Source organism: Petromyzon marinus, chromosome 19 (genome assembly GCF_048934315.1).
Source record: "Petromyzon marinus isolate PM22_M1 ecotype Great Lakes invasive population chromosome 19, UKy_Petmar_22M1.pri1.0, whole genome shotgun sequence".
NCBI classification, from domain to species: domain Eukaryota; kingdom Metazoa; phylum Chordata; class Hyperoartia; order Petromyzontiformes; family Petromyzontidae; genus Petromyzon; species Petromyzon marinus.
The window spans coordinates 5,118,786-5,249,475 of record NC_133685.1 but is presented as its reverse complement, the minus strand read 5'-3'; the positions used below and the strand labels follow the sequence as shown (position 1 = coordinate 5,249,475).

The 130,690-nt window shown below is 44.3% G+C and overlaps 1 protein-coding gene across 3 annotated transcripts; it reads left to right on the top strand.

The window, feature by feature from the left end:
• Positions 1-14,914: 14,914 nt before the first annotated feature.
• On the top strand, positions 14,915-120,684 carry LOC116943912 (zinc finger protein 385D-like). 3 transcript variants are annotated; one of them, XM_032957259.2, is made up of 10 exons: positions 14,915-15,465; positions 37,210-37,284; positions 64,749-65,391; positions 90,000-90,121; positions 105,429-105,539; positions 108,950-109,136; positions 111,580-111,951; positions 113,352-113,533; positions 115,260-115,361; positions 116,221-120,684. In XM_032957259.2, exons 2-10 carry the CDS (start codon positions 37,258-37,260, stop codon positions 116,353-116,355), a joined length of 1,881 nt encoding a protein of 626 aa, XP_032813150.2. In that variant the 5' UTR covers positions 14,915-15,465; positions 37,210-37,257; the 3' UTR covers positions 116,356-120,684. The 3 variants fall into 3 exon arrangements, with proteins under 3 accessions (XP_032813150.2, XP_032813148.2, XP_032813149.2); XM_032957257.2 differs by having other exon boundaries at positions 116,163-120,684; XM_032957258.2 differs by lacking the exon at positions 37,210-37,284 and having other exon boundaries at positions 116,163-120,684.
• Positions 120,685-130,690: the final 10,006 nt, after the last annotated feature.

Genomic DNA, 130,690 nt, shown 5'->3' with positions numbered 1-130,690 from the left:
AGGTACGCAATGGTAAAGTTGAATTTAGCCACAAAATGCACCTTTAGACATCTGCGCTACCAACCCCCTGCCTTTTGTTCAAATCTAAGCTCAACGAAACTAATTTTGCTCTCGTGAGTTATTTCATATGGTGGGTGGTTAATCAGCAACGTGAATATGTTCGTGGCGTGAGCCAATGGAGTAGTCGAGTGAATATCTGAAATTCTGCCGGTGAATTATTAAAGCTGTCAGCAGTGTTAATGTGGTCTACAAACCGATGACAGACCCCTCTAATATAGAAATTCATGTCAGATGCATTCACTGTCATGATCTTATGTTTTCATGATTCTCCACGTTGCACATTTCCACTTTCTGTACGCCTTCAGGCGCAACTGCATATGAGATGCTCCATACATCCAGCTTGTCAAAATAACAATAACTGGCTTTTATTTATGCTCGTTTGCTAAGTTACCAATTATCATTCATTCATATTCAAGCCCCGTTCAACCGTTCATTGACGTCAGCGCTAACCGCTTTGCCGACGACACATTAAATAGCCGAGGAATAGGGATACATTTGGAACACGTTGCGCATTGAGACTTTAATTAAGTCACACCTCCCCCCTACTTTTTTATCTGCGTTTTAAATTTTAACACAGAACCCCACCACACATTAACGCTGAAAAGAATAAGGCGTGTGTGTACGTGGGAGGAAGTTATTCCGTGTGGTGCCAACCGTGCATAAATCCGGGCACAATTTGTCCTCCACGCAATTCACCCACTCTTGGCTGGCACGCGTCCGTGACATTTCACGTGTTCGCGTGCCATTCGACGTACGCGTGATGTGGATTCGTGTCCCGCTACTTAAAACGGCCTATTTAAATGAGGGTGACTTCAGCTGTATTTAACAATCAGTTGGGTTTAAAATAAAAACAATATATACACATTGTGTGAAAGTGATAATGGTTGAAAACATTTGCGTCGTAGGTCTTCAAGTTGACTATCGGGCAATTTCAATCTTCTTTCTTGATGCTCATTACTTTTATCATACGTTCTTCGTAAATTACGAGTGTGCGTGATAGATTTAGAATAGGGGGTGGGTGGGTGCAATGGCAGAGCCAGGATTTTCAGGTAGGGGGGGGGGGGGCAACCCCTCCAGCAATGACAAATGATAGAAGAGTTGTTAGTAAGTAAGGAGTTGTTAGTAAGTAAGGACTTGTCCCTTGCTTTGTATTCGACGCGTGTGCGGCGATGACGCAGCCATCGATCGAGGGTCGAATTCGAACCGCGTTGTGTGATCGGCATCGCGCTCGCTGAAGGTGAATGCCTTCAGGGAAGTCGTGGACTCTGTATACGCAACTGCGCACAATTTTGAGTCACTTATAACTGCTATGCCGTTACTTATTGCCAATAATGGACTCAGACTGCTGTCCTATCATCTCATAGAGTCCCTGGCACGTAATCATATGCTACACATTGGCAGTGGGGGTCGCAAAATGCCGATTTATTACTAATAAACCCCAATGATCCGATCGAAATTGGGGGTTTCGATCGGATCATTGGGGGGTGGGTGATTGGGGGGGTGTTTGTTGAAGTTTAGTTTGCTCAGCAGTAGGAATGAATGGTCGACCATCAACCGCATCAGCACCGGACCATGCAGATGATGCGGCCATCGAAGATTCAGCGGCCCTTGGAGTGGTGCGACCGAGAATCCCAAACCATCGACGACATCGTAAGCACTCCGCTGCTGTCTTCACTCCTTTAAAGTGAGGAATGGGACGAGGTCCACTCTGCTTCTGAAAAGACAATTGAGTGGATAACAAATCTAAAATTGCATCTTTAACCACTCGCTGCTATGAATCCATCCGAAAGAAGACGCAGCACAAAGTTCCAGGCGAAGAACAACAACGTCGTGCATGGCGGGGGGGGGGGGCGTGAGCGCAGTTCGCTCACTGCACCCTCTGAGTTTGATTCTGGGCCACGGCTGTCATCAGTGGTAAGTGATTACCCAACCGGCCCTGGCCTTTACTTCACCCCCCCCTCCACCTTTCACCAACCCACACTCGCCGGCGAGGTTGAAGTTTGGGCAAAGAATCCCCGCGACCGACACTGCTTGGGAAGGCCTTAATTCAGCCAATGATTGACAACGAGGGCGTAATTTGAAAATGAATTGAGTGAATAATGATTATGATTTCATTTAGTCAATGGAGAGCGACTATTAGAGATCCATGGACCATATAACTTCACACTGCCCCCGAATATAGATTTTGAAAAAGGGAGGCGTATCTGCAATTCACCAGCTTGCAAAGCAATTGAATGGCTAAATCACTTAAGAGGCGAATTGATTGCACGAATGTGCATGCCACAAATATGGCAATCGTTTGAGTATTGAACAGCATTCATTGAATGGACCAAAAATAGCCGACAGGTGATAAGGGTTAATGTGCAGACTTGCTCGCTTGCGTAAAGCAGAGCCCCAGCCCACAAGGTTCAATCCGTTCAGCACGGGCCCTGCTACAGTGATTGAACACTTGCGCCATGCGGTTACGGAGAAGCTCAGCGTTGCAGCCTGCGTGTGTGAGATGCGGTGTGTGTGAGAGGCGGTGTGTGTGTGTGAGGTGTGTGCGGCACGGGCTAGAGAAGAGATGGAGTGATGTGGTACAGGAGGACGTGGAGCTGAGTGGACTTGCCGATGACTGGTACCAGCGGTGTCAAGATCGGCCTCTGTGGAGAAGGAGGCTCGTGAAGGACGCTGCTGCTGGGCAGTGCCAGGCTAGGTGCACCGTGAGGCTACTGGGCAGTTGGAGGCAGTCGCCCTCCAACAACAACGGAGGGCAACGGAGCGACGCTCACAACAACGAGCGGAGCGCCGGGTGGCTAAAGCACAGCAAGTTGGCACACTAGGGGGCACAGGTGGTGCATCAGCCAGTCATCTCAGTCAGTCGACCCGTGGCACCTGGGTCTGCCCCGTGACCTCCTGCCGGCGGGCGTTCGACACTTCACGTGGCCTCAACGTGCACCTAGCCTGGCACGAGCATCGTTGTGACGTCGCCGCCACTTAGTGGCGAATGGCGGTTCTTGTTGTTGTTGTGTGTCGAACCCCGCGATCCGAGTTCGATTCCCGCTTACGGCCATCACCAGCGACGATAATTATCTGAACCCGCCGTGGGCCTCCCCCTAGGTGGACTCGGCCTCAAATGAGCACCTGGTTGCGGTGTGCAAACATCGCCACTGGGGGAGACAAAGGCGGTCGGGCGTGCCGCTGACCATTGACAACCCCCCGCTACTCGCTAACAGCACTTGTCCCAACAGTCTGTGAAGGCTACACGGAGGGGCTTTGTCTTTGTGTGTGTGGAGGGGCGCGGGTCAGCACAAGACTCTGCTGACAACGGCACTCCCCCACACGCATCGCCTCGCCTGCCCCCCACACGCATCGCCTCGCCTGCCCCCCACACGCATCACCTCTACCGCCATAGCCAGCCCTCGACTACAGATCTCGACTACAGCTACCTTCATAGCCAGCCCTCGACTACAGATCTCGACTACAGCTACCTTCATAGCCAGCCCTTGACTACAGCCCTCGACTACCGCTACCTTCATAGCCAAACCTCAACTACAGCTACCATCATAGCCAGCCCTTGACTACAGCTACCTTCATAGCCAGCCCTCAACTACAGCTACCTTCATAGCCAGCCCTTGACTACAGCTACCTTCATAGCCATCCCTCGACTACAGCTACCATCATAGCCAGCCCTTGACTACAGCTACCTTCATAGCCAGCCCTCAACTACAGCTACCTTCATAGCCAGCCCTTGACTACAGCTACCTTCATAGCCAGCCCTTGACTACAGCTACCTTCATAGCCAGCCCTCAACTACAGCTACCTTCATAGCCAGCCCTTGACTACAGCTACCTTCATAGCCAGCACCTCGACTACAGCTACCTTCATAGACAGCCCTCGACTACAGCTACCTTCATAGACAGCCCTGGACTACAGCTACCTTCATAGCCAGCCCTCGACAACAGCTACCTCCATAGCTACCTTCACCGCTACCTTCACAATAGCATCACGCAACGTCCGCCTTGTTGTCCACGCGTTGTCAACAGTCTCCGTTCAAATAGAGATGAAGTGCTTACGCGCGACACACGCGCCTGATGATTGGCAGCGAGAGTGTGCCGAATCGAATTGCGTAACACATCGCGCGTGTATGGGCGTCCACGTGTTCCCTCCTCGTGCGAAGGCCGTGTGTCGGCCTTCACAGGTGCTCGCGAACAGCACTTGCACCCAACAGCCTGTTGAGGCTACACGGGGGTGGGGGGGGGGATCGTTGTCTTTGTGTGTGTGTCACAAGTGACACAGGGGAGAGGACGTTGATTCAAATTAAGATAGTGATCGTTGTCTGTGTGTGCGTGTGTGTCACAGGCGACTTACAAGAGCACCGTATCAAATTGAGATAAGGGATCTGTGCCTCTCACGTGACGTTGGGGAAGCACCGATTGTAATTAAGATCAAATGTTTTGGTGTCTGTGCGTGTACGTGTTACCCGCGCACTGTTACCATGAATGACGAATGCCTGAACCGGTCCTAATGATGTAGATGCTCACCCCGAGCCCTCATTACTTTGATAGTGCATTGTCTTTGAGCTGTACGCCTTGTGTCGTCATCTGGTCGAGCACCAATTGGGTCGAGGCTCAAAAGAAAGCCGTCCCTTGGTGTGGACCAATCAGTTTCAAGGACAATGCTTATATTATCATAGTATGTTTTTTGTTTGCATTTTGACTGCAGGTATTGTGGTTAATGCAGACATGAATCCTCGTACAAAAAGGTTTCAGTTTTGTTGCCAGAAAAAAGGGGAAAAACCCTATTATTACATTTTGGTACTGGCAAAGGAGGTCTAATGATTTACCTGAGCCTGTTTGCAGGCAATTACACATCCCTGTGGCAGGAGGCGAGTCTCTACATTGGACGACCGCTGATCACCCCTCAATGGGAATAATGCGCTTTTATAAATTAGTATTCGTTCAAGCACTGATTAAGCCAATTGCGTGCCTTTAAATGGCTCCACTCGGAATGTCTCCCATATTCCCTCAACACGGCAGACATAATGTGCTCGCTGATGCGCACAGGCACCCTTCGTTATGCTGATGTACGCCGCGCTCGGAAGACAATAAGCGGGGGGTGGGGGGGGGGGCTTTACGATTAAAATCCCCTGCCCCCCTGGGCCACCCACCCCCCACCCCCCAACCCCTTCAGACCGATGCGAAATCGGGGACACGTGCCCGGGGAGAGAAATCATCTCGGAGAATCCTCTCTCGCACGATGCCAACGAGGATGCTGTCGAGCTAAACGAACAAAAAAGGAGGGAAGCGAACATGAATGCCCCGAGATAGCTGGGGTGGTGGAGGGTGGTGGGGGTGGGGGGTGCCTCTCGACTATGTTTCAGAACAAAGAATGCCCGCAGACTGTAGTGTTTTCGAGAAAACGGAATGCCCATTGGCTCGCATGGGAAATTCGGAATGCCCGTCGGCTTTATTGGGGAAAACAAAATGCCTCTAGACGATAATGGGGGAAACGAAATACCGATATACTATAATGGATAAAAGGAAAAACCCAAACGTTGCTTGTGTGACCATTAGATCGGTCCTCTCAGCATGCCTTGCATGTCACACATCACCGGGGAGCATGTGTAATTCATCACAACAACCTTGGTGTAATTCATCACAACAACCTTGGTTTTGTATCACCAAAACTACATTTCGTAACCATATCATCGTAGGCAGCAGCAGGGCAATGGGACAGCTTCTTCATGGTTTCATCGAGATTAGGAATCATCAGTGCGGTATATACATCGCACACATCTCACCCGCAACACACTCTTCACTGTCCGCTTAAAAATGTTGTGCCGGTGGACTTGGCAAACGCCGCGGGTTTCCTAAAAGCGGATTTACGTGAGCAGTTGATTAAATTATTGGAGAACAATAGTCTAAGTTTCGTGCATAAGCTAGTGCTGTTGGGCGATGACCAGGCCGGTTCTCCGGGGAGGCAGCGTCGAGTTTTTGTTGACTGGCAAACCCCGGGAGAGGGATGCTCACTGCCAAGCGGACCTCAAGCTTACGCGCGACCTCCCTGCTTGGCGATGTGGCGGGCGACGCTAAAGACACGGTTTAGGTGCGGCCAACTCGCAGCCACCACGAGTGGCCCACGAAATTTGATTCCCCTGCCGTGGTTTTAATCGGTGGCCGGCGAGACCTTAACCGGTGCCGTGCCGCGACATTGAACATCCCGGCGTGTGGCCAGCGTGGTGAAGTATGGTCAAACAGAAGCCCCCCCCCCCCTCCCCCTCCCCCCCATGACCGACACAGCACGAGGATGCCTCGATCTTTTAGTGGATTGACAAAGTGCTTTGGACGTCATCGTCATTACAGCTGGTAAACCTGAAAAAGATGTATGAAGGCAGGCTGCGAGGAATTCGGTTACGTGTTTACCCTCCGTTGGAGCGTGAGGACACATCGGATTTGAAAATGATATTTATGCACAGGTTACACATGCCCACTCTGTACGCTGACCTCATTGATGTTTGGAGAACGGGTCACAGGGTTTGCCTTTGAAAGCCACCGCCCTTATTATAGTGAACCTGCCGAGCTCAGCGCAATGTCATTTTCAGGGTGAACTCTCCCACGCGTGTAACCCCCCCCCCCACCCCCGTGCACCCAGCGTGTGTGCTCTCCTCTCGGCAGAGCCAACCCCGTGAAATCCGGCCACTGAAGGCAAATCGATCGCTGTCAACGTTCACGTGGGTTCAATTCGCCTCGATTTTCAAATGGATATAGCCGAATCAAGGGTGTACATGCATCTCATTGTCCGTGGTTAAACCCAGAGCTCCGAACGTTTTCTCGCTCACGTGCTCAGTTAAATAATAATAATAATTTACGGCACTTTGTCAATCCACTGCTGGAATGAGGGCCTCGCCACGTCGTGTTGGTCGTATGGCTTGTCTGGCCATAATTTTAAAAAAAGTGCACAAAACTGTCCCACAAGGGAAACGTATCTCATAGGCGACGTTTAGGAAAATGGTCGTTCATAAGTAGCATACACAAAACAAGTCATCATTCTGGTAGGTGTGGGTCGGTTCCGATACCAGTTGCCAACTCATGTTAATTGTGGCCAGGAATAGAACTCAGGTCGCCGGGTTTATAGCCTCGTGCAGCTAATAATTACGCCACCGCTCATTTGCCCCCAGTCTTCGTATGAGTAATTGTTTGCGTTGAAAACCGCAGCCTATGATGCAGAAATCCGATTTTCGTGCCAGAAATTCTAAAATCGTGCGCGCACGCTGAGCGTCCTATGTGCGCATAGGACGTGATAAATTATAATTGTTGATAATTCGTCACGGCCGTTTGGCGATCCACTACTAGATGGCCTCCTCAGCCATCAGGGTTGTTTGACCATATCTCACCACCACGACTGATGCGAGCCGCGATAGGGAAGGAGATGATTCAGGTGGCCGGTTAAAGCGCAGTGTGCGATCGACCCTGCCACCGCTCCCACTCCCCCCCCCCCCCCCCATAGTATCGCAGGGTTAAGACGCACGACTCGTCGAAGAAGCGTGGGAGAGACGCACGCTTGAAATTACGTTTACAGACAGAGACAGTTTGAAGAGACAATTGGGACGGCAAAGAAAAAATAAGCGTGGGAGGCTTCGGCAGGACACGTCGCTGGAAGGGATGATGACGATGATGGCTGATGGCCGATGGGAGGTACAAAAACAAAGTAAATGACAGCAGCGGCAGCCATGAATTGGGACGTGCCCGAGAGCTCTCTTCCGCCGAGGAGATGGAGCTCTGGGGTGAGCTCATGCGCAGGTGCGTGCGACGGAAACATCTTCGGGCGCATTTAAACGCGAGAGGCGGTGGCGGCCGAGGAAGGCCATCGCGCAGCAGATTGACCACGGCTCGTGAAAACGATGGGCGATGAGCATCGGTAACAATAATGACCGTGCATCGCGTGGTCGTTATTGGGCATGGCGACGCAGCCTTTGCGCGCAGTGTTTTGAGGTGAAGAGCCGCAGCCTAAATGCGATAAAAAGCCCTCGTTACGGTCAAAACGTAGGGGCAGGCGTGAACATTGGAATTAAGCGGCTGTCTGTCAATCACATGCGCATCAATGCAGGGATAGCGTGTAAGCATCTGCATCTATTACGAGCCATTTCCCCGTGGCTTGGTCGCACAGACGCACATTTATTTATTTATTTCCGCTGGATGGCCAGGGGAGCATTTTTTTTTCCATTTCGACAGCAATTCGTCACGGATAAGAAATCCGCAGGGAGAATTGTGTGAGAGTAGCCAGATGTTGGTGATTTGCATTGTGTATATTTTTTTTATTACCATTATTGTTATTATTCTTACGTACAACGGTTTTTTTGCCCTGCGTGTTGTGGCATTGTGCCACTGTTTGTCCCGATTTCTTTCTCGGCGATTTGAGAGCGTAATGCGCGTGCTGATCTGAAGAAGGCTTCAGACTGATTGCCTCGGTTACATTTCTGCAGTGGCCGTGGACTGCCGTTTGTTTACACTCGTATGCTAATTTCCACTCGCTCGAGTGGGTGTGTGTGCATGTGAAAATAAAATCTTGACGTCCGTCATATGTGACCGACACATCCACCCCCTCTCCTCTCCGTTTATGGATGTGGCATTTAATTTAAAAGCACAACCCTAAGATCGGGATCCACCCCGGTACCTATTTGAGCATCTGCTGCTCATGGAACATTTTAATGCGCTCATTTTAGGACAGGGCAATTGTAATAATACGGAAGTAACGCATGTTTCGGAATGAATTCCTTCACTATTATTTGTCCCCACTTTGTCGATCAAGTACTGGATGGGAGGTCTCCCTCAACGAAATGTCCAGTGTGGGCTTTGTTTTACGATGCCTCGCCACGCTTGACAGTGCGCGTTGGTGAACTGTGAGCCAGCACCGGTTCAGACATCACTCGCCACTGATGTCAGCCGTGACTGGGAATCGAACTTAGCTCGCCGGGCTCGTAGAGTAATGCGCTGTAGCGATGTTCCACCTTTCCACACACGTGTGTGTGTGTGTTCTATACACCTTGAGCAGTGGTGGTGTCGCGGTTAGCGCGCTGCCCAACGAATCTGGCGACCCAAGTTCGCCAGGTTCGACCCAAGTTCGCCAGGTCCCAGCAGTCTGTTAATACTACACGGGCGATCTTTGTCGCTCTTGCCTTATACACTACCAATAATACATTACATATATAATTAACGAAAAATGACCACAAGCCAATATGCAGCCGAACGGCTATTTGAAAATAAACAAAGGTCTCCGAATGGTAGAAAGAGGCCTCCACGGTGATTGGTCGAGAGGCAGACTTTTAAAGGGATTGGATGAATAAGGTTTGAACGGGATCAATCGGAAAACAGAGAGAGAGTATCCGTTAGTGGGGAAGGACAGAGATTGGCTAAAGGAAAACAAAAACAAGGACATGAAGGTTCGAGAAAGGGGGCTCGAAGAATATAAAAGTGGAGATAGTACGGGGAGTGGAGGCTTGCGGGAAGAAGTTACAAGCTGGAATACAAGACACGAAGCCTAGGGTCCTTTATTGTGGCTGTGTCCCAATAAAGTGGCTCTCATTACATCGTCGTCAGAGTCGTTACACATAAAAGTAAATAAAATTTTACGATGGCAGTCAGATCTCATAAACTGACCACGACCAAGCCTGGATATAGTGCTGTGATGGGTCACCATCATCGCGCACAAAGCACAGGCACTGTAGTGGTCATGGGCAGCAGAGGGCAGCTTAGCAACAATACTTTCATGTTCAGAACCCCCTGCCACCTTCAACCAACTCGCACTGACAAGCCTGGTGAAGTTTGGTGAAATATCCCTCACCGACTCACCGACTTGCTGCTTATTAATCAATCTAGAGCGCGTAGGCTGGCAGTGAATTGATGAAATGAGATGTATATACACACACATATATATCAATGTATAGCCAACCGTGCTAATAATGTGCAAACACGCTTTTTTTACAACTAAACAATCAATATCTATACAGCTCAAAGCAAATATAAAACAGAACTCTGTCCTCTGTCTCCACGTATAAATACAGCACGGGGTGTTTTAGTTGATCAAGTGATAGGATTTCCAGACCAAACGTTACCGTGCAGTATATGTTTAAGCAAACAAACTCCGGACTTATGACAAATAAGAATAGGTTTTATCCTTTCTGGCACTAAAACAGGTGTTAAGATGTTCAAACACCAGATAGAGAGATACCTTTTGCAAGGAATCAATTCTGCATTTACCACACGTTCCTGTGGTGATAATGCAAACAAACGTGCTCTGATAATATTTGCATTGTCTTTAAAACTGATTGGGCTACACCAGTGACAGCCTTCTTTAGGGCCTAGTCCCACCAGTGTCGGACCAGAGAAAGCCAAAATCCGAAATAGTACAAGAACTATGCACGTATCGGAGCATTTATAACTCGGGGGTTGACTGGTTTCGACCCTCTGGATCCCATCAGCAGGGTTGTAAAAAAAAATGCTGACGGGTGTACAGACGTTACTGGAAAGAGCATCCCGTAACAAAAAAAAAACACCACGGGAAACACATTTAACGCGATAAGCGGCACCGCGCACAAACTCGTTCTGCGCGCTCGTGAAGCCGCGAAGGGTAACGGCAAATTTCGGCAGCGCCACGTGTAATTAATCTGTCTCTCTCCGTGTATACAGACAAACCATATTTATATATTATTTGCATCCATCACCATTATGCCTTTCCAGACCAACATTATCAATCGGCAAAAACCTCTGGAGCGATTTCGACCATGCTGGGTCTCAGCTCGTGCAAATCAATCGTTCGTCCTGCAAAATAAGGTGTGCCCGTGCCGTGTTAGATGAATTATTTCGATTATTTGGTCGCTTTACATTTCCACACGATAAGCCGCTTCGTTGAGCTATCATTTGTGGCCAGGTCTCTTCTGAAAAAGAAGCCAATAGCTCAGAGCATTACCTGGTTAAAAAAAAAATATTTAGTTGTATTTTTGTGTGTGATATTCTTACATTCCCTATCCTTTGCACTCCTTTCGTGTTTTTGTACTGTGTGTTGTTGTAACCTTTCTGACCCCGTGCCCCTACTGGACATCTGTGGAAAAAAGAGCTTTATAGCTCATCGGATTCCTCCGGTATAAATACATATTCTGATCCTGTAGGCGGAGGGCAGCAGTTTATTTTGAGCGGTCGCACTGCGGCGTCATCACGAGGAGGAGGAACCCCGCAGACACACAGCGCGAGTCCCGCCAGGTGACCCGCACCGAGAGAGCGATTGTGACGCAACAATTTCCCAACTTGACGACGCAACAAGAGAAATTATCCCAGAGAGAGAGATGGAGGGGGGAGCGGATGGGCTGGACGGGTGGTGGTGGTGGTGGTGAAGGGGGAAACAGCGCTTATCACCACGTCTTATCGTGTTACTAGTTTGTTTATTTCGCGATAAATCCCAAGGGGCCCCAGCCCCTACCCCCGTGTACTGTGCAATAATGGGCGATGTGCAGACATATATGTTTACACGATGCAGTTACATATGCTCCTCGTGGGCCAACACAGTGTAGGCTAATGTGTCTCTCTGTTCAGCCCATCGTTGTCGCCCCCATCTACGAAACTGCCGCGAGGCAATACTTGGCTGCTATGAGAGAGAGGGTGTAAGTCACATACATTGCATACATTCGGAATATTTAATCGCCCGATGTAAAGTAATTCCGCTGCCGGATGAAGGCCTCCCCGCGCCGTGAGAGGACCACGTGCGTTGTCTTGACCACGCTTGTGGTCAAGACGATACCGGCGCCGATATCACTTGCCACTGAATTCACGCAAAATAAAAAAATAAAAACCCCTACGAAGCTTATACACATGCAAGGTGATGGTGAAGTATGGTTAAAAAGAAACAACCGCATGACCGACGTAAAGCGGTGAGTCCTTCATCCAGCAGTGGGTTGAAAATGGCTGAATTATATGTGTTTTTATATATATATAAGATTACACACGCGCATGCTTGCTCTCTGGGGGGTGGGGTATTGGATTTGTGTGGGTTCCTAAATATTTCACGTGTTTACTCGCCCGCGTGGCCATATAAAGGCTCTGGCGAGCTGTAATCAGGCATGCCACGTGGGCTGTCCACGCGTGTACCACCCCCCCCCCCCCGTACCACTCCATGCACCCGTGCGTTAAGCACAATTCTTCTTACACTTACCAAATTTGTGCTCGAATATATAATATTAACATTCCGTATATATATAAATCCACTGGTGAATTGAAGGCCGCCCACTCTGTTTCGGCCACGGGAGCTGTGTGATCATATTTATACATAATATATAAAAAATGTAACCGTACTGGTCACGACCCGGCTATCGCTCGCCACCGATGGTAGCCTTGGACAGGGGACCGTAACTCGGGGTCGGCGGGTTCCCTTCGATCACAGGCGTTAAAGTCGTGGTCGGGTCAAGAAAATAACGCCAATCCTTCCATATTTACAACTTCAGCGGCCGTATATCGATGTCTCATTAGGTGAATCATTTATGAAAGTTGTGTATCGGTGGGTTTTGATTTTTTTCTGCCTTTCATTCATCACGTATCTTCCACGGCTGCCAAAAAAAGACGCGAGTGTTACACCGTCCAATGCACGTTTATTTCTTTACAAATACATAAACAGGGAAGGTCTACAATAATAGCTGGATATAAGCACGCTCCTTAGGAGCAAGCACACGTGTGCTTATATCCGAAGTGGTGTGCTCGTATAAAAATGTGTTCTTTGCATCCCTCCCCCAACCAGTGTCATGCAATGTGTTGCTTATATCAGAACTGAGGTTAAACAATATGTGGTTATATGCATAGTGAAGGCATCGGTACGCAGTGTTGTACATATGTGTTTGTTTGACCATAATTAACCACGCGTTGGCGATGCTGGGGACGGGGCAAAAGGGTCAGGGTTCCTGGCCGGGAATCGAACTCGGGTTAAGGGGCCGTCCATAAATGACGTCACGCACCTGGGGGGGGGGGGGGGGGTCAGACATTTGTGACTCTGTGTGACGGGGGGGGGGGGTGAGAAATGTGACGTCACATCAAAATACGCAACTTTAAATAAATATAGACAACACGTTATACTTAATTAAAGAGACGTTTTGATTAATGATTTCTCCTATAACATCAAAGTGCAGCGGCACATTAAATACGCACTACAATGACAATAGTTTAAAGCGATTTGAAACATGTTTTATTTTTTTTTAAGGAGGGGCGGGGGGCAGAACTTTGTGACGTCATATTTGAGGGGGGGGGTCTGACTTTTTGTGACGCCGTGTCACGAGGGGGGGGGGGGTCAAAAATCGTCCAAAATCGCGTGACGTAATTTATGGACGGCCCCCTAAGCTGGGTGCATGCTCTCATTCACAGCCCAGCGTCTCGCTGAGCTCGGAACGGTGCGTTTTGGACACGCCACGCGTGTGTGTGCGTGCGTTATTCACCAGAGAGCCCAACAGCCGTACACACTAAGAGAGGACCCGATTCTAAATGACTTGGGATCGTTGTTCGCGTTGCCTTTCGAGTTCTCTCGCGTGATTAACCGCCAACGCTGCGTTCGAGCTAAAACTCCCTTAGCGTAGTTAAACCGTGTTCCCCCCTAAACCGCGTCTGATTTTAATCACGCCACGATTCAATGGGTCACGCCGACTTGCATAGGGCAGGTTTGCAGGTATTGCCGATGCATACGTTTCTCTTGTACGCTGTTATTACTTCCCGCAAACCCCACCACCCTTCCTTAAACGAGGGTCCCCTAGTTTATAGGAAGCGTTGCTCTTCTTACCTGTGACATTTGTTCACGCAGTAGCATTTGTTTAACAAGCCTGGGTCTGCTGATGTGAGACCCATTAGGCCGACACCTAGCCCCACAAATTTGCTTGCTTGAACAAATGTTCCTTCTTGAGAATATTTCTGTGGAAAGCCAATCGAGTAAATAGGTTCACGGACAATCTTTTTGTATATATGTATTTATATGTGGAGACACACCGGTGTTATGCTTCTATGCACGTGCACGGTCAGAACTGGCTATTAGAATGACCTAGGGATGCTAAAAATATATTCTTCTACTCCATCGAATGATGTTCGCTTCAAATACGAATGAAATAATCAAACGTTTGGAATCACGCCACGGCCTCGCCAAAGCTTGGCGTGGCTCTAACAGAGAATTCAGCGACGGGGGCTGGAGGCTTAAAAGAGGGGGGGCTGGAGGGTTAAAACAGGGGGGGCTGGAGGGTTAAAAAGGGGGGCTCTATGTGGGACCCCCACCCCGCCTCCCTCGGCTGCTTAATATTCAGCGCGGCGTGCGCGCCACGTGTGTTTTGCGGTAAAGAAGAGGCACACGAAAAAAGTGTGCCCGGAAACAATCACGTCCGTTGTGCAACTTTTACACTCCCATCATCACCCTCAATATTATTGCCAACCGTCAAATCACGACCGTGGTGTTTTCGGTGTCGTCGGCTGTTCGGCGAAGGCGCTGTGATTTAATACGCTGAGAGCACGCGACCGCCGCCGCTATAAATCGATGCGCAGAAGACAAACAAGGACAACAACAACAACAACAACAAAGTTCCACTCGTCGTGATGATGCTGATAATGATGATTGCGACGATCGCCGCTCGAGCGAGAGCGTTGCGCGCGGAGCGTCATCTTGTCGGAGCGCGTCCGACTCGGTGACGTCGCCGATCAAGACGCGAGGTCCTGGCGCGCCTCTCGCTCCTCCCGCACGACGCCGCTTTCAGGAAAGAGGGAACCGACAGCGTGGGGCTGACGAGAGAGAGAGAGGAGGGGGAGGTTGGGGGTAGAGACAGAGCGAGCGAGAAGGCGGGCGGGCGGGCGGGCGGGCGGGCGGGGCGGGTGTGAAGAGAGCGAGGTGGATGTTCGATCGTTCCTTTGCTCGCATCGCAATTGGGAGGCTTCGTAGCTTGCGGGAGGTGCGACCCGGTTCTTGGGGTCTCTCCATCAAAACGCCACCACCCCCCCCTCCCCCGCACCAGCCGCTTGGAACAAGCGCTCATATCCACAAAAGCGGAGGAGCGGTGGGAAGCCAGGCAGGCAAGGGGAGGCGGCGGCATCAGTAATCGAACACAACGCGAGATCAGTAACCGCGACATGCATCGCGCGTCTTCTCGTGAAATGTGCCGTACGCGTGCGCGCGCGCGGTGCACGCAGCTCCTCCGCACGAGATTCGCTGTGTTGTGAGGTGTCGTCTGCCTGCTTGCTGCTGCTGCTGCTGCCGCTGCTGGTATAGAGGAGGGCGGCGGGGGTTGTTCTGCCGTTCGATATCCGGCTGTGAGCTCCAGCGTTAGACCGTGAGCGCGGGGCTCAGGTGAAACAGATCCCAGCAAGGCGAGTTCGCAACGCCTGTGGCCTCAAGCCACCCGATCGACTCGAGTCGGCACAGGTGAGAGGCGGAGGGACCGTGAGCGGCTTCGCGCACGGCACGATGTGCGATTAGCCGTATTGTGCGCTTGCTTGATTGTGTGTGTCTGTGTGTGTATATATATATTATTTCAATACGAATAATTACCCACGACAGTGGCCAATTTTAAGTGTTTATCTCAAGTGTTCATCTCCCTGCATTGGCGTTGCTACGCTTTTTTTTTAGTGTACGCGACTCAAAGTGTGCTTGGAAAGTACACGGTCGGTGAGCAATGCCTATACCGGTGAAAGGGCTTTGTCTTGCCAGAAAGACGCCACTGAGTCGCACCACTCGGTGTGTCTCCGTTCCAGGATTGTCCTGCATTTCAGATAATTGTCAAATTTATAAAAATAAAAATAAACTATTTTTTGTAAAAAAAATATAAGGATAGCTTTTGCTTCGTCTGGTCGTAATCTAATGATGTGTAATATATAACTATATATTAAACCATGCTTCATGTATTGCTAATGCTCAAGTTTACCCTCCCCTACAACAATGTGTTGACAAATGTGTCTTGTTTAGATTGAAAGCGAATTTCTTTTTAGATTGAAAACTCATTTCTTTAGAAAAAAATTCGCGCTTAAAAAAGTTGTCCTCACCTCCTCCACACCTCCGATTAGCACGGTTGGCTACGTACGGTGCGAAAGAAGTTCAACGTACACACGTGCATTGTTCTGGGTGAAGGAGGTGATTGAGCAGAACACGTAATGTGCATGAGCGGCACTTGGCGGTGTTGGCTCTTACATAACAACGTCCTCCGAGTAAAACTAAACAGAGCAGCCAGGAGCAGGGGGCTCATTCCACTTTTTCTGCACGTGCTCTTTTACTTTCCACATGAAAATACTTGCGCTGGTAGGTGGGGGTGGGGGCATCAGGCGTATGGGAAAATATTGATGGGGTCAGCGAGGTGTCACCGCTACCGTTCCAAGTGTGAGTACAGGCGCAGAGAATATCGGCCAGCACGTGGAATTCATTTTGAATGTGCCCTCGTGTGTATTTACTGAAACTAAACAATGTATATTTTTATTTGACCAAGGAAAGGCACCACATAACTATGTAGCTATTTTTCAGAAGCGACTTGGCTATCACGAATGATAGCTCAACGAAGTGGCTTATCAATGGAAAATGTACAGCAGCCAAATACTTGAAACGCGTGATGTTGATTCTAAATGTGGAGGGGGGAAAGAACGGAGGATCCGGAGAAAAATCCACGCAACCACGGGGAGAAAGACACACACACTCAAAATATGCGGGCATCAGGGTCGTGATCGAAACCACGACCTCCTGTATACCAGGCGAGGTAGTTAACATCTCACCACCGCGGTACCCCAAAGACAATTGTAGATAGCCTTTTACACCAGAGGGGCAAATACTGTAGACCCTTACACTCTGATGTTATTACCAAGTGGTTCCTAATGTACCATGCGGTTACAGCTACACTGCTGTCATCATAGATGATGAAATCAGAGTTGCAAGTGAATACGTCAAAGGCTCTCAAAACGCTACAAGTTAGAGATCATACGCTCAATTCAACAGCAAGCTACAGAGATGAATAAGCAGACCCCAATGTATGATGGGGACATTGGCCAACCACTACACAGGGATAAAACGAAGTGCAACATCGTACTCGGTGACTTTTATGCAAAGGTAGGTTAGCATGTGCAGAGACAAGAAAGGCGATTGGTAAATGTGGGCACGTGTGTGAGGAATGAGAGAGGTGAACCATCTGCTGGAGTTCACAGCTCGCAAGCAGAAGAAGAAGAAGAAGAAAACAAACCGTGAAAATAACGGATAGCTTTGGTAACAACAAAAATAAAGGCTGCCTACGAAATGTAGGTGTCGAAGTTCACGTGGTGAATCTAAGAACATGCTTGAACTCTTTGCTGATGCGCTGTTGGCTACGGTACGGTGCGAACAAAAACTCGTTCAGCAAACGTGCGTACAGGCATCGCCATCCGTCCAAATTTCAGAGTGGCGGAACAGTGTCAAAGTTGCATTTCAACATAGCCGAAAGAGGGGGCAAAAATAAATTTTAAAAACTCATTGCTGGGAGGAACCCCCCCCCCCCCCCAAGTTAGCCTCAGTAAATCTAGGCCAGCATTGTAGCTGACATCGGGCTGTCTCTATTGAAGAGGTCAACGAGAAGTCACCGCTTTGAGCTCGCGTGCGGTCACTAATGCAAGTGTGAAGCATCAGCACAGAGAGTAAATCGGCGGGCACACGAGCTTACTTCGAAGTCTTCCGTGGATTTACTATTTGCGCCAGGAGGGACAGACTGGCACATTTGCTAGGGTGTGCCGGAGTCTATGGGGTTTAATTAGATGAAGAATTTTGATTAAATCCATTGTCTTACTCATATCAGACGCAAGTCCAGCCGAGAACAATGGCCATTAATGAAAATTGCAAAATACAATTCTGTGAATGCATATCTAATTTGTGGAGAGCGCCTGCATTGTGTACACGAATCACGAGTTTGCTGCGTCTGCGAGTTGCTTCCCTTTCTGTGGCACGCGGCTGATAAATATAATCTAATCAAGGGCACGAAGCCAACTATATATTTTTTGTAAGGCACTCACCAATTATTGTTATTGCAATTCCAATTTGAGTGAGGTAGGGCATGACACTGGGACTTGGACGAATAGTCAAGGGCAACTCTAAGCTCCGGGAAGTGTTTGTTTTGTGTGTGTGTTCACATCGTACCACGCGCGCGCACACACAGAGGGAGAAGCGGTTAGTGGAGCGGTTACCTCACTAAGCTGCGAAGTCGGAGACCCAAGTTCGATTCCCGCTCACGACCAACACGTGACGGATAAGTGAGCTTTTCCTTAGTCGACTCGCTGCAGAATGAGTAGTTGACGCAGCGGATGATATTGGTCGCGAAAGCCTCCGTGTTAAACTGACGCAGCGTGTAAACGTCCGCACAGGCGAGACAAAGACGGCCGGGACGTGGTGCCGGCCACCCATCCCCTCGTGTACCGTGCCGACCTTCATAGGTGCTCGCTAACAGCCCTTGCCCAAACAGGTTATTAAAGGCTATACGGGGGATGCGTGTCCTTTGCTTTGGAAAACCCTACACAGGTGTCTCGTATTTAATATTTAATCTAAAGTTAAGCACGCAATCTATTGTATCGTCTATCATGAGCAGCTGTTAGGCAGTTAACGCGCCTTCGGTTGAGAATATGGCGAGAGGTGACTGAACATTCTTGGCGTTCATAACTCACGCGTGCACATCATGACGCTGTGAATCTGGATACATTCAAAACATTGCGTTCTTTGGCACGGGAGGTTACCCCCCCCCCTCCCCACTCCGTGCTTACGCAATGACACAGACAGTCAAGCACGTGTCAAGTTGACGTGTCCTGCAGCTGACGGCCACGCCACGTGATTTTAATTCGAACAGACGCATCTTGGATCGCCAGAGGATCGTCTCTTGTCCTACCACAAATTCAACACAAGAAGCGATCTCAGAAAGCGGTGGGAGTGGGGGTGGGGGTGGGGTTGGTGGGCAAGTTGCGCTTCAACGTAGCCAAGAGAGAGAGAGAGACGGAGAGGAGGAGAGGGCTCGTCTGTATTTCCATAGCACGTGGCAAAAAAAAACAATAACTGCATCTGCATTACCTACGTGCTAATTACCTGTCCTGCACAACATTTCTTCCCCCCCCCCCACACTCCAACCCCTCATCTGGGGTGTCTGCAATCACTTGCCAGGTGTGCCCACTCGCCATTGCATTGCCTCCTACGGACGTCTCGTTGCCTTCACGATTCACGATGTTGACTCGGCAAGAGAAGAAGAGCGAGTCGAATCGGGCGGTGGCAAAATGTTGCGCGTGTCGTTCTGCGGACGTGCTCGGTGTGTCGCGCGCGCGCGCGCGTCTCCGACTGGAGCACGCAGGCAAAGGGAACTTTCACGAACGGCACTGGTTTGTTGGGAACAGCTGCGGCAAAGGATTGTGGAGGATGATGATAATGGGCCGTCGTCGGCTGAAAACCTTGAAACCGCTGCTTCTGCCTAAACGATCGTTACGCAAATTCAATGCAAACGCAATTACACGAGCCTTATTAGAAACACACACACACACACACGCGCGCGCGCAAAAACAACATAACACAGAGAGGATATTATAGGCATCTTGCCGCATGTTGTTTTATATGTGTGCTCATAATTATATATATAAAATCCTTGTATTAAACCAGCGCGGGTTACAATATATAAACTGGTATTGGCAGCCTGAAAAAAAATATCAACAATATATTCAACGTTTTTTTTGGGGGCCGGGGTGGATGAGTAGTTGTAACGGATGATCGATAGACGGACGGGTGATAGAATGACAGCACAGGGGAAGGAAGAGTCCGGTGATGGGCAATCAGGAAAGAGACGGGGAAATTGAATTATAGCGCATTTAGGTGCAAGATGGATTATAGCTGCATGTAACCGGAGGCTTCGGGGAGGCTTTCATTCATCAGTGGATATAGAATAACTATTTGTGTTGATGATCGCCATTATCATTTACCGACTGAGAAAAAAAGACTTTGGATTAGCATCTGCTCGCTCTCTCTCTCCTATTCTGTCAAAGAAACAAAGGAAAATATTCTTATCGCAGCAGTGACTCTCGGCTCGATAAAACTCCAGTAGGTACAAACAACCGGCACACATCGTGGGGCAAATAACATTTACCAATACTCAGAAGAGCAGAGAGCTGCATGTAAATGCATTTACTTGAGTGATGTATTATTATTATTATAATGTTATTATGCAGCTGACAAAAAAAAAAACCTGGTACTTTTAACATCCCAGGAAGACTTACAGATGTCCCAGGGCAGCAGATACTTCAATAAAAAAAGAGGAAATACTGGGAAAACCAGGATAGGTGGCAACCTTTAAGTGACGCCACTTTGCGTATCGCTCATTGTTGCACACGCGTCATGAGCCACCGTGTGACTGACGCAGCAGATGCACGAGACAGATTTGCGTTCGCCGGATTTTTTTTCTCCATTTTATTCCATCATCATCAATTTTGTTTGACAAACTATATTTTACTTAATTGCTCCTGGGGAAAAATGCAGGCGAGTCGATTGCACAGTTGACCCATATTATCCATCGGGGCTGAAGGAGGAGTGGGGTGTCAAGTGCGCCGCCGCTCGAGGTAGTCTGCTAGCCTCGTGCTTTAATATTTGAAGCGTCCAATTAAACATTGAGGTCATTTCCTCAGCAGCCGTGACATATGCTATTTCAGTAATTGGCTTCCATGCCCCCATTCATTAGTCGAGGAGTCAGTCATTTACAGGGCTTTGCTCCATCCCTGGATCACGACTGCATGTATTTCGTTTGCGATCGTCTGATGTTAAGTAGCTCGTTGCCGTCCAGCGCATGCGCCAACTTCATTGCAGAATCAGAGTCTCAGAATTATTATTTAGACCGCAGGATTCCGATGAGCCGTGAAGCTCTTGTTCACATATGCCCAGTATGTTCACAGATGTCCAGCAACTTTTCTCCTCCCCTCCCATTACATAGCTTACGATACCGTACATACTTAAACATAAGCTCTATGTTCAGTATGACAGTGTACGGAAGGCATTGCATGCCGTGGGTTGGTTATCTAGCACGTGAGTCTTAACCATATTTGAACGATAAAGTATAATCTGGAAACAAGGACACTCTACATAAGCACGGCTCTGATATAAGCAACACATCCTAATATCACACTGGTGCAGGGGTTGAAGACAAAGGGTAATTTCTGATACGATCACAGCTGGCATTGCTCCCCAGAGGTGTGCTCACATCCAACGTTTACTCTATATACAATTTTTTCGTCACTCGATAAAAAAAATTGCCTTATATACCGTGCCTACGGTACGTATCGATGACTGGTGCCACGTCTCTCTGCGAGCGTGAGATGCAGCTGTCGGGTGGAAATTGCACAGAGACGTCGGCGGCGATGGTTAATCCTCAAGCTGCGCTCAGCGGTGCCGGCGCTGTGGGGTTTTTTTTTTTGCACGGCTATGCCCCCTTCTCTCCTCAATACTTGGGCAAAAAATATACGCACGCGCGCGCACACCCGCGCGCGCACAGGCACACACGCGCATGCACGCGCACACACACGCACACGCACGCACCTACGCACAGGCTAGCAAGCGCGCACACACACGCACGCGCACACACACACACGCACGCGCACACACACGCACGCACACCAACTGACGCCGATGCCAGCAGCAGAAGCAATTCAAGTCACGAAGCGTCACCAATTGTTTGTTGGCCGGTATCGAGTGCGTGCGTGCGTGCGTGCTTAAGATTGCCCAGCGCTTTCAATCAAACAACTCGACTCCAGGAGAGCTTCGTCCACAACCCACCAGTGGCAGGCGAAACGAGTCGCGGGGGCGTTCGCGTCGATTGTATTTTTTATCGGTCCGCGTCTAGCCAGCGTCGGTGTGGCACTGGATTGCAGGCGCCGATGAGATTGTATGACCGCGTGCGTGTCTCTGTGCTTCAATGGGCAGCGGTGAGCGCGCTGCGCTATGAAACACGGGCGATCCGGGTTTCGATTCCCGCTCACGGCCATCAACGCCGGTGACGATTCATGTGAACCGGTCCTGGGCCTCCCCTAGGTCGACTCGGCCTCAATTGAGCGCCTGGTGCGGTGTGCAAACGTCGCCACTGGGAAGACAAAGGCGGCCGTGTGTGGTGCTGGTGACCCACCCCGTCGTGTGCCGTTCCGGTCTTCATAGGTGCTCGCTAACGGCACTTGCCCCAACAGTATGTTATAGGCTATACGGGGGATCTTTGTCTCTGTCTGTGTTTCATTGCTCCTACGACACGCGTTCGTTGTATGCGCGCCTCCCCTTCCAACGGCTCATTGGGAATGTTCCCGTTTGTGAACGTGTCGATAGGATTTCATCATTTGAGTGTATTTGTTTATTTAGGGGTGTACAAACACCACGAGCAAACACTGCAGCAATGGGATCAACACGTTTTGAACGTTTTAACGCTTTGCGGTTTTTAACCTAAAATGGTGCATGTCTGCCTTGCCACGTACATTCCACGTGCTGCTATGAAAAATGGCCGTTGCCCGAAACGTCAGCCACATTGTGCGCTGACGAAGCGTGCTATTCATTGTGCATCGCTGCGTGAAAACTCTTTGGGTGCGATGCCGTTACATTTTTGGCAAAGACATCCTTTCTAATTATACATTTGCTCCACTTCACCTCAATCAACCTCCCCCAAGTTTTGTTAAAATGCTAATCTGCCGTACTTCAACTGCGGACAGGTGTACAGAAGGTAATGCGTCGGATTGTGAATCGATCTGTAAATATAGCTGTTGAGTTTATATATGTATAATAATATATATAAATCACTAATACACATGTTAATCTGTCGACGGTATGAGAGTGCGATGTGTCGGATCATATAGATTGAGCTGGGGGGGGGGTGGGAGATGTATCATACGCCTGTTAATCTACGGGGGTCAGTGTGTACAATTCTGCGCTGTATATCGGATCACACATTGGGTTGGACACACGAATGTTGTACATCGTTCCACTTTCCGCAACCCCACCAAGCCTTGACGAGCTCCCCTCTTTCGTGACAGGTGGGAAACTTGCGAGTGACGACGGGCAACAATCTCGATCATATGAAAAAAATGGTAATAGGTTTTACCCCTTTTCTGGCAATAAGGACAGGTGTTGAGATGTTCAAACGCCAAATAGAAACGTTTTTGCAAGGAATCGAGTCTGCATTAATCACACACGCGTTCTTGTGGTGAACGTGCAAACAAACTATAATCATATATGCATTGGGTTTTAAACTGATTGGCCTGTAACATATGAACACCTGCTTCATATCCAGAAAGGGGTAAAACCTACTCTTATTTTTTCATACTTTGATACTGGGAAGAAAAGGTCCAATGATAATCTGATTGATGCAGTAAAAAAAAAATGCTCGCACGTTAAGTGGAATGCCTCTTTTCCCCAAACCTATTGCCATGACCCCCTTGAATAGAGTAGATTGTTTAAAAAAAATCATTATTTGATCAACGAATGAATACGAGCAAATAAATGTCCCTTGCTACAGCATGGTGGTGGCCCAGATAACCTCTGCTGATGCATGAGATTCAGCCTGCCGCTGGTTTATGCGTTTTTTGTTCTGATCACGTGCCCTTGCTTCACCGCACAGGCCCAGCGAACATTCGTGTCGGTTAATACAACACCCGGCTTTCCAAGACAGATGGTCTCCCATCCAGATACTCACCAGGCACCCCTACTGAATAGCCTCTGAGTTCGAATGAGATGGCATTCATTCATTCAGGAGCACCGCGGTCGGTTGTAGGACAAAGACACAGTCACACACGCGCACAGTCGGGGCTGTTAAGGGCACTGTCCAAAAGTGGGGCAAGTGTTGGTTTCAGCAGGGCTGTTTACCGACCGGTAAATCCTAATGTCTCTCGCCATGAGGGTGGCTTGTGAATTGTTTTCACGCCGCTAGGACACCCACCCACCCTCCCCGCCTTAGTTACGACACTGTTACAGAACCATGATGAAGTGCGGCCACTTCCATCAATATCCTGCCATGTGGTTCACGTTGAAATCCATTTTTGTGGGTACGAGAGGATTTTATTGCCGGTCTTATAGCGTCGGCTTTCAGCAAATCACATTGGAAGAATTTGGTAATGTTGAAATGTATGTATGTGTTTTAAAGGCACACAAGGTGTGCTGCCGAAAATATATACCGATTGGCCGTTGTTTCTCTGGACAATTCTGCACGATAGACATTCCTTCATGTTAATTAGTTTAAATAATTACAATAATTTTACTATCATAAATCCACGAATGAATGAAGGCTTTCCTATGATGGCGCTTTGGTCGTGGGGACTGTTTGTCCATACTTCACCGTGCTGCTCGGTGAGGGTTGGCGAGCCCCAGGGTGAGTTTGCATAACAATTTGCCTCTGTTGTGGCGGCGCACGTCTGTATTCCAGCCCTGTGGAGGCCGCGAGGGTTGTTGGATCGCCGGACAAATTACAATGTATGCGAGACCCCCTTCCCACGGACATCGAAGTACAATATTCTGGCTTGCCAGCAGAATGCAGAAGAGCATGGTGTTGACTACCGTCCATCTGGCCCTTCTGTGTGGGATAGGGTGTTGCCTTCTCGCATGCGTGGGTATTCTCCGGGTGCTCCGGTTTCCTCCCACATGTATGAATACCATTTGGCTAAACAGATTTTAACACGTAGAGAACTGCAGAGCAATTGTTGGCACCGGCTCACCGTCTGCCAGACGTCCAGCTGTGTCTGTATTTCCTCAACAAAGGTGAGATGCAATTTTGCATGAACGATTCGATATGACATTAATCATTATATATATTTTGTCGTCAGACGTGGGCAGGAATTTAAGTCAATGTCATTGGGTTTACATCGTGGGGTACTCACCGGAGTAAAAAAATATGACTATTTTATTTTGATAATTATACGGCATAATGAGATGCAGGCTTTTGCCTGCACAGCAATCTCAGCTTGCACGCAAGCAGTTGTTGCCAAAGAAAAGAGGTGCTCGCCAGCCAATTATTTTAGTGTCTCGGTGATTGCTGGCTGTGAACGTGGCCATTATTACAATGGCACGGGGGGGCATTCAACCAGCAGAGTGCGAGGCAGGTATTACAAGCGCCAAGGTCAACGGTTGACAAGCGATACGGGCTCCTATTTCCCGGTACGTATATATAGCCTGTTGACAATTTCTTGGGGCAGGCTAACGCACCCAGCCATTAGTCCCGCGTTTGCCATCTTAAGAACTTCATCCTGGTGCTTGGACTGGTGATGCTTTACAAATAATGGATCAGAGTGTGCTTTCCTTTGCAATGGGATTGTTTGTTTTTTATTGTGCTATTGCAACCGTTCCAATGAGAGAACAGCCATTGGAAGTAGATGTTATAAAGCCATCTCTGATATGCCTTCAAGTGACCTCTGGTCAGCTCTGTAGAGGCAAGCACTCTACCCACGCACTTTGCAAATGAGAGTAAGGTTCATTCGCATGAAAGTCAAGCCGATTTTTAATGCTCGGAGCTGTAATTTGGCCAAAGTAAGTGGAGAACCAAATTTCATGAATGCGTTTTGTTTGTGCAGTTATTGCTGACCAGGTTGAGACCATCAACTCACTGCAGTTGATAACCTGGTAAACTCACGGGCTCCCTGGCTGGATTCAAACTCAGGATTCTCAGTGGTGCCAGAGGATGGGATGTTTATGTTATCTTTTCATCTGCGTGTGTTGACAATTCTGTACGGGCGTTGGCCGGTGGGATTAAGGAAATGAAATTTACAAAAAAATCTATCATAATTTAATAATCTGAAATGGCCAGAAGTGTGAATGAAGGGAAGGCTGTTTATGAATAATACGAATAATTGCTCATTGGTTTTTTCGGTAAAGTCACGTATGTAGAAATGCCATAAAATTATACTAAAATAATATTAAAATAAATCAATCACGACGTTTCGACCGCAACACAAGCGATCTTCATCAGGTGTCAAGAACAAATCATGGAGGTAAATACAACAAGAAGATGAGAGACGAGAATTCAACAAACCTAAGAAAAAATTTAAGTGAAGCACAACCAGTCAGGCCAACAAACAACACAGTTAGACACTTTCCTGGCGGACCACGAATTTCAGAAGAGTGCTAAATTTTCGTGTTCAACCTCTGGATTGCACATACCAGCATAGACAGAGTGAACAAATACGAGGTACAAAGTCAGCAGAAATACATATACAGGCCCACCAAGAGGCAAGGAGGGAAGAAAGACGGACAGAGAAGCAAGGAGAAAGAGAAAGGGGGGGGGGGCCGGAGGAAATAAAGTTGGGGGGAGGGGGCAGAGAGAGAGGGTGCGGCAGCTGAAATCAGCACATCCTGCAGGGGGGGGGGGGGTAGGAGCAGGCATGGGGTGCACATTTAGGACAGAATTGCAAAGGTAACTTCCCCGTAGAAGTGTGTTAATAAAGAATTAAAGCTTTCGTGACTGCATAAAATTACTCTTGGTTTTTTCGGTAAAGTCACGTATGTAGAAATACCATAACATTATATTAAAATAATATTAAAATAAATCAATCACGACGTTTCGACCGCAACACAAGCGATCTTCATCAGGTGTCAAGAACAAATCATGGAGGTAAATACAACAAGAAGATGAGAGACGAGAATTCAACAAACCTAAAAAAAAACAAATCTAAGAAAAAACAATCTCATGAAATTCATGGTCCGCCAGGCAAGTGTCTAACTGTGTTGTTGGCCTGACTGGTTGTGCTTCACGTAATTTTTTCTTAGGTTTGTTGAATTCTCGTCTCTCATCTTCTTGTTGTATTTACCTCCATGATTTGTTCTTGACACCTGATGAAGATCGCTTGTGTTGCGGTCGAAACGTCGTGATTGATTTATTTTAATACTATTTTAATATAATTTCATGGTATTTCTACATACGCGACTTTACCGAAAAAACCAATGAGTAATTTTATGCAGTCACGAAAGCTTTAATTCTTTATAAATACGAATAATGTATGACCCTTTGTCAATCCATTGCTGCGTTAATTCAGGGGGTTTGTTCGGCAATGCTGTACATTACCACGCCGGTCAGTGTGGCTTGGTGAATTGGGGACCCAGGATCCCTTCAGATATCAGATGTCTCACGATCTTTGTCACGTGGATTTTTTTGCCCTCCACATTTCGACTCGTGCGTTTAGATGATTTGGCCATGCTACTATAAAACCGCACATGTGGTGATGACAACGATGGTGATTAATCTCCTTCAATGGGCTATTATCTTCATTGTGTGGCCAGATTGCCTCTGAAATAATAGCTAATAGCCCAGTGGGCTTTACTTGGTAAAATAAGATCGTTTAGTGTATATCCCATGCTTCCTTGGGACTCTCTGCAGGTCTTGGGACTCTTGCATCGATCGCACATCATCCCTATGTATTTTTGCCCTGACGTGTTCTGCGTCTCTTTGACATGCCGTGGCATTTAAGCGATTAATGCGTGCAAATCGTGAAACACTCGCACGCATAAGAGACGTCGACAATTCAAGTGTTTTTTTTTTAAGCCGGAAAAAGCCAATAAGCCACAAAGCTCTGCTTCACAGGTGTCGGGCACAATCTGGGGGTCGGTATTGGCAGAAAATTACGGAAAAAGCTGCTACATTGATAGATAAGCTGAACAATCGTATGTCAACTCTGACAAAACAACAAAACGATATTGAAAGAAAATAAAAAAAACAATAACAGTGATAGCTAAAAAAATCTACAAAGAGATAAATAACACTCGGCCACTGATTTTAGCCGTCGGCCGGGAATCGAACTCAGGTCACCGAGTTCAAAGAACAATGGAGCTTAACCGCTCTCGACCACTCTCTCTCTCCTTGTTCAGGAATAATGGAACATGAAAGGAGCGAAAGAGGATTGGCTTATTATCCTGTTGGGATTGACGGAGCAGAGGAAGTGGCTGCTAGAATAGGGCAAAGATGAAATTAGAGGGTGGGGGGGGGGATATAATGGGAAGGTCGGCAAGGTCACGACGGATTTGAAGACGGTGAAAGCACACCTTTTTTCTTCTTTCATTCATTGCGCGAGTGAATAGTTTGCACAAGGTTGCTCTTTTTCCCCCCCTACAGCAAGCAGCTCTTCCTTCCAAGCACCTTTCCCACTTGCGAGGCCACACATAACGGCCTCAGCGCGTGACAATCCATGCGTGTGACCGACTGGTTAAATGAAAAAAGCAGCTAATTTTGCACATGCTGCTAATTGGAGGTGGGGGTGGGGGGGGGGGGGATTGTTGTCCACCATCTGCCCGCCGTGGGTTCGTGCCGTCTGTCCGCCGGATGACCAAGAAGTGCCCCGCGTCTGCCTTTTGCGGCGCTTGAGTGGAGGAGCACAAAAGGATGGGGCCTGGTGGGAGGAAGTTGTCAAAGTAAGGCGAGAGTGCCCCACGGGCGCGATGTTTTGAGCGACGTCAAATACGCGAGCGTGGCGCAGTGCCTGGAAGTCATCGAGGCATGGCTCGTCTGCTTAATGGGATGTGCTGCTGCAGAGGGGGAGGGCATTGATTGAGAGTAACGCTGCCAAATGTACAATGGAATCCTTGCTACATTCTGTCAAGTATTGTGAGACTTTTTACAGATTTTTTTTTAAAAAAATCTATGTATTGTTTTCTTATTACTAAACCTAACGTCACCGTTTATATTCGTATTGTTAGAATTATCTGGCGTTTTTATCGATGGTGTTGGAACCTTTCGTGATGCACTGGAAAAAAAGAAAGACGTGTTTTTTTGGGGCTTAGGAAATTTTAGAAAATGTGCTTATGCCTTCAATTGGAATGTGATTTCGATGTCAGCTTAAAAAGAAATCAATTTCAAAATTGCATTCATATTGATAATGTTCTGAAAAGTTATTGCTTGATTGTAGAGATTAAACATATTACATTTGCATTGATTGGATGAGCTTCAAAGATAATTCGGTTACGAGTATAAGAAATATAAACTGCAGTATTGTCACTTGCATTTAACGTCTTAACATTTTTTTTTACATTAAAATTGCAGCAAATGCCTCCCTAAATGACTTTCAATCAACCATAATCATGCAGAGAAATTGGTACAGAGGAGATAGAGAGTGTGGGGTTTTTTACATCTAACATACAGAAATGTCAACCATTTTTTTTATTTTAAACTCTCATTTAGTAATTTCCCTTGAAATGGTAACACTAAAATTATTTTTTTAAAGTAAATTTTCTAGCAAAAGTAAATAAATATATTGATACATTCATGTTTAACACGTCGGCTTTCACGACCAATATCATCCATGATAGAGGTTTGTGGGTTAGATCGCGTAAATATATAAATGTGTCGTTAAACCCGCCACCACCCGACACAGCCAACTAGTAAGGGTTGTCACGTAAACAGAACGTGGCCAATTCGTCACTAGTACAGCACACCGGTGTGTTGGAGAGCCAAGCCACAACATTTACAATCTGAGTACGACGTTTCACCAGTAATTACAACTAGCTTCATCAGGCGACAGCTAGATTTGTGGAGAAGTCCACCTGTTTCGTTCCTTATATGGAGGAGGCGTAGATGTGGTGACCACGCTTCTACGCTCTTCTGCGCTCTTACACATTCATGTGTTTGTAATTCCTAGCGTGCATCTCTTTGTATTGTATTTCTTTAGGGCAGAATAACATTTTGCATGTTAATTTCAGTTTTGCAATGGCTGTGATTACTATTGTAGCATGAATGACCATATACAAAACTTGTTTCAGGATATCACATTACGTCTTTTCTTCACATGCTTATATTTTACCATTCTTTTGCTTTCCTGTACTCTAAATTACGTTTGTACATATAAAATGTCTCGAAAAATAGGGGTGCAAACATTCCCCCCCACCCCTTTTTTCGATGGGATTGTCACCATTTGATTTGTGCATAACCTGTTGTTACACTGTGGTGAGCATGGTGGTAGCTGCAGGGGTCGTGTCAACCAATTACATACAGTGTATACGTACTGAAAATAATTGCATCTTACGCGATTCGATGCATGCATCGCAAGTGCAGTAATCAGTTGTAATCAATGGATCGATGCGCTGTTGCATGCCTGTAATTTACTATTTAATTGTCTAATACGTGATGAAGTGGTAGTGCAGTGGTTAGCGCACTGCGCTATGAACCAAGCAATCTCAAATAACCCCCACGATTAACACAGAGCGGAGAGGCCCTCCTCCAGAAGTTGATTGATTAAATTATATGAATAATAATGATTTTAAAAGCATTTTTATTATCCTGTACTTTCACTTGTGTTTGTACATTTAAAATGTCCTACATCACACACACACACCACAATGGCCATTTAAAAAGTTGACTGCTTTGGGCAGCAGGAAAAATAGAATATCCATATATCTCATTGTTCATTACTTCAGGCTCCCCATGAAGCGCCATATATATCACAGCTTAGGGAAATGATGTATGTTGCTTAATCACGTGTTTTTGGAAAACATTACTGTGAGCTTATGGGAGAAGAGAGCTGACAGTTTTGGCGACAAGTCTTCAATATTCAGGGAGTTCTAATTAATTATGGACTTGCGAAACACAAATTGGGATTGTTGCTATAAATTGAAATTGATTTCAGGGAGGAAAAATAGGCCATGCAATGCATTTCGGCTCTTCAACAATTTTCTTAGTGCACCATTTCTCAGTAAAAAAAAAACCAGTTTGAGCATTCCGTGGCAAATATGAATTTATGGTTTGCAGTGTGGGAGAGTTATCATTACGAAGGGCATTGTGACCTTTCTGTTGCAATAAACCAACCTCCTGCAGGTTGTGAATTTGTCTCGAATCGGTCAACCCGCTGAAGAAGCCACACTGCATTGTATTTAAAAAAAAATATTAGTCCCCCCATATTTCCAATTTGATATTGTTTGTGCCACTGGCGTCGTCCTGGGATGAATTAATTTGCAACTCACGTGGAGCAGTGCACACAGCACTCCGTGTTAGCGAACGGTTCGTTGGAAGGATATGCGATAGAACTGCTTCTGAAATCTCTTCACCGTGATTATTGGCCCTCCACACCCGTCGAGAGCAACGCTCGTCGTGAGACAGGAAACACGCTTGCGTTTCATTCTCAGAGCAGGAAATTTGCTCGAATTCGGTACAAAAACTAAAGTGTAACGTGATTGCTTTAGAGTGCGTCGGTGAATAGGCCGAGACAATCCACTTGCGACGCTGGAGAGCCCGGTTTTAATTTTGAGCGGCTGGCCAGAGTCAAGCCCACGATCTCAGCGGTGCCAGCTCAGCAGTCTCATCTCCGAGCCACCTGGCCAACTTCTACCTACCTCCATCATCATCATCACGGTCTATGGGTAGATATCCCCGTAGGTGTCCACTGTACATTTCATAATTTGTTTCCACTGTCCTCTGTATTGTGCCAATATGCTCAAGCAGTGCAACATCTTTCTGGCATCAATCTCGGATGTCGTCATCAAACCATTTTATGTTTGGCTTTCCTCTCTTTCCAGTTCCTTCCATTTTTCCCCAACAACGCACTTGAAATGTTTCTGTTTATATGTATCCTACATATGTGTCCAAATGATGCCAGTTTCCTTCTTGTCACTGCCTACATCATTAGGTCTTCTTTTACGTGCAACTTTTTCTTACATTTACGATGGTCACTTTTTGGGTCCAGTTTAGATGCAGTTTCCTTCTGTAGAAATACATTTCGAATGCCAATATCTACCTTGCATTTATATATATGGATACTCAGTGAGAATCAGACATTTTCTGGATGTTAAGTAGCATACGCCGCTTATGGCACTATGAATATATATTTATAGACAAAAATAATTCCAGGAATATATTATGGATTCTCGATGAGACCATATTCTCCATATCCAAATTGTGCACTGCTCAAAGCAAAAACATAATTTGTCAGACACTTTCAAGTTGTTTCTGCTCATTTATATGTAGACACACGCACATTTATTTATGTATTTATTGGGGGGGCACCGCATTGGAAGAATGCTTGTTCCTGAGACCACAGAGATGACCTGGCTGTAAACGGCTCGCATAACGCGATGCAGGTCCATCGTCAGACAGTGCGTCATTGTCCTCTGGAGAGGATGTTATAAAGGTTGATTGGCAGGACCGGTTCTTTTTTTTCTTCTTCCAAGAGCTCAAAAATATCTCATTATGCTCATAACGGGGTTGACTGTCGATGCACCGTTTTCTTGGCAGAATTTACGGGAGTGGGGGGGGGCATTTGTATACTTTTGCACATATCCTGGTAAGTTTTCTCCCGCTCTGAATAAAGTATATTTAATTTTCTTTTAGTCCCGCTCAAAGAAGTCCTCGACAACCGCATATGGACTACGAATGGAAAATTATCCTTATACGTATTTGACTTTGCTATGTATAAGGCACCTTTATAATTTCAATGCTATTTTCCAGCTCATTTTGAGCCTTATTCCGAATTAAGATAATAATACACACGTGTGCAATTAGTGAAATTTTTACTCATTGCTGTAATGAAGCGCCGTACAGTAGCGTCTAATGCGACGGTTTTAAAATATGCATTGGTATTGATGCCAGGGTAGGTCTTTATCTGAAATTGCATGCATTCATATTAAAAAATACATTAAACATAAAAAAACACGAATGCTTATGATGAGATAGATTTATGGCAGGAATAATAAAGTCCTGGAATTGATTCAACTCTTTCAGCACTCTGAATTTATTTTCTATTTAATCTTCACTCACCCATTGCAAGATACATATTTGAGGTGTTTGTAGCAACAACAAAAAAAACACAAACAGTTGTGCCTTTGGCTCAGTGCTTGACCTTGAGATGGAGAAAACAGGACGGCAGTTGCGAGTCTTTTAATCCATATCAGTCAACATCATATCACCAGAAGACCATATTATCATCGTCTCACTCAAACCCAACAACCCTGCTCACATTGAACCCAGGGACTTGGCTGCGGTGCCTGAAGCAATAAAGTAGCAGGAATCTCCCTACGTCTGTTTCACCCATGAACCCTGCACCTGCACCCCTCATATTAAGTGCCTTTGAGCTGTCTGATATATTGCTGGTTATAGTGGTGAGATGACCATACATTGAGGGTTATTTTAGCAATGGCCACAATCGCCAATTGCAGGCGTTGAACATCACAACTGACAGCTTTTTTTTATCATCTTGACGCTTGGGCTGCCAACAATTAGTCGACCATGCTCACGGGGCTAAAACCGTGGATTTAGTTGGCTGGGGGTTAATTGTTTTTGTTGTAAAATGTATTTTTGCAGATTGGTATTCGGAATCTGAATTAGAATATTTTATTGAGGCAGGCGGAATCCGAAGGCTATGAAGTTCTTTGTTGCAGATGTCCACTAGCAGGTAACGGTGATCACCCAGCCCAATTAACCACCCACACCGAGTGTAGTATTTGTGTATGATGGTAAAACTGTCATTCTCTATACGATGTCCACAAATCTGACCTTTTCACATATCTGCGTCGACTGTATCTCCGTCTTCAGCGAGCCACCAAGTTTCCGCTCCGCACTCAAGACTCGCTTATTTTCCCGAGCTCACCCCACGACCTTCTTAATCTCCCCTCATAACCACCACCGTTGCTTTTCCCTCTTCATTTTCTCAATCGCCATCCATTCAACCCATGCATCATCATTTACTGCCATCAATTTTGCTTTCACCGACTTCACGCGTCACAGATTTGCCCATTGCTTCCTCTCATCTATTTCAGTCACCTCATCTCCACCACTAAATTCATACGTGCCGTTGTTAATTATGTGTAAAGCGCCTCGTATAAGGTGCTATATAAATTATGTTAAGATAAGATATGCGATGTTGTACGGTATAATAATAATAATAAAATGTTTAGCTCTTTCGTCAATCCACTGCTGAGTGAAGGCTTCCCTTGGGCTTGCCAGTCCATGGGGCTTGTTTGACGATACTCTACCAAGCTTGTCAGTACAGCTTGTAGAGATTGATGGTGCGCTGTGAACCCAAAAACTTTGAAGTCCTTTTTTGTATTTTACCATATCAGGCCCACTGCGCTATATGCAGCTCTTTTTTTCTCAGAAGCGACTTGGCAATCACAAATTATAATTCCGACGAAGCGGCTTCTTAACGTTCGGACATTTATAGCGGCCAAAAACTGTTAAACGCGTGATTTTGATTCTAAATGTGGAGGGGGAAACTGGGAGGACCTGGGGGAAATCCACGCCACCGCGAGGAGAGAGACACACAAACTCCAAATATACAGCAGCAGGCGTCAGGGTCGGGATTGAACCCACGGCCTCCTGTATACCAGGTGAGGTAGTTAACATCTCGCCACCGCGGATCCAAGGGAGGACAATAGGGGGTGATTGCCCTCCTCGAGACCACAAACATTGGTATTTAATTGATTCCTGGCTACAGCGAACACACATATCGAGTATTAGCTGAAACGGTTCAGGTCACCCCCCCACTTCCCTCAGCCCCAGAACCTCTTAGCACACGACAGTATACACCTCCATCATTACAACAACGATTGCAATTCTGAACTCCATTATATAGATTTAAAAATAAGTTATTCCGATTGTAGTTTTTTTTTTTTTCACATGGCTCTAAATTAAAGCATCGTTCAAGCCACCGTCATATCATGATGGCTTTATATTGTCATAATATCCTCAGGAACATAATCATCATTCATTGCAGGTTGGCTGATATAAATCTCAGTCTCAAAATTTAACGCTGGGTTTAAACATTTTTAAGACCCTCTACTTTGAAAAAGGTAACTCAGACCCGACCTCAGATCAAACTTTGACGACGCAGTTTTCTGTCCAGTTGGCTGTCTGAGCCGATATTTTAGGATTATCTTTCTGAGCCAGAAGAAAGTTTTCAAAAAATCATATGGCAATGCAGTAAATTTCGATTTAAAGCTTTCGTGACTGCAAGGATTCATCTTCTTTGGTTTTTTCGGTAAAGTCACGTAGAATGAGAATAAAATAATAAATTGATAAAATAATAATTGTATTGTCATTCTACGTGACTTTATCGAAAGAACCAAAGAAAATGCAGTAAATGTTGGAGGAAACAAAAATCCACCCCAATGACGCATCCAACATTAAAGTTTCAAATATATATGGACAGACTTCTGTAATCTTTGGATATATATTTTTTTTCTTGAAAGTTGTACTCTCACCAACACCATTATCCTTGAAATATTAACACTTCTTCTCCTCTCTGTCTGCAGATACAGTTCCACATCCATTTATTGCCAAAAACCGATGAATAAAATAGTTTTAAGTCGCAGCCTTCCATACGTAATGAAACATTTTTTTTTGCCAGATCTTGTTAAGGCCATTAAAGATAGTCGATGCCTTTCCTCTAAGAACTGACCTTACACTGGCCCTTTAATGCTGATTTAATCTGGTCCATTACAACAGGAATGCGTTCACATTCTCGGACTCCCTCTCCAATTAAAACGTATCTCATGATCACATAATCCCTTGTGCGCAATGTAAACCGTGTTGATCCCGAACGACCTTTGTTTTATCTTTATTAATTTCAATGACTTTGCCATCGTACAACAAACAAAAAACCGTATGTCGCATATTGGGGCCTACATTATACGTGCGTATATGTCATCATCATTGTCATGAGCCGTGATCAATACACTCTTGGAAGAAGACAATCCACTATGCCGTTAACATATTTCACGGTCCTGAGATGTAGCAATTCATCCTAACCCTGCAGACAAGTTGATTTCATTGCTCAATCTTCACAGTTGATGTCCCCTCAGGTGAGGTCCCTCCTTTGGCCTCCGATCCGACATCGGTCTCCACCAATGGGCGTTAACCCTTTTTGGTGCCAGGTCTCTGCCCAAGCCCGCTTACATTTTCCGTTAACGCCTGTGCGTGTTCTCTAATCCGCGTGCTTCCGTCAGTCATTCTCTCTCTCTCTCTGTGCGTGTAATTCTAAGCATGTGTTCTTTCCATACTTCTTTGAGCAACTAGCACCTTTCAATTCCGTCCTCGTTCATTAATGATGGCCCATGTTCCGTGATTTTGGCGTGTCTCACGACCTGTACCAATGCCACTGGGTGGGGGTGTGGAGAAGCCAAAACAATGTGGAACTCCTGCAGTTCCATCTGTCTGGGGGTAGAATATTTAACCCCCCCCCCCGCACGGCGTGGGGTTTCTCTGGGCGCTCCGGATTTTTTTTCACATGTAAACACTCGTTCATCGGCTGACAACATCTGCGAATGTGGAGGACTGCAGAACTTGGGCAATTGTTTGTGTCGGCTCACTGCCTCGCTGCCTTCCTGCTTCTCTCCGGTCTCTTGTTGTGCCACCCGAGTCATTCTTTCTTTGAGAGTTAGCAAAAAGCTTACCAGTTTGAAAGCTCATTTCTGCTTTTTGGTGTTTGGTTTATTGTCCTTCCCAACCCCTGCATCTCCGATTATCACCGTTGGCTACGTATGCTTGCGAAATAAGTTTAACATGCAACGTGGATACCTACACGGTACAATTTGAAATGATTATATATCTCATAGCGGGTCGTATGCACTTATTAAACATATTTTGTTCTTCAAGCATAATTTTGGTCTCCGTTTGCCTTCAATAACTCGCCTGGGTACACATTCTGCTGTCTTTTCCAGTTACGTCCCGCCGACAAACATCTCCAGTTGTTTGGCGAGAACTCAATCTCTACGTGACTTTTGTTTTTGCTCATCTTCACCTTGAACATCACTTCAAGGTGAATAACTTGCCACGGTTCAGTGTCACCCCCAAGCATCCCAACGCCGTCCCTCTTGAGTAGGCCCTCGAGACTTACCGACGCTTTAACGGGCAGATCATCGGCACAATTGGACATGATCGTGAACGCATTCATCATGTAAACAAGATGTAGTGCTGTAGCGGTCTTCAAGGATGCTGTTTCCCCTTCTTTTCCATATGGCCGATGCCGATGTAGAGCAACGGACGTCGAGGTGCTTTGCGCCAGATGATTGCGTCAGGAGTAGCGGAGTGGCGCAGCATCTCGCCGTGATGATGCCTCCTCCTTCGTATTTGTGAACGGGGCACTGCGTCGCGATGTGTGTCCGCGGTTCTGCTGCATTCGCCTCAAATTACGAAAAGCTTTAATCATTTTATACTTGGGCTCTGGCGACCGATGTTTTTATTATTATTATTACGTAGTCTGTGATTTTTGGGGCTAGATCGAGCTGCGTACCTGCCACCACCAAACACAGCCAATCAATCGATGAATGAAGTTGGCACGGGGCCAAGCTTTGGTGAGTAAAACAAAAAATAACACATATTCATCTCCGACTTGCTGATGCTGACAAGAGTATGGGAAAATGCCTCGAATTGAGAATTAAACGGATATTGAGTTGCAGCACTGAATGAAAGTGCGTGATATTTTTGAAATGCTCGACAATATTAAGCATGCGTGCACACCACCCAAACAATTTATCATTCCCTGAGCACAACCAATCCATAACGTGTGCCTTTTTTACCAATCACACCTTGCCATTCTTTATAACTAGATATTTAAATAAATACAAATCCTGCCCCCCCTAACCGTTCCCTCCCTCCCCAGATCCTTCCCCCACCCATAGATTATTTTCGTGAGCGCCTATGAAGGTGGCCAAGATGCATGATGGGATGTCGCGGCCCGGGCTACACCTAGCCGCCTTTGTCTCCACGGTGTCGATGTCTCCATGCTCTAAGGGAGGCCCACCACCGGTTCAGATTTACGCCACTGATAGCTGTCGCTAAGAATCAAACGTTTTTAGTTGGGTTCATAGCCAATTGAGAAACCCACTTAGACCACCACGCCGTCCGAGTACATGCCGTGCAATAACAACAACAACAACCACCGTCGTTCGTCATGAAGTGGTAGTGACATCGCCACGGTGCTTGTGTATGCACGTTGAACTTCTTTCGCACCGTATGTAGCCAGCCGTGCCAAATTGGAGGTGCGGTGGAAGGACAACAGGCGAGGTGCAGCTTGAGGCCATGCGCATTGCCGAACGCTCGCTAGCAGGAGGTCTCAGGAGAGACCCAGGTGTAATGGGTTGACTGACCGAGATGACTGGCAGATGCACCTCCTGTCCACACACGTATATATGTGCACACGTGCACATATACACGGGCAAACATTACATGCATAGCGTATTCCGTGGTACAGACTGTATGTCCCGCACTGAGTGGGAGCAGTTATCGTTCTCGTGAAATCATTATTTTTTAAAGCCCCTATACATTTTTATCTTGAGCTTATATGTCGCTCGAATGTGACCAAAGTTTGTCCTTCGTCAACGTGTTATTTGAAGCGGCGAGCGTTGTCAAGGATACGTCATCCCTTGCCACCGACTGCGTTTTTTTTTTTCAAAAATGTCCTTTCCTCCTCTCCGGTGAGGAAAACCCGTCAGTTTTCATCGTGCACGCTGTCGCTGTGACCAACTTCCACGGCCCTCCGTCACATTAGGAATTCAGCGAGAAAGAGCGAATTCACAGTCGGTAGAGACACTGACGGTGATGGATCGAGTTCACCGCTTCGGAGCGAGTTGATGAAAGTTGCTTTTCGTCGCCAAATGGAAGTCTTTCCGATGCTCTGCTTGAAATGCCCGTTGTGAATGATGGGGATTTTATTGTTGTTGTGCTTCGAGAACGCAATAACTGTTGCAATTGGTGTGACAAATTAAGAATAGGTTTTACCCTTTCTGGCACTAAAACAGGTGTTAAGATGTTCAAACACCAAATAGATTGATGCCGTTTGCAAGGAATAAAAATTATACATTAACCACACGTATTTGTGGTGAAAATGCAAACAAATATGCTCTGATCATTTTTGCATTGTCTTTGAAACTGATTGGCCTGGTCTCAGCAGTGCCAAACCAGAGAACCACACGAGGCGAACAGCACGAACCGCAAGTCCGTGTGATTAATGCAGACTTCATTCCTTGCAAAAGGTAACCTTTTGGTGTTTGAACATCTTAACACATCCTGTGTTATTGCCAGAAAGGGCAAACCCTATTCTTAATTGTTCATACTTTGATACTGGTAAAAAAGGGTCCCATTTTGCAGTTGCTGCTGACCAAATACATTTTCCCATATTAAGCCCCAATACTCGAAAGGCCAACACGCACCGATGCAAGACGACCATTTGCTCGTTTTAAATTGACCCGTTACTATACACATTCAATATTGATTGTTTCAACTTTTAATCAAGGTTATACCGTATGCAGGTCACATGTACACGCGCGTGTGACGCGTTGTGCATCAATATTAATTCCACTTCCGCAGGACATCGCTTGGAGCAAGGATTTGTGTTCCAACATGCGACTCTTTAGACATTGGCCACGATCGCCTCTGAGGCACCGCACACAATTTTCGAAAGTGAAAACTCGTTTCTTTAGAACCGCTTTTTGTGTTTAGTTAGTTGTCCCCCCCCCCCTGCCTCCGCACCTCCGATTAGCACGGTTGGCTACGTACGGTGCGAAAGAAGTTTCAACGTACACACGTGCATTGTTCTGGGTGGAGGAGGTGATCGAGCATAAAACGTAATGTGCATGAGCGGCACTTGGCGGTGTTGGCTCTTACATAACAACGTCCTCCGAGTAAAACTAAACAGAGCAGCCAGGAGCAGGGGGCTCATTCCACTTTGTCCCTCTGCACGTTATTTACTCACTGTAACGTCTTCTTGGTTCTTTCGGTAAAGTCACGTAGAATGAGAATAAGACAATAAAACAAAATAAGACAATAAAATTCTCACGACGTTTCGGCCACAACACAAGTAGCCTTCTTCCCATTCTACGTGACTTTACCGAAAGAACCAAGAAGATGAATCCTCGCAGTCACGAAAGCTTTAAATCGAAATTCACTGTAATGTGTTTAGCGATTAGCACGGTTGGCTACTTACGGTGCAAAAGATGATCAACAGAGTTACGTACATACTAGGAGGCCTGTGCTGTTTTGTTTAGTTTTTGGACATTATGCACATTGGCATGAACGAATGGCCAAAATCACTTAAGATGTCTAGACAGTGCGGCAGCAAACACTATTTTTGCGATGTTGCAATGGCCCGCAGGAGCTCGCCGTTATTCCACAATAGAGAGTTTCGCTGCATTGTTTCCAGCACATCGCCCACGGAAATATCAGTATTCGTTAGCCGTTGCTCGAGCAACTGCTGTGTGAAGTGGTCATCGTTAATTCGCCAAGTAGAGGGCACCAGAAATAACAATTCATAATATAAACCCTTTCTTGGGCCACCCTCCCTCGCCTGTGCAAACTCAGTGATCACATTTAATCCCAGAAGACATAAAAAAATAATTAAACCCATAAAAAAGCGCTAACTTTATTTCACTCGCTTCCATCTCTGGTGTACTGTGCAGTTGAAATACATGTCAGTATTGCACGCATGTTCATTCAATTCATCCATCTCCCCTTCAGCGATACCCCGATGTGATGTCTGTCCATTGGTAGCCATCCCATCATTAGTCTTCCATTGCCTGTCATGCCTCCCAGCAATGCGTCCTGTCCATAGCTCCACTTGCATTAACAAGAAGCAACTGGAATGTACACACACGCATACAGAAAAAAAGTGTCCCGAATTGGCACACCCCTCGGAACATTGGTCAAATTAATTGGATGTGCATGCATATAACTGCGTCTGCAATATTATGAAGGTAAAGACGCGACCCTACAATTGCTTACTCATGCTGCTGCTCCACTTGAGGGAGCTCTACAGAGAGCTCCTCTTGGGGGTATTCTCTGCCCTGCTCTTCCACGCTGGAGACACATCTTAGGAGAGGTGGAGGCACCCACACCATACACTATCTACCACGCACTATCTACCACGCACTATCTACCACACACAATCTGCCAATCGCTTTACTGTGCCGTACCCGTTGACACTCCTGGGCATCTGTGAAAAAGCGCTTTACAGCTCATCAGATTCCTCCTGCAGTATAACACATAGTCGAACACACCTGCTGCGTGGACAGAGGCAGGGAGGACTGAAAGACAGTTTTCCATCGTTTAGAACTGCCACGCCGGGACAGATGGAATCGAACTGGCGGCCTCTGGATCGTGGGTCTGGCGCGCCGCTAACCATGCCAGCGTCCCCGTGTTTTTATTACGGCAGCATTAAACTTGAGTCTCGCTTATCGCGGCAATGACTGATGGCGCTGCGCTGTACGTGACCCTCGCAGCGATAAGACCGCATGATGAAACAATGTAGACCGAGAGCCGGAATCCGGTTTGCCAGTATTCAACTCGTATTTGCGGACACACACGATGTCCCTGAGTGAATACAATCGTATTCGTCGATTAAAAATTGATTCCTAGGATCACCGACGCACGCTGCGAATTGTGTACGAGAGAGTTTATTTTCTTGCACCTCGTGCAAAATACTTTGGACGCCACAATTCATATAATCGCCAAGGAAGTGAATAATTGCATTTTTTTACATGAATAATAACAACATTGTAGTTGTAATAACAGTGGTTGAACAAGTCACTTTTAAAAATGAGAGTCTCTTCGTCTCTAACATCAGTGGCAAATGACATCTGAACCGGTCCCGGGACCCAAATTCAACCATGTCTAGCATGGTAAAGTATGGTCAAACGAGCCCCACGTCTTACATGGCACGGGGAGGTGGCTGTAACATTTTTTTCAAAATAACAATTCAAAAACTGTGGTTTTGTACAAACAACCCATTGGTATCTTTCGATTTAAAGCTTTCGTGACTGCAGGGATTCATCTTCTTGGTTCTTTCGGTAAAGTCACGTAGAATGGAAATAAAATATTAAAAATAAAACATAATAAAATAAAGTTCTCACGACGTTTCGGCCACAACACAAGTAGCCTTCTTCAGGTGAAGAATCAGGACTGTCCAGAAGACAGCGCTTGAGTGAACACTGCTAAGCATGGACAGCATCTTTTAAGCTGTGTGGGAGGAATTAACATATGGATCAGCATGTTAATATGAGGGACACGCTTCGGAACGGAGTAGGGGGGCTGGGTAAAAAATAAGAAAATAGCCACGGTGTGCTGCTCTGTCCTGTGTTGCGTTATAACTGTGCTATAAACTGGACTACTATACAATACAATATTATACCTTCCAATCTAAACTACATGGTATAATATCATATCCATAGACAAATTCCACCTTTGAATTATACAATGCGTTACTATACACTACCCTATACTTTAGACTATAAAATATTAGAATTGTAATATTACACTATGTCTTATTCTATCAACCCTACTGTATACCACACTTATAATAAAGGTTTTTGGGTTAGATCGCGTTATTTATAAATGTGTCGTAACCCTCCACCACCCGACATGGCCAATCAGCAAAAAAAGTGTCACGTTGACAAAAGACAAATAATTCACTACTTTAGCCCACCGGTGTGTTGACGAGTGAATCCACAACATTTACAGTTTGAGTACGACGTTTCGCTGGTAAATGCATCCAGCATCATCAGGCAATTCGCCAGAATGGTAAAGCCCTCGCTTGCTCCCGGTTTTATATAGAGCAGCAGGGTGACATCATCATTTAACTCATATCAGGTGCAGTGATTAGAGGCGGAGGGGGGGGGGGGGGTATTGTAATTATATAATCGATTAGTAATAAGTCATTGGTTATGATTAGCAATGAGTTGTAGATTAGTAATTAGTTGTAATGTGTGTTAGTGATTATATGCTATGTTAGTAATCCGTTAATTAATGTGTTTCCCCGATAAGGAATTGTAATGTGCATTCATATTCTTAGCTTCCTCGGCAAAGCCACGCCGAAGGGAAACAACAAAACAACAAACATAGATATTCTATCATTTTATTGCTTCCCCCCCAACGTGACTCCACCGAAAGAGCCAAGAACATGAATCACTGCAGTCACGAAAGCTTTAAATCAAAATGTAATGTGTATTATTTAATAATAATGGTAAAGCGAGGGCTTTACCATTCTGGCGAATTGCCCGATGATGCTGGATGTATTTACCAGCGAAACGTCGTGCTCAAACTGTAAATGTTGTGGATTCACTCTTCAACACACCGGTGGGCTAAAGTAGTGAATTATTTGTCTTTTGTCAACGTGACACTTTTTTTGCTGATTGGCCATGTCGGGTGGTGGAGGGTTACGACACATTTATAAATAACGCGATCTAACCCAAAAACCTTTATTATGAATAATATTGGTCGCGAAAGCCTACGTGTTAAACTGTATACCACACTGCTGTATATTCACTATACAATTACGATACTATATATTGCCTTATGAATTATGTTAAACATTGCAATGTTATACTATTTATTATTATACAACATGCTATAAACATACCATTGACTGTCCTGTGAAAGGTATTAAGAGGCAGTGCCAGCGAATGGACTGCGGTCTGAAGGTCACCGTAAAATACAATCAATTAAGAACCGAAATGGTTGATAACATCTTTCCAATGGTTACTAAACCAGAATCCATCTTCTCGGTTGAAATTGTCTCTGTGTTTGTATATGTGGATGGCCTCATGAACGAATCTCTCATGGTAGCCGGATGGCTTGCAAAGAACCTCTGTCTTGGAGAAGTCAATGTCATGTGAGCCCACTGAATTATAACAGTGATCTGCCACGGCTGAGGAGTTCGTCCTACCGTGTTTCAAGTCTGCTTTATGCTCACGGATGCGGTCCGAGATATGTCGTTTGGTTTCTCCAAATGTAGCTGCTACCACAGAGGCAACTTAGTTTGTAAACGCCTGGGTACTGTATGTCTGGAACCACATCTTTTACAGACGGAACCAGATCACGGATTTTATGTACTGTGTTGAATCGTACCTTGATCTTGTGTTTATTCAGGATTTTAAATATATTTTTTGTTACCCCCGCAATGTCGGGTAAGGTGAAGGTTTTGAATGGCTCCTCAAGAGGATCCTTCTTCATCACTGGAGTGATGGCTTTGCGGATTGTGTAGTCGGAGTAACCATTAGCCTTGAGAGCTCGGTGTACGTGCTTGAGTTCACTGGCAATGTGTTCCTGGTCGGAAATGCATTGGGCTCTATGGTTTAGTCTTGATGAGGGAGTTCTTCTGGGATGGATGGTGGTGGGATTCCGGTTTTAAGTAAGCATCCGTATGGGTAGCTTTCCTGTAGACAGAGTGGCTCATTGAACCATCAGGTCTCCTTTTAATTAAGACATCCAAAAAGGGTAGCTCGCCATCTTTTTCGACTTCCATGGTAAATCTGATGGCTGGGTGTATGGAATTGATGTGGTCGAGGAATTGGTCTAGAGCAGGCCGGCCATGTGGCCAGATGACAAAAGTATCATCCACGTACCTCTTTCATAAGGTCGGGCGCAGAGTGGCAGTCTGGATGGCGTCAGTTTCAAATTTTTACATGAACACGTTGGCTACAACCGGAGATAGGGGGGAGCCCATTGGGGTGCCCTCAGTTTGTTTTTAGAAAGTTCCATTCCAGGTGAAGTATGTACTGAAGTATGTACTTCACCTGGAATGGAAAAATTTGAAACTGACGCCATCCAGACTGCCACTCTATGGAAGAGGTACGTGGATGACACTTTTGTCATCTGGCCACATGGCTGGCCTGCGCTAGACCAATTCCTCGACCACATCAATTTCATACACCCAGCCATCAGATTTACCATGGAAGTAGAAAAGGATGGCAAGCTACCCTTTTTGGATGTCCTAATTAAAAGGAGACCTGATGGTTCAATGAGCCACTCTGTCTACAGGAAAGCTACCCATACAGATGCTTACTTAAAACCGGATTCCCACCACCATCCATCCCAGAAGAACTCCCTCATCAAGACTAAACCATAGAGCCCAATGCATTTCCGACCAGGAACACATTGCCAGTGAACTCAAGCACGTACACCAAGCTCTCAAGGCTAATGGTTACTCCGACTACACAATCCGCAAAGCCATCACTCCAGTGATGAAGAAGGATCCTCTTGTGGAGCCACTCAAAACCATCACCTTACCCTACATTGCAGGGGTCACTAAAAAATCTCCAAAATCCTGAATAAACACAAGATCCAGGTACGATTCAACACAGTACACAAAATCCGTGATCTGGTCCTGTCTGTCAAAGATGTGGTTCCAGACATACAGTACCCTGGGCGTCTACAAACTAAGTTGCCTCTGTGGTAGTAGCTACACTTGGAGAAACCAAACGACATATCTCTGACCGCATCCGTGAACATAAAGCAGACTTGAAACACGGTAGGACGAACTCCTCAGCCGTGGCAGATCACTGTTATAATTCAGTGGGCTCACATGACATTGACTTCTCCAAGACAGAGGTTCTTTGCAAGCCATCCGGCTACCATGAGAGATTCGTTCATGAGGCCATCCACATATACAAACACAGAGACAATTTCAACCGAGAAGATGGATTCTGGTTTAGTAACCATTGGAAAGATGTTATAAACCATTTCGGTTCTTAATTGATTGTATTTTACAGTGACCTTCAGACCGCAGTCCATTCGCTGGCACTGCCTCTTAATACCTTTCACACGACGGTCAATGGTATGGTTTATAGCATGTTGTATAATAATAAATAGTATAACAGTGTAATGTTTAACATCATTCATAAGGCAATATATAGTATCGTAATTGTATAGTGAATATACAGCAGTGTGGTATACAGTAGGGTTGATAGAATAAAACATAGTGTAATATTACAAGTCTAATATTTTATAGTCTAAAGTATAGGGTAGTGTATAGTAACGCATTGTATAATTCAAAGGTGGAATTTGTCTATGGATATGATATTATACCATGTAGTTTATATTGGAAGGTATAATATTGAATTGTATAGTAGTCCAGTTTATAGCACAGTTATAACGCAACACAGGACAGAGCAGTGCACCGTGGCTATTTTATTGTTTTTTACCCAGCCCCCCTACTCCGTTCCGAAGTTTGTCCCTCATATTAACATGCTAATTCATGTTAATTTATGTTAATTCCTCCCACACAGCTTGAAAGACGCTGTCCATGCTTGGCAGTGTTCACTCAAGCGCTGTCTTCTGGACAGTCCTGTTTCTTCACCTGAAGAAGTGTTGTGGCCGAAACGTCGTGAGAACTTTATTTTTGATTACGTTTTATTTTTATTATTTTATTTCCATTCTACGTGACTTCACCGAAAGAACCAAGAAGATGAACCCATTGGTAATTGTCTTGCGAATAAATCGTCCAAAATGTGCCCAATGATACCGAATCTTAGAAGCTAGGGTTGAGTCTGGATAGCGCTTGGATGGGTGACCGCCCTACATGTAACTAACAGGTGTTATAGGCTGGTTAGGGACCACGCTGTGCACAGGGAGAAGGTAGTGCTGCAAAATCCTTTTTTTGTACTGTACCGTACTTCCTATGCTTCCGCGTCGGTGCTCTCCAATCTTCACCAACCCATACTGACCAATGTGGTGAAGCACAGGCATCATCGTCAACCGGTGGATTGAAAAAAAAAAAGGGCCCTCCGTTCATAGGATACCGACCTCGCGTAGAAATCTACCGCAGCGAACACACGAATGAGCGTTCATAAAAAATACAAAAAAAAACAGGTTTATACTGTGAAGCCACTATCCTGGTGGCAGTCGGCGATCATTAAACGCATGATGACTCCCAATGGGCGATGTTGATCATATCTGATGCACGAGTGGCGATGATTACAAGGCGAACCACGCTGCAGCTGTGGTGAACGTCAAACAATGGACGGATCATACCGTGGGCAGTCGCCCCTTATATTCACTTATTCCCGCAGGACAACGAATGTTCTTTCCGCACTATGATGATGCTCTTGACTGGCTCTCCGAATTCGATCTGGTAACTATAAAACTATTCACATTTGTTTTGAATTTTTACCAGGTAAGGCCCACTGAGCTACAGTATATAGCATAGGAAAGGAAATAAAATCACGCAAAAAGTAGAAGTAAAACTAAATAATGTTTTAATTGACCAGGTAAAGCCCACTGAGCTATTAGCTTCTTTTTCAGAAACGACCTGGCCACATATGATAGCTCGACGAAGTGGTTTATCATGTGTAGATTTATAGCAGCCAAATACTCTAAATGCATGTTTATAAATGTGAATGGAAAAACGGGAGGACACGGAGAAATATCCACGCGACCATGAGACATGTTAACTTCCTCGCCAGGGATGCCTGTGTATCCCAGGCGAGAGCGTTAACATCTCGCCAGATATTCTTGGTTCGTTCGGTAAAGTCACGTAGAAGGGAAATAATAAAATAATACAAATATAAAACAATAACATTCTCACGACGTTTCGATTGCAACACAAGCAATCATCAACAGGTGTGAAAACCACAGCAAGAAAATTTGAAAAAAGTGGCGGGTTTTTTTCTTCAATTTTTCTTGCTGTGATTTTCACACCTGATGGTGATGATTGTTTGTGTTGCAATCGAACGTCGTGATAATTGTATTGTTTTATTTGTATTATAATATGAATCCCTGCAGTCACGAAAGCTTTAAATCCACATTTTATCTCGCCAGATGTCGCTTTGCAACTGCTGCTATATCCATACGACAGAAGAAGAAGAATTTAAGTCAGTTATGTAGTTGAAGATTTTCGTTATTGCATTTTCATAACTACGTTGTTTTAAATGGTCTGCGAGGCTGTGATGCAAATGCACAGATTGATCCCGCCCAATAATGACGACGTTTATTATACCTTTTGTTTTGGACATGAATGCATATTTTACTTATATTTTTTTTATCTTATCTATTTGATCCAGGATTTTACAAAGCGCTTTTGTCAAACGCGCTTTACAAAAATTATAAATGGTACATTCCTATTGGCTGTTGGGGTAAAGGGATGGTATTTGAGTGTTGGGGAGTGGAAGGGATGGCAAGGAAGGGTGGTGATAGGGAACGGCAGGGATAAAGGCTTAAAGGACAGTAAGCAGTATAGGGATACGCGATTGAAAAAAGATGAGGCTTAAGGGAGGAACCACAAATGATTAGTGAAGTTGCCTCCGCTTATTTAGAAAATTTGAAGTTCGGTAAACGACCCTAATTAAACGACCCTAACCCACCCAAAGATCTAAATGCCCTCCCCCGATCCCCCTCCCGATTTTTTTTTTATATCTGCCTCATTTTTTTAATGTTCCAGTAATATTAATCATTTTGTATTAACTGGTATTTAGAGAGAGACGTGAATGCGTTTTGTCACCAGGGGTGGAGGGGGAGCCGGGCTGGCTGGGGTTGTCCACAAGATTGTTCACATCGGCTGAGTGGCCCGCGGGACCTAAACAAGTTTGAGATTCACTGGGATTGGCGGATGCGCGAAAATATCCGATGTATGAACCTACTGCGCTGTATATGGATAAAGACAGCTACACCGTTTGGTTACTGGGCGAAAGCAAAAACGCATCCAACTGCTTTCTTTTTAAACACGGGCGAGGGGGAGGGGAGGAATGCTTAACAGTTCTATACACGCGAACATAACAGAGGTGAAGAACACGTCAATACAGTGGTGTTTTTAGACTGAACACTGAGTTATAACCGGGGGGGGGGGGGGGGGAAGGGGGTGGGCATTATAGGATTTGCGTGCAACAAAATGGGGATCTCCTCCAAGCATATTAAATCGGGTGGGGGGCCAAAGCTGACACAATGTAAACAAGCATTGTGGGTGAAAAAAAATTGTTGAAAGGGCGCAACAGACATCGCGGTCATGTTTTCCGTGAGATCAATCGCGTGGCATGAATTGGCGCCCTGTGACCCGTCAAACCATCGATTTGGCTTAAAAATTCTACATAACAGAAAAAGGGAGGGAAAAAGAATAATAAATCACGAATGGCAAGGTTGGTGATACGAGCTAATGTTGAAGAATGGCCAGGCTTCCATCCGTGAAATACTACGTTGCGATGCCATTGATAATGCTGATAAACACATCGACGATACACAATTAGCACGGCGGTTAAAAATATTTTACAGCCCTCCTTTGTCAATCGACGCCGCGTTGGCCATGGGGGCGGTTCTTTGACCCACAAGTTTGCCACGCTGGTCACAGCGACTTGGTGAATTGGGTGGCCAGGACACGCGCGGATATCACTCGCCGCTGACGTTAGCCGTGGTCGGGAATTGAACTCGGGTGACCGGGTTCATAACACGTTGCATGAACTTCGTTGAGCTATCATTTGTGGCCAGGTGGCTTGTGAAAAAAAAGCTCTATAGCTCAGTGTTCCTTACTTGGTATAATAACAAAATAGTTTAGTTTTAGTTTGATTTACATCCTCTTGGACGCACTCCATTCCTTAGCTGCCACTTCATCATTATTCTTGGTCATCTGCCATCATCTCTTCTAGCCACAATTCATCATCTTAACGGTTTTAATGATGTAATTATGTGTTCTCTTATCCCTCGTGTTCCTTCATTTTTCATCAGAAAATATTCTTCCAAGCCATCATTTCTGAATACTTCTTTGCCTACTTTTCCGTTGTTATGCCATTGTTTTTGTTCATAACCATGTTTCTGAAATGTGTCGTAGGAGGTAGTATGCAAACATTTTTAAACTTTAGTTACTCAATTTTGAAATAATAAGAACATAGTCTCACTTATGTATACTTTACTGCATATTAGATGAAAAAAATATTACAAACGGGTCTGCAGTTTTGATGCCCACGAAAATCAACCATGACATCCACTTTTATATTGTGACCTTGCGAAAATTACTTGACCAGCTCATAGTCTACTATTTCGCATGCTTCATTGACTCTGGTCATATGCTGCATACACTGAAGCCTGAAAGTGGCATCTTCACTCTGAGCAGCGTGAAGAAAGCACAGGTCGACTTTTGTGAGAATCACGGCACTTGATTGAATCTGCCCGTCAGTCTGCAGAAGATTGACAGTCAGATGGTGATACTGATACTGCTGCTGCTGCGAGCGGATCCTCGTATGGAATAACGGTTTATTTATTTACTATTGCTATTATTTCGGTTTCATATAGAAACATGGCTCAAATCTAAGGATGCAGCAATTTGGTTCTGCGTAGCGCGCTGCACTTGAAAATCAGAGGTCGCCGGTGCAATATCCCGGCACAGCAGCGGAAGCAATGGTGACGTTTTCTAAATCTCCTCAACCTCTCTCCAGCTCGCAGAATAATTTGGTAACACCGCTCGATTGGTAAGCCCACTTGTGATGGTGCCAAGTTGCGCGCTACTTCTATCTCCTCCAAGACGTCTGGCCAGCATGGAAGAGTAGGCCAAAGGACCCTCTCAAGGGGCTTCTATCGAGATCCCTCCAGTGGAGGACCCCTTTCCGAAAGCGGTGGCGTGGCCTAAGAGTTCCGTACATGATGATCACGCACACACACACGCATGCACACACACACGCGCATGCACACACACGCGCATGCACACACACGCGCATGCACACACACGCACACACACGTGCGTGCACGCTCGCACAAACGCGTGCATGTACACGCGCGCACACACACACACACACAAGCGTGCATGCATACAGACGCGCGCACTCGTGTGCACACACACACGTGTGTGTGTGTGTGCACACGTGCACACACGTGTGCACACGTTCGCATACATGCGTGCACACGCGCGCGCTCACACGTGCACACACGCGTGCACATATACTCGTGCACATGCAGACGTCATTGCTTTCGTTAAAAGCGTACGCCTGGGTAAAAGTGCAAAGTCGAGAATCGAATAATAAACAAGTCAATTTCCTTTTTCGATTTAAAGCTTTCGTGACTGCAATGATTCATCTTCTTTGGTTCTTTCGGTAAAGTCACGTAGAATGAGAATAAAATAATAAGTTGATAAAATAAAATACCACTCCAGCGCTGTCCTACCAGACAGTCTCGTCCCTCCACCTGATGAAGGCCGCTTGTGTTGTGGCCGAAACGTCGTGAGAATATTATTGTGTTATTTTATTTTATCAATTTATTATTTTATTCTCATTCTACGTGACTTTACCGAAAGAACCAAAGAAGAAGTCAATTTCCTCTCTAATTTTGAGGATGAAGGTTATTTTAAATGCTATTATAAAAGTTCATTGCCTCGCTGATTTTTGCATGGCATTCTTTGGTTGATTGTGTATGTACGCCTCCGCAATAGAATATGTTCTGCTTTGATGTGTTTTGTAATTTAGCTGTCAATCTTTCGTGCATTTATCGCATCTCTGTCATACGGTTGCATACATTCTTGGGAATGTGAATACAATCGAATGCGAAGGTGGGAATCATTGTGCATTTTGAATTAAAATAATAATGTAAATGCACCTCTTCATCTGGAGGCCCCCCCATGCTGTCATGGAGGTTGATTTAACCAGACTTGACCACACAGGATAGTGTGTGTTGGTGAATTGAGCAGCCCAGGACACGTTCAGATATCACTCGCCGCTAACGGCTGCCATAGCCAGGAATTGAATTCGGGTCATAGGGTTCATAGTACAATGCACAAACTACGGCACAAACGATCCACCACCGTATTTATTTTATCGTCATGAACTTACGATTAACGAAGGCTGGTCGGTTCGTCGGTGTTGTCTATCGCCGTTTTAAAATGTGTACACATTTTAAAAAAGAATGAGTTTTTACCATAAATAACAATGGTAAAAGTTAAAGGGTGAACGCCCTGCAAATGCTTACTAATGCCACTTCTGGCTGGAATGGTCTCCACTCGAGGGAGCACTAGAGAGCCCCCTCCGATAGAGGAGCTGGGGGGGGGGGCGACGGAGCTGGGGGGGGGCAACGGAGCTGGGGGGGGCGACGGAGCCGGGGGGGGGGGGGTGGGCGACGGCGCGAGCAGAGGGAGCCAACACTGACTTTTTCATACATCATACACTGACTCACACATCATGCACTGACTCACTCACACATCATGCACTGACTCACTCACACATCATGCACTGACTCACTCACACATCATGCACTGACTCACTCACACATCATGCACTGACTCACTCACACCATGCACTGGCTCATTCACACATCATGCACTGACTCACTCACACCATGCACTGGCTCATTCACACATCATGCACTGACTCACTCACACCATGCACTGGCTCACTCACACATCATGCACTGACTCACTCACACCATGCACTGGCTCATTCACACATCATGCACTGACTCACTCACACCATGCACTGGCTCACTCACACATCATGCACTGACTCACTCACACCATGCACTGGCTCATTCACACATCATGCACTGACTCACTCACACCATGCACTGGCTCACTCACACATCATGCACTGACTCGCTCATCATGCGCTTACTCACTCACACATCATGCACTGACTCACTCACACCATGCACTGGCTCATTCACACATCATGCACTGACTCACTCACACCATGCACTGGCTCACTCACACATCATGCACTGACTCGCTCATCATGCGCTTACTCACTCACACATCATACACTCGCACAACCACTGACCCATTCACTCATCATACACAGGAACACTCATCGTGTGCTGGCTCACTCGCACATCATACACTCACTCACACTGCCGCTGACTCGCTCACACATCATACACTGACTCACGCATCATGCGCTGACTAACACATCGAGCGCTGACTCACACATCATACACTCACTCAATCTAACACTTACTAAATCATCATGCGCTGACTCGCACATCATACGCTGACTCGCACATCATACACTCACTCACGCTGCTGCTGACTCACACGTCATACACTGACTCACACATCATACACTGACTCACACATCATACACTCACTCACGCTGCTGCTGACTCGCTCACTCATCATACACTCACTCACGCTGCTGCTGACTCACTCACACATCATACACTGACTCACTCATCATGCGCTGACTAACACATCATACACTGACTCACACATCATACACTCACTCACGCTACCACTGACTCACTCACACATCATACACTCACTCACGCTGCTGCTGACTCACTCACACATCATACACTCACTCACACATAATACACTCACTCACACATCATACACTGACTCACTCACACATCATACACTCACGCTGCTGCTGACTCACTCACACATCATACACTGACTCACACATCATACACTCACTCACGCTGCTGCTGACTCACTCACACATCATACACTGGGAGTGTCGTGCTGCCAGCTATGGCTGCAGGTTTTTGTCGTACGTGTTATGTATATCGTTTATTGTTACATTTAAAATCACAGCTCCTATGATTACTGTTGTTACATTGTTTTTATAGCTTTATTTTGGTCTGGTTGTGGTGTAATAGTTTTCTGCAATGTAGATTCATATTTTATTTGTTGCGGTTCCACCCGATTTAAGAGCCACATGTCTCACAGGGCTATATCTAATAAATGAAACTTGAAAACTTTCTCGCCTGGTATGGAGCAGGTCGGGGTTCGATCCCGAACCCTGACGTCTGTATATTTGTAGTTTGTATGTTCTCCCCGTGGTCGCGTGGAATTTTTCATCTGGGTCCTCCGGTTCCTTTGGTTTATTTCTCCACATTTAGTAAACATGCATTAAGATCATTTCGATCATTTTTGTGCTATAAATGTCAAAATGATGGGCCACTTTGTTGAGCTATCATTTGGGGCTACGTCACTTCTGAAGAATAAGTTAATAGCTCAGTGGGCTTTCCCTGGTAGGATGGGAATGATTTAGTTTTGCTTGTATGTGTTTATGTGATTTGTTTAGCTTTCTTGTACTTTGAACGACTATCATGTTGTAACGTTCTTACTCGCCCCTACTTGACATCTGTGAAAAAGAGCTTCATAGCTCACCGGCTTCCTCCAGTATAAATAAATATTCTGATTCTGGTATACCCATTATACTGCTGGGTGGACAGAGGCGACCTCTGGTTGATAATGCTCGCAGGCAATACATTACATCACACACTCACTTCAAGACCCACACGCTGCCAGGTGATTCAATGACCACAGAGACTTGCTCTGAAGCTTCTCACGAAACCCGAAATTGTGCAGCGATTCCCCGAATCAAAATTCACTGCTTTGTACGTTTGAATCAGTTGTGGAAATCCGTTTGGCTTCCAATGCATTTGACGTTGTACCGAGAAATTGGCCAGACGCCCTAACGACGCTGCCAAGCCTTTCGGAGGACATTTTTTTCATTTCTGATTTTGAGTCTGGTAAGGCACACCGAGTCATAGACCGCCTAAGAGCCCGTGACATAGACGAGCCAAATTACGTGGCTCTATCTCCCTAATGGGATGCTGTGTGAGAGATGACACGCTGATGCATCGTCCACTGGCAATCTTCTGACAGGGCAGTGTTGTCCGTATAATGCAGTAGCAGTATGTAAACAAGGTGCTAAGGCTGAGTTATGGCATAGTGTTCTGCGCGTTCAAAAAAAGGAGCCGCTTAATGAAACAGCTGTTTTTGATGTTTCACATTTATCACTGGAGCTGTGAAAAATGAGATGACAATTCACCAGAACTCATGAAAGTAAAAAACGGAAAACACATTTTTGGTCTTAAAGATGTTTGAAATATATTTCCTTTTTACTACAGCATGATAACTGGCATTGTTTTTTTGTTGCTCCAAATATGTTTTTGTCTTTTTGAAATCCCCCGACCTCCATGGCATTAAGTTCCATTAAACTTAGCTTGGCTTCTTCTTCATATTGAGTCAAACACATTCGTCAATAACACTGTGGCCTTAAGAAAAACATACAGAATAGGCGCTGTTTTGGCAAATGTTCCTTCTTCGTAGCACATAAATAAAGGCCAGAGACAGCGTGGGTAATAAGAGATGGAAACTACACTTTGCATCATGAGTCTGGTGAGAATCAATGCTTTTTTATTTTGACCAGTTTTTAAATTGGCGCGTGAATAGTTACGTAATAGAAGCCATCGGGCAACACACAATCCCTTAAACAATCAAAATGTATTACTAAATAAGCTAATTTATAATTAAAGTAACATATGTGACTGAAAGATTGCATTGTGGGAAAACGAGGCACAATCTTTTAAGCGCTGCATTCAGGGTTGGATCTGCTGCAGTCAGGGCCTTGGGCTGTACTTGAGAAGGCAAACAGTGCCTGTGCAAAACATTCCTCGCCTTCCTTCCTGAGTCAGCCAGACAGAGAATATGGAACAAGTATAAGCACTCACTACAATTTGTCTTAGTGTTTACTCAGCCCAAATGTTTATGCCGATTGTGCCATTGGCGCCGCCACATCATGAGAAGCGGAGTCAATTTGGGTGTCTTACAGAGCAGGGCAACCCTTTGTGTTAGAACACGGGCAACGGAAATTGATATCACAGAGCTACCTTTGACATCCCTTTAAATGAACTCAGGTCCGCGCAGTATGAGATAGCACTTACCCACCTGCCCTGCCAAAGGGAGTAATGCAGTCACGTGACCAATATAGTGCCTGTGCAAAATATTCCTCGCCTTCAAGCAATTCTCAGACCCGGAATCTATCCAAGTTAAGTAGAGATTGCCGTAGAATGTGATGGTTAAGAGCATCAACTCACGACCTTGAGAACCTGGTTTAATCACAGGTGGTTGAACCCTTGCATTCGAATACAAAACACGGTGGTGCCAGCTCAGCGCCCTGACCTCTGAGTCACCTGGTCACTTCCGCCGCGATGAGACTTGAAGACCGGGAAGAGGGGAATGAGATTAAATGTTTATCACCGGAATCTCAGGCCACCACAATCCCCCAATTCCCACTGCGATGAATTATAGCCCTGTGATGAATAAGCATGCCATGATCCTGGAGGGGGGTCTTTAATACCAAGGTCCGTTATGCTGCCATAGGGGATGCATGGGGTCTCACAACACCCTTTACAGGAAGCGGGTCACCACGCAGTCACATCGCGACCGAATTTCCCTTGCAGAGGTGCAACCGTGCCCTTTTACACATCCTGTTAAGAAAGATTAATGAAGCCACCTCGGACAAGATGCGGCAGCGTAAATTCACAATGCGCTGCATACAAAAAGCGTGCGTCTCTTGCGTAGGCTTTACACTTTCCTCGCTCATTACGGAGCTGTGCGTGTGTACACCCGGCGCATTCCTACCGCGCGTTTTGTATACACATGCACATTTTTTTTCATCTTAACACGTAGGCCTTACGCGACCAATGTTATCCAAAATATTATCCAACATTTTTTTGTCTTCGGAGTGACTCGGCTTCGGTGAAAAACATTGCGTTGCATGATTTGCGGCATTTTTAATATCGTCTGTGATCCCAAAAGTGGGGTGGGGGTGGCCCGTTTTGCTTTAAGATTTTGTTGGTTTGTCGTTTTTGTAATTTTCATTGTAATCAAGTGTAAACATACGTGCTGTATGTTTCAACTTATTTCGCACCGTACGTAGCCAACCGTGCTAATCGGAGGTGCCTGGGGAAGGACAACAAACTAAACACAAAAAAAACATTTCTAAGGAAATTAGTTTTCGATCTGGATTTAAAAGTGCATAGCTTCAGTGGCGTCCTAATATCGGAAGGAAGAATGTTGCAGGCGACCGACGCAGTGACTATTTTTTGTTCGATGGCTTAGCCAAAAGCCGCTACGATCGTGACCGGAGTTTGCATGATGGCGTATGCTTCCTTGACGAGAGAGTTACATATACTTCATATGTGCAATCAATATTTTAAAATAACATATAAATAAGCAGATACAATTATTTCTAGCCACGTATTTTGACAGAAGAGTCATAGCATTATAGGATTACAGTCCAAAAGTATTCTCCGAGGAAGAGAGGTGTTCTTTAAGCCACGTCTGTATTATCGTTTTGCTACCTTTCAAAAAACGTGGGGGGGGGGGGGGGGTTAAGAGACCCCGAAGCATCAGCCACGTGCGTGAAGGCTTTTTGAAGCATGCTATTAAAAACCGAACTGTCAGATTGTGCACATTATATTGTAGGATGCAGCACGGTTGGTTTAGAAAAAAATATGTAAGAGTTTTAATATAATCCGTAATAACCCCTGTTGAGAGTCAGATTTGGAGCACTCGTCCGCTCTCGATCAGCAATGCTGAAGGCCTTGTGCCTAAGCGTGTAAGACAAGACAGAAAATGCATTGGCATTAAGTATCAATGTGTTGCTTTCAAGATACCAGGGCTTTTGTGAAGCAAAGTTTCACACCAATATCTTAATTTTTTTTCTATATCACGATAGGTCGAGTAAGGACCCAAAACTCCTGAGCAGTCATGCGACCTTCTGCTCTCCGTGCTTCTCATTGGCCAGTTTTCGCTCCGTGAAATACCCTACAGATGTGCGAGCTAACACCGACAGGTGCTCATGCTGAATGCTGTGTTCCCACCACCACCACCACCGCTCAAACAGTGAGCCGACCCAGTTTTTGCCACCCAGGTGAGCGGGCTCAACCTGGATTCCTCCCCACATTCAGACTTTGTCTATTGCACAAACTCCCCCGGTCATCATCGCAGCGGCGACGGTTTGGCTCTGCAATCGAACAACGACGTTCACCGCAGCGCTTGAAGATGCGCTCCTGTGGCCGTCTGGCATGTTCTTCCTTCCGATATTAGGACGCTGCTGGGGATGTCCAATTTTAAATCAACTAGATTGAAAAAAAGTCATTTCTATCAGAACTGATTTTGTCCGCTTAGTTTGTTGTCCTTCCCCCGCAACACTGATTAGCACGGTTGGCTACGTACGGTGTAAAAGAAGTTCCACGTACGTACCTGACATATTGGGCCAATCCAGCAGCGATCAGGCTGTGTAGCCCGTGGCTCGCTTTGTGGAGGGGAACCGCACGCTGCTCGCTTAAACAGCCCTCGGAAAAGGGCCCGTGATGATGTCGCACGGAGCGGAGTGTCGAGAGACAGACGGGCCCGTGATGATGTCAAAGGGCCCGTGATGATGCCGCACGGAGCGGAGTGTCGAGAGACAGACGACGTAAAAATGGCAATAGAACATTTTAAATGGCAATCACAGTATGTTTAATTTGTGGGAAAACGTAATCTAAATCGGACACTGCTGTATAATGGTTCACGCCCTGGACTCGATATCCCCGGCGTGGCAGTCGAAGCATTAGTACGAATTTCTTCTTCAAACCCTTGACCCCCCAACACCTTGCCTCTGTCTACTCAGCGGTATAAATGGGTCACACCTCAATCGATCGGCAAGTCACGCGTGGTGGGGTAAAGTGTGGGTACTGTCACCTCTTCCAAGACATCTGGCGAGCATGGAGGGGAGTAGGTTAAACATCTCTCGGGAGGAGTTCTCTGGAGCTCCCTCGAGTGGAGGCCCTTCCGTCAGCGTTTTTGTTTGTACCTAAACCATCCGTGTGTTACGGCTGAGCAACAAAGTGATGGGGCCAAGACCTTGTAGTCGTATGGCTCTCTAAGCGTTGGGACAATACATTAATTTCCAGTGGCCATGGAAACGCAGCAGCATGAGCCTGCTGATTCGCTTGGTTTGTCAAGGTCGCAAGTAATAATGTTGGTGGGAGAGAAAATAGAATACATTTTCGGAAGTAGCTGCTGTACGCCATGCGCAGTATGTAATGTTTAAACAAAGTATCTGACATTCTGCCCAGTTTCACAATACACTGGGTTTGAGATGACATTGCATCTGGTGAAATTAGGTTATAGGGTGGCATCCACAGCACGCAGGGTGTACTGAAATCGATCAACGTTTTTTAGTGCAATGAAATAATAAAATAAAATAAAACCCCTTGATAATAGGGCCACCGATAAAATAACCTTCATCAAGTAGATGTAGGTGTGTGATAGTTTTAAAGAGCTTAGCATACAAATTTCGATTTAAAGCTTTCGTGACTGCAGGGATTCACATTCTTGGTTATTTTGGTAAAGCCACGTAGAAGGGAAACAATAAAACAATACAAATTGTTTCCCTTCTACGTGACTTTACCGAAAGAACCAAGAATATAGCTCAGCATACACTTTTTTGTTGTTGTTGCAAATGTCCTCACTAGAAAGGGGATACAAATGGAACAGTTCTCTGCTCCCGATCGGTTTACTCATTCGAGAGTTTATTTTTTTTATTTTTCCATCGATTCAAGCAAAGTTGTGACATTGGCCACGCAGCTCCAAAGAAGGGCAAAGTGGACTGTTCCTGGCCCGCCACCACGTAGCGGGCGCTGCCAAAGTGAGCTCATTGGATCCACGCCGTATTTAATCACAGTTCATTAAACCACTTTCGATTGGCCACGTCAGTACCTACTCGTTCTACTTTTGGATCGGAAACGAATGTTTAAAGTCAGAGTACGGTCTCATCTGTCACGGAGTATACAGAGTCCCTGCTATAAATATGACGGCAGTAATAATAATAATTGGCTGTTTGTGTTTTAATTGAATAGTCTAATGATTTAGATGTATTTGTATTCATCACAATAAGCCATTTTCTATCGGCTGACAGATGAAGGCCTTCCCTAGCTGTCACCATCTCTCACAGTCCTTTGATGGTATCTCATTGCTTCATCTCTGTGGTGGGCCATCCCCTTGTACGTGTAGTTTCGTCTGTGCGTGCCGGTAGTGTGCGTCGCACAAACAGTCAGCCGGAGACGAGGTGGTCGCAGGAGGCACCGCTCTGTCCTCTTTATCATTGTTGCCAAACTCACGCCACCAATCGGGCCCCCTCTCTCTCTCTCTCACACACACACACACACGACCACGCTGCCGCACGACCTGTCCCAGACACGACCCTGTCCGCGTTGCACCGAAGGCATCGACCGGGACAGCCGACTACTGTCCAGCCGTGCAATGGTCGGACGAAGGCGGCAGCGATGAGGGCGGCGACGACGACAACGACGAGTCCAACCACAGAACCGGCAGCCCGGAGCTCTCGCTCTCAGCTGCTTTTATTCCCCTCGGCACAGCCTGGCTCCACCCTAGCCGCGCCTCCCTTCTCGAACCCTCTAGAGGGTTCCAGGGGCTTCCACACAAGGTCTATCGTGACCCTTGTCCCAGTTTCTCCGCCCTGCCGGCACACACACAGCGTATATGCTCAGCGGCATGTGCGCTAAGTGCGCACCTGCAGTTGCTGTCCAACAGTGAGCGCTGTGTCACTACATATGTATGTGTCCCCTTAGACCAGTGGTTCTGGAGGTGCGAAATGCCCTTCCTGGGGGTGCGGAACATGCCCGATTTTTTTTATAAGGTAAATAATCGAAACACAAATTAAGCACAGTCACGTTAAGTACAACTACTCTGTTTCATTAAACCTATGTCTTTTTTAACACATTTTTTTAACGACTGACAACCAAAGGAGTGCAATGGTGCAGTAAAGGTTAAGAACCACTGCCTTGGACCCTACTACGTAATTTCTGATGAGGAGGCCCCCATCGTGTTATATTATTTTGTATTTTTGTTTGGGACGCCCGCTATACCTGATGCCCCAGTACAGTGTCCGTGATGTTACTACCTCGCCTGGTGTGCAGGTCAGGGGGTTCGAGCCCGACCCTGACGCATATATATTTGGAGTTTGTATGTTCTCCCCGTGATCGCGTAGATTTTTTTTTTATCCGGGTCTTCTGGTTTTTCTCCTCCATTTTTATAATTGTCCAAATGATGGACCACTTTGTTCAGGTATTTGTGGCTAGTTCACTTCTGAAAAATAAGTTAATACCTCAATGGGCTTTGCCTGGCAGGATGGGGATGGTTTAATTTCATTTGTATGTATTTTGGTAATTTGTTCACCTTTCTTGTACTTTGCACTCCTATCGTGCTTTGTACTGTTTGTTGTTGTAACGCTCTTACCCCGTGCCCCTACTGGACCTCTGTGAAAAAAGAGCTTCATAGTTAATCAGATTCCTCCAGGATAAATACATATTCTGATTCTGGCTCACATAGCATGACCGGCAGTGTGGACTGATTGAAAACTTTCTTCTGAACCCCACTTCGCATCATTCAGTTCAGTTTAAAAAAAGCGCATAACCACGATATTGTCTGGCCCTTTATTATTATTATTAAATCTGGATCTTCCTTCCGTTAATTGCCCGAGACAATCATAGTCTCCTGTATTTTAAGCAGTGTCCCTTACATATATAAATATATATATCAATTTTGCAGGCAGCTTCTCCAGAACGCATAGTGTTTGCAAAGTCTGTGGTCATACACAATTCATCATTCATATTCATGGAAATAATATTTTTCCTTATTCAAGTTGAGGAGTGTGAGTGGGTGAAGGGGAAGGTCAATCTGCTAAGCCTTAAGGTAACGATGATTGGCAGTGCAATGACAACATGGAGCTCGCTGTGCCCTCTTTCTAGCTAGGCTCTGAACTTTTGCATTGTCTGCCCAGGAACCTCTGGCATTGCGACATTGAATTTGAATAAACGTAGTGTGAAGGATGTCAAGTTGAACTATCAGGGCTATATGAAGGTATTTTATGCAGTGTTTTTGTTATAAAAATTCCCATTTCAATATATGTTACTGACGTATTTCTAATTCTAATGCATACAATGTGACTAATCCTGAACTGACCAGCGTGGCGAAGTATGGTCAAACAAAATAAACAATGTGGGAATGAGATTCAGTGACGTGTTACTCAGAACTGCATTTGGTTAGACATCCAAAAGCAGGACGCTCATGAAACACAATCTTCAGACTTAGTAAAGCATTCCTGAAGAAATGGTATTACAGATAAATAATTAATTTAGCTGCTGATTATTGATCCAAATATATATTTTATATATAAAATTGTCACAATGCATCAAAGCGTCAAATTGATTGCGAGCGTTTCCCCGGGCATTTTCTCTTGACATCGTTTCGGCAGGAGGGGCCACAGCAAAGGAGCGTGGCAATGTGTGCTACTCACGACACGCACCGGTCGCACACACGAAAAACCAATTGCAAGAGGTTATCAGGTTTACCCGACCAAAGTGACTCTGTGGAATGAGGGCAGAGACTTCCGTTAAGCCGAGAGCTTTTGCAAGGGAATGTGACCGAAAGCAGCGTGTGCTTTGAGGGCGTTAAGAAAGGGTCCCAGACACTGTTGTTGTTTATTTTTTTTATTTTTTATAACCTTGCACCTGCGTTTAAGGGCAAACCATTACCTTGTGATCTTAGACCAGACCTCATCAGAACAACGATTCATTTACTTGAAAGTGCAGTAAAGATACTTCAATGGACTCGTGTGATGGCATCATCCGGAATTCTTTTTACAGGTCAAACTGTCCCAGCTAACAAAAGACACGAATGACCCAGGGCCTCCTGAACCCTCCCTATTTATCTCGAAATGAATTCACTGGCGACAGTGACAATTCACCTGGGAGACCATATTGTACGAAGGAAGATTGAGGTTGGAATTGCATAGGAGGGGTGGCATTGAGTTATGGTGGCAAGGTCTGATGCAAAGTGGCCCTTTGAGATGTAGTACCTTCAATTTATAGTTGCTCACAGCTTGCGAATTACAAAATGGGACACAGCCTGGATACCAGTGCTGCCAGTATGAATTGTAGTCCAATGTTATTTACTCACTGTTACGTGTTTAACGATTAGCACGGTTGGCTACGCACGGTGCGAGGGAAGTTCATGAAAGAAGTTCAACATACACACACCTCCGATTAGCACGGTTGGCTATGTACAGTGCGAAAGATATTCAACATACATACGTCTCCGATTAGCGTGGTTGGTTTGCGTACTGTGCGAAAAAATGCGTTTAACATACGTACATAATTACTCCAAACAAAACAATTATCGAGATTTTTTATGTTATTTAATTTTTCTAATATCTTCAAGTTTTCATCATTACTTTTGCAAAGAATACCCATCCAATGTTAATGCTGCAGCTGCTGTCCATTTAAGCAGCAAAATAACGGCTAGCAGAACAATATGTGACGATGGTTATGTCTGTGAATGGCAAATGATAAATGTGGTCGTTTTCAATAAGCAGAGTGAGTTGATTTATGTGCCAGTGTGAGTAATAAAAAAAATCACTGCGATGGTTTAATTACGTTTTCATTAATTAAGCCAGGGATATTTTAATCGTGTTCTTTACCTTTTTTAAGTCGAAAAGTAGGACAAAGGAAAACAAATCACGCAGTTTTAAATGTCATGGTTTCAACAAACATTAGGAAAGTGATTTAGCCAAGTCCCATCGGGGGAGAAAAGGAAGGAGAGGTTATGTTGACTTTTGGGAGGGGTGCCAAGTTTCAGCACCATGGACAGAGGCAGAGCGCCGGGATCTTAGCATAAAAAAACAGCCTCAGCGTTTGACAGCAAGCATTGTTGTCCATTGATGCAGTGCCACAATATAATCCTCCACTCGCAAGGATAATGACGAACAGAATTTTGGCCCTTGCACTGTCCTTTTGGAGGATTTCTGCATTTTCATAATACATCCGCATTCAAAGGAATATTTATTGCCAATGAACTGCACAAATAAGTTGTGTTTTTTAGCATTCTATGTACGTATTAATACATTTGATTAAAATGGATAAACAGGCGCTGAGTAATAGAAGCCATGTGTTGTTTTGCAGCTGTTTGGTCGTATATTTAATGTGTACCCTAATTGTATTTTTTTCAGAATTTAAAACAAAGATGCAATGTTTATTTCATGAATCGCTGACATGTGCTCGCTAAAGTAGAGAACACGTAATCTTTTGATTTAAAGCTGTCGTGACTGCAGAGATTCATATTATTGGTTCTTTCGGTAAAGTCACGTAGAAGGGAAACAATAAAATAATAAAAATATAAAACAATAAAATTCTCACGACGTTTCGACTGCAACACAAGCAATCATCATCAGGTGTGAAAACCACAGCATGAAAATTTGAAAAAAGTGGCGGTTATTTTAACGTTAGCACCACGGAGAGCGCTTTGGCAGTTATTCAGATGGACGAGTCCATCTATGTTCAGAAAAGAGGAGGGGGGAGGCGAAAATAATGGATGCGGTCTGAAAGCCACCGTAAGCGTGAACAATCAATTAAGACCCGAAATGGTTGATCAAATCCTTCCAATGATTGCTAAGCCAGAATCCATCTTCTCGGTTGAAATTGTCTCTGTGTTTGTATATTTGGATAGCCTCATGAACGAATCTGTCATGGTAGCCAGATGGCTTGCAAAGAACCTCTGTCTTGGAGAAGTCAATGTCATGTGAGCCCACTGAATTATAACAGTGATCTGCCACGGCCGAGGTGTTGGTCCTACCGTGTTTTAGGTCTGCTTTGTGTTCACGAATGCGGTCCGAGACATGTCGTTTGGTTTCTCCAATGTAACTGCTACCACAGAGGCAACTTAGTTTGTAGACGCCAGGGTACTGTATGTCCGGAATCACATCTTTTACAGACGGAACCAGATCACGGATGTTATGCAATGTGTTGAATCGGACCTGGATCTTGTGTTTATTCAAGATTTTGGAGAACTTTTTGTGATCCCCGCAATGTAGGGTAAAGTGATGGTTTTGAATGGCTCCTCAAGAGGGTCCTACTTCATGGTTGGAGTGATAGCTTTGCGGATTGTGTAGTCGGAGTAACCATTAGCCTTAAGAACTTGGTGTACGTGCTTGAGTTCACTGGCTATGTGTTCCTGGTCGGATATGCATTGGGCTCTATAGTGCAAATTTTCTTGCTGTGGTTTTCACACCTGATGATGATTGCTTGTGTTGCAGTCGAAACATCGTGAGAATTTTATTGTTTTATATTTTATTATTTTATTGTTTCCCTTCTATGTGACTTTATCGAAAGAACCAATAATATGAACACATAATCTGTGCACCGTTTACTTTAATTTGTTAAAGTTGTTTTAGACCTGATTATATTTGTTCTTGTTCTCGATGTTTGCTTCCTATTATTCCCCCCGAAGGTTATGAAGAGGCCACCGAGTCCAATGAGGAACGTATACGGAGATCCTGCTTGGAGCAATGGATTTCTCTCGCGGGACGTCCCTGCAAATCGCGCCATCGTTCCCCCGTCAACCTCAGAATACTGGGATGCTACAGGGGGACCTAACAAGCCCCCAGACCCCATGCTGTACACTGGGCACGCACTCCCGGAGATGCAAGGGCTCTGGGCGCGTAGTGACTCTCGTCCCGTCAAGCTGGCTGGTGACCTAGCAGATCCCGTGACCGCTCCGGCTGAAACGTGGGACACTGCCCCTCCGACCCAGCACCTCTCTGCGAGTGGCGTGGTGCCCACCTCTGGCTGCTGGAGCAACGGCGCCGAGCCATTGCCAGCGATGGCACAAGACGAGTTTGGGCTGCCCATGATTTGGGACGTCGGGCGAGACTTGCCGAGAGAGTGCCCGCAGCGTGCCGAGGCACCCGAGGAAGGGCTGCATGGGCCCCAAGACGTCGGTGGTCACCGGGAGGCCAAGAAGTCCGGCGTTACTTTCTGTGAAATCTGTAACATCCAGCTCAACTCGCGAGCGCAAACTCAGATCCACTACAACGGGAAGTCGCACCGCAAACGGATACGGCAGCTGGCTAAAGGCTGGCTGGTCTGCACAGGTATGCCTTCTTTTTATTTCGATATTAAATTTCAAAGAAAATTATTTCCGACAATTCCATTCGAAAACATACTCCCAAGCAATGTGTGCATTTTTTGTGTCCCGGGCTACATATTTAGTCAAATATGATTGTGTTGAGTGTTTGCCTTGCAAGCAGGAGAATGTGAGAATGTTTTGCCAAATGTGTGGCTTTTCAGTTTGAACGTCACCAATGCTGGGTTATGTAAACCACTGGCTCAAATTACGACAAGGCAATATTTGGCATGCACACACCACGCCGCACTATATGAATGACGTCATGCTATATATAAGAGGGTATGATATTTCCAAGGTTAATATTATCAGAGTTGAAGCACTTTTACAAAAATGTACTCCATTAGGCTAATGACATCTCGAAACAGGACACGACTGCAACATGTTTTAGAAGGTATTTGTTAACCTTGTTCATTCTCAGTGAACCTAATCTGATGGTGTTTTATTTTCTGTAAACCAGCAAGAGCGAGAGGACAGCAGGCAGCCGCACCACTTGGACACGTTCTCCACTGCTGGGAGGATAGACGTACTTTTGTTGCCCTTCCGAGTGGTGGGATGGAATCACGCAAAGGCAGCGAGTGAACCAGATGGCCAAAGCAGCCCTGTCCCCTGGCTTGTGTCCTCTTATTAGCGGTTTAACCATTTAACTGGTGCCATCTGCCATTACGCTTTCTAAACTATATACACAATGCTTATTCCGGGATGCTTCAAGTAAACAATGAGGGCCAAAGGAAATATACAGGTGGATTAACATTTTTGCGAAAGGGACCCAAACGTTTGATTTGAATCCAGGTAGTAGTGGGTGTAGTTTGCAGATTAACCCTACACTTCAGAGACCACGTGACGGATTAAAGGCTAATTCCCCTATTTGGTAGGTTGCCAGTTGTGAGGAATGAATTCAGTTTGGGAAGGCAATGTGCTCGCCTTTGTTTCATTTATCACCCACCGTGGGTTCTTCAGAGTGAGGAAACACAAAAGTGCAGGCGAAAACTCAAGTTTTCTGATGGGCTCAAACGAGACACACTTGGCACAAAGTAATAAATAAAACACGAGGGGCACACCATTCGTACCTCAAGTTTGCACTCATGCCTTGGTACTGGCTGTAGCCTATCAGAGTTGCAGAGGTGGGAGTATGGTCTGTAAAAAAACAGTTGCATATTTCCTAATTGCCGTTCCTGCTGTCCTCCAACCTGTACTTTCGCTGCATTATGTCCACTGGGAAAAAAAAAAATAACCAAAGACTACAATTTTGGCCGTCACGCATGCAAGTAGAAAAGTCACCTCGAGTGTTCACTGCAGCCTGACCGGTTGTGGCAATGGTCCAGTAATTGTAGGTTACATGGAGGAAGCACGAACGCAAGGTCCATGGCTGAAGATTTTTCTTTTTGGCAGCACGGGGTCCAGTAGTGGTTCAAGCCTGCATATTTGAGCCAAGCCGTTAATTGCTAAAACCACATCATTGTATGAGTGGAAGCAACATCAGAGAATGTAGCATCCTTCCAAAGGGAATGTTTATTCTGCTGCGAGTGTCCATTTATGGGGATTCCGCCACGGTGTAATGGTTATCACACTGAATTAGCGTTCTGTAGATCACTGATTTGATCTCCCAACCACGACAGTTGAAACAATCGGCAAGCTTATTACATTTTCCCATCTTCCCCTACTCCCCCTAACACCTCTTCCACCTCCGTTCACCCAGCAGCAGTATAAATGAGACATCACAGGCAGTCGATCGGCACAGCAGGGAAAGGTTTAGGCACTCCCATCTCTTCCAAGACGTGGGGCAAGCGTGGAAGAGGAGGCTAAAATAAGTTCAGGAGAGGTTCTCTAATGCAGTGATTTCTCGAGCGGAGGTCCTTCTTGCAGCAAGGGGCATGAGCAAAGTATTGCTGTACATTTGCATTATTTATTGTTAAGGAAGGCCACCATGCCTGTTCTTCTTTTCCCAAACTTAACCATTTACGGAAGACTGGCATGCTGGCACCAAAGCACCGTCAGTGTGCATCATCGTTTCTATGGCGTATGCCACTTTGCAAAGTGCGGTATCGCATGAAACTACATATTTTCAGCTGTGAAAAGGAACACTCTGTACAAGCAGGCAGGACATGCGTGTATTCGCGTGTGCAGGTGTTGGTGCAACACGACATTGCAATTATAATGATGAACACAAATAAGAATAGGCCTTTTATCATTTCTGGCAATAAAAAAACAGGTGGTGAGCTGCTCAGCCACCAATTAGATACCTATTGCGAGACATCAGTTTCAAAGAAAATGCGTATATTATCAGAGCATGTTTTTTTCATTTTTGCCACAAGTATGTGGTTAATGCAGAGCTGATATGCCTTGCAATAGGTACCTATTTGGTCTCTGAACATCTAAACACCTCTTGCTTTATTGGCAGAAGAGGTTAAGCATATTATAATTTTTTCATCATTTTGATACTGGCAAAAAGGTCCCATAGATATAACTCGCAATTATACTATTTTAAACGCAGGCGCGAGTGTTGCAGCCCCCATTAGCGAATGCTCTGTGTGTGCCATGCAAATGGGCACGCACCAGACATTACGCACGCTAGTGCACACCATCACGCACGTGTTTTAGTCGCCAAACCCCTTGCATTTAATTCCCAGTGTTGTAGACGCATAATTAGCCATTATTATGGGACAGGGTGGCACGGCAGTAACACTTGTGCCTCACGGCAAGAAGCGTCTTGGTTTGATTCCAGAACGGGGCATCTTTCTGAGTGGAGTTTGTATGTTTTACCCTTGGTCGCGTGGATTTTTATCCGGGTCTACCGGTTTTTTTCCCTCCACACTTAGAAACATGAGTTTAGAGTTTTTGGTTGTTATACATTTCCACGTGATAAGCCATTTCGATGAGCTACCATTTGTGGCCACGTCGTTTCTGAAATAAATATAAATAGCTCAGTGGGCCTTGCCTGGTAAAAAAAAAATATAGTTTTAAAGGTTTATTTGGTTTCCTCTCGTAGCTAACAAACATACTATGTGATTGGTATTGGCTTAACATCCCAATGCTGAAAATTTACACAAAAAATATTCACTTGGGATTTAATGTATCAACATCGACTGTGAAAACTTGGCAGGACCCTCCTGAAAAAAAAAAATCTTGAGACTCGGTGAGGTTTTCCTTGGTAAAGAAGCGTCATATTATTTGTCTGCTCTCTGTGTATTGTTTATTTATATTTACTTTGGCATACTTTACTTTTAATGGTTGTCATTGTCATTTCTGTGGTCCATTTGACAAGCCGAAGATAAGCGTCCAAAATCCTATTCTGAAGGAAAACGTCTGGCCATCTCTCTATGTCTGTGAAATGCACTGCAGATCGCTTAACAATAACTGTTTTATTGCAGTGGCATTCCATTGCTCGATGAAACTCTGTTTTAGTCATGGGAGTTGTTTGACCATACAAATTGTTTGGCCATTTTCGAAAAGGCATGTTTTTATTATCGAGCATCATATCTGAATGTTAATATTCTTACTCGTCATTTCCCCCCCCCCCCTCCCAACAACCATGAAGGAAATGTCTTGCCACAACGTCATCACGATCAGCCGAAGTGACAGCAAGAGGCACAAATGTATTTTGTGGTTGTAGGCGATATCTGTGATTGTGCTAGAGCGGGTAAATGAATCGGAATGTCTATAAATTGTATTCAGCAAACATAAATAACGGCAACAATAATAAAACAATCCTCATTCGAGGTCATGAAGCCACGAGAATAAAATCTATGCCAAATGATTATGCGAATGTGGCAGTAGGCAGATGTGCCTCTATAATGATTCACATTCCGCTGTGTCCTGACGTGCCACAGATGTCCCTAAATTATCTTTGTCTCAGTGGATCTAGAATTTGCTGTTGGGGTTTCTAACCCAACTGGTATTGATTTTGAGGTTGCAGTTGTGTTCAAAGCCCATGGCCTTTTTAGTGATGCACCAGCAAGATACCTTTATGGAATATGAATTATAATCTCAAAGCAATTGTGCTTGCTGTTAAATCATTTACCTCTCACTCTTTCTCCTTTTGTGCGCACGAGTGGAGGGTATTCACGGAGACCTCATGATCTAATATTGATTAACATCTCCATTGCAAAGTTGAAAGAGTATTTAAAGAAAAACCATTTACTTAAACTTGATACACTGCCACAAAATAAAGATATTTTTAATGCACTATTTCGATTTTAATATTGGCATGAATATCAATGTGGTGAAATAAGAAATTTTAGATCGTTTTTATAGTGCCCAGATGTAAAATTCCTTAAATCATATAGAAAATATGTAACGTTGATATTTCAAGAATAATTTACAACCGTTTCGATGCATATCGTGTTTAAACGAGCCACTGGGTTGTTTCAGTAATTGCTTAACATTCACCATTGTAGAAATCATTGTTTCACCACTGAATAAAAATATATATGTTTCCCCCCCCCCCTCTTACTTAACAAAGACTAATCTGGAAACCGCTTAATTGGATCCCCTTTCGGATAAGCAATTGCTAAATTAATTGCTTTCAAACAGTCTCTGGAGTAGTGGCGGTGAATGTTGTGGGACTTGCATACGATATTCGCATTGCACTTGGCAAACAAAATTCACAGCTGCGCTCATAACACTGAAACCCCCGAAGTGTCCGACAAATAGGTTTTTGCGTAAAATGAGCTGCCAGAAAGGCACCTTGGTATTGCTGCCTTTGCTTGCCCGTGGTGTAAGGTGCCCTTAGCGGTAAAGGTGGATGCAAGTCAATGCGCTGCATCGCGTGAGCCGTGCAGTGTTGAGTATTCGAAGGATTTGAGGGTTTGCAGTTTGCATCTCCGTTTTCAGAAATATCAAGACATCTCCTCTGTTCTTTGAGGTCGCTGATCGGCAGAAGACCGCGGGTTAATTAAAGTTGATTTCGTGACGCCTTCATGGGAATGTCAGATATGCTGGAACCAACAAAAAAAAGGATCAAACGTACAATGAACAAATGTGACCGAAATAAATAAATACTTCACTTGGCAACGGAAAGAGGGAGCAATTGCAAAGGCTTATATCACAGCAGCTACCTGTCTGTTTTCGAGAGGTTTTTTTTTTTTGGGGGGGGGGGGGTATGTATCTCTCTGTCTGAAGTGTCTGCTGCTTAGCTTAGTTTAATAATAATAAAAAAAGATGCCACAGCAGAAGAGTTTTAAATGAATCGTGACCGTTGCTTAGCAGCCAGATTGGTCAAAGCAATTTCATCATAAAAGCCAATGGGCTGTGCGGGTCAGGTATTTTACATTTAAATGGCTCTACAGGTATTGTGCTATGCTGCGAATTATTTTAATAATACAGCTGGCAATTATCGTAGCTGTATACATACAGTACGTCTTTGTAACAGCCTATGTATGCGGTTCATATACATGCGTGGAACAAAAATAATATTTTAAGTGCATATGATAAAAGGCAATTGTTTGACACACAAGCGAGTAACGTGAATCAAATTTTAAAAAATACCCATTTGAAATTCTCACAATATATATTGACAATTAAGAAGACGCATACCAAAAATTTTAGTTGTTTTTTTAAGAGCATGTTGTTCTCATTACGGAGGAACGGTGGGTAAATAACATGCAGCAGGGAGGGAGCCATGATATAATGTCCTGTATGTCGAACCTCTTTCGCACCGTACCTAGCGAACCGTGCCAATCGGAGGTGCGTTGGAAGGACAGCAAACTACAAAGTGGTTAGCACACTGGACCTGAAACCAAGAGGTCACCAGATTCTTAAATAGCCGCCAGCCCCCGCTCCTGCCCCCAACGTCTTTGTTCACCCAGCAGTGTAAACGGATACATCACAGGTGGGCGCTCGGCAAGGTCGCGTGTGATGGGGTAAATTGTGGGTGTAACCCACCACTTCCGAGCTGTCTTGCCAACGTTGAAGAGTGAGCTTAAAACAAAAATATGTTTTTGCCCTCTGGACGGGCGCCCCTACGGCTCCTTCCAGCGGAGGCTTTTCCGGAGGCGGTGGCGTGGGGGCAAACATTTCAGGGCCGCGTGGTGTCCCGAACAACGCAGCCGTGGCTGGTGATGTCGCCGTGCCCCCGTCAATATTTCGGCGCGCGGCGGCACGTCCACTAGTGGCAAGCGCTGGTAAACAACGCGAAACAGAAAGAAAGAAAACAAAAAATCCACCGGGCCCATGAATAATGCAACAAAATCAAAATCGTCCGCGCAAATCCTCCAATCGTCGCGTCGTTGCACTCCGCAAGCAATTCGAGCACAGACGATGTGAGTCGGTAAGACAACAGTAACAAAGAGCGGTAGTAATTGCTGCGAATGCAAACATTCATTGGTACAATCGCGGTATAACGAACGTTAATAGCTCGGCGGTGCAAATGTTTTTTTTTCAATATCCGCATTTCTTTTTACACGTAAAATTCTCGAATCGCCAGAAACCTTGGGATTATAGGATGATCGTGTTTTACCGGTAGATCCACAGCACGGAAGCTCTCCACCGGAATACGTTCAGACAAAGTGTCGACTCGCCCTTGACCCCGGGCGCTGAAATGCCACCGTAAATTTGTGTGCGCTTGATTTCGACGGCGCTCTGCGGGAACAAACGAACAACCCCCCGGTTCCGCGAGAGGCGTTCTGGTGACCTTGCGCGGGGAAAAAAAAAAGCACAGCGAGGGCATCTCACCAGTCTCATTATTTTAATGGTGGCCGAATTTTAGAAAAATAAATTCTCAGAATTTCACAAGTGTGTATTAAGTCTTGGTGAAATGTACACAGTAAGGATGACTCGGAATAACATTATTTTTACTTGCTTTTTTTTAATTAAAACTAATATTTGTGCATCATATATTTTTTTGACCTTCATAATTTTTCCGGTATGATTGTTATTGTTGCAAGCTGTGTTGTTGCACGATGGATTGCAGCATAAGCAATTCTGGCCTGTAGGCAAATAATATCAGTGGGCGTTCTCAGCTTGCACCTGCTGGTGCGTGGTGGCATTAGCACAACATATGAAAAGGAATAACTTAAAAAAACATGAATATAAGGCATCCTATTGATACATACCTAAGCTGCTTCTCCATTGATGTTTGCGATCGTGCTGTGTAGAGCTCTCTGTTTTTGGGTCGAACCGCGTGCCGTTCAGTTCGATGTCCGACGTTTCACTCTCCACTCGCCAGGAGCTTCTTCAGTTGAATTCACTTCCGGAATAAGCTTGTATAAAGGTGTCAGTTTTGGTGCCAGATAAAAGGATAAAAAACCTATTACTATATTACTTGGGGTTGTCCATGTAATGACGTTTATATCCTACATTCTAAACGTTCATATGCTTGGAATTTTGGCAAACATCTGAACGCAGGATCCTCTTACCAGCAGGACCGCGGAAGATTTTTTTTATATATACAACTCGTATTTATCGTTGTAGTTCCTGAAGCACAAATAAAAACGAAAGAACCCATGACTTATGAGTGTGGTTGAGAAACCACACCTTTGTTGGTTATAAGGGGCCGTCCATAATGACGTCACGCGATTTTGGACGATTTTTTACATCCTCCCCTCGTCACACGGCGTCACAAAAAGCCAGACCACCGCTAAAATATGACGTCACAAAGCTCTGCCCCCCCCCCCCCCCCTCCAAAACCATATTTACATTTTTAAATTAAAACATGCTTCAAATCGCTTTAAACTATTCAAGTTTCAAGTTTCATTTATTAGGTATAGCCCTGTGAGCCATGCGGCTCTTAAGTCGGGTCATTGTAAAGCGTATTTAATGTGGCGCTGCACTCTGATGTTATTCATAATAACGGTCTTTGGGTTAGATCGCGTTTATTTATACATGTGTCGTAACCCTCCACCACCCGACACGACCAATCAGCAAAAAAGTGTCACGTTGACAAAAGACAAATAATTCACTACTTCAGCCCACCGGTGTGTTGAAGAGTGAATCCACATTTACAGTTTGAGTACGACGTTTCGCTGGTAAGTACTTCCAGCATCATCGGGCAATTCGCCAGAATGGTGAAGCCCTCGCTTGCTCCCGGTTTTATATAGAGCAGCAGGGTGACGTCATCACTTAACTCATATTTGATGATGTAGGAGTGTTGTTATAACAATTAGTGTTGTTATAACAATTCTATATTTATTTAAAGTTGCGCATTTTGATGTGACATCACATTTCTCAACCCCCCCCCCCCCTCGTCACACATCGTCACAAATGTCTGACCCCCTCCCCCTAGGTGCGTGACGTCATTTATGGACGGTCCTTAAGTGAATAAGGCATTAAATGCAGATTAGTAAATGCAATACTTTATGTAGCGGCTGTCTTTTGTTTTCTAATGATCACTTGCATTATTTAATAATACTCCACGAACTCATGTTCATTATAAGATTTAGTTTTGGTTGTTTGTAATTACAGTAATAAAATCCCTCATTACATGATATGCTGTAGTGGGGAATTATGACCAATTAATATATTTACATTAATATTTCTGATATGTATGGCCTTTAAAGTTGTTCTAGACTCACGTGATCGAGCAACCAGTTTTGTTAAGCAAGCAAACTGTGGACTGGTTTTGACCGTGTGTCTCACACGCAGAATGAGGCGTGTCAATCATAATACCGCCGTACTAAGTTGGCACATTCAGCTGTGGATTTAGCGGAATAATTGATTAATAGCGCGTTGCACAATTAACCAACCCTGTAACCCGATTTAAGGTTCACCATCACAAGCTCACGCCCTTTGGCGCGCTGAGATGTGAACCGGTCCTCACCAACTCGCCTTGACCAGCATGGCGAAGTCGACTTAAAGCAATCCCCGATGCAGTTGGGGCTCGTGACATTGCCACCAGCCTGGGCTGTTGTGAGTGACCTCTGAAAATATGGCGTTCTTAATTGTATTGGCCTTTCCGCGAAAGTGATAGAACCGCCTCATCTACCAACTTTAGGCATTTTATAAAGAATACGAAGCAAAACAACAAAGCACTCAAATGCTGTCCCCATGACCCTAAAACCCTCCTTTGACACTGCCGAAAGCCGAGAGCGTGTAGGCTGTGACCTGCTATTCATAATAAAGGTTTTTGGGTTCAATAATGACGGAAGCAGGTGGATGGCTTCACTATTCTGGCAAATCGCCCGATGATGCTGGATGTAATTACCAGCGAAACGTCATACTCAAATTATAAATGTTGTGAATTCACTCTGCAACACGCCGGTGGGCTGAAGTAGTGACTATTTGCCGTTTTGTTTACGTGACAAATCCCTCACTGATTGGCCGTGTCGGGTGGTGGAGGGGTCTCGACACATTTTCACTTTCGCGATCTGACCCAGAAAAACCTTCGTCATGAATAATATTGGTCGCCAAAGCCGACGTGTTAAACTGTGACCTGCTATATTTGCCTATTGCGACCTCGCGTTGTGACGTCGTCGCTACAGCCGTGGACGCCCTTTTTATTTGTTATTTGTGCCCACCCTGATTGGGTCTCAAACGGCGTGGCTGCAATGCCGAGATGCTGCTAAATCGCAACGAAGTGGGGGGTGGGGGGTGGGAACATCTCTCTCACTCGGACGCCTTCACAACCGCCCCGAGACCTCCCCGAGGCAGACATCAGACAGCGGCGTCGCAGCGATATCTAATACGAACAATTTAAAATGTTATCTTCACGAGGCAATTGAACGTTGAAAGAATCGTTCTATTTAAATGTTTTTTTAAACACAACAAAACGACCCTAGTGGGCGAACCGCGTCTGGCCCCCATGACTGAACGAGACGGGTGTGGGGGGGGGGAGAAGGGGCGGGGGTGGCAGTGGATTGAGTAAATTGAGCTGTGAATTCATGACTCCTAATTTATATCTTCTCCTTTTTTTCTAATGCATTTGTGTTTTTTTTTATTTTATATAGAGGCACTGTGAGGGCCCGATACATCACGCTGTGACGCACGCGTGCACACACCGTCGACATAAAGCCACACCGGCATTCAAGAGCGAGGGTGGGGGTGAATATAGAAAGATGGAAACGGGCTCGTTGCCCCAAACCACACAGGGGTCCCAGCGAAAGGGGGAAATTGAAACTTTTTTTTTAAGGGGGAAGGGATAACAATGGGAAGAGAGGGATGTCACCGAAACACAGCTGACAGAAAGACAAACACATAATGGGCCGTCTAAACGAGCATTATTTCCTTCCACCCCTGCGAATCCGGCTCCCGGCGTGGTTATGGCCCCTTATTCTCGGCCCCTGTACCACCGACACTTCATCTTGCGTCTGTTTTTTTTTTGTTTCAATCTGTCCCTCCCCTGCCCGTTTGTTCCGTTTAATTGTTCTGCGCTGCATTTATCTCGCATCTCCCTTGTTAAAAGAGGCTCGCCGCCGGTCGAAATGTTTTTTTTTTATATATGAAAGATCATCGATTGATTGTGATTCATGCGACACACACACACACACGTTGCTCCCCCCTCTCACCTTCCCACAACCCCCCATTGTGAGTTATCACCGTGACGTGTCCACGTGTCGTGTTTATCTGTATCGATGCGCGTACACACACCGCCCTTCGCGGCTCGTTGCAGCACGCACAAAGCAAGGTCGTCGATGCCCTGGTTGTTGCTTTAAAGAAGAAGAAGAAAAAAAACCCCAATAGACTTGCACTCCTTCGCGCCCTCCCTGTTTTGCGTCTCCACTCTCGCCAGAGGGAGCTCTGTTCCGCGTTCAATGAGACAGGCAAAAATGGTTTATACGCCTCGGTGAGCGAGCGCCCACCAGAACATTTGTAGTTGAAAACTAACAAAAAAATCGCAGCCTAGCGAAATATTCTCACTAATTTACGCAGACTTTTTTTCTGAATGAGAAACGTCGATTTAGTGGACTGATGCTTATCAGTCGGCATCGAGACAATTTTTCACAGTTTCAAGGATAAACATGTAACAGTCGCCGCTGTTGTGTCATTACATATACACCAAGGTTAGGGTAGCTGTGAAGGATGCATATCTGTGGTTGACTTGCATGAACAATGAGCTCCTGAGAAATAACAGGTTTCTTTTTTCTATCCATGTGTGTAATAGTCTCATTAACTGCTGGGTATAGGGCATAGGTTAATGAGTGAATTAATATGCAAGTTATAGTTACCAATTAACAGCGTAGACTTTACAAATAATACTCATGCACTTCTCGTTATAATGTATGAACGTTAATATGTTCATACTGTTGTGTGCGTGGTTTTTAAAATCATCAGAGGTGGATACTCCACGGTAATTTCTGAGATCCCTTCTTAAAAAAAGGTACGAAATGCATGTTGATTGAGACGTTTGCTGAGTACTGAGAGGTGAACGTGTAAGAAGTGCGTGACATCTAACTCTGGCATTTCCAGGAGCCCAACATGAAAATATATATAATTATAGGCCCCAACAGTTAAAAAATATAAATTGCAGTGAGTTGAATTTTCCTCGTGAATTCTAATACGACACATCTACGGGACCTTTTTTTTTTAGCCAGTATCAAAATGATGAAAACAACAAAAATATAAGAATGGGCGTTTTAACTCCTTTCTGGCAAAAAAAAAACCAGGGCGTCAAGACCATTCAAACACCAAACAGATATATAACATAATTTTCTACATACGTGACTTTACCGAAAAAAAAACAATGAGTATAGCTATACGGCTTTACAACAAAAATCATTTGACTCCGGTTGCAGTTTGCAGAGCGACCGTATGGTGGCGCTGTGGTGCTGCCGTTTCAAATCGCTGCCAAACCCGCGTGCTGCAACAGGGGGGCCCGGTGGCGATGCCCATTCCGCCAAGAGCCCAAGACGAACACTAGCGAGCCGATCCGTGGAAATGTTGTCGAGGTCCGTGTCATCGCGGGCCGTTGCGCGCTCGGCTGATAATTTTTTTCAGAAGTTCGAATTTTTATTGTTGTTATTATTATTGATATGCGCAAATTGTTACGTTTTATATCCACGTGATTAAATCGTCGCTCTGAAATCTTGCTTGTTAAAAGTCGGAACCATCGTACCATTGTTTTTTTTGTTTTAACACAATTGCATATGTCATCAGCCACGGTCAAAACAACTGCTGGTTAGAAGTTAAAACGCCTATTGTTATGTGTTTTGTTGTTTTCATCATTTTGATACTGTCAGAAAGGTTCCATAGATGTATCGCATTAAAATTCACGAGGGAAATTTAACGCACTGCTATTTATATATTAAAAAAAACAAGTTGGGGCCAATAATAATCAACGTGTCATGTTTGTCTCCTGGAAATTCCAGAATTATATGTGACTCCTTACGATCCTGCAATGTAATCACCCAGCACCTGCACGTGATCCGATTTCATCGCTCCATTTTTATCGTTGGGGTCGTCTCTCAGACGCTTTCCATTCCTTGCGCTGAACGCATATATATATCCCCCGACTGGAAACATAGTTGTCATTCAAACTTGATTTGAAGCTTCCGTGACTGCAGGAATTACTCTTTGGTTATTTCGGTAAAGTCACGTAGAAAGAAAATAAAAAAATAATAGAATACGACGTTTCGATTGCAACACAAGCAATCGTCATCAGGTAGAAAACAAACCTAGTGAACTTAGAAATGCAATGCAATACAACACAGAGAATCGGCAAACACAACAGTCAGCACCTCACCTGGTTGATTACGTTCTTCCAAAGATTGCTAAATTTGAGAGAGAAACAAGACACAGACACGGAGACACACAGACAGACACACAAGCAGAGAGAGATAACACAGAAACACACAGAGAGAGACACAGAGACACACACAGACAGACACACAAGCAGAGAGATAACACGGAGACACACAGAGAGAGATACACAACATAGACACACAGACAGACACATGCAGAGAGAGATAGCACAGAGACACACAGAGAGAGACACACAACATAGACACACAGACAGACACACATGCAGAGAGAGATAACACAGAGACACAAAGATAGAGACACAGAGAGAGACACAGAGACACACAGATAGGCACACAAGCAGAGAGAGAACACAGAGACAAATAGAGAGACACAGAGAGAGAGAGAGACACAGAGACACACACAGACAGATACACAAGCAGAGAGAGACAACACAGAGACACAAAGAGAGAGAGACAGAGAGAGACACAGACACACAGACAGACATACAAGCAGAGAGAGACAACACAGAGACACAAAGAGAGACAGAGAGAGACAGAGACACACACAGACAGACACACAGAGAGATAACACAGAGACACAAAGAGAGAGAGAGACACACAACAAATACACACAGAGACGAGTTAACATTACACCCAAAATAACTTTAACAAAAAACAATATTTTACATCTCTAATGTACCTAACAGCACGTGCCACTGTTTTGTAGATCATGTTGCAAATAACATGTGCAGTTCATGATTATTTAGAATTTACTTTTTGTTATATATAATTTTTACTTTGGGAGATCTTCATAGTGACCTAGCGATGTTACTTATCGATACTGCACTCGGTTTTGGGGGTTTCGCAATTCTGCACGTGGTCCAAACCAACCACTGCCTCCGAAGTCAAACATCGCAAGCACCGTGCGTACATTGAACCAGACAACACATTTTGGTCTCAGTTGACCTACGAGAGGCCAGCAGGCTCCGATACCACTTGGCCAACGATCTGTGCCATGGCTGGTAGTCACACTCGTCACGCAGTTCGTAACTTTACACAAGGTGCGCACCCGTACGTTGAACTTCCTTTCACACCGTGCATAGCCAACCGGTGCTAATCGGAGTTGTGGGGTGGAAGGACAAAAAGCAAACTAAACACAAAAAAGTGTTCTTAAAAAAACTGAGTTTTCAATCCAGATTTAAAATAGCATAGCTCCATAAACTATTGCACTCCCCACATTACACAAAGGTCCCCCGTATAGCTTTAACATACTGGCGGGGCAAGTGCTGTCAGCAGGTAGCACCTGTGAAGGCCGACCACTACACACGAGGGGGTGGGTGACCAGCACCACGCCCGGCCGCCTTTGTCTCCAAAGTGTTTATGTTTACATAGCAATAGCTACTCATTTGAGGCTGAGTCGACAAGACAGGGAGACGCAGGACCGGTTCAAATAATCGTCACTGGTGGTGGCCATGAGCGGGAATCGAACCCGGGTGGCCGGGTTCGTAGCGCAGTGCGCTAACCGCTACACTACCGCCCTCCACACAATCACCCACGAAGACATTAACAAAGACAAAGTTCCCCTGTATAGCCTTAACAGACTGTTAGGGCAAGTGCCTGTTAGCGAGCACATACGAAGACATGAACACATTTGTATAGACACATACACAACCATTTTCACAGCCATCGAATATGCTATTTAATAAAGCAAATGGTGGAGATAGCTGGGGAAGAGAAGCAGCTCTGCACGATGAACTTGGTGATTCGAGTTCGATTGATATCAGTCAGTGTTAAGTTCCATCTCAATCTTGTCCTGGTTTCTTATTCACCAACCTGCACTGGTAAAAAAACCCACCCCCCACGATGACGCAACATGCAGAGGCATTCATCCAGCAGTGGATTGACATGGTCTGTAAATTACTACGAGATATTATTTCAAAAAAAATATTATGATGAAAGGTAAGGACCCTTTTTCTGTGTGGACTTTCACTAGCGATCTAGGGCGTTGCTATTATCAAATCATCCTGTTTTAGCCGCCTTTTTTTACTTTGTTTAATCTCTCCCTCGGCGGTTTAGTAATCCGCTGCCTTTAATTGTTGAATGTGTGTGTGTGTGGGGTGGTAGTGCACTAACTTGTGGATTACGCTTCAAACCCGGCGACTTACATTTGATTACTGGCCGCAGCTTACATTAACGGTGCTTCTCTTCTGAGCCTTCTTGAGGGTATCTCAACCTTACGGGGTGAGTGAATAACCAAGGGGTACGTAATGGTGTGAGTTGAAGAATTCAGGCTTGGTGGATCCTCAGTAGTTGCAGCAGCGGTAGCAGGAACAGCATCATCAGCATTGCGGTCTGCATCATCTTTATCATATTCATTTAGCATTATCACCCTCATCATCAACATCAAAATTCATTGATCAGTACAATCATTGTCATTATTATCATTAGAACTATGTCTTCATCATTATCGTCTTTCCCATCCTTACCGTCGTCTTCATCATCGTTATTTTTAAGCAACGCAAAGCAGTCTTTGGCTTAGCTCTACAAATCTGAACCCCCATTGAATGGTCGAGAAAGTCTCGCACACGCATGAGCATGAGCGTGTTCGTGTGTGAGAGATAGACAGAGGATGATTGTCATTTCCGTCTGTTAGTGCAGAGCGTGTCAGCATTAAGCAAGCATGGTCCATATTCTCATCATCACTCCCCTAGCTACCGATCGGGCTGCAGAATCTTGTTTGTGGATTAAGGGCCCACTCATTGCACATGGCGATTTTGGTGGAATTGCTTTTGTGGAAATTACAGATGACAGCGGACAAACTCTTTTGCAAAATCGCACCCATGGGCCTAATGTTTACAGCCCTAAAATTGCGTACGAGAAATGTATATTACAATTGTGTAGCATTGCACGGTTGTGCTGTATAGCTCTCCGATATTTTTCGAGTTGTACCAAAATGTATTCAGCATTTTGTGCATCGCTGAGAGCTTCTTCAGGAATTGAACTGAAGAAGCTATCATCACGTGGTGCGAAACGTCGAACGTCATGTCAAACGAGACCTGTACATTGTGTATTGTTAAAGAAGGTCTATTGTCGAGACATGAGAGATGCTAATAATAGACAAAATATATTTCAGTTGTATGGATATATGTTCAAATTCTTTCACACTTCACGTAGCCAACCGCGCTAATCGGAGGTGTGGTTTGCTGCTGAATCAATTTTTCATGTCGATGGTCGTTGGTTAGGCATCAAGTAGAGCGTTGCACAATTGCATTCTGTTTTACAGTTGTGTGTTGTTTGTGTGAAACATTTAACTTTTAAATTACCTAAAAACAACCCCCCACATGTTAAATAGTTTTAATCCAGAAAAAAAAAAACACAAGATTCAATCAAGCATATATTGGATTGTGCCCATGGTGTGTTTACAATCTCACAGCTATTTATTTATCCATTTGCAAGATATTACGGCTGTAAAAAAAGAATCCCGGTGTAAGAATGTGAAATAACAGTTCAAGGGAAAAAAACACAACACACCATCTCACCGGGGAGTCAGAGTCCACATTGTTTGATAATACCAAAGGTCAAACGTTAATGAGTCATGTTTTGTACTTCACAAAATAGTGGCTTGCGATTCTTTCTCTCTTCCGCCGCTTGATGTACGCGCGGGTTCATTTAAACGTGGGCTCCCTGAAAGTGCATTTTGATTTGACTCCCCGTGTATTGTTCTGACTCGAGAGTTATCCGGGTGATGGTGGTTTTTTTGTCCTGCGCTTTGGGTAACTCGCTACGGAGAGAGAGAGAGAGACATGGAGCCTTGCGCCCAGGCCTCATTACAATAGAAGCCACTAAAGAATGCAAGACCCTCGCTAAATAATTCATGAACCGTCTGTCGAGGTCAGCATGGCAATCAAAAAGTCACCTGCAATTTAATACAATGGTGTCAAATATAAAGCTATCCATATTAAATATCTCGTTGATTACATTCTAATAGTGATTTTGACATGCACAACCGAGCTTAATGGTGATGCGCAATAGATTGTTTTAGCTGTTGTCACCCTTTGTTTTATTAATGCATCATTTTCATAAGCGATGGCTGCTGCATGCATGAGTAGGGGGGTAACCTACTTCAATGAACATACAAATCTAATAATGCCGTATATTTTATTTTTCATTGCCTTCCGTTCCTCGGTAAACTATGCATGTTTTCAGAGCTGCAACATCTCATCCACTCGGGGGCTTATAAACGTGAAATGAAATACTCTCCGCTGTCATTGTTTCGCCTTTTTTTGTTGCTAGGGACGTGTGGCTGTATAGCGTATCTCTGAACTGTGTTACCACCTTTGCCACAGACACAGTTGTCTGACTCCAAATTAAATTTATGGGCCACATTGGGTGATGCGAGACGCACAGAAACAACAGCTTTGGATGTACGCGGGAGCGACGCTTTGCTGTGTAAACCCTCAGATGCCATATTCTGTCATAATCCGTGAAAGAAGCAACCAACACGGAATATGACTTTTTTATTTTCTTGACGGCAGTGTAATCCTGTGCAATACCCCCCCCTCTCCCCGGGGTTAATGCTTAAATCTGTGCCACGCGAGTAGCTCTCCCTAAGAGTGGAAAATAAGCGCAAGATGCACGCGTAGCGAACGTGGCATTAATTCTCTGACAACTACACCCGCTGAGAATCCTGCAGGGATACCAAATAAGATTTGTAGATTGTTGGATAACCTGTCTATTGCTGAGAAGCACCGGCCACGTCATAAGTTGCTACTTTCCCCCTTTCAACTATTGTTTGCTTATGTTAAACGTGGATCTAATGTCTTCGAAATATGGATTCAAGGTAAATTTCCACAAAATGCACGTCGTTAAAAGAGCTGCCTTTCGTGATTGTCATGCTAATTTAATAGCTAAGTATTCAGCATGTGTCATTCTGGTTGAGTTGTGCAATTGATGGGAGCACGCGACTTGCAATGGGAGTGTTGTTAGTTCAATTGCCAGTCGGGGCTAAATGCATCATGCTTCTGGGGTCAACACAAATGCATACCACTTCGTGGGAAGACAGCATCGGCTTAACACTTAAGGTAAACTCACCCCCCCCCCTCCTACAGGAATGATTTAAACAGAAACTGAGCACCTCCCAAACTTTGCCTTTAAGAGTTTAGTGGTGCGGTTATATATCGAGAGTGTGCATTGCATGGTACAGATGTGTGAGTTGTATCAAGTCGTCTTTATGACAACGTGTTTTCTATCTCGATGGCCAAGAGCTGCTGGCAAAAAGCTCAAGTAACATCCCTGATAGAAACAAAACCACATTAAACATCGACCATGAGATATATATTGATATATTGATCTATTCCATGTATTCATAATAGAGACAAAGAAAAACACATGGATAAGGGAACGATCAGAAGTCGGACATCATATTGACTATGGAGGAAACGAAATGGGCTTGGGCGAAGATGCATCATGAGAAGGGATCATGGATGAAATTAGTGATGGAATGGGATCCAAATGAGAGAATATGCCTCGGAGGATTAAACTATGCATATTTCTTTATTTTACTCGGTAAGGCCCACTGTGCTATATAACTCTTTTTCAGAAGCGCCATGGCCACAAATGATAGCTCAACAAAGTGGTTTATCGCGTGTGAAAATCTACGAGCAGCCGAATACCTATAAACGCGTGATGTTGATTCTAAATGTGGAGGGGAAAACCGGAGGACCCGGAGAAAAATCCACGCGACCACAGGGAGAGAGAGAGAGAGAGACATTCAAACTCCAAATACAGCAGCAGACGTCAGGGTCGGGATTGAACCCACGACCTCCTGTATACCACGCGAGGTAATTAACATTTCCTAGCCACCGTGGATGATCACTGCAGAGATGGAGAAATGGGCTCAGTACCTGCCAAGGAGTGAGATGGACTGTGGCATTGTAAGAATTAGAATAGCAGTATGAGCGAGGAATCTTCCGTCAAGTAATGGACAGTGACCTATACGAATGGCTATACATGTGTCAAAACTGTACATACAAGGATTTATCTTTTCAAAGATTCGATTAATCGTTCCGATTTTGTGGCGAGGATACAACTCAACGATCGACTGATTCAGTTTTTGTCGTTTAGATTGTCAAGTATGTAGCAACAAAAATATGCAACACTGCTATTGACTATGATGGGCATGCACGAACAAATAAATAAATAAGTGGATGGATAAAAGTTTTTGGGGTTAGACCGCGTAAATATGAATGTGTCGTTCAACCCGCCATCATCCGACACAGCCAATTAGTAAGGTTTGTTACTTAAAATATGGCTATCGCCTGATGAGGCTGGTTGTAATTACTGGCGAAACGTCGTACTCGAATTGTAAATGCTGTGAGATTTACTCTCCAACACACCGATGTGCTGCACTGGCAACGAATTGGCATTTTTTTTGACGTGACAAACTTCACCTATTGGCCGTGTCGGGTGGTGGTGGGTTTGACGACACATTCACATTTACACGATCTAACCCAAAAACAACCTTTATTATGGATAATATTGGTCGAGGAAAGCCTTACTCCGCGTTGAACTGGATGAAAAGCATCGCGCAAACCCCGCTTAACATGCAACGGTACAGGAATTTAAACAAAATCTAAATTATGATGTGCGCAACTTAAGAAACGGACCGCATATCGTCCGCCAAGTCAGGCTCACATCGTTACACCACTGCTGTGCATAGGAACGCTTAGGTCTTCGATCTTACGATTTGCCGCTTTGTATCTCGAGAGTAACGAACGCGGACGAAATGAGACAGAGAGACGGCAGCATATCAGGGGGAAATGTAAAGTGTTGCCTTCAGACGGGCTTTGTCTCGTGGATTGATGACATTTCTATCAGATAATTGCCAGATCCCCAGTCTGCTCCACTCATAATGCCCTGAGCTGTTTAGAACCCTCCTTTTATTTGGCTGCTAGGGGGAATCGGTCTGCACATATAATCGTATGCATTCATACCGGCTTTTAATAACCATCTTAATTAAGGCCACTGTACTAAAGATGTCATACAAAATCTCTGAATTAATCATTTCACACGCCCATTGAATACAAATGAATAAGAACTATATATATACTTCTTGTGCCCAATTTGTAATGATCGTCGGATTTAAGATTTCAATTTAATCTGATTTACATTCTAATCTAAGGTGTGCGGGCATATGTAAAACGATACATTTTATATCCGCGAAAAACACTACGGTGTCTTAACTTACAAAGAAGGGCAAACATTTTATTTTATTTTATTTCGGAAACGCCGAGCCAATAGCCGCAGCCTAATTATCTTCATTAGTCACGCGCACACGTGGCGCGTCACAGTAACACGAATCATCGCGTGCGAACGTAGCAATCGGGGAACCCATCCGTGGCGTCTTTAATTCTTGGTGCGCACAGAGGTGGGGCGGGCAGGTGGAGAAGACGACGACCTGACGATCGCAAAGAGGAGATCACAACCACCCCACCAACCAACCACCCCACCAACCACCCCACCGCCACCCACGCAAAGAAATGCACACACGATGCCCGTTCGCGAGGCCTGACGTTATTCTGCCGCGTGCTGCCACCCAAACGCAGGGGGTGGGTGGTGGGGGGAGCTCCCTGCCTAAATTGTGGCTCACGGGTCAAGATACAAATTGCAGCGACGCTACGCAATCTTCTCCATGGCTGGGGAGGAAAGACAAAGGAGGGTGGGTGGAGGATCCATTCCCCCACCCGTCCAGACTTTTTTGAAGCACTTGAGTAAACCCTCCCCTCCAAACCAACCTCCTCCCTTCCACCCGATATGCCAACACCACCACCACCACCGTCTCACAAACACGAGTGTCCGCTTTAACCCGTTTATTTCAACTGCCGCAGAGTGAGGCTGGCTGCCTATGCCAAAAAAAAAAAAACATTTATGTTATTGTTGTTTAAACGTGCAAACATTTTTTTTTAAAAAGCCGCTGTCGTTTTTTTTTTGCCGATAACGAAGCAGAGGTCGCCTCCGTGACGTCTGGCGCGTTCTTCGCGTGCGATCTGTCCGAATTCAAAGTTGCGTGAGCTTCTTGCAGAGGCCTCGGCTGGTTGGAGGGAAAGGGTTAGCGAGCGAGCGTGCGTGCGTGTGAGCAACGTTCATGAACACCACCACCACCAGCAGCATCACCACCACCACCACCACACTCCTTCTCCTCTCCAGCCGTAACCCATGCCGACCACCTGTGGTGTTGTGTGTGGCAGAGACACGCGCTTATTCCGCGTTGCAATTCGCAGCAAACGGTTCAGCGACGTCTCCATTGTAGGGAAAACGGATTATCGCTCTGTGCGCGTGTTTATATTGTTGCAAGACAGAGTGGGGTTTTTGTTTGGTTGTTTAAGAGTCTCGCTGCTGCTGCTGCTGCTTCTTGAAGAAAAATGCTTCTCGGTGAGTTAAATATGTGTTGTGTTGCTTTGCCGAACAGAAAACTAAAATCACAGGGACATGAATTAAATAAACGTTTGCTTTTCATAGCTTTGCTGTGTGTGAGCCTGTTAAATAACCTTTCCAGCCAGGGCCTATTATTGGATTGGTTTATGCTTTTAAGAGTCAGGAATGCAATGCATTGTTCTTGCAAAACTTAAATCGCAGATCTCAATTTACAGATTCGTATTGGATATACTCTTTATACAAATATATTTTTTTAAATAAAAAGCACTGTAGTTGTAATGCAATTGCTACTTTGCTTTGCATGGTGCTAACCATTTTTGGTCAGTGAAATTAAATATTCAAAGCCGATAAAATATTATATTTAGAAAGCCGTATTTTAAAGTAATGAAGGTTCTATGTTTAATAAATTTCATTTTGTAATCTAAGAACTTTACTGCACAGCTAACAAAAAATAATTATTACTTACTGTACATTATTTATATTTATCTCAGAGGTTGAATGTTCACAAATGTAATATTCAACTTTTCAGGTGTTTTAATTGTATTAATAACGTTAGTTTTGTTTGACTGTATTGTATGAAAAAGACAAACTCTGCTTTGTATTGTATATAATATGTAGAGCATATCAGTGTGGTACTCACTGTTTTATAGCTTTGTCAGGTTTTTTTAAAAACATAAATGGGATTCAATATTGACTAAAAAATCTGAGCCATTGTTGGCTTATCTTAGAATGCTATACGCCTCCCGTGTATGGTTATCGCTTACACGTGAGTTTAAATGTGGAAAAGAGCACTTAAAAAGATAGTTTATATAAGAAAGGGCGAACTGAAATTATTTGTGAAAAATGCATAAATGTAAAAGTTATCTCAGGGATTCTGTAACTTGATGTTCTGAAGTGTCTTCATGGTTATCTGTAGGTTGGCATCATTTACCTTTCAGAGTACAATGTCTCTCTGTACCGCATAATTAATATACCATCTTCCACCCCATGGATCATAATACAATTTCGTTTTGGAAAATACGGCAGTTGTATGACCATTTAGAATGAGCATTCAGAATGTATTTTTTTCCCGCCATCTTTTTCAAAGAACACAATTGAACGAAAATAATTAATCTATTTTTGTAAACAATAGCTACGTTTGATATATGTACGGAAAACACATCTGATAGGTGCAATATTATCGGTATTGAATTTGGGGGGAAAAAACAGCTTCATTTCACAATTTTGTCACGTGAATAGTTTGCAATTTTTCACAAAACAACATATATTTTTGCGTGCTCGTAATCTTTGTTTGGAATATCAGCTGTAGTTGTAACAACTTGGTAATGCTAACGTATCATTATGCAAATCATTGGCAGGGCCAACCACGTACATTCATGAGAGTGGTCACCGTAATAAGATAAAAAAAAAAATTTGAGCAATTGCACATTGCATTGTTATATATGGCCACTTTTTGGGGTGCTGCTAGTTGAGTGTGAATTTCTCGCATTGCAAGTTGAATATCCGTCATTATCAGCAGCCGCCGTGATCAATTCACTTGCTGAACGAAGGCTTTGCCAAGCCGTTGTAATATTTATTGATTCCGTGATATAATAAACTATTTAAAACTATTTTAAGTTTTCCAGGTAAGGCCCACTGAGCTATATAGCTCCTTTTCAGAAGTGACCTGGCCACAAATGTTAGCTCAACAAAGTGGCTTATCACGTGTAAATTTCTAGCAGACAAATATTCTATGTAAGCGTACGTTTCTAAATGTGGAGGGGGAAAAACCGGAGGACCCGGAGAAAAATCCACGCTACCACGGAGAGAGAGAGAGAGACACGCAAATTCTAAATATGCAGGCATTGTCAGGGTCTGGATCTAGCCGACGACCTCCTGTATACCAGGCGAGGCAGTTAACATCTCGCTTGAGCACCTGCACGCGAGTCAAATTCATCGCTGCACGTCCTCCGTTGAGCCTCCCTGCCGCATCGCTGCACAGCCACCTTGGTAATTCTCGACCACCACGACGTGACCTGCCGAAGCCCTAACTCACCCTTCTCACACACGTCAGAGAGATGCACAGCGCAACCTCAAAAGCATGTACAGTCGTAATATATAAATCCCATGACGGTACATTTGTAAACGTGAATATAGTCAAATATGTACTGATGATCGCCAACATCGTTATTGCTTATTACAATGTTAACGATGTCATTTACATATTACGAAGTGCCGTAAGCAGTGTCCCCCCCCACCCCCACCCCGATCCCACATTTATTTATGCGAAGGGATTCCATCCTAATTTGTCCCGTGTCTTCCTTGGGCTCTGGAGTGGTTGTTAGCATTAAAATGTATTATTTCAGTTTGGACTGCCACCAAAAAAGGTTAATGGATTCTGATTCCATATTTTAGAAGAGTGATTTAGCAAGCAGGCACTGCTCGGCTTCCCGAAGCCCATTGCCGTATTCTGTGCACACAACCGCCGAGCGTTAAAGCATTTGCATTATTATTTTTTTTTGCCTAATCTGTTCTGAAATTGTACATAACGTTTAATGAGGCCTCTTTGGTTTGTTTTGCCTTTGTAGCATTAAAAAAAAGTAAAACTATACCAAAATGTTACGTTTAACAATAACAAATAAAACTTGGTGGGAGGAAATAAAATTTCATCCCAAAAAAGTAAAAAAAAAAATCAAAATTAAACAGTGCCGAACCGAGGTGAAATATGAAGCACTGTGTAAAGCAACCCTGACTTTTTAAATTAAATTCTGCAGCAAAATGCCTACAGGAATTACTCGTGTAGACAGTGGGGAAATGTCATGTTTGCCAAGAGAAATGATCAGCCTTGCAAAAAAAATAGGTAGCGAAAGGAAATGCAAGGTAGATAATGTTGCAGTAATGGGTTTCAGGTCGTTCGTTTTTTTTTAAGAAACGGTTTTATTGGGATCGTATTTTAGCACAATACTTTCACTACCGTTAAAAAAACGGGGCTTAAAATAGGATGGTCAATTAAAATCAGGCGTCCGTGTTTTAACAAAAATCGAGAAATATGGAACGCATTTTCTTGTATTCGTCGTGAACATTATGAGAATTTTTTTTCCCCCTTTTCGAAAACACACGGCCCTCCTTTTACAAGATAATTTTCACAAGTAAACGACTAAAGCAGAATTTAGACACCCCCCCGCCATCCAGAACTCAACTGTATTACTCTCGTAATCCGACAATAAAAACAAATCGCACTGCACGTTGTATCACAATAACACGTCCTGACGCCCTGTGTTCCCAACCCTTCCTTCTGAGCCGAGCTACTAGCCGCCAATTATACGCAACATCAAACCTGTTCTTTCTGGCTCTCCGAGTTGCAACATTACTTAGATTGGTTTTATGCGCATAGCATTGGGTGGTTTAGGGCGGTGGGGGGGGTGGTGAACATGTCCGGCTTGAATCATCACACCGGTGCAGTGGCCATGAAGACGTAATTAAAATGAAAGGAAGTTTTGAGAGTGGCGTGTCTGTCTGTCTGTCACGTCGATCTTGTCCCCGTCTTGTGCAGCCAATGCTTGCCCGGGAGGAATACTTCCTGCGATGGTGAGGGGCCCGACTGGACTCCTGCAGCCCGGTCTGGATATCAATCCGCTGCTGCACTTCCCTCTCCTCGCCAACCTCAACAACAATGTGCGTCCCGCTTACACCTTGAGTCCGTTGACTCGCGGATTGAAAATACATTTTCGCGCGCTCGCTAAAATTGTTTCGTTTGTATATTTTAAAGTGATTCGATTACCTTTCCTATACTTAGCACTCCTGTTTTGTGTTCGTGTTGTTTGCTGTTGTAACGTTCTGACCTGCCCCGACTGGACATTCGTGAAAAAGAGTTTTATAGCTCATCGGATTCCGCCAGAAAAAAAACAGAATCTATATTCTGATTCAAATACGTGCGTCGAATTGCGCGATTGAGATCCTATTATTGACCATTCCTGCACTGTGTGCCTTTAACTTTTGGATGATTTATCAAAGTGATGTCCTGCTCCTCTACTTTTTAACAGCTATGAGGCAGTGGTGAAAATTCCACATTCCTATTACAGGGGGTAAATTGAATACAGAGGACAATTACTGTTGACTTCCCCAAAAAAGTGGGGAGATGATGGGCTGCATTGATTCCCAACCAGGATTTTAACTCGCAACCTTCCGATCGTGAGCTGGCCTCACTCCACCCCTCAGTGGCCGAGGCCGACTACAGGGGTTATGGAGCAAACAAATGCGTGCGAATGACAAAAGTGAAAGAGAGAAACGAACACAAAGCGAGGCAATGACAACGAGAGATAATTTATTTTGGAATTTTATCGCGACTATGAATTCGCGACGATTTGTCGAACCGTGGTGAGATTGAAGTGCTGCACGCCTGCGTTGCATCATCTCTGTTACACACGCGCACGCTCGCACGGTCACTCACGAGTGACCCATGCTCAATCATCCTTTTAAGAGACATATATTGTCAATTCCTCCTTCCCCCACCTTGGCCATATCTCATTAATATGTTGGATAATCCAAAAAATGGGCTCTATCGCAATGAATCACATCTTACTTAATGAAAATATGCGTAATGTGTCAACGCGGGTTCTCACAATGAACTCTTATAATTAGATAATTTTTCAAACACTTTTTTGCATTAGCACCTTCAGCGTCGGCACTTTCAATTGCGCATCAACTTTCTAGCGGCAGAATTTATTTTAGAGTGGGTAATGATTAAAAGTGCACACTGCGCACACTGATATTAATAGTACGTATGTGACGGCATTTGAGTAAAAAACACTCGATGAAAAAATCTGCGGAAAGTTTTCCGTGGCATGACAGCTTGGGAAAAATGAGTCATGCAGTTGTAGAAACAATGTGTCTAGAGCAGTATTGAAAATTAGTTTACGGAACAATAGTGATATTGGTTTTTAACCTGTGATGACCTTGTGGAATGTTGTCAATACCTTTTTTTGTCGAGGACTCTTCATGAAAATGTAAATAGAAAGGGGCGATGGGAGTAAAAAAATAATAATCACAAATTTAGAAACACATCACGGACAATAATGTAAATTAAAACTAGGGGAATAATATTTTAAAGATGATTACCATTACCGAAATATCACCACATAAAATATTCTTGTGAGTAAAATGCGGCATATGAACCTTATGGCTGTACCCCGGGGTACCATAGTACCCCGGCTCTCGCATAATGTCCGTGATGCAGTCATTCTTAGTCTGTTGATGGTCGGCGATGCGGCAATCGACTCATCTCGACGAGCTGTACACTACGATGCACCACTGTGGTGCTATCGAGAGCATTCAGAGTTTAAGCGCATTCGTCCTCGCTGCGTTTCGACATCGCGGAGTAGAACCGATTTCGGATTGATTGGTACCCCAGTTGAGGAGTTAAATACACCCCTGGAAAAAAATAGTGTCCCAGAAATAACATATTTCATTGCCTCGGCCATTGTGTATTATTTGGTACCCCGGGGTACCGCCATAAGGATCATATGTTTCCCAAATAAGAATACACTTGAATTACATTCATGGACATTTTATTGAGGCTAGGGCAGTAACCTCGGAGATGGAGCAATTCAATGGGCATGTGTGCAGTTGATAGGTGGATTACAGCACAGCAGGATTGTGATATTCGGTGGCAGCTTTGGGACGCCTTCTTCTGGCAACGGATTGACCATGGCTGCTATTGATGGTAGAGAGGAGACACTACGTAAAGAACTGCCAAGCTTGGGCATCATGTTATTGTTGCAGATTCAAGCATTAAAAAAAATATTATTATTATAGAAGGAAAGGCATGAGATGGTAAGTATTCCAGTCAATGAAAGCTCTTTATGTTGACCGGTGAATAATCCAATGGATGGGCGGTGTTGTGTTAAAGGAATATTTTAATCGCGTACACGAACGTTTGAGTGATGAAAACTCCAAGACGAGGGCAGAAACACCGCGTGGCGTCCCCCTGACGTCACACCGTGTACCGCTGATCCCATCTGTAATTGATTGTCAAACTATTTCGCGATAAAACCACTACTCGCACAAGCCAAGGATAGTCCAGGAACAACAGCAGCAACGACGGTCATCTACACCATTGGAAAGTGGCCTCATCAAACGGTTGCGCAGGGTGTTGTCTGACACGGTGACGGAAGACACCCACCCTCTAATCCGCGGTCAATTGCGTGACCCATCTGGTGGCCATGGGGGAGGCATTACTCGGCAGCAGGTGTTACTGGTGACGTACCATGGACCTTCTTGGCTCAGTGGGTCTTACCCGAAATAAACTGAGGCAAAAGCGCGCAAGTGGTGTGGAAATAGCTTCAGCACAGTTGTTCCCAACATCCAAGTGTTCTATTTTACATCTCGGTTGAAAAGGTCACTTTGCCTGGTTTTTAAAAAAATATATATATATATATATATTTGCTACGTAAAATGATGGTACACGCTTTCACGTTGCGCCTGAAGGGAAGACCGTCAGATGTGTGGCATGTTTGCAAGTGTCGGTGGATTGTGTCAAGCTACTCAATTGCAGCGCACCGGGCACGCCTGGCTCAGGATATTGCGCCTGCTAGAGCAAGATACACGATCCTTGACGGGACCTGCTCAGCTGACTCCTTTTGCAATAACATATTAAGGGACTCTTTTGGCAGTGGTGCACAGCACACAAATCAAAATGTGCCAACGTATTTGTCGTCCTCACTGCCTAATAACAGAAAATAAACGATCATCCTCACCATCAGTCACGATTTATTTACTACTGGATGAATGGCTCCCCAGACTAAAGCCACCCGCCCCTCATGGTCTTGTGGGGCTCTCGAAGGCGTATGGGGCAGCGGCGAACATTGACTATTGTCCTGTGCTGATGCGTCCTAATGAGGACGAAACTGCTCTAGGTTGGTGTCTTTGCTTCACTGCTGCCTGTTGTTGGGACGGCCACACTTCTCAACTGTTTGGGGTCCGTGGTGCAAATGACCTAATGGCCGCGCATTACGTTCTTTCGAGCTGGTGGTCTGGAGAGCTAATTGTCCATTCTTCAGAGCAATTCTGAGGAATGCGCGATTGTTCCAAAAAATTGCCTGCTATATTATCCTGTTGTAAGGCACTGTTAATGCCGAATGTATTGCGTTTATTTTCCATATGTACCTCCTTTTTACTGCATGTCTGGCCCGAGTATATATATCCCATCCAGCTGCTTACAGACTCAACTTCGTCTTTACCTGGGTCATTGTATACAATTTCGAGGGCAATTCAACGGTGGCTCTTAGGCTAAAAATGCGTTTATGCAACAGGGCTCTGCGTCTTGTTTAGTACTATGGGAAGGGTGCAGGAGTTTTTCAAAAGCACTTGTAAAAAATCACGAGCAAGGCACTGTGATTTAGAAACTGATGGGTTTTCTTTACTAGCACCACCCACGCATTTGCGATGCACGAACTGCACCTCCGATCGGCACGGTTGGCTACCTACGGCGCAAAAGAAGTTCAGCATACATACATACACACGAACCGGGCTCAACACTGTGGGATGCGGGTGATGTCATCACGCACATCTGCGTGGTGACGACTCTACGCACATCTGCCAGAAAGGCAGGCAGCCAGCCAGCCAGCAAAACGTTGGTCTAATATACAGTCATTTGAAAAAGCAATACATTTTGCTTCTTAAGAAATGGTCTCACGCTTGGGAAAAAAAAAACCTTATTATCTGCTCTTACACCTCTGTCTGACTGCACAATACATTAATCACAACCGTAGTCTTCCTTCAATGGAGGAATAGGAAACACTCCACGAAGTCTCCACTGAAGTGCTCTCGTCGTGGCGTGCAGGCCTCGGGCATTGGCATTTAGCTCCTGAACAAATTACCGCCACCATTCGCGAGAATGGAATGGTGCCCACGAGTGGCGTAGTGAACTGCATTATCAGCTCAGGGTGCACGGCAATCGGTCAGGTGGGGTCCCAAATGCTGTTCAAAACACATCTCACGGCGGTTGTCAAGGAAGGAGGGCATCAACTCGTAGCTTTGGCCACCGGGGTGGGGGGGGGAGGGGGCAAAATACCCCGTGCCCCCATGCTAGCTACGCTGCTGGTGCAGAGGAGGGTAGGATTAAAGGGCTTGCAGAAAGTGGACAGGATCTCAGTTGTGGTAGCGTATGGACGTGAGGCTCTGTCTGCGACGAGGCGAGTTGACATCTCTGGGTTTTGTTACGTGCACGACCTCCACGTTTAGGCACAGGCGACAAGTATTGTTTTTAAAAATTCTAGATGTATAGCGTACTTTCCGATTGAAGGCAGAATCCACATTCCTCCGTTTTTGATGTGCAGTTTTACATTTGATGTAATGTTGAACCATCACATATATAAGTAGGGTTTATGTGATGAATAGATATTAGTGCGTGTTTCTTTCTTCCAGAATCTGAAGAATGGCATTGTTAAGAAGTTCTTGTGCCAGGAATAATTAATTCCTAAACCAAATGGGAGCAGCGCTGCTGGCTATAGTGTGCCTGCGTGATCAATAGGTTGGGTTGGATGCTTATTTTCCATTTTTAAATCTTTTGACATGGACATTAGCGCGTCAGATAGAGGTGAGAGTATGAGGGAGCGCTCGCATTTAATATCTCTTTGTACTATGTACCGCTGTTATATTATGGAGGAGTCTTTGTGTGGCTACAGAGGGTTGCATATATAAACACATTCCTGCGGAGGGAGCTGGTAGGAACGTTGGGTTGCTCGGTCAATGGCCAGGGTCAACAACGGCAGCACCACGTGGTGTATTCCGCAAATATGCCCGACTGTGAGGGCGGGCACAAGCCGGCGTGATTAGGTTAAACGTTGAGTTTTATAAGGGGACCACGGGGTGACCAGCCCCCCCACCCAGCCCCACCCCTCCCACCCCCCACCCAGCCAAACCCTCCCCACCCAGCCCCTCCCCACCCTCCCCACCCAGCCCCTCCCCATCCTCCCCACCCAGTTCCTCCCCACCCAGCCCCTTCCTCCCCACCCTCCCCTCTCCACCCAGCCCCACCCCTCCCATTTTTTGATGCACGCCGGACGGACACAATAATCCCCTGTGGGCTGGTGTAACCAGTAGGTTCCCTACCAGTATCATATGCTGGTTTGTTCTCGCCACTCGCTCATTTGCATACGATCGCTGGCTGTAAAACCGACGAGGTGGCTCAATGTTAGAGCAAGTGGCTCGTGAGATCAAGTCCTGGTTGGAGGCTGACTCATCCCATCATCCATCTGGAGTATATAAAATGAGTTCCGCTAGCTCAAAAAGTCAACCTTGGGTTGTCTTGTGCATTGATTCGCCCCCACCATAGGAATGTGGAATTTACACCACTTACTCAATTGAGCAAGAAATCATTTCGACTTTTTTTTACTTGACCTATGCATACTTGTAAACTTTTACTCCACTTATGCCTTTAACAAAAAAAAAAGACATTTTATTCCCAATGGCGCAGGTACAATTTTACATTTGCGCAATATTTCTAATATTACGTTGCAAGCTTTTCTAAAATTATTGTCTCGGACTATATCCAATGTTGGTGCCTCGCGTTCATAACAGGATCTCAGGTGGCACTGCTGCGTAGGATTTTGTTCGGCGTGGCGCTGTGGAGCTCTCCGATGTGTTATCGGCTTGAACCGCGGTGTCGTTTGGTACCGATGTCCGACGTTTCGCTCTCTGCTCGTGGAGCTCTGAATGATTCAGAATTCGGTCCGTAGAAGAATGTAACTCGGCGCAGCTTTTTATTTTTTTATTTTATAGGTGCATTGCTTTGTCGTGCATTTTGACGTTGCTAAAAGTATCGCGATATGGCTTAAGTTAGGCGGAATGGAAACGGTGGTTCATTCCCAGATGTTTGTATGTACGTATGTTGAACTTCTTTCGCACCGTTCGTAGCCAACCGTGCTAATCAGAGGTGCGGGCGAAAGATAACAAACTAAACATAAAAAGCAGTTCTAAAGAAATGAGTTTTACATTTGGACAGCGAGAAATCTTGGAGATTTTAAAGGTGGAATTAAACATGAAGGAGCTCCAGGCTAGGTGTGCTATGAGCATCATCTACATAACTGGGAGGTGGCTATATCTGGTGAAGTAAATCCCTTTCTGTTTCATATTCAATGCTATCCCCCCAAGACAATGTTTAAAATTTTACCAAAACGAATGTCTTTTAATAGTACACAACAGACTAATTACACCACACAGAGTGGGCATTTTGTTGTATTATTATTAATGAGACCTAGACTTATTTATGCTGCTATAATTGAGGACTGGTGGGATAAAAAAAACATATATTCCTTTGGGCTACTTGAGAAAGCATCGCTCATCGCTGGGGAACAGTTTTTTTATTAATTATGAAAAAGTACACATTTACGCAATTCTATTAATAAACCGCACTGATTTACATCATCACACAAGTCAGGGGAATCCCTTGGCCATGATCTGTATCCACACTCAGCGAATTGAACTGCACGATATTTAAGGGTGGCCTTACCTGTCAACGGCGCTCCGCAGGGGGAGTCCTTTGTGTGGTTAAGGTGTGCCCCTGAGAGATGCACGGGCATGGTCGTCTAATCGATGCTCATACGGGCATTGCAAGCCCCAGTTTTTTATTTAATTGAGCGATAAATGTTTGTTATGGTGACAGATTCAAGGGAGCCTCTGATATCTGTCGCGCGGGTCGGACCTTGCCAACAAACCACTCCTTGTTACGCGGCGTTCTGTTTAGGCAATTAACTCCCACCCGTCTCGCTTAATAGACTTTTTTTTGTTGTTGTTGCAATGTTCCCAAGTGGAAGTGTTGATTACAAAGTGACGTACCATTTATACAAGAGAATTGGCGCCTCACCTCGGGACTGAATCAAATTACCTTTTCACTTTAATTTCCTTCACTATCTTAACACATTAATTACTCTAGGTCTAACGTTCAAATTCTCACCGTAATATGCTTGTTAAACTGACCTGCGAACCGTTCTAAGCATTCAATAATCCTGCAGGCTAAGTTGTTCTCTACAAGTCCCAAAATGACCATTAAGTCGATTTGCACAACACCATCTCATTGGAATGCACAGACACGTCCACTGGTGTGCAGCGTTCACTTTTAAATATCCCATAATGCATTATTTACTAACAACCAGAAGACACTTTTTTTGTCAGATTAAGGGGAATTGTAAAAAAAAATATAGAAGCCACAGAGTTCCTTGAAATTGTGCACGATGACAAATCAAATTTATCTACAGCACAAACCAGTCAACACCGCGAGCTGCTGCAGTTGGAAAACATCACAGTTAAAAGTAAACTATTATTTATTGGCCACAAATGATAGCTCAATTAAGTGGCTTTTCACGTGGAAATGTATTGCAGCCAAACACTCTAAACGCATGTTTCTAAATGTGGAGTGAAATACTGGAGGACCCGGACAAAGAAAACCACGCGACCATGGGGAGAAAGATGCAAACTCCAAATATACAGGCGTCAGAGTCGGGATCGAACCCACGACCTGCTGCATATCAGGCGAGGTAGTTAATATCTCGCCACCGTGGCAACCATTGTTCTCTCAAAACCGTGTTAACCTTTCAAAGTCTGCCTCCAGATACCGCTGTTGATTTTTTGGTGCTCCTCGGAAACCGTATAAATATCTGTAGAGGCATTTGTCGCTTAACGAGCGAGATAACGTTCTGCGAAAATGTGCTCGGTAGGCGACAACTCGTTCAACGATCGTCATTTGCCCATTTGCTCACTAACCCCATGTCAGAAGCCGAGTCAACGTTTCAGCCCCAAGATGTTCTGCTCTTGAGAAAGTTTTTTTTTTACGTGAAGAATACTAATTATTATTTTAAATGAAAGTAATAACACATCAAATGTAACACTTACCACACGTGGAGAACCACAGGGCTTGCGGGTGCCCATCCTCAGCGTCTGAAATTAATTAGCGCCAACACCCTCCGCCACACACCCCTCCATCACCCACCCAGTAACAGTGCCGCCACGTGACCTCCTCCTGCACATTATGAGCAAACACAAACACAGGAGAGCTGGTAGACAAACAGCTTCCGGCCACATTTGATCGATCGGTATCCGCTCGCTGTGCGAGCATTTTGCTTGTTTTGCGAACAAATTGGTCAAATTGCTCGTTTTTTTTAATTGTCGTGGAAAGAACGTTCGTTGAGCGGGACATGCCCGTATTGGCTTGTGTATGGAATAAACCCGCATATTCAACCTGCAGTGTGGAATTAATTCTGCGCTATCTCCAAGATTAAATTATGATATTATAAGGCTAATGCAGGAAAACACATCTTATCTGTAGCCCTATTATCAGCAACTCCTATTATCTGTGGCAGCTGTAAGGTCGGTGAAAATTCCGAAAACCCACGGCCCTGTTTCTTCCTATTGTCTGTGATTTTACCCACAATGCATCGTGCATTATTGGTAAAATCGGTGAGTTGGAGAGTAAACCCACAACATTTACAATTCGAGTACGACGTTTCTCCAGTAATTACAATCAGCATCATCAGGTTATAGCCAAAACGTCTTACTCGAATCGTAAATGTTGTGGGGTTTACTCTCCAACACACCGTTTTGCTGCACTAGTAACGAATTGGTACATTATGTTTACGTGACAAACCTCACTAATTGGCTGTGTCAGGTGGTGGCGGGTTTAACCACACATTTATATTGGCGTGATCTAACCCAAAAACCCTCCATTATGGAAAATATTGGTCGCGAAAACCTATGTGTTAAAATGATCTGTGATATTGGTCATCTATTCCCACGGCAGATAAGAGTGCTCCTATACAGTAGACTAAAGGAGATTTCTTGAGCTTCCGTAGGTGGAGTCCTTTCCACCAGCAGTGACTTGAACAAGCAATTGCATATCTGCATTTGAACCCTTTGCCTTTTACCTTACTTACAAAATGCGAAGGGTATCAAACATATTTTAAGTCGAGGTATATCATAAATTATATGGTCGAGCCCTTTGTAAAATCCACTGCTGGATAGAGGCCACTTCCCATGCTTTTCGGCCTTGGAGGTTGTTTTGCCCGGACTTCATCAAGTTGGTCGGAGTGCAGGTTGGTAGCGGGGGAGAGCCGAGGACCAGATCCGATATTAGTGATCGCTGATATTAGCCGTGGCCTAAGAATCAAGTTCAGATCATTGGGTTCAGAGCGCAGTGCGGCGCTAACAACTGTGCCACCGATAACCCCCCCCCCCACCCGCATGACCCCCCCGCCCCCCAATACATTTCATAGCAACGTAAAATTCGGCTTACAGTAATTGGAAGCCTCGTGTTTATGGACCAGTTAAACACTGCACGGCTTTATATATTACCGGGTGTAATTATACTGAAAAAAAATTAAAAGTTTTATTTTTTAATGGTCTTAGCCTAAATGTAAAATCTCCTACTTTTATTGTCGCGGGCGAGAAACGTAAGATTCCGTTGTGGTGGCTAACGGGAGGCGGGCAGTTTGTCGGCTCATGGGAGGCAAGGCAGTTAGGGGTTTGAAAGAGGTGGAGGGATTTGGCAAGGTTATGCAGGGCACACTGAGCTGTCAGGGTGATGGACGCATTATGCAGACTGCTAAGTTTATGCCAATGCCACCACCACTGCAGACACTTTTACCACGTTTGCTTACATTTGATATCTCGAGGTTGTATTTAAACGTTATTGCAAGCGTAATCTTTGCCACCATCGTCGGTTGCCTGTTACTGTCATCAACTAAGCGTGACCAATATATCAACTAAGCCTCCATCATTTCGCTCCTTTCATGATTTTGTTGTCACAATTGGCATTGTTTTTCAAGCCTAATTCTATTTATTGGAGTGAATATAGTCATCTCTCGTGGCTCTAGTGGCTGCAATGGGTCACAAGGGACAATTATACTGGTAGGAACCTCCTAGTTACACCAGCCCACAGGGGATTATTGTGTCCGTCCGTCGTGCATCCAAAAATGGGAGGGGTGGGGCTGGGTGGAGAGGGGAGGGTGGGGAGGGGCTGGGTGGGGAGGGACGGGCTGGGTGGGGAGGGGAGGGTGGGGAGGGTGGGGCTGGGTGGAGAGGGGCTGGTCACCCCGTGGTGCCCTTATAAAACTCAACGTTTAACCTACTCACGCCGGCTTGTGCCCGCCCTCACAGTCGGGCATATTTGCGGAATACACCACGTGGTGCCTCCGTTGTTGACCCTGGCCATTGACTGAGCAACCCAACGTTCCTACCAGCTCCCTCCGCAGGAATGTGTTGCAGCCCTCTTTTTTAGTCAATCCTCTGTTGGACAATGACCCCGCCCACGCTGAGTCAATAACGGGGATTGTTTGACTATACTTCACCACGCTGGTCGCAGTGCGGGTTAGCGAAGTTGAGTGGTTTAGATGTCACCCACCTGCTGATGTTAGCCATTGCTGGGAAATGAATTCGGGTCGTCTGGTGTTAACCACCGTGCCACTGCTTCACCCCTCGTATTAATTTAAAGCAATCTCAGAAACCGAGCGCTCGCCACTCGGTGAAGCCCTTTATCAGAGCTCACTACCTGATGAGGCGCAAAGCAATTTGAGTAAAACGTCGTGATCGCGTGTCGATGTCACAATCAGTTATGAACGATGCTAAACCATCGGTGAGGAGGAGCTTTGTTGGTCACCATGTGTCTGTGCGTGTAGGCAATTTCTTTGGCGAGGTGACAATCTTGTCAGGTGGCGGAGGGATGTTGACAATAATAGTGACGTGAAATTGCCACTTCGCCCAACCCCAAAAACAAATATGGACGTGTATCTGTTTTCGTCGAACATATCCTTCATAGGTACCTCGACAACCTTTATATTTTTTTAATCAAAAGCCTTCCTTCACAAACCCCATTCCATCCACAGCGTGGTCTATGCTGACTTTCATCTTTTCATTTCAATCCGGCCTTCTGATTGACTAATGTGACCTTGGCACATTCTCCTGCTTGGCATTCTGGATGGAGTGAACTAAATTTATCTGGATTATTATGCTAAGTAGTACCTCCTCGAACCTAATATGGAGCTCATTGTTTGGAATATTGACTTGCCATTTCACCTTTAAGAATAAAATGAATGGATTCTGAACTTATTAGAAATTAAAATGTGCAGGCATTCCCAGTGTATGCATTGTTCCTTTAATGCAAGTAATTGATTAAATATTCTGAGTTCGTTTCTTAAACCAATTCACACCCACTAACCCCAAACTATTTGTCCACTCCTAATGTCCATCCAGTTAAACTTAAACAATGGCATTCCATGGAGTTTTCTGTAATTATAAAATCACTCTCTGTTCCCCCCCCCCCCCCTGGTGCACGTGGCAATACAAATTCTGTGAATATATGTATGAGAATCCCGATTTACATCAGTTGTCTGCTTTTTTGTGCAGCCTTGACAAAGTCAGAAGGATGATTACGTCTCAGTTGGACTTCAAGATCAGCAGACGTTTCTAACCAAGATGTTATTTCAGAACGTTCCGTCGTTTCTTAAAAAAATATCTAGTGGTCCACAGTATTCGATGTTGTTGCTTCCTCTACAAGCTACAAATACTGCCATCATCATCAGCCACTGCAAATCTGCTGCTAGATTAAGGCACCCCCATGCTGTCAACGTCCCTCATGGTCTTGTGATGCCTCAATCTATCTCACTTCTTCACAAAAGCTAATCCCATTGATCCACATCCATGGTGACCATCATCTTTGGTGCATCTTCTCCTTTGGATACCATTCCTTAACCAGTCTGGTCTATCAGCCATCACGCCTTCAAGCAATACATTTTGACAAAGCCCACTTATTTTCTTTATCTGTCAATATGTGTTTGTTCTCTGTTCGTTGTGTTCCACTCTTTGCCTCTCAGTGTGTTTCCAAGCATGAATTTATCCATGTTCCTCTGGACACGTTTCCGTTTTTTCCCTCTCCATTTTATTTGCCAAAGTCTATGTTTCTGTACCCATATGCTATAGAAGCAGGGCTTAATTTCAGCCGGAGCTGTCTGGGGCTGAGCTACAGAAAATATTTCCCTGTCCCCCCCCCCACCCTTTTCCCTCCAGCTGTTGTGGTGCCCTTTAAAATACTCCATGAGAAATTAAGCCCTGCATCGAAGGTGATAATCACTCTTTTAAAAAGCTATTCCTCAGGCACACTTGTATGTTGCCTTTCATTATCACATTCAGTTTTACAACTGCACTCCACCTTGCACTTGATCGCCTAATGATTTGAGAAATTTGATCCTGATAGGCTCTGACTAATTGGCTTAGGAATGCATATTCTTGTTGTGTTTTCCAAATGTGTCCCTCGATCCAAAATTAATGATATATCTTTTGTTTGCCAAACAAAGCTCTCAGATTTCCTCGAGGTGCCCCAGGTAGCGTTTCTAATTTCACAAGTGGTAGACATTTGATAGTAGATTCATCCCATGAGGTATTTATTTTGCAAGTTTTCTCTCTTTTTTTTTGCTTTTGTGAGAGGTCACACGATGGTGTGCACCTCTTGTGGCGTGTAGGGTCGGAATATTTTATGCAAAAACAGACACACGAAGGAAGATGACTGATGCGCGGTGAAATGACCCTGGCTCCGAAGGGAAAAATAAAAATAATGTTGAAAATATAAATGTCAGGCCACACTGAGCTGGCACCGCTGAGATGCTGGGTTTGGATCCAAAAGTTATTCTTCTGACAACACTGGCAATCCTGTCTCTCGTTATCACATACATTTTCCGAAAGGTACTTCTACATTATTTCAAGAGCACCTTGATTCAAACCAAGTTATCAATCGGATCAAGTTGATGGTCTCGGCCAGGTCACCAAGGACTGGACAACAAGAACAAAAACGCCGTAAAAAAAAAATTTGCACTAAATTTTCATCAATTGCAGCTCTGGGAATTGTCATGCCAATATTACAAATAATTATATGCCTCGAGTTTCCACGAATGGCTGAGTTGTCCTAGGGAAGCCCCAAGGCAGATTCAGATACCATTTCGATGTTAATAATTGTCAATAATTGAATTGGTCAAAGAGGTTCGAGGCGCAGTGTTCTGGCCACACCGCTGCGTTGCAAACAGCACCTGCCCCGAGCGTAGACAAAGGTCCCACTTGTGTAAGTGTAAAACGTTGTGTATGTGGATCACTGCATAATACAGTAAAATGTGAATATATCTATAGCATCTACACAAAACACAAGTAGTTTACGTGCTATTCTAACCCTTGTTTAAAAATATCTGGACAGTTTAGCAAACATTTTAGAATGAACTGCAGTTTCCATCCCGCCTAACTTAACAAGCCTTAAATTTTGATTTAAAGCTTTCGTGACTGCAGGGATTTATATTCTTGGTTCTTTCGGTAAAGTCACATCTGATGATGATTGCTTGTGTTGCAGTCGAAACATTGTGATAATTTTATTGTTTTATGTTTTTTTTATTATTTTATTGTTTATCTTCTACGTGACTTTACCAAAAGACCCAATAATATTCACAAGCCTTGTCAAAAAACTTTTAGAAACGTCAAGATGCATCACATACCAATTCACCAATAAGAAGCTGCGCCTAATTACATTCTTCCGCTTGCAAAATTATTCAAATTGCTCAGACATTTGCCATGAAAGTGGATTGTAATTGATACCCGGATTATTTTTCGTGAAGAAAATTACATCCGCAAACTACAATAATTGAAAGGTACCTATGTTGACATTTTACTCATGGACTTGTGTAAGGGTTAATAATAGCATTCATTTTCATTGTTCTGAAAGCACTCCATGGAAATCTGTCTTCAGGAGTCCTGACGGCTTTTGAATGATGCAGGCAGATTGCACAAGGTCCTGTAGTGCAAATCTAGAAATAAAAAACTATGCTATGTTTATGTAGAAAACGGCTATTGTTGATGAAGAATCATGGTGCAAAAGCCATCAGACAAGAGGTTATAGATTGGGCTATAATCCATTAGTCTGAACAGAAACAGGAGCGGTCCGTGGTTCACACAACTCAAAAAGGCGGTGGCTTTTCATTGCAGCTCATGCGCACAGACCATCCCAGTTATTTCGCCGCACGGTATAAAAATTGTGCAAGTGGTGAGGAGGCTACTTGCTTCGATTAAACTAAAATTATTGCAGAGGTCACACATCTTAAAAACAAATATTCCCACATATGCGCTGTTATACCATGCAGAGTAGCGAAAACAATTAAAAGTAATAAATCAGGAATGTTTTCATCGCTCCGTTTGGATATTAGTCTTGGAAAATTATGCGGGTGGGAAACATATTTGATGAGTGCGGTGGGGATTTTTTTTTGGGTTTTCGCTGGTCGGTCGTGTTCATTGCTCGTGGCCTCTACAAAAAAAAATCAGGGGATGTTAATGCCTTGGTATTGATCGACAAATTCCACTGGCCACTCAATGTGCGACAACGGAGCTTACAAAGTATTCTCTATTAAATTTCGCTCCGAAAGTTCAAGGTAAAGCAGTGTGTCCTGACTTTTGCTGAAACGTTGTTCAACGTTGTCCTATTTTTCTTGTCCGTCCCTCGTGCTATTTGGTCTCAATGTTTTTATTCTATTTTCGTGAATTAAATCTATCTGAAAATTCAATTTGCTGCTTGAATGTTAGAATGCATTGCACTACTTTTGTCCCATGATCCCCGCACAAAGCTGCTCATACGAAATACATTTAAAAGTACTGGAAGGACCTGTGACCTTGGTTGTTATGTATGTTGCTTGCCTTGGACAATCAAGCGATTTTTGAAAAAGTAGTCAGTCGTTGAATTGCTTTCTGTATATATATATGAAAAAATGGGGATGTAAAAATATGGTCTGAAAAGTATTTTTTGGTCTTTTCTCCCAATGTAATTTCCAGTGCTCTGCAGTGCAATGCTATGAGACAAAGGATCCATTTTGGAAGAGGAATATTAAGATAAATATTATATCAGCAAAAAGAAATCGCTGCCACTGTAATCTTGGCGCCACATTGGAGTGCTGTTTTTCTCTCGTTAAAGGTGGACCCGGTGCAAAAGGCCGTCATCACGCACACGTTTGGAGTACCCATTTTACCTCGCCGGAAACACAGCTACTCCTGCAGCATCTGCCAGACAAGGTTCAACTCGGAGGTGCCCGTTGCATGCAAAAGAGTCACATCACGCCTGAAAGCCCCCGGTGGAGGCACTAGCATTCCCCCGCAAATTATTTCAAACAATAATTTATTCCATCACGTGAACTGTTGCATAAAGTGGCCACGATTTTGTAGACTTAAAATTCCTCCCGTTTTTTGTATTTAGGTATTTTGAGGTGGAAGTGCTGTGTTTTTTTTTTAAATTATGACTGCATGAGTCACAGAGCTGGCCCGTGATTAAGCATATGGAAAAGCAGTTGTTGGAATTTCAAGGACATGTATCTGAGACCGAGGTTAGGAATTTTATGGCACGACCGGGTAAGAAGTGACGTATAATTATTGAAGAGAACGTGGCATGTGAGTGTTGTAGATGCGATTGGGCAACAAAGGACGTGCTGGGTAGGACACATGCGCAGGATGGAAGGTGGCCGGTTCCAAAGGCAGGCACTGGAGTGGTCTCCATGGATCCGGCAACCAATGAGCAAACTCCGTTTAATACATCGGCTTCCGCGACCAATGTTATCCACAATTAAGGTTTTTAAGACCGAGACAGGAAGAATTATTCACAATTCTGGCTCATCGCCTGATGAAGCAGGTTGTTGTGATCACCAGCAAAACGTCGTACTCGAATTGTAAATGCTGTGGGTATACTCTACAACACACCAGTGTGCTGAACTCGTAACTAGCTGGCATGTGGTGGTAGGTTTAAGAATACGTTTATATTCACACGATCGAACCCAACAAAATCCCCTTTATTATGAATGGGGAAGACCTAAGGCCAGACTGTGGGGCATATCTTAGAGGTCGCGTTTCTACGGTGCAGCGGCTTTGGGAGATGTGATAGACGGTAGACAGGGTTAGCTAAGTGTGGTTGGATCAACAGCTTTGGCCTTGATGACATCGTGATCTTGAAATTCCTTTATGAACCCTCTACTGCTGGGCCAACACCAGCATGTGTTTGCTTTTGAAAATACTGAGGTGTGAATTTATCTCTTTTTATTGCACATTTTTATTCAAATATCTCTCCTTCTGCTTATTGTCTTGCAGGTTGAAATTTCAATTGAGTTTTTCAGATCTTGTTTTGTAAAACCATAAACATACCTTCCCCCCCTCCCCTCCTTCCCATCTTCCACCGACATCGCATGACGCACCGACACGCACCCACTCGTCAGATGGAAACAGCACTCCCCGGCCATGTCACGCATTGCTCATGCTCTGTATGGTGCATCGTTGTTGCCTCGTTGTTGCCTCTGCCAACAGGAATTAAGAATTTCGCCACGAGCATAAGCGTAGCGTGCATCCCTACTACTATTTAAGACGTTGATGCCATTTTTATTTATCTCCTCGATTGGAAAATGTTTTTCATGTGTTGTAAATTTGAGTGTTGAACCACCAGCCATCACGCATACACAGTAACATCTGTTTGTACGGCGTGCGCTGTGAGTGTGCTTGCACGTTTACGTGAGTGCAGATGGTAGAGGCGCATCAAGTGGCACTGTTTATTATTTACTTGAATATTCTGCGAATTTGAAATTGAAGCAGAGTAGTAATTTTTTTTGTCAACGTGTTATTTTCAAGAGACCGAAATCGCCATCTCCCCTTGTGTCTGTGTCCATCTGCCTCTCTCTCCGTCTCTCTGTCTCCCTCTGTATGGCTCTCTTATCCCTATCTCCCTGTCTCTCTTGCTATTTTCCATCTCCCTCATCCTTCTCTTCTGTCTCCCTCTGTGTTTTTCTTTTTCTGATTCGCTATCTCTGTATTTCTCTCTTTCTCTTTTTTGCCTCTCTCTGTGTCTCTGTCTTGTTTCTCAATGTTGTAAGGTCGCACTCAGTACACACAAAGTGCTTGCCACAAATTAACCACAATACCTTTCAGATCACTTCAAAGGGGCATAAACCATCATGCAAACTCCTGCCATCCTCGCAGTGGCGGCCTTTGGCTCGCCATTGAACAAAAGACGGTCACTGCATCACGCGCTTTCAAATGCGCTTCTGCGGCCGTCTGGAATGCTCTCCGTTCCAATATTAGGAAACCACTGGAGCAATTCACTTTTAAGTCTAGATTTAAAACGAATTTCTTTAGAACTGCTTTCCCCGCACCTCCGTTTAGCACGGTTGGCTGCGTACGGGGCGAAAGAAGTGCAACATACATACGTATCTACTGCTTTCGGTTTCCCTGTGTCTCTGTCTTTCTTGCTGCCTCACCATTTGTTTCTGGTGAGGGTTGTTGTTGCTGCTGTTGCAGCTCCCATTCTCTGCGCTCCCCACATTCTTTCCCACCCTGCATGCAGCATTGCCGTCATGGTCACATGACGGATGGCCCCGCAGTGCTCAAAGCTAATATTCAGCTCCGTATATTTTACTCGCTTCAAATGGGCTGAGCACAAATAAAAAAAAACAGTCAGTATTTGACGAGTTCCCCCTAATATATAGACGCTTTCTTTTCCAGGTAAGACCCGATGAGCTATATAGCTTTTTTTCAGAATGGACCTGGCCACAAATTATATCTCAATGAAGTGGCGTATCATGTGGTAATTTATAGGAGCCAAATACTCCAAACGCATGTTTCTAAGTGTGGAGGGATAAACCGGAGAAAAATCCACGCGACCACAAGGAGAACATGCAAAGCACAAATATGCAGGCATCAGGGTCGGGATCGAACCCACGAGCTAGTTAACATATTGCCACCGTGGCACCCTTTTGAATCCTGGCCCTGGCTAAAATCAGTGGCAAGTGACATTTGAACCAGTCCTAGGCACCGCATCTTTCCCAACCCCGTAATTAACCTACATGTATTTGCTCAGCATGGTGAAGTATGGTCAAATAACCTTCATCCAGCGGTATATTGATAAAGGGCTGTACATTATTGGTATTTATGCAAGAAAATAGAAAACCATTAAGTAGGTTGAATAAACCTGGCATCACACGATCCGGGCAGCCCATCATCCAGCAGTGAATAGACAATCGCTGCTAATGATAATGATGATGAATAATAACGGTAAAGGTGCAGCCCGTCAATTTCTTGCTCACGCCACTGCTGGCAGAAAGGGCCTCCACGAGAGTGAGGTTTAGAGGGTATTGGGTCTACTCTTCTACGCTGACCAGACACATTTAAATATTTTGTGTATTGTTTGTCGTTGTAACTTTCTGGCCCGCCCCTGCTGGACCTCTTTGAAAAATTGCTTTATAGCTCATTGGATTTTTCCAGGATAAATAAAGATTCTGATTCGGAAGTAGGAGTATCAACACTTCACTCCCCCGTGAGCTTTATGTGGGTTAAATGCAAAGGCAACTTGGTGAATCTCAGCACTTAAAAGAGGTCCTTCTGTGTATGTTTTTTTGATGGTCAAGCTGCACGTTTATTGTGTTCAGTGATGTGTGTGTGCATGCGTCTTTTTTTTTTCCCCAGACCCAAGCCATTGCTCACTTCAAAGGAAACAAGCATGCCAAGAGACTCAAATCACTCGAGGGTGGAATGCACAAACAGAGTAAAAGTTCTGGCAAAGATGAAGTTAAGCGGAACGGAGCATCTAAACCTGACTCTATGGCCGATAAAGGCCCCAACAAAGCGATAAAAAAAATACCAAAGTATCACAGTAAGCCGCATTCCTTGTTTTTAAAACATTAATTTGCAGATGTTTTGTTCAAGTAAATGTTTTTTTTTTTTATAAATTGAGCTGGCAATAAATCGTTCAAGTGGGTGTGGTAGGCACGAGAAGATATATATTGCATTAGTCTGTTTAATCTTCTCATCACCACACGTGGAATATGTCACTGCTTAAATACAGCGGCTTAAATTAACTAGCCAAGTGGCTCAGTGGTAGAGCGAGTGGTTCACATTCGGAAAGTTGTGCATTAATATTTTGGTCAGGAGTTGACTCCACTCATCTTCTCTGGGGTTGATAAAATAACTACCACTTTGTGGTAGACTCACACCCCACCATATGGATGAGAGAGATGGCTGAGAAACTCGCTCCCACCGTGCCAATGCTCAGATTAGCAAGTAATCACTGTGAATTTAACTTTTTCAATACTGTTAAACTTTCTATGCATGAATAATATATAATTTCTTTATATATGAGGAAAAAAATTCGCACAAATGTTATTACCGTAGTATTTTATCAACAGCTAATATTGGACTCGGGGGGGGATAGATGGGCCAGTATTGTGCAACAACAAAATATAAGGGCCGTATAATTTTGTGAAGGAATGACGATTTCTCAGGAAATGGAACTGGCAACCATTGGCGTGAAAATTATGTAGGCGTTTAGAGTAGCGTAGCAATCATTGTGGCTGCCAAGAAAAAACATATTTGGCCGAAATTAGCTTTTACTTAATAAATAATTGAAGGATTTTTTTTCGTGTAAAAATGTTCCCTCCAGTCTCGCCAGCTATCAACTTTCTGGCAATAACCGAGCTGGTTTTGCATCACACGATGCTTTGCAAATATGACGATGGGGCAAACTTAATAATGGAGCTGTCATGGAGTCTGTGTAGTTAACTCGGAATGTTCCCATCGTGGCCCCTTCTGAATTCTCTGCTCACATTGTGCATTCTTTTTGGATTGATCTTCAGGGAGATCTACCATCCTCCTCCTACCTTTATCACCTCGTTTTACTTCGATTTAATCCCACAACGAAACCCATAGTGTGGTGTATATATGTATTCATTAATGAATATATAAGTAGTGACACGCGTTAGCTTGTTTGCATTAACAGGTGTTTATTGTTCATTAGGGAGCATTTAAGGAGCATTTCAAATGTAATATTTCACTTGTGCAGAGTGAACAAAAATATATCCATAAACTTAATTACGTGAAACCAAGAGCGTCTTGAGTGGTGTGACAATGGAATTTTGTTTTCACACTGAATTCTATTTTAAATTTATACGAAATTATGATGATGCCGATGATTATGGTGACGGTGATTCAATTTCAGACGCCCGCACAATTAATACGCCTATCAAAACATTGTTTTTGACATGTGAGAAAAGTAATATTAAATATGTAAATTGCCTGCCTAATTACATTGGTTGTAATTGTATATCGCACATCTTGGTATTTACCTCGTGGGCCCTATGTTTCAAAGTCCCAAGGTATGCTGTGTGCATGTGATCATGTCACCTTAGTCGATTTACAAAACCAGAATGACAATTAAACCTACAATCAGTTGGTCTAAGGCTTGTACTAAGCAGACTGAATTTCTTATTAGATACTGCATTTTTGTATATTAAGCACTTTAATATTGCCAGTTTCCAGGGAAATAAGGCATTTATGAGAAAGTTTCGATTTAAAGCTTTCGTGACTGCAAGATTCATCTTCTTTGGTTCTTTCGGTAAAGTCACGTAGGCCACAACACAAGTGGCCGAAACGTCGTGAGAATTTTATTGTGTTATTTAATTTTTATTAATTTATTATTTTATTCTCATTCTACGTGACTTTACCCAAAAAACCAAAGAAGATTTATGAGAAAGGTTTGTTTATTTATTTTCCTATCGAAATCCCCCTTTTGAATTTAAACAGATTGCGTCATTGAGAAGGGCCTATGGGAATGTACCAAACAAAAACTTCCGCTTCATGCTGGTTCAGGGTGAATAATAAGCAAATATAAAATATTTCAAATTTACTCAACAGTGATGTGCAATGGCCCATTAACGCTATATACGTTGGTGAGGATGCAGCCCTGCCATGTCTTGCTTCTGCCACAACTGTCGGAAGAGCCTCCATGAGATGGAGTTCCTGGGAACCAATCCGGAGGGGATTTTCGCCACATCTTCCACGCTTTACCCCACCATACTCGACCCGCAGATTGACTAATTGCCGTGGACACCACATATTCTGCAGACTGGACAGACGCAGTGGCATTTAAGAAACGTGCCCATCATTCCAACGGCCACGCCATTAGATTGAACCGGTGATCTGTAGTGCGGTAACCATTCTTCCACAGCAGCATCCTATATTTTGAGCCATTGTTAAATGTTCAGGTATTCCTTGCACTCGTTGAATGGATTATATTGTTAATTCTCTCACTTGATTTTCAGTGAAATCAATAAATCTCAATGTCGGGAGAGAGACGCACGGCGAGGGGAGAACGGTAGCAGAGCTGGACACCGCGGATAAACCCTCCTCCCCAAGTACCGCCTTGGGTGACAACGGCAAGCTACCACAGCCAGCTCCAGCCTCTGCTTCTGGTGGAGGAGTTGGAGGAGTAGCAGCAGCAGCAGCAGGAGGAGGAGGAGGAGGTTTAGAAGGAGAAGGAGGTGGAAGCAGTAGCAGCAGCATCAGCAGTGTGAACAGCGGCACAGCCACGCTGGGCACGGAGACGGAGGACGAGAAATCGAAGCGCCTACTCTACTGCTCCCTGTGCAAGGTGGTGGTCAACTCGCAGTCACAGCTGGATGCTCATAACAACGGTGAGCCAGTCACGTGGACATTATCGGTGAAGGTCGACAAAGCGTTTGCAGCCCCACTGGTGGAAGGGCCTCCACTGTACGCAGCTCTAGGGGCTATTTTTGCCCCCCTCTTCCATGCTACCCAGACATCTTATTAGAAGGAGTGTGAGTACAGAGACAAATCTCCCCCGTATAGCCTTAACAGACTGTTGTGGCAAGTGCTGTTAGCGAGCACCTATGAAGGCCGGCACGGCACGCGAGGTGCTGGATGGCCAGCACCACGCCCGACCGCCTTTGTCTCCCTAGTAGCGATGTTTACACACCGCACCAGGTACTAATTTGAATCTGAGTCGACCTAGGGGGAGGCCCAGGACCAGTTCACTGGTGTTGGCCGTGAGCTGGAATCGAACTCGGGTCGCCGGGATCGTAGCGCAGCGTAGCGCTCACCGCTACGCACTACCGCTCCCCAGACTTTACCTCAGCACGCGTGACCTGCTGATCGACAGGTCATTTACCCATTTATTACCAATTTGTACCACTGGGTGGGCAGAGGCGAAGGGGTATAAAGACGTTTTGCACCGAGTGTTTCGGCTCCCGTTCGGGGAGTTTGGATATAACCGCCATCCTCCGGATTTGCAAGTTCTGCGTGCTAACCCATTACAGCACCATGGCAGAAAACCCAGGGCATCGATGGCGGTGCTTAACATGAATCCCATAACATATACAGTACACTGTGTGCTAAACGGATGAAAGATTCTCATGAGGTGTTTAGATTTTTTTTTATGATTTGAAAACGTTACAGGAATGGTCAAAATATTTAAGCAAAATGCCTCGACAAGCAATAACATTACTTAAAGCTTTCGTGACTGCAGGAATTCATATTCTTTGGCTCTTTCGGTAAAGCCACTATCTACGTGGCTTTACCGAAAGAACCAAAGAATAAGCAATAACATGTTGATCTCATAATAGGTCTGAGAGGCTTTGGCAAATGTCAACAATGAGTGGTGTTTAACACACGCGTAATAATGTCTTCATACTCTGCACGATGCCTACGACATGACGGCAACGCAAACCGCTTCGCGTTCACGATAGCGACAAACGTTCGTCTAGGAATAGGTTTTACCCTTTTAACTGGCGTCTTCTGGTCCAACACCAATGGAGACTAGGCTCTAAGAAAAGCCGTCTCGGGTGTGGACCAATCAAATTCAAGAACAGTGCATATTATTATCAGAGTTGTCTTTTTTGTTTGCATTTTGACTGCTTGTGTTGTGGTTATTGCAAACATGATGCCTTGAATAAAGGTGTCAGTTTTTGTGCCAGTTAAAAGGGTAAAATCTATTCCTATATCTTGTTACTGGCAAAGGAGGTCTCATAATGTAAAAAAAACCGTTCGTCTGCTTTTTGTTGTTGTTCATTTAAAGGTGTCAAGCACAAGACGATGTTTGAAGCGTGGAGTGGTGGCGGTTCCATAAGAGCATTTCCCAGGCCGGGCTGCAAAGTCAGCAGCCAGAATGGCAGCGCCGCGGGTTTTGGCCTTCAAGACAAGACCTTTTACTGCGAGATCTGCGACGTCCACGTCAATTCGGAGACGCAGCTGAAACAGGTGTGCCTTCCCGCCCCCGGGAAGCTGTATATAGAGATGTCCGTCACTGTGACGTGTGGTCACCTTAAAGATCTCGGTAGACTGTAGGGGCTTTTGGACAATTACTCGCGGCTACCGATGGGTTAACGGTAAAAGGTGTAGTACTGAAATATGATGCACTGGCAAACTGCCTGCTGGTTTTTTTTTGTTACCAAAAAAAACGCTTTTCGTGTTGTCAGTTTATAGAGGGACGCGTTCATTTATGATATCCAGTAAAACCTTGGATTGCGAGCATAATTCGTTCCGGAAACGTGTTTGTAATCCAAGGCACTCGTAATATCAGTTGTGATTATGTGATGCTCGGCAGACAAAGCGTATACATACTACTCGTATTGCAAGACCTCGCTCGTTTACCAAATTAATATTCATTTACAAATTTTGCTCCTCTTGCAAAATACACTCGCAGACCAAGTTTCTCGCCATCCAAGGTTTTACTCTATTATTTTATCTGCTCGATATTTTCCGATTGGATTTTTTGCCTTTTTTTGCATCATTGAACGTGGACTCTGGGCGGTCGATGAAAGACTGTTGCTTCAAGCTGCTCAGTAAAAATAATAAGCAAATGCTTACATCCCTTGAACGTACTTGGGAATAATGCGTGGTGGCACATTCTAGGGTTAAAATCAATGGTGATGGTAGACTTGCAGCCCTGCGATTGCAGAGGGAAGCGTCTTCGCTAAAGAGAGCTCTAGAAAGCCCCTCGTGAAAGGGTATTTCGCATGCTCTTGCACACTGGCTCGACATTTTGGAAGGAGTGGTCGTACCCACACTTTACGCCACCATATGTGACCTACCAATCGACAAACTAAGTTGCCTCTGTGGTAGTAGTTACATTGGAGAAACCAAACGCCATGTCTCGGACCGCATTCGTGAACACAAAGCAGACCTTAAACACGGTAGGACCAACACCTCGGCCGTAGCAGATCATTGTTCTAATTCAGTAGGCTCACATGCCATTGACTTCTCCAAGACAGAGGTTCTTTGTAAGCCACCTGGCTTCCATGAGAGATTCGTTCATGAGGCTATCCACATATACAAGCACAGAGACAATTTCAACCGAGAAGATGGATTCTATCTTAGCAATCATTGGAAAGATTTGATAAACCATTTCAGTTCTTAATTGATTGTTCACGCTTGCAGTGGCTTTCAGACAGCATACATTATATATATATATAAAAAAAAATTCGTCTCCCCCCTCCTCTTTTCAAAATATAGATGGACTAGTCCTGGGTAAACTGCCAATCGCTGCGCGTGACGCTATCGTTTTTATAAATAAATAAATGCGTCGTTTCAAAATAAATTTATGCAAACCAACACACCTGAAGATGACCGTTTGAGTTATGGTCGAAACGTCGTGAGAATTTTTTATTGTTTTATATATATTTTATTATTTTGTTGTTTCTCTTCAACGTGACTTTACCGAAAAAACTAAGAATATGTTCCTATAGTGTTTTAGCATGGGAAACAAAAGTACCCGATATGTATAGCTTTAAAAATGCGCCGCCGATATGCATTGATCATTAATTCAACAATGACGTTTCATTATGTCTCGTGCAATTTCAGTGACGTCAGATTCGCAGTGTGTGTACTGAACAGTTTGCGGATGAAACGGGCACATCCCACAACTCTTGATGGCAACCAGGATGCACAAACACCTTTAATATTGTACGGCCGTTTATCACCGCAGCATATCACGAGCAGGAGACATAAAGACCGATCTGCAGGCAAACCTCCAAAGCCAAAATTTTCTCCATATAACAAGCAACATCGCCACTCCGGCCCTGTCACGGTAAGTTCCAGGCGGACAGTCACACATTCCACATTGTGGACTACCCGAAAGAAATGATCATCTAAACACAATTTTTCATACCATCTGTGTTTTGTTTAGGTTATTATTTGTGGCATGAATCTTCTCATTTAATTGCATACATCTTGCATATATCAAACTCTGATAGAAATTTCGTGCTTGTAGAGTTAAAATGATATCCTTCTAACTTTTCACTAATGCCAGTGGTGACTAGGATTTCCACCTGTCCTGATTTTCCCCGGATCGTCGTAAATTCAAGGAATCTGTCCTGTGTAATCAGTAAGTCTTTTGGGGACATTGCACGTCTCCATTTCGCCAGTTTATCAGTTACATCACAATACATCTTGAGTTAAAGCTTTCGTGACTGCAGGAATTCATATTCTTTGGGTCTTTCGGTAAAGTCACGTAGATGGGTTCAAAGAAAATAACAAAAAAGTAACAAACAAAAACTGCGACGATTGCTCGAGTTGTGATCGAAACGTCGTGGTTTTTTGTTGTTATGTTTTTGTTCTTTTCTTTGAACCTATCTACGTGACTTTACCGAAAGACCCAAAGAATATGCATGACAACACACCACTTACGACAAAGCATGTAAATTTAGTCCTCTCCTCTTCCAGTGTTCGAGGAAAAATTGTCAGATATTATTCTTCCCACGATACGTTCTGGTCATTTTCGATCGCAGAGGAGAAACCCGAACGGCGACCGTAAAAAAAAAGACCCATCATTCTGCCTCCGATCCAATACGATTCCAATTGTTTATGCTGTGTGCAAACAAACAAACAGACAGGCAAGGTCTCCTTTCCGAGAGAGCTGCGCGGCAAGCCTCTGGCATTCCTTCCAGCTTCCCTGGCCGCTGCGGCCGCAGCTGCCGCAGCGGCCAACCCGCTGGGCCTGGCTCCCGGGCCGCCCAGCTCGTCCGCTCCATCAATCTTCACGTCGTCCACGCTCGGAGTGGGCCAGCCGTCAGCCATGCTGAGGCCTTCTCCGGGACCCATGCGGCAAGCGCACGGCTCTTTTCTCTTCGCACCTTACTGAGGCATTCCACGCGGGAGTCCGTGGACCAATGTTTTCGCGTGCCAGTGTGTGTTCGCTGTGTGCACTGTGTGTCCCTACTGCTGCTGCTAGTCACATGACACCACCCATCGCTTGTGCGCCGTGCCAAACTTCATAAGTGCTTGCTGACGGTACTAGCTAAAAAACGGCATATTAGAGCTACGAGGGTGGGGGGGGGGGTCTTTGTCCTGCTTCTTATTCTAGTCAACAACACAAAATTATAACACGTAAAAGCAATACTCCATTTGTGTGTCCTCACGTGAATACAAATGTGTTTCAGCCCAACATCCTACTGGCTTTGCAGAACACTATTATCCAGCAGCATTTGTTCCAGCAAGCAAACTCTGGATCGTTATCGACATTCTGGGTCTCATCAGCAGAACGCCTCACCAACAGAAGGTTGAAACCAGCCCAGAGTGTTCGTCCTCAAACAATTACTGCTGGACATCGGTCTGGAAAGCCAATAGACTAAAACATTTATCAGTTTTTTATTTATTTGTGGAGATACATCATGGAGTTCTGTTTTTACACGATTGTATCATTGATGCTCCACACAAATGCTTAATGAGTTTGCATACAAAACAAAAGTCTCTTAGAATTAAACATATGGCAGCATATTGCATTCCAATGGCCATGCTTCTATTATATCATTGTTGGCATATTCTGAATTTAGCATTAATTTTATAATGCGCAGCAAATGCCTGGTTCGTGCGCACATATAATATCGCAATTTGATTGTTGTCTAAGATTTACCACGAGGTAATATTTTGTTTATGCGTAAGGGCATCATGCTGCGTATGACACACTCGTGACATTTGTACGATGCGAATTATCGACGGTGTTTTGTTATTCCCCATCTGCGCAACATTTCACAGTGCTTCGTAATTTCAGAGCTTGCTCTGTGTCTGAACACATTGCCAGCAAAAAAGAAACCCATTCGGTCTTTATGGACATGCCTATTGTGCGGTGTCTTCACGAAAACACGATCCAACTTTTAAAATAACGTCTCACTTTAAAAAAAAAAGGACAAACATAAATTAAAGGACGTGACGTTGAATTGAACCATCCGCCTCTACCTTTTTTTTCACCCGGCAACATTTATCCTGCTCGCTCGTCTTCTCGAGATGCACGTCTGTGGCATTTGTAAAAAAAAAAAAGACGTCAATGGCACGGTTGTTATTCCACTACGGTTGGTTTTGAAATCGCTGTCTGAGCTGGTTTGCATCTGACCTTCGTGACCTTGGGGAACAAAGCGTTGGCTCCTTCTGTTCACTCAGCTACAGCTGGTTCGTCGTAATGGTGGGGCAAAAAAAAATATCGCAGTGTTTCACTGGGGACTTTGTAGAGCCAATTTTTCTCTGCGTCCTTGTTAAGCGCAGCTCCTCTGCTGCTGCACAGACGGAAATTCAAACCCGCAGATGCGTGTATGAAAGTAAATCTATTTGCATACAGTACCTCTTAACTTGTGCCACCTTTGTGAAGATACCAGGAGCTAAAAATCTCATTAGTGTCGGTGAATTCCTTTCAGAGACCACAAGGGCTTTAATTAGTAAATGGATCATGCCGCGATTAATGATCGTGAACTTGGAATTAGGACTGAGGAGTGAGTGCATATGGTTGGAGAGAAAGAATCATATAATTTTAATAAAGCGTAAATGTGGAACGTTGAGCCATTTAACTTTTATTGGTTTAATTTATTAATGTACGGTATGATATTTACAGTATGGTATTTACAGTATGGAATGAACCACTGGTGGACAGAGAATACAAATGATTAAAAAAACCCACTAAATTTAGCTGACATCTAATAGCTAATAACTTGATCATCCAGTATATTTACTTAGATGGTGTTATGGTCTGTTATAAGTGATGGGGTTTATATGGTATTTGCTTACTTGTAAAGTCCACCTTTGGAAACAGGCTCGGGAGAGTTGCAATGATTAACACCTTGTACATTACCCTGAAACCCGATTATACGTAAGGCTGTGTAAATGTAAACAGAAATGATTAACAACAAAAATTTAGTTTTAAAGCGCAAGTTTTAATTGCTTTCACACTTTGCTACACAGATGTCCATAATGCAGTATCCATGATTGTGTAAATTGTGTCCCACATGGATGTTTGATTATATACACGAGCACCTGTTCATTGTAGACAGTTATAAATGCAACGTGTTCTGATGAAATTTATTGAGACCCTGTAACTTAGCAATGATGGTTTATTAAATATGCAGAGTTTCGGTTGGCCCGGTAACTCAGACGTGAGAACAACAATGAGCTGGCACCGCTGAGGGCCTGGGTTTAAAGGCCTTTGGTTAGACCGGGTCCTCAAGTCTAATGAGTTAACGGTCTCTGCCCGGTCACCAATTACTCCCCCACCAAAAAAAAAGATCACATCAAATGTGGTTGCTGCAGTCAATTCGGCTTAAATTCCAGCTCAGAGAATGAAAATATCAGATTGAATGTCATTCTCAAACCACACTCTCACATGCAAAGCAAGTGGAAAGCGCTGCCCTCTACTGTGTGTGGATCAGAGGTCCACGGAACTGATCTTGTCAGGTGTTTTGCTGTGATATCCCACTCGTGTGGGCTGTTGTCCGACAGGAAGGGTTGCACTGCTGTGTGTGAGACCCCAAAGGTTACTTCGTCACATGACGTGACGCCGATGGCACAAAGGGGATAACATTGGGGAGGGGGGAGGGGGGCAGGGGACATTTAATAAAAAAGAACATCCACAGTTCATCTCAGTGATGTTTCATTATTATTAAATCGTCTTGTTCTACTTTCATGCAAATTTGGTGTGCAAAGTACGATATTTATCTTGTGAATGTGTGAAATGTATGGACCCTAAATACCTAATCTAGAAAGAATATAGCAATCATAATTGCAAGGACATACACATTCTTATGCTTGGCATAAATTAAATATTTGCAAATAATGTTATAAATGAAATGATACGCTTATCTACGTAAAGATATTCACGATTTATTTTTATTTTATTTTTTAATAAGCAAACTAAGAAAAACGTCGGTCAACATCTTGGCTGTAGAATCCTAACGGAGAGATATTTAACCAATGGTACACTTATTAAAATTTACAAATGCTTTCAACAAGAAAATATACAATAGGTTGTACCTTAAGTTGTGTAGATACCACTACTTTTTTCATTAGAACGTATATTTATATGCCTGATTTGCCTTTTAATCTTACAAAATTAAAAATAGTTTTTTATTAATTTGTCCACAAGTGTTTGTTTTGGGCTTCTTTTTTGCAGGTGCAAAAGATCATGGAACTATTGTGACAATTATGTAAATTATATTTTGTATTTGTGTTATATTTAATATTGTATTTTAAAACGATGTGAATAATAATAAATGCAACTGGCTTTACAACAGACACAAATGTACACACATGGCCAGGGTCAGGTCTCGCAAATGCTGTGGCATTGTAAAGACAAAAATCAGCTCGTAAACGACCGTGCATTGCTAATGACATGTTTCATGTCTTGTTCATGTGTATTCAAAGCATAAAAAGCAATAAATGTTATAAATTTGTGTATATACTTTCTACGAGAAGAAAAAGTCAATTATATTTCACAAAGATGTCGCTATATATATTCCTCTGAGCAACACGCATAACCGCTAATAATTTTGAATTGAAAACAAAATGAAGAGTTTTATAACATCGCCCACGGAGATACAGCGGTCCTTTGCTTATACAACAAATGGCTGCACGGGACCAAATGTGGATTTATATATAAAGTAAATATATATAATGTTTCGAATCGCATCATATACACAATACGATTGTGCATTAGGTAAGTAGAACACATCTCTTGGTGCAAGTGTTTTGCTGCTTTTGTGGATGTTTTTTTTCATTGTCTACTTGTCCTGAAACGAGGCAGAAACCATCGTCAATTTGATGGATTTCAACTTAGTTTAGCGCACAAATAAGAACAATATATTGTATGTGAGCACTATAAGTTATAAGTTGTGCTTTGCAATGATAAAAACAGTGGGGTTTTTTTCTTCAAAAAGCTATCTTCAGTTGCATCTTTGTCAATCATACAACCGTGCATCAACTTAAAGTGCTGTACAAAAAACGAATATGGTGTAATTGAAAAGCCAGTGTAATGGTTGTACATGTTGTACATTGCTTAATGTGTTAGGAGCATTATTTTTATTAGTGAATGGACCACTGCATTGTTGAAATAGTGGAACTGAAGTTTAATAAAGATGTGATTGTGCGACAAACCGTCTGGTGGAATGTGTAAGCGCCTCATTTCCTCGTTACAATGCATGAATCTATCTGTACGTGGTCAAAACAAACACCTAAAAAAAAGCACTGCTCACCTAGGAGCGCCCTACGCAGAAATTATATTCCCGGTCACATAGAATATATCTAGATGCGGCGAGATAAGGGAAATGTAGAGGAAATTTAGAGATGCATTGAAATGAGAAAAGAGAGATACGGAACCAGATAGATTTGAGAGATTAATTGGCATCACGTTATTTATACGTCATGTTTTTTTTAAGGATTTGTATTTTTAGCTTATATTTGAAGCCCCCATATTCAAGAATCTGGAGCCCCTTCGCCGCTTGCTTGGCATGGTCATGACTTGCGGCGCCACCACTAAAATCACTTTTGTACATTTTGCTTGCAATAACTACTCGTGCCATCTGCTGATGAAACACACAGCTGTGGAATCGTGTTAAATGCACACCGTGAAGATGACGCAAGGAGAAGAGTCGATCTTCTCTTCGCCCTGACAAAAGATTAGGCCAAAAAGAAGGATGTTTCTGGTGTAGGCCATGGAGTTGCAAAGACAATGAATACATTATCAGAGTTTGTTCGCATGTTCACCACAAGTCCGTGTGGTTAAAGTAGATTTGATTCCTTGCATAAGGTATCTATTTGGTGTTTGAACATCTTAATACTTGTTTTATTTCCAGAAAAGGTAAAATCTATTCTTATTTTTCATACTTTGATACTCACAAAAAATGTCCCATAATGCACGTCACAGATTGTCAACCACCAAACAACTATGTACATTAGAAAGTGCAGTGTTTGTTTTTTTGCAAAGCCCACTTAAAAAAAGTTGTGGAAAGTTAAGCACTAATTAGTTTGACTTTGTGTGTAGATGCAGTCGGCGGTTTGCACACACAGTAACAGCAATAAGGAATGATGAATGTGCCACTGAGATGTCGCGGCACACGTGCGATTTTCGTTTCACAACGTGTGAATAGGATGGGCAAGGAGTGTTCTCAGCTAAACTTAACAATACAAATAATGTGTTCATCAAGTTTATGCGCGTACTGTACGTGTGTTGAACTTCTTTCGCACCGCACGTAGCCAACCGTGCGAACTGGAGGCGCGATTATATTTCAGTGTAAATGTACACCCATAGCCGGATCGTGCGATTGTTGTGGGTTTGTTTTGATTGATAAACGAAAAGGTAAAAGCGCAGCCGTGCAATCCCTTGCTCGGGCCACTGTTGGTGGAAGGGCCTCCACTCGACGGAGCTCTCGAGAGCCCCTCTAGAGGATATGTTTTTGGACGACTTTTCCACGCTGATCAGGAATTTCGGAAGAGGTGGGAGTCCCCACACCTTAGCCCGTCACACGTGACCCGCTGATCGCCTACCTTGATTGATAATAGGATCTATATTTTAAATACATTATAGGTAAATGTATTTTCCAAATAATCAGTGGAGAAGGAATTATCACGAAATGTTATTGACGCTCATAATTTTCTCAGGGGGTGAATTCCCTTTTGGTCTCATTGACAGAAATGAGCAATCACTTTGCAATCATGACAGACAGTAGCAGCCCCTAGTTACCTTGGCACAAGAAAGCTAGCTTGTTGTGGATTTATTTCCGGAGCCGATTATTGTAATCTTGTTCAAATGTACTGCAGACGAATTACACAAAAGAACATTACCTTTGGAGGGTGCATACTCCCACCATCGCGTACACCTCTTTCAAATGTAAATACAAACTAAAATAACAACATGCGTTTCAAGTTAATGAGCTGTTGTGTGCTGTTGCCGTACCAGACCTAATTTGCCGAACTAACATTGAATACACAAACAGGTGAAGCTGCTCAAGCATCTTAGCGTTCCCTCTAAGCTAGGACTGGTTCTTCTCAAAATGTATGTGCTTTACTTACGGAATCTTCGCCAGATTAATTCTGTAAAAATGAAAAGTTACACCACTGCTTGGCAGAAGGGCCTCCAACTACAGGGAGCCCCAGAGATGCCCTCTGGAAAGTAACCTGGTCGCCTCTTTCACGTTGAATTTCGAACTTCTTTCGCACCCTACGTAGCCAACCGTGCTAATCGGAGGTGCGGGGGAAGGATAGCAAACTAAACGCAGTTCCAAAGAAATGAATTTTCAACCTAGGTTTCATGATGGCCAGGCATCGTGAAAGAGGTGGGAGTTACCGACACTTTACCCCACCACACACGACCTGCTGAATGACTGTGGTGTACCCATTGGTGCTGCCTGGTGGGCAAGAGGTGTGACGAGATGTTAACTACCTCGCCTGGTATACAGGAGGTCGTGCATTTGATCTCGACCGTGACGTCTGTATATTTAGAGTTTGCATGTTTTCCACGTGTTCGCGTGGATTTCCCCTCCACATTAGAAACATTTATTTCGTTTTTGGTCTGCTATAAATTTCCACATGATAAGCCACTTCGTTGAGATATCATTTGTGGCCAGGTCCCTTCTGAAAAAGAGCTATACAGTTCATTTGGCCTTAAGTGTTAAAGTAAAAATAGACAGCTTAGATAAATATGATGTAAGAAGCATCCCCATTGCTTCGCCGGCAGATCGAACCGGCAACATCCGGATTACAAGACCACGGCAACATCACCACCACCACCACCACCCAGGATTATATTTGTCTAAAATATACAAACGTACATAGTTATTTCGTTTTTAAACAAAAGATGGTAGAATGAAAACACCATCTCTTTACTGAGGCAGACCATTGATTCCATATGGTATTCATTTGTTCCATATTGTAAAACCCCATTCTTTTTTGACCATTGATCTTGCTTTTAATCTCCAAGGATTTTACAGGACCCTGGGGCACCTTTCCTAAAAAGGTCACGATTGATTATAATTAGAGTGAAATCTCCTTCTCCTATCCTTATACGGACCGCATCTCTCTCAAGTCTCAAGCATTCATTGGCCAAATGTGCTCACGTTCATTGTTTCTTATCCAGTGTTTTCAAGGGTTCTTTTTAGTGGATAATTAAAATTATTGCGTTTGAGATATATTCACACGTGAGCTCAAGTTAGTACCATATATCTCGTTTACAACGAGCCGTTGTTTTGGGTTTCGTGCAGAATGAATTCATTACGAGCGGTTAATTTGGCACCAACATGGGCACACACAGTGGCTGTTTTCTTGCCAGAAATAACGCTCCGCGATACGTTAACATCCCCAAACAAGCAGCAGAGACAGGCTTAATGACCATCCCACAGGACCACCGGTGTTTTTTTTTATTTGCAGCACTGACAACACATTACTAAGTGGATATGGATGGTGGGGTGGGGTGGGGGGCATGGGTGGGAAAGGTAGTGCCACTCAGCCTTTCCCAACATCATGTTCGACATTCTTATTTCTTGATTCCTATGATTATTTTTTTACCTCTTTCAAATGATATTCAAATCGTTTAATTGGCATAATTTCAAGAGATGAGGTATCGGTACACATCTTCTGCAGTGCAGCACTTTGTTTTAGGAGAACGGCCCATGGAAGTGGATATCACGGAACCACCGTTGAGATTTAAATTTCGATTTAAAGCTTTCGTGACTGCAAGGATTCATCTTCTTTGGTTCTTTCGGTAAAGTCACGTAGAATGAGAATAAAATAATAAATTAATCAAATAAAATAACACAATAAAATTCTCGCTGTCCTCCAGACAGTCTCGTCCCTTCACCTGATAAAGGCCGCTTGTGTTGTGGCCGAAACGTCGTGAGAATATTATTGTGTTATTTTATCAATTTATTATTTTATTCTCATTCTACGTGACTTTACCGAAAGAACCAAAGAAGATCTATGCGAATTCCTTTGTCAAGGCGCTTTGTTTCTTCTCACACAGCTATAAGGTCGCGATCTGAGCGTAGCTTTTTCGCTCCAGCGCTATCCTCCAGACAGTCTCGTCCCTTCACCTGATGAAGGCCGCTTGTGTTGTGGCCGAAACGTCGTCAGAATTTTATTGTGTTATTTTATTTTATAAATTTATTATTTTATTCCAGTGGCAGCACACAATCGAGGGCAGCACTCTCAAACCCACCATGCCACAGAGAGTATTGTTAGTCACGTGACATTGAAATCAGGTACATGTATATTTTAATATATATTTATTCTCAGAGGTGGGATTTAAGTATCTGAAAATAAATGTATCACGCGTGTTTATGGCACCGTGTAATACATCCTTTATTGCATACAAATTACTTTAAGATAGCTTGTTTTGATCCACACATTAGGGAGCCAATGTTGTCACATCGCATTACAGTCATGCTCACATCTCTTTGTTCATTCTCAGTGCTGGAATAGAGTCAAAGTGAGTGCAAAAACAAATATTTTGCAATATTTAATTTTAATATGTGCGTGCGCCGTCATTGGTGACCGGGGTTGAGACCATCAACTCTCTATACCTCCGGTTTAATCACGGCAGGCTGAAAGCTGTATTAAAACCCAGGATCTCAGCGGTGTCAGCTTATTGCTCTGACCGCACATCATCTGCCCAAGCTGAACATAGTAATTTCCAATCAATCTCTTTACATTAACAACATTTTCCATTATATGTGCGCTTTAAAAGGGTCTTGCGAAAAAAAAACACGCAACATAATTTGAAGCCTTGCTCTTAAGTTATTGCAATATATTTCCCATGCCATGCCCATGCTATTTTTATGCATAGCTACTGTGTGGAAATACCATCAATCAAACATTTCAGTTTCAAGACGGGTTATTGTGATGAAATGTTTTTTTTGTTATCGTGTCACCAGCGCTGGCCAGATGAATACATTACCGAAGTAGCAGGCTTTGAAAGTGACCAAAACATCTCCCTTTGCATCCAGATTCTTTTTTGTAATGTATTTTTTATGAGTTTCAAAGGGTTCTTTTTTCATTCCAGCGATTGTGTCAGTTGCTACAGTCCTGCTCAAGGAGGATGTAATTCAAACAGCCGTACTTGGCACAATTTGAAACGGGTAATTAATCATGCAACGCTTAATATCATTTTCGCCAGGACTTATTTTTCGGTTACAGCACCATATTAGAATGTGTATCCTAAATATTTATTCAATTCCTTCATACAAAGTCTTTGTATATGTCTGCATATGCAGGCCATTTGTCAGCCCATTTCTGGATGAGGGCCTCGTCCAACACTGTGCAGTCACTGAGAGTTATTTAACCATACTTCACCACGCTGGTCAGTGCGGGTTGTTGAAGGTGAGGGAGAATACGGAACAGAAATATATTTTGATGCACTGCCCTCTACTGCTCACAACGCCTATTCCACCTACATATGGACCTCGTAGTCGCCCATCCAAGTACTATCCACGCTCAACCATGCTTAGCTTCTAATTTATGATGAGATCGGTCAAGGAATCGGGTCATAGGTCACTGTATGTACGCGTATACTTTATACTTTGGTTTTAGCCCACTTGGTACAATGCAATCAACCTCTGTACTAAGCCGGTTGAAATTGAATCTTGACTTAAAGCTTTCGTGACTGCAGTGATTCATATTATTTGGGTCTTTCGGTAAAGTCACGTGGATAGGTTCAAATTAATAAAAATAATAAATATAAAATAAACAAAAAACTACGATGTTTCGATCACAACACAAAGGGGTAAACTGCCGAAGGCAGGCTGTTTTTAAAGGTTTTAAAAATGGGCATAGCCCAAGGGTCATAAACGATGTGGGCGGGGCTAGTGATGTTAATGTGAAAAATTAGCATGTTAATGTAAGATCGGAGTGCGACCCCCACAACGAGCGCGCGGAGTTGGCTACGTTAATGTGAGAGGCTAGCATGTTAATGTAAGATCGCAGAGCCGAAGCCACGGGAAAAAAAAAAAAACTAACATTGGAAGGTGGCAGGATGGGAACATCACAGCCAGTTATGACTTAAATTGGTTGATGACACCCTTCCAATGATTGCTGAGTGTGTACCCATCCTCTCGGTTGAAATTGTGTTCGTCGTGGAGCTCGCCCTTTGATCTTACATTAACATGCTAATTTCTCATATTAACATAACTAGCCCCACCCACTTTATTTATGACCCTCGGGCTACGCCCATTTTAAACCTTTAAAAACAGCCTGCCTTCGGCAGTTTCCCCCCTCTTTTTTCTCCTGATGACGATCGCTTATATTGTGATCGAACCGTCATCGTTTTTTTGTTTATTTTATATATATTTTTAAATAAATTTTAACCTATCTACGTTACTTTACCGAAAGACCCAAAGAATACGGTTGAAATTGGTTAGATAGCTCATCATTCTCTACTGCCCGATAACACTATGAGACAATAGCAAATCATGTGCTGTTAAAAAAACCCTAAAATATATAAGAATATCATTCTCAAGTGTATGCCATTGCTGATGTCTTGGCTTTATTTATTGAAATGTGGTGGGAGAGCCATCTGAGACCAGGAGCCCGATTCGTTTAGCGAGTTTGGTCATCATTCCACTACTTTCTGGCAAAACAAATTAATCAGACGACAATAATATCAAACAATATATATAAAAAAAAACAAATCAGGAACACTTCCTTAAAAAAATATATAAAATATAAAAAAATGCACAAATGATTTCAAACTTAGTCAAATGTAACAATAAGTGTTCTTCCCCAGCGCAGTGTATTCACAACATATTTACGTTTAAATTGAGGTGCCGCACAACACTTTTTATGACATTTTGCGGTCTTTGACTTCTGCTTATCTTAAATTCACTCCCAGAAGGCCGTGGGGACAATGGGGGTGCGTAAAGCATACGCTTTTTTTTGTGGAGAGACAATTATACGAAGGAGATATTAGCCGCTTATCTATTTTATTGCTTATCTGAAAGGGCTGTTAAACGTGTTAATTTTCTCAGAATGGAGCAACGCGAGAATTTATTTCTAGACTTGATTATGCAAAGTCATATATTAGTTTCCCCTTCCCGGGGCAAAGCAGAGAGGTGGGTTCATATGAGGAGTGAGTGCAGGAATTCTTATTTGCACCTAGAAGACTGCTTCAGAGGTCAGAGGCCTTGCTTCGGGAATTACGAGTGATGAAGACCCAAGGGCTTTGCTTGTTTATACTGCACAGGGTGGTATGAAATGGATCATGCCCAGGTGTGAGCTAAGGTGGGTCACATCACAGACTACTGCTCAACTAAGGGGACAGGCAGTATTCTTAATTACATCCTACATGCTCTGCAGCATATGCTATTGGCAATGATATGCGTTGTTGTTATTGAATGAATATATCGTATTGTTTACTTCAATTCTCAGTGGAAGCAAATTTATAGATTAAACTGTACACAGATGGGTTTGTAAGGTCTGTTGTTTATATATATTCATTATAAACAGATAGCTTTGTAAGAACCTTGGGTTTATTTAATTTGAAGCATATGGCTTTACGAGCTGGATGTTTTAGGATAGCATTAGTCACGAATTAATTTCACGCGGGAGGTCGACACAGTACGAGGCGGAACTGAGACATGACTGCGTAGGTTTTCACGGTTGTGCTGTTCAGCTCTCCGATGTGATGTTGGAGTTGTGGCACGCGGTGTCTGATGCCTGGCGCCGTGTACTGGGGAGCTTCTGTTTAATTAAGTTCCTGAAAAAGCTACCAGGCAACCGCGTGGAACGAAACGTCGGACATCATGCCAAACAACGCGTGGTGGACCCGGAAACATATCCGAGAGCAACTAAGAAACACGAACAATGAAGAATTGCCTGAAAATTAATGTTCCTGCATTTTTTTTTCAAAAACTCGTATGTCATGCGCAATTAAATAGTAAATGTTAATATTTCACCCAATTGGCTGAGTCAGATCAATGAACATAGCTTTATCTATGTCGAACGCAGTAATTGCCTTTGCGGTGAATATTAGTATCAAGTAATCTTGATTTATTTATCCTACTGCCTTCTTCGTGTAGCGTTCACATATCCGAGAGATTATCATGAACAGTGAAATATTAAACAAACCGCAGATGTGCATACATTACCCTCTTTTTATGGGCAACACGCGTGGTGTTCAGCAACTGTTCGTGCAACATTGATTCAGTTATTGACGTCACATAATCTTAAATACAAAAATAATTCCATTTATAAATGAATATTTGCTCTGTTTTGAAAGTGCCTAAAAACACATTTTGTAAATATTAATCGTCACCGACATTGCCCGCAATGTCGGTGACGATGAATCAACTGGCATGTATTCTGATTTCAAGACAGTGACACAAATGTGCTAACTTTGGGTTCTGCACGAGCTTGACGTCGCGACGCATTACCATTGACGAAATCATACCTCTGGCATTCAAGTTGAAATGTTTCAGGGGGTGCGTTATTCAGCAATGCGCGTTAGATAGAACGTGTGCAGTGGTAACGATGTGCGCCCCCGATTCCTGTAATGGCCAAAATAAACAAAGTGTTCCGTGCACGTAGATTATTGTACCTCCATAGCAGTGTTCTTAGAAAAACAACAACGACAAAACATGCGCGTAACAAAACGAACATTAGCAGATTCGTAGATGTGTTGTTGTTGTAATTGCGTTAAGTAGAACAGTCCTTGCACGCTCACAACGGAGCTTAGAGGCACAAAATAAAAACCAATTCGACGTGCGCGTCAACACCGAATGATATTGTGTCTTTGTAATTGTTTCAGGACATGCGCGGGCGGACACCTTCATTAATTTATTTTCAGTAGTTTAAAATTAAGATTGCAAATATAAATAATGTGCACCCGCGATTCCGAGCGAGAGGGACGAAGCGAATACCCTGTCCCCACCCCCGAAATCTAGAAGTCAAACTCCGCCTATGAGGACATGTAAACACGTTAAAGTAATCCACGAAGGAATAATGCTCTAAACAAGCGCCTTAATATGTATCGCGCAGGAGATTTGCTTCCACCACGACGTCAGTGTCAATGGGATGGTGGCGTGGTGGCGACGGTCAGCGCGCTGGATTTGCAATTGCAGAGGTCACCAGGTTTGAGCTCCCTCCCAGAGGGAGCTGTGTAGAGCTCCCTCTAGTGGGGAACCATTTCATCAACAGCAGCAGCATGAGAAAGACATCTCAGGGCTGTACCGGTTTTTGTTTTATTTACAATGTCGGTGGGCTATTGCAATTCCCCCTATTGGGGAGTCAATTGTGCGTTCAGTCGGGATGCGTTGATTGAGGGCGCCCCAAATGGACCGCACGTTTGATGGACAGCTCTCAAAGCGTCGTGCTCGTCGGGCGACGGGTACTCTGTTTTGACAACGGTGAACTCTGCAATCAAACGGGGGCCGAGCAACTGTGAAAACCTCGAAGGCAAGCTCCTCTCTGCCGTTCTCTGTAAAGCAAAATTAATCCTGACGTGACTGGAGGCGCGGCTGAAATTGGCAAAAAAAAAATCCCTCGGTCATGTTGCAGCTTCCTCCATTTATCAGCTGATTCGCATATACGATACGCAACATCTTCCCTTAAAATAAAGGTGCAGCAGAGTTATTGATAACCCTTGACGTCAGACTATTACGGAACATTCTGACACCCGCATATTATGACTACACCAGCATTTTGTTTTGAGAATAATGGCTGAATTCGATATTTAGTTGTCATTTGTTGAGCATAACATCATAATAATGGGTAAAGGTGCAGCCCTGTAATTGCTTGCACGTGCCACTGTTGGTGGAAGGACGTTCAACAGAGGAAGCTGTTGATGTTACCCATCGAGAGTGTGTTTGGCCTCCTGTTCCATAGCTGGCCAAATATCTTGGAAGAGGTGGGAATACCATAATTTTACCCCTGTTCGATTTGCCGCATTGGAAGGGTCAACGAGTCAGTGCATATAGCATTACCTACTATAATCACCCAGAAATGTCTGTCCGTCCGGCGCGTGACGTCACTCCACATGAGGCCCACCCCCCGCGTGATCGTCACTCCACATGCGGCCCTCCCCCCTCATTAATATTCATGAGTGGGTGGAATTTTACACTGACGCAGAGGAAGGTCGAGCTGAATTCAATAAGTAATTACGCAAAGTCGCTTCAAATA

Bases quoted from the DNA above. Each gene is read 5' to 3' on its own strand.
- LOC116943912 (XM_032957257.2), top strand. From the start codon at position 37,258: ATGAAGTTGGCACGGGGCCAAGCTTTG. The intron at 90,122-105,428 runs GTGCGTCCCGCT...CTCTCGTTAAAG, and splicing joins TCGCCAACCTCAACAACAAT to GTGGACCCGGTGCAAAAGGC. The intron at 111,952-113,351 runs GTGAGCCAGTCA...GTTCATTTAAAG, and splicing joins GCTGGATGCTCATAACAACG to GTGTCAAGCACAAGACGATG.